Source organism: Mauremys mutica, chromosome 2, assembly GCF_020497125.1.
Source record: "Mauremys mutica isolate MM-2020 ecotype Southern chromosome 2, ASM2049712v1, whole genome shotgun sequence".
NCBI lineage: Eukaryota > Metazoa > Chordata > Testudines > Geoemydidae > Mauremys > Mauremys mutica.
Genome location: NC_059073.1, coordinates 116,704,381 through 116,809,564, shown reverse-complemented (window position 1 = coordinate 116,809,564; position 105,184 = coordinate 116,704,381). Strand labels below are relative to the sequence as shown.

The following is a 105,184-nucleotide window of genomic DNA, read 5'->3' as shown; positions in this document are numbered from 1 at the left end:
TGCTGCCGTTTCACGCTGCCTTTGATTTTTTTCGATGGTGGGAGTGGTGGTGGTGGGCTGCAGTAGCCAGCGAGGAGGGCCCTAGTGGGGGAAGAAAACCCACCTCTGTGAACAATTTCCTTTCCCTTGTACAGGGACTGTAAGAGTCCGCTGTGGGTAAGGATCCCAGAGTGGGTCATGACCCCATTTTAGTGGGGTTGTCAGGACTAGCTTAAATTTGCTGGGGCCAAAGCTGAAGGCTGAGGCTGAAGCCCTGGGTGGCAGGGATCAGGTTATAGGCCCCTTGGGCTTCAGTTTTGGCCTTTCCCTGCGCAGGGCAGTGGGGCGGCATGGCTGGAGCAGGCTCAGGATTCGGTCACCCCTCTTGGGGTGGTATAGTAATTTTTGTTGTCAGAAGGGGGTTGTGGGCAAATGAAGTTTGAGAACCCCTGCCTTAGACTCAGAAGCCCACTTTTCACTCTGTCTCTCTCTTAGTCTTGCAGGCTAAAATTCACAAGAGCTCTCACCCCAACCCAGGGGTGAAAATACCATTAACCATTTATGGGTACAGGGCCTCAGCAGAAGGGGCAGGGCTGGGGATCAGCTTCCCCCAGCCAGCCCATCTGTGTTGCCTGACCTGCGGTGCCCGGGGCTCTAGCAGCAATTGAATGGGCCCTGGGCTCTGGCCACAGTAGCAGTGATGACCAGGGTTTGCCCCCCCCCCAGCACTTTAACAATGGCTGTGTATGGGCCTTTACCAGCAGCCACTTTTTACTGGTATGCCATATTGGGCTACTTTCACCCCTGCTCCAAACCCAGAAAACGTTTGCTAAGTCCTATAGAAGTCAAGCACATACTTAAGTGCTTTCCTGAATAGGCATGGGTTTAAGCAGTTAAGGTGCTTTTCTGCACTGGGGACTTTCAGGAGAAATGTTTATCCAGCACTACTGACTCATGGAGGATCAGGTATTGTGAGGTGCTGTATAAATGCACCTGCTTGGGTGACTTTTTTATATATCAATACAGTCTGGGGGCTACTGCTGGAAGAGTTCAAATGGTAAACCTCCATTGTCTGATGGTGGAAGGTACTAAGCACAAACAAGCCCCACTGCAGTTAATAGGAGTTGCAGGTGTTCAGCATCAAGCCTTCATATTGTTGGTTTTCCTTACATAGAGCCTGCTACTACTCTCATTGATTTACACAGCTGTGAAACTGTTTATATGTTGGTAGTACTGCAGATTCAGAATTCCAGCAGGCTGCTGGTGAAGCTGCCATTTTTGAGACAGATTGGTGCATCATGTTACAGAAGTCACACATTCATATGGAGACTTCACTTTTACTTACTGTATTTCTACTGTAGTCACAGCTAGGAGCCTGACTCACGGAGGACCAGATATTGTGAGGTGCTGGGTAAATGCAAAATAAATTCCTATCATGTCACTATCTAAATTCTGTCAGTCAAAGTATACAGTTGCTCATTGTGCCTAGAAAAACATAGTAGAAAGCACAGGCTATGAGGATGCTTGCTGCCTCACAGGATTGGGTCCAGACAGCTAGATCCTGCTTGCCTTGTTCACACCAGTAATACCTTTAACTTAAATGGAACCACTATTGTAATTCTGTCAAGCAGTATTCACACCAAAATTTGTAACATGAGACAGGAGTAGTCAACCCTCTTGATAATTTAGAAGATTAAATGAGTGCTGTCTAGAATTTTCACTCTTCTCCTGTGTTTTGTTCAAATAAAGACAAGTTTAACTATTCAAATCCAAAACAAACAAAAAAAATGCAATAGCGGCAAAGAGTTCTGTGGCATCTTATAGACTAACAAACGTATTGGAGCATGAGCTTTCGTGGATGAATACGCACTTTGTCAGATGAACTGCAATAGATTCTGAAATGCCCATAACTGTTATGATGCCAAGTGCAAGAAGTGATAAAACAAATAATAAGTTATACTGATACAAAAAAAAAAAGTTGGTCATTTTAAAATCACAAGTTAGCCCTAGTTAACATAAGCACTGTAGGGGACAGATGCTTGTTAATAAAATCAATTAAATTTCACATCTGATTGTAATATAACTTCTATCTGACCTTTCTGATTTTTTAAAAAATCAGAATAAACACACTGCATTATGTTATTAGACAAAGCATAAACAGTAATACTGACCTCTAAGCCCTGTACAGACTGTCACTAATTAATCCTCAAAACACAATTGAGGTTAAGTGTCTCAATTTTACAGACAGAGCAATGGAGGGAGAAGGCCAAAATTCATCAAATGGAAGAGGTGCTGAGAGCCATTGAACCAAACTGTAAATCCTGTATATAATGGAAATCACTTCAAGCCTGGGGATGCTGCAGCACCCCCCCCCCCCCCCGCACCTCTAGTTCCAGCACCTATGATCAAGGGTGACTTTCCCCAAGGCCTCTGAGGGAGATAGTGTTTGATTTGAATTATCATTTAGGAATATCTGAATCCTTATCCTGTGCACAGAACACCAGGTTATTTCACTTGGGGTCTCTACCTGTGACCTTTATGTGGGGTAATATGTCACATAAAGGTTGCATAATTATGGCCTCAGTTTGTTAAATGTCTGGAGGTGTAAATTACTTATTTGGATATTCCCTTACAGGTAATTTATTTTAATCCATCCTGCTCCTCTGAGGTTAAAACAATTACCAAGGATTTGAAGCTTTTTCCTTTGTTAGACTATTGCAATGTGTGAATCTAGCCACTGGGAGGTGTAGGCTTCCATCTCTACTGTATGTCTACTCTTGTCATGTGTTTTTCATTTTATAGTGCTAATTAAAATCAATCCCTTTTACAAATTGGCCTTTAAGTGTTACAAAAATGTGCATTTTAATAGCCAGGTGTTTCGTAAATATCTAAAATGGGCATAACTGTGGATAGACCTATTGGAAGGGAAAAATCAGTTTATCAATTTTAGGCTTTTGTACGAATGGAATGAATAATCTCTGCTCATTTATAAGAAAATCTATTTGTATGTTTATTATGAGGAAGTGCAATCAAAATAATAATTTAAAAGGATTTGAGAATTATGAATGAGGTTTACTTGTAAGTATACAAAATTACTAGAGACCTGTCTAATATCTGTTGTTTGTCATTTTGAAAAAAAAAGGAGAACTAGATGCTACAGTGTGTATATACTTGAATATATTATTTTTGGTCATTCAAATTTGATTTAGTGTAAGTAAAACTAAGAGGCAAGAATAAATTTGGTACTCAAACTAGTATCTTGGTGTTATCTTGCTTGCTTTACAAAACTACAACACAGTCTGATAGTTTCTACTCAGAGGCCCATGGCCTGGAGAACCAGACACATTTTAGGTCAAGATTGGTGCACATTAAGAACATAAGAACGGCTATACCGGGTCAGACCAAAGGTCCATCTAGCTCAGTATCCTGTCTTCCCACAGTGGTCAATGCCAGGTGCCCCAGAGGGAATGAACAGAACAGATAATCTCAAGTGATCCATTCCCTGTCGCTCATTCCCAGCTTCTGGTAAACAGAGGCTAGGGACACCATCCCTTGTTACAGCTATATGGAGAATTTTGCCTAGCAGCTAATTCTAACCATTATTTATGTTTTCATAAATACTGTATAATTTTCAAATATAATTAACAGCACATGAAACTAGTTCACCTTTTATAAATGCTTTCTGGTTTGCACATGGTGAGGATAAGTGATAGAGGAATACAGCACAGGATTGTGTTTTACAGACTTAGATGATATCGTTTGCAATAAAACTACTATTAGGTTTGGATCCACAATTTAGTTTTGGTGAAGCAAAAGTCCCATTATATGAGGTGCTGAACACACTCAATTCTTCAGGGTTAGTTGAGGGCACTCAGTATTGTGAAGAACTGAAATGCTTTTCTGGTTTATTTAAATAACAATGACAAGTATTTAAAAGATTTGTTGTATTTTATAAACAGGTATTTGTCTTCACAAGAAAACAAGTATATTTTTCACCCATGTGACGCTAACCTGTGTTAACTAACCCATGTTAAAATCCTGGTTAAGACAAGAAAGTTGTAGGCCACATCTTCACTGACAAAATGGATATGTTTTGACTGAGGGATATCCTGCCGTAAAAACATAGTGGACCCAAGGCACTACAGTTTTACTGCAAGGTCAACCAGGTAAGGTCAACCACTGTCTGGGTTTATAGTGCTGACCTTGCCTAGCTACCTCTTGGTGAACACCACAAGTACCTTGTCTCTAGTTAGAATTTTACAGCTAAATAACTACGGCATGTTTGTTATCTTGCTGAAAGAAAAAAAAAAAAGACAGCTCTGTGTCAGTGAAGACAAAGCCTTCGTTTTAACATGTGTTAGCTAGTCAAGGTAAATCTGTAGGAAGCCAAAATTTTACCTTAGCCAGCTAATGCAGCCTTATCTTCATTACAATTTAACATGGGTTAGTTAACACATTTTAGCTTAACACAGGTTAAAAATACGCCTCTTTCCTAGTAAAAAATTGAGGTTCCTCAAATCCCACTAATTTAGGAATGGAAGTTGAGGGAGTTCAACAGTTCATAGTACCCATTGCTTTTCAGGATTGGACTCCTACTATCCATTTTGTAAAGTGTGCAGTGAATGAAGCAAACTTTGCAGAAGTTCTGCCTCATGTACTACATATCTTGCAAGATGAAACCTGCAGGAGTTCTCTACTGCAGAGTTCCTAAACTGAACTGGAAAAAGAGCTCTTTCCTATGGGTTTCATAAGGTGTGTAGGATGCTGTGTTCCAGTGGTGAGCAGACAATAGTTCCACACGGGAAATTCCTTTTTTTTCCTTGGTATACACTTTAAGAAATATTATTTCTTTGAGAAATAGTATGTGATCATGTAATTGAAGACTGTGTCATAATGCGTATGCACTAAGGGGCAGAGCTAAAGTTGCAACTTAAGTTTAGTACTTAAGAGCACTTTCATCAACCAACAGATATAGGCTGGAGAGAGATTGTTTCATGTCACTCTGTACCTCACAGATGAGGTGTGATATCCAATCCGGGATGTAATGTGACCTTTTGCAAACAGTATCAGAGCATAAAATCATACATAGTGCAAAAATTAACACAAAACAACAAAGAACTCTGCCTCTTTTGCCTCAGGATTTGTGCTATCAGAAGCTGAGAGAGATTCCTTATTGAGGCTGTCATTTCTTGGGGTATGTAGATGCGTAAATAGAGCCAGGTGGCAAATCTACATTTCATTTTGTTGTACAGATCATGGATTCTCTGAAAGGTCTTTAAGGAACATGTTACATATCACCTGGCCAAAAATTAATGCTTTATCCAGGTAGAACTAGGCTACAGAATGCCTGTTTTTGTTTTCAAGCCATCCATACTGGTTGGTCAAGCCATAGTACATCCTAATTTAGTCACAACAAAGTTTAACCTGTATTATTTTCAAGTGGTTGCAGAATACAGTTGGAAACCCTATGTAAACAATGCGTTAGTGAAACATCTCTGCTTAAATTGAAGTTTTATGCCATTGTAATCAGGTTCACCTATACTAGGCCCCTTAAAATTCAGCACTTACCTAGTGCCTTTGCTCTGGTTACATAATATGGTTGCTTTGTGTTGATTAAAAAAATTATCACCTGCACCATGGCTCTCCAGGAGGGGAAGGAGTAGAGCAAAATTGCACCTACCTTGTGTGAGGAAGAATTCCTGGCTGCAGTTGTCTTGTTCACAGTTGTTGGCACAAATAAGCAAAAATGATTTAGTCTTTCTACAGCTGTTTTCTGCAGGGAATGATGATATAGGATGAAATCATGGCCCCAGTGAAGTCAATAGGACAAGGATTTCACCCACAGACTTGCAAAGCCCTTTGCTACTGCCCCTAGCTGCCAATGCTACCTGCAAGGATGAAGATGAAGAAGCCCTGAAACTATTCACTGAATAATGAGGAAGAGGCTTTTTTGAGAGGTAGGTCCTTTCCTGTTCTCATTAAGTATTGTTTATTCTTCAATATCAAGAAATACAATTAATAATCTAAATTTAATCTGGGGGGGGAGATTGCGGATAGGCAGCTCCAAAAGATCAATATCAGCACCTATAAATGCTTATGACTGCATAGTTACATATTGCTTAGCCATATTATTTTTCCACCAATAAGAATGCAGAAAAAAATAGTACAAGGGAAAAAAACCTTAATTCTTACACCTGGTCTAAACGTGTCAAAATAAATATCCTCAGTAGAAGGTCTTTCTTATCAATAATGATAAGATAAGCCTTTGAACCAATGACTGTTATTATGTGAGCAGTTCTTCAGCAGGTGTAAATCAGTGTAGCCTTCCAAGTGGAAGGAAGTCAATGGAGTTATACTGATTTATACCACCTGAGGAACTGGCCCATAGGTTTTAGATGAGCTGTTAGAACTAATTTTTTTCTGCCCTAAACCATTACATCTCATTGTGTGAAATAAACTGGAGTGTCTAGATATAAAACAAGGAAGTGAGTTTAGAATGTTAAAAATACTCTGATGCTAATAATTACAGGCTCTCTCTGTGTTTGATCTTTAGGCTACGTCTACACTACCCGCCGTATCGGCGGGTAGCGATCGATTTTTCAGGGATCGATATATCGCGTCTCATCTAGACGCGATATATCGATCCCCGAACGCGCTTATATCGATTCCGGAACTCCACCACCGCGAACGGCGGTGGCGTCGTCGATATGGAGAGCCCCGGAGATCGATCCCGCGCCGTGAGGACGGGTAAGTTATCGATATAAGATACTTCGACTTCAATTACGTTATTCACGTAGCTGAAGTTGCGTATCTTATATCGATTTTTCCCCTTAGTGTAGACCAGCCCTTACACTTCCCCTGCTCTCACAAAGAGCAGTGCTAAACAATACTAAAAAAGCTGTCTTAAAGAGATCTTTGCTGTGCTGCAGTTTCTCTCAAGATCACTCCTCTGACTGCAGAATATGGTGCTCTTTTATTGATTATGAGTCAGGAATGATAGCACAGGCTTTTAAAAATGGGTATTTCAGTTGAAAGAACTTACACTCCTTTGTTGTTCGGCTTTTCTTCCAACAATAAAACTCAAGTTTTTTATAAACTGTTGGATTTAGTCTCTCTAGCAGTGGCAAATAGCCAGTTTTTACTTTTCAATTCAACATTACAGCATAGATGAGACATTGAATCAAGTATTTCTGCTGCTTCTAACAGAAAAATGTTGAGATTAAACCGTAGATGTCATCTGGCTGTTGAAATATAAAGCTATTTTTCCTACAACTATAGGAAAGAATAATTAAGATCTCAGTTCAATGACTTGGAGTCTACAAGCCATTTTTATTGCACAGTAAAGTACACCAGCCCTTTTCAAATGTATATATTCATCGCATGGGGAGACATGGGGAGAACTGGTTAATAACATAGGTTACTGAACAGATTATTGATTCTCTTAGTAGTAAATGGACAAGATCATCAGCTGGTGTAAACTGGCACAGCTCCATTTACTTCAATTGAGCTATATTAATTTAGATCAGCGGAGGCTCTGGCCACGGGAAGTGTGCAGGGGTGTCTGATAAATCAAGAGTAACTCCACTGAAATTAGAACTGGCACACTGGTAAGCAACAGGAAAATCGGACCTAATTTGTTCAATTTTATCCTAGAGTTCTCACTGGCTCAGAGTGTTTCCCTCTGAATCTTGTGGAAGGATTGGGGTTTTTTCCTCCCCAAATGTTTTACTTCTATTTTATGTAATTTTAAGAGTTGCTGATGCAAGCTGCTCCTGGATCAGCACAAACCACTACCAAGTCATTGGTGACAGGTGAAGAAACAAAGTTTTTTATTTGGCTGTTGCTCCTCCAGCCATTGCACTACCTGCCTCCAGAACTACAGGCAGGTTCCCAGTAACAAATCAGAAGAACAATAATCTCACATCAGGCATACCTTCCCCCAGGGAGGCTCTGACAGGCAGTTCTCTCTCAAACAGTTCCTAGCTCCAGTCAACTTCTCTCACAGAGAGTTGGTGATTTTACTCTCCTTCCTAACCAGCCACTACAGGAGCTGTGCTCTCCTCCTGCTACATACTGCATGCATAGCAGGGTGGGGCTGACTGAGCCCACAACAGCTCATGGCCAGTGATGGATTTTTATACCCCAAGCTCAGAGCTAACTACATAAAGTAGCTTAGGAAAAACTGTTCCTCCAAACCATGAGCCAGTATAAGAGGAAACAAAATAGATGTCATCCAACAAAGATGTTTTGTACTACATAAGGGGTACATAGACAATCCTGAAGTGGATGCCACCCATTCAGGCTAAACATAGGCTTCCATGCTGCAGAGTTTGGCTAGACTATGCAGTTCCAGAAGGCTCCTTATTATGAGCTCATTCCCACTCACCACTTCATAAAATTGAGGCCTGTAGCAACAACAAGGGTCAGGATTCAGTTTTAAATCCAGCAAAGCACTTAAAGTTAAGCACATAGAATCACAGAATATCAGGGTTGGAAGGGACCTCAGGAGGTCATCTAGTCCAACCCCCTGCTCAAAGCAGGACCAAACCCAACTAAATCATCCCAGCCAGGGCTTTGTCAAGCCTGACCTTAAAAACCTCTAAAGAAGGAGATTCCAACACCTCCCTAGGTAACCTATTCTAATGCTTCACCACCACCCTCCTAGTGAAAAAGTTTTTCCTAATATCCAACCTAAACCTCCCCCACTGCAACTTGAGACCATTAATACTTGTTCTATCATCTGCTACCACTGAGAACAGTCTAGATCCATCCTCTTTGGAACCCCCTTTCAGGTAGTTGAAAGCAGCTATCAAATCCCCCCTCATTCTTCTCTTCTGCCGACTAAATAATCCCAGTTCCCTCAGCCTCTCCTCATAAATCATGTGTTCCAGCCCCCTAATCATTTTTGTTGCCCTCCACTGGACTCTTTTGAATTTTTCCACATCCTTCTTGTAGTGTGGGGCCTAAAACTGGACACAGTACTCCAGATGTGGCCTCACTAATGCCGAGTAGAGGGGAATGATTACGTCCCTCGATCTGCTAGCAATGCCCCTACTTATACAGCCCAAAATGCCATTAGCCTTCTTTGCTTAACTGCTTTGCTGTATTGGGGCCTGAAAACAGAAGATTTCTAACAATACTGGAGCTATGTGATTTTGATTTCTTTTAACCCAGCCCCAGAAAAGAACCTTACAATTTGGATTCTACAGAAAATTGCATTCAGGGAGTTAGAGCCATTGGGTCAATATATTAAAATCTCAGCAATTGATGGCAAGAGTGTAAGAACTTCCTCAGTGTGGCCTCTTTAAAATCGCTCTCAAAGGGATGGAAGACACTTCCTGGTCCCTTTAGAAGCAGGTACAATGAAAACAAAGCAATATAAAACTGTTGTTTTAAAATGAGCACTTCTTGTTTCAACGGCTTTCTACCCATGGCAAAAACAGATCAGCAAGAGGTTGACTTACCCCAAAACAAGCTACAGCTTGACTCCAATGAGGAGATAAAGAAACTGAGTACTGTCAATTACCAAATCCCATTTTTTCTGCAGCCCAGCAGAACATCTGCAGCCTGTATGTCTTCTTCTTGCTTGTGCAGCCTGAGTGATACTATTTCCATTGTATAATTAGATGTCAGTTAACAATGAATGGGTTTTAAAGAAGAGCAGTTGCATCTTGGGAATTAACTGTTTGCTTTATCATACTCTGTCATACTGCAATATGTGCTAACAGCCAGGCCTTTCCCTGATAAGCACACGGATGGGAGCATAGATGCAATCTTTTTCATCCTCTGTCTCAGCAATTTTTCAGGCCAGGGGAAGATTCAAAGTGGAAGGCCTGTGCACCATACCATGAGGTACATTTAACTGCTCTTTCAAGTAGTAGTAACAATCTGCAGGCTAGAAGGAACATAGTGTATGAAGCAGCACAGTAGTAAGTGACCCCATCCCAACATTTTCCTACACACAATTATGGGAGGGATCTTGATCTGCTGCTTGTTCATACTCCATACTTCGTCTTCATCTTTTCCTTTCTCCATGTGCATGAGTATAGCACAGGGCTATATTGACTGAACACTGTAGCTACTTGCAACGTTGCCTGCACGGAGTGATTCCACTCTGGGATGTTGATAAATTGGAGAGGGCTCAGAGAAGAGTCATGAGAATAAGTAGAGATTCAGAAAATGTGCTTTAGAGTGATAGATTCAAAGAGCTCAAGCTCTTTAGTTTAACAAAGAGAAAATTAAAGGGTGACTTGATTACAGTCTGTAAGTACCTACATGGGAAACAAATATTTAATAATGGGCTTTGCAATCTAGCAGAGAAAGGTCTAACATGATCCAATGGCTGGAAGTTGAGGCTAGACAAATTCAGTCTTGAAATATGTTGTAAGTTTTTAATTGAGTAATTAACCACTGGAAAAAATTAGCAAAAGCCAAGGTGAATTTTCTGTCAATGACAATTTTAAAATCAACGTTGGATGTTTTTCTAAAGGATCTACTCTGGAATTATTTTGGGGAAGTTCTATCACCTGTCTCATACAGGAGGTCAGACTAGATCTTAATGGTTCCTTCTGGCCTTGGAATCTAGGAATTATGGGGACAAGTGTTTGAAGTTTCTCACCAGGTCCAGTGGTCATAGTGTACCTTGTGGTTTTTAAGAACAGTCCATTTTGTTCAGCTCCTTCAGAGAAGTATCAAGTCAGTTGCGTGCAAAAGTGAATTCTCCTGTAAATGTATACAGAGAACTCTGAATGATGGACAACTGATCCGCAGTTGGTGTAAAATCAGAGAAGTTCAAATGAAGTCAATGTTGAGGGTCTAGCCTAGAGTTTTTTTATTTTACAGTCCTCTAGTAATCCTAAAAAGGTAGTCATCCTGGTGCACATGAGAGATATAAGAAAGGGAAATAATATGCAAGCTAATATTTTTTTGGGGGGGGGAAGAGTCATAGCATCCAGCAGCATAACTGAGCTAGTGTCAGAAAGTTAAGGTCCTGTCACTCAAAGATAGAAGCAGGCAGGCAGATTGCTCTGTAATAACTGAATGTTAGTATGATATTTTCAGATTAAAAAAACCTATGAAGGCCAGAATCCCCACCCTAACACAAATATGAAACTTCAAACACATGAAAATTTTTATCTTGGAAGTCTCCCCAGCAGAGGAATAATATATATGCTCTCTAAGCAAATCAATACTTTTCCTACAGTGGAATTAATTACATAAAAAAGAACCAAATCTTATTGGCATTCATGAAACTATTGAGCGTATCATACATATCACACACACAACCCCCCAATATAAATTATAAATAGCATATTATAAAAACATGAGACCTCTGGAAGGCCACATTTTCTTTCTTCTCTCTCTTTTATTCTTGTGTGATATTTTAAAACTTTTTTTTTTACCAGTCACATTGTTGAGGAGAGAAAGGAAGAAAGCTGTTTTAAAACTTTGAAAGTAAAGGGGTTCCAGTCCTTTTCTATACAACTGAAAGATTAGAGGCTGGGAAAGTCATCATTGCTTTACTTGTGCAGACAGATTAGGAGCACTCAATAAGAAGTAGTTTTAATTATAAATATTTTTGTTTTCATTCATTAACTGGATTGGTAACCCTATGATAGATGTAAACTGTGTTGACAGATTAATTGATTCCATATCAAGCCAACCATGTAGAACATTATGCTAAGGCAGTTTGTTTTCTGGAATCCAAAGGATGGTTTGCTGAAAGTACAAGTAAACTACATCATTTTTTTCTGAAATAGAATATGCCTGTTCCTTTTATTGACTGAAAAAACAATCAAAAATATCATGTTGGTAAAAACAGGTTCAAAGAGCAAGGTGAGGGTTAAAGCAATGACTTCCAAGCTAAAAATGCAGCACTGCTAATATCTGCACAGAGACAAATTTAGATACTAATTCAACCAAACATATGCTTAAGTCCATTCCTGTTCAGCTAAACACTTAAGGACATGGCTAACTTGAAGTTGTTTGAACCTCATTGACTTCAATGGGATTTAAGCATATGCTTATAATTAAGCACATCTTCATGTGCTCTGCTGAATAGGAAAGGGATCTGATTTCAGCTGGGCCAGTGAAAATCCTTCAAGTGTGCTGTGTTCATATGACTAATTGCCAGCCCACGTCTAGTACTGTCTTCCCTCTGTGTAATTTTTTTAAACAAGTTGCTGTACTTGTAACTAAAGGATATTTTAAAATTAGATGTTGGGGCCTGTTTCTCACTGCATTTCTACGTACTGTAATTCCATTCACCTCAGTTACTCCTGATTTATACCAGTGAGCATGCAGAATCAGGCCCTTAATCAGGGTAAGATGTTTTTCTTTGTTCATTTGTTTAAATAAAAAGAAAGGAAAATAAACAGCAAGGCATCCGTGACAAAGAGCCCACCGGCAGATTGCTTATCATCAGCACCGTGCAATATCTTGACTATATGATCGATACCAGACACAATGACTGAACCAGCAGCTTCGTGACTCTTTAAGCATATTTTGCCCACTCCCTCTTTCTCATTAAGATAAAAAAATTTCATAGAAGGGTACCCTTCTAAAATTGCACCTTTCCTTCCAATCTGTGATTATTTGGAGACTTGCAGTACATGTAACAGGCTGAGTGTTTAATGTTTAGGACCTGCAAAGGAAAATTTGGAGTACGTTATATAGGTTTTAGGGGATTTTTTTTTAAACAAGGTAGTTTGTGTTTTGGTTAAGATTGTAGGACTAGGAGTTAGAAAATCTGAGTTTTATTCTTCACTGTCACTTACTCCACTGCTGTAGAACTGACAAATTCAGTGTACAGTCCTCACAGAACTTTACAAATTCTCTGATTGTGACCCCTCAGAGTTGGGCCACATTAATTGAATTGTGTCACAAAGTTTAGGCCCCCCTGCTTTAACGTGAAATTGCTGATTCATGTGTATTACTTCTAGTTTTAGCTTTAATTTATAAATACCTGGTATCAAGATCCAGAGATATTTTTGCTGAATATTTACTTATTAATTGAGCAACTAAAGATTTCAAATTATGTTTCAAAGATTTCAAATTATGAGAGAAATCAGTTTGAACAAGGTGAGCCATGTTCTTATTGGCCAAAAGTGCCTGGGAACAGTTTACAGGTGAAACATAATTGCAATTTCTATCCTGCACATACAAGATCAAATTAAATGTGTGTGTGTCTGTAGAATAGCACAGGATGCTGAAAGCGGACTGTAGGAGATATTAAAGAAGAGTGTAGGTGTCTAACCTGGTCAGACTGCTGATTAGGGACTGATCTTATTCTAACTGGAATCAAGAGGAGTTTTGCCACTAACATTACAGGCAACAGGATCTGTCTCATAATTTGTTATTGGAAATCCTTACTCCGTTTTAAAAGGCCAAGTACGGTATTTTATAAATGAATTGCAAGTGGGCGCTTTATGATTCTTTAATACCCAATACGGACCCCCACGAAAACATGATAGCATTGTATTGTACTGGCATATAGCTGCAGTTTTTGATTTATGGTGTGTGACACTGCAAAAATAAATCAGAAGTGACCTTGAAATTATTTTCCAGGCATATACACAGCAGATATAGGTCACTGATAGCTTTTGTTAGTCCGTCACTGTTGGTTACTCACTTCTGATTCAGCAAAGTTTTGGTGTAACATTACTCAAGACCAGGTCAGGATCATGCTAGACAGTCTTGTTTCCTGGCTGGCTGTCATGGGAAGTTCTTCAGGCTTTTTCTGTCTGAAGTGCAGTGGTCTAATAAACATTTAATAAGTGCATAGGAATAAGTGCTGTTCTCAGTATTTCAGATCTCCAAATGAAATCTGACTGCTTTTGTGTCTTTGATTTCACATAACAGTAACAAATATGATAAAGCATGTATTGCGATGAGAACCCAAGTATAAGGAAATGCAGAGAAACAGCTGGACAAGCAGATGTACATTAAGGCACTATCAAATTGCAGACAGCTAAATGGTAGACAAATTTTATAAGTACTTATATACAAATGATGGAAGTTTAAATACTAAGATGGGTGAACTTGAGTGCCTGGTATTAAATGAGGATATTTATGTAATAGACATCACAGAAACTTGGTGGAATGATGATAATCAATGGGACACAGTAATACCAGGGTACAAAATATATGGGAGTGACAGAATAGGTCAGGCAGGTAGGGAGTGGCACTGTATGTGAAAGAAATCATAGAGTCAAATACAATATAAATCTTAAATCAACCAAACTGTACCATAGAATCTCTATGGATAGAAATTCCATGCTTGAATAATAATTATTAATATAGCAGTAGGGATATACTACGACCACCTGACCAAGATGGTGATGGTGACTGTGAAATGCTCAGGGAGATTAGAGAGGCTATACAAACATAAAACTCAATAATAATGGGGGATTTCAGATATCCCCATATTGAGTGGGTACATGTCACCTCAGGACAGGATGCAGAGAGAAAGTTTCTTGACACCATAAATGACTGCTTCTTGGAGCAGCTAGTCCTGGAACCCACAAGAGGAGAGGCAATTCTGGTTTTAGTTGTAAGTAGAGCACAGGATCTGGTCCAAGAGATGAGTATAGCTGAACCACTTGGTAATAGTGTCCATAGTATAATTAAATTTAACATCCCTGGGAGAGTGGAGGGAAACACCAAAGAAGCCCACCACAGTAGCATTGAACTTCAGAAAGGGGAATAACACAAAAATGAGGAAGCTAGTTAAACAGAAATTAAAAGGTACAGTCCCAAAAGTGAAATGCCTGCAAGCTGCATGAAGATTTTTAAAAACAACATAATAGATGCTCAAATTAAATGTATAACCCAAATTAAAAACATAGTAAGAGGACCAAAAAAGTACAAGTATGGTTAAACAACAAAGTAAAAGAAGTAGTTACAGGCAAAAAAGCATCCTTTAAACATAGGAAGTTAAATCCCACAAAGAAAAATGAGCATAAACTTTGGCAAGTAAAGTGTAAAGGTATAATTAGGCAGGCCAAAAAAGAATATGAAGAGCAAAGACTCAAAAACTAAGAGCAAAATTGTTTCAAGTACATCAGAAGCAGGAAGCCTGATAAACAACCAATGGGCCACTAGACGATTGAGATTAAAAGAGCACTCAAGGATGATAAGGCCATTGTGGAAAAACTAAATGAATTCTTCGAATCAGTCTTGACTGCAGAGGATGTGAGGGAGATTCCCACCCCTGAGCTATTCCTTTTAGGTGACAAATATGAGGAACTGTCCCAGATTTAGGTATCATTAGAGGAGGTTTTGGAACAAATTCATAAATTAAATAAGAAGTCACCAGGACCAAATGGTATTCAGCCAAGAGTTTTGAAGGAACCCAGACATGAAATTGCAGAACTATTAACTGTGGTATGTAATCTATCACTTAAATCAGCCTCTGTACCAAATGACTGGAGGATAGCTAATGTGATGCCAATTTGTAAAAAAGTCTCCAGAGGTGATCCCAGTAATTACAGCTGGTAAGCCTAACTTCAGTACCAGGCAAATTAGTTCAAACAATAAAGAACAGAATTATCAGACACATAGAGGAACACAATTTGTTGGGGAAGAGTCAACATGGTTTTTGTAAAGGGAAATCATGCCTCACCAATCTACTAGAATTCTTTGAGGGGTCAACAAACATTAACTATGGTGATCCAGTGGATATATTGTACTTAGACTTTCAGAAAGCCTTTGACAAGGTCCCTCACCAAAGTAGGCAGTCATGGAATAAGAGGGAAGGTCCTCTTATGGATCAGTAACTGGTTAAAAGATATGAAACCAAGGGTAGAAATAAATGGTCAGTTTTCAGAATGTAAAGTGGTAAATAGTGGTGTCCCCGAGGGGTCTGTACTGGGACCAGTGCTGTTCAACATACTCATTAATGATCTGGAAAGGGGGGTAAACAGTGAGGTGGCAAAATTTGCAGCTGATACAAAATTACTCAAGATAGTTAAGTCCAAAGCAGACTGCAAAGAGCTACAAAGGGATGTCACAAAACTGGGTGACCGGGCAACAAAATACCAGATGAAATTCGATGTTGATAAATGCAAAGTAATGCACATTGGAAAACATAATTCAATATACATACAAAATGATGTGTTCTAAATTAGCTGTTACCACTCAAGAAAGATCTTGAAGTCATTGTGGATAGTTCTCTGAAAACATCTGTTCAATTTGCAGCAGTAGTGGAAAAAAAAGCTGTTAGGAACCATTAGAAAAAGGACAGATAATAAGACAGAAAATATCATAATGCCTCTATGTAAATCTATGGTATGCATACATCTTGAATACTGTGTGCAGATGTAGTCGCCCTGTCTCAAATAAGATACCTTAAAATTGGAAAAGGTACAGAGAAGGGCAACAAAAATGATTAAGGGTATGGAACAGCTTCCGTATGAGAATAGATTAATAAGACCGGGACTGTTCAGCTTGGAAAAGGGATGACTAAGGGGGATATGATTGAGGTCTATAAAATCTTGACAGGTGTAGAGAAAGTGAATAAGGATGTGTTATTTACTCCTTCACATAACACAAATACTAGGGGTCCCACAATGAAATTAATAGGCAGCAGGTTTAAAACAAACAAAAGGAAGTTCTTCTTCCCACAGTGCACAGTCAACTTGTGGAAATCATTGCCAGGAGATGTTGTAAAGGCCGAAACTATAAGAAGGTTCAAAAAAGAGCTTGATAAGTTCATGGAGGATAGGTCCGTCAATGGCTATTAGCCAGGATGGGCAGGGATGCAACCCCATGCTCTGAGTGTCCCTAGCCCCTGTTTGTCGGAAGCTGGGAGTAGACGACAGGGGATGGCTCACTCAATGATTCTCCTGTTCTGTTCATTCCCTCTAAAGCATCTGGCATTGGCCACTATTGGAAGACAGGATACTGAGGTAGATGGACCATTGGTATTACTCAGTATGGCTGTTCTTACCTTATGTAAATCAAATTTTAGACAGTGCACCTTTTCATGGCACTTCTGCACCAGTGAGAATGCTTCCGGTCCATTGGTCTTCCGTCATACCAGCACTGTAGTATCACAAGCCAGTATCACAAGTTCATACCTGCTCTTCCATGTAAGCACTGTGTGGGAACTACAGGATTAACAATAGCTCTGTGCACATCTAGTTTATTGTTTATTACTTAGATCAGGGGTCAGCAACCTTTCAGAAGTGATGTGCCAAGTCTTCATTTATTCACTCTAATTTAAGGTTTCGTGTGCCAGTAATACATTTTAACGTTTTTAGAAGGTCTCTTTCTATAAGTCTATAATAACTAATCTATTGTTGTATGTAAAGTAAGTAAGGCTTTTAAAATGTTTAAGAAGCTTCATTTAAAATTAAATTAAAATGCAGAGCCCCCCAGACTGGTGACCAGGACCCAGGCAGTGTGAGTGCCACTGAAAATCAGCTTGCGTGCCGCCTTCGGCACCCGTGCCATACGTTGCCTATCCCTGACTTAGATGCTAAAGACTAAAAGGCTCTGCTGGCGAAGCTACAGAGAAAGGAAGCTGATTGCAATTACAAGCTGATCACCTCCAGATTTAATTCTGCATCACTAAGGCTGTGAGATCAAGCACTTAAATAAATCAGAAAAGTTCAAAAGCAAAGGTTATTTTTATTTACTTATTTCAGTATCAGCCACTATGTTATGTGCTATCCAAACACATAGGAAAACACAGTCCCTGATAAATGTGTTTACCATTTAATAAGACAAGCAATGGCTGAAGAGTGAGGAGAGTAGAACACAATTAAAATTTGTATTTAATATGTACAATATTTACATTATGTTTTATATAAATACAAAACTAACTTACTGCCCCTCAACATCCATTATTCTAGCCATTTTAACTCTATTGCACATATGTAACATTTTCTATTCCTTTTTCACTTTGTAAATTTAATTCTTACCTTTATTACTCTGGGTTATTGATGCATACTGTAAAATATATAACATTGCTGAATTAATATAGCAAGAGCTTTGAAATTTCCTGAATTCTTTGCATAGGATTTTGCAACCTTAAATGCTGCTTTAGCACTAGATTCTAAATGTAAAAATATTGACATTTTAAATGATGAAGAAGTGATGCATAAAGAAGGGGACATCATCATAGATAAGTTGTCCAAATTCAGGTCCTGATTCTGCAGAGAAAACCATGTGAGCAGAGGGTTCTACCAGCACAATTGTCTTTGTAGGTTCAGCTTGTTAAGGCCATATACTACTTATTAAACACATGGGAGCACCACTGATACCAAGAGGAGGGGTCCATGCAGTTCTAAGGCCGTATGTGGTCCATCTGTGTCTTCTCTTAAAAAAAAGAGAGAGAGATGTGACATTCACTTACCTGTGCTGATCGGCCTCCTCACTCAGTCTCTTTACCTCAGCCTCACTCTACACCAGTCCCTCCTACCCTTCCTTCCATTGTCTTTCCACTTATCTTATCCTAGCCTAACAACTCCCACCCCCACACCAAGTAAATAGATAATTATGGAACTAACATGGTGCTAGCCACAAACTGATATGTTATATGCTTTTCTCCTACCATGTGTTTGTCTTTTTCATTAGATTATAAGATCTTCAGGGCATGGACTGCCTACCCTGTTTATATAGTGCCTAGCACTATGGGACTCTGTTTTTGGTTGGTCCCTAGGCACTACTGTAATCAACATGATTATTAATATTGAAGTGCTTTGGAACAAGCTATAGAACTGACCTTGAATTGACTTGAATGGTAGTTTTACAGGTGCAGCAAATATAAGATCAGGCCTAGTTATCAATTACTTGTTTCTGTTCATGTTTTCTGCTTTGGTACCAGTCCTTAGTGTTTCACACATAAAAGGACAGAACGATCTCAGGAGGCACTGTCCTTATTTACACCAAATAGCCATACACCACAAAGGAGTGGGGCCAACAACATATGCCAATCAGTTAGCACTTCATTTCATCCTATAGACATAACAGAGGTAATGTGCTTTGCTCTCGCTATGAACCAGGACACTGAACGAAAGATAACAGCCTGGGACTAAGAGATCCATGAAGAGCAATGCACTTTGCAACCCCTGCAAAAGGACCTGAGAGAGCATCTTCCTGCACCTGCTTCCCTACTCATTTTACACAAAAATATGCACAGAGCCAACAGTTCTTATTTTCCGTTGAAAGCTGATGGTGACGCTTCTTTGCTCATGATCTTTAAAGATATCAACACCCTGCTGTCATGCCAACCTGTGTACTAGAAACCTAGCTCTTAACAAAACTTGTCCTTCGTTATTCAAATGGTGCGAAACTCTGTGGGGGTTCTGCAAACTTTATTTGGCTTTTGTTTGTGTGAGTTTGCACAATAGGAGCTACAATCTGTGCTGTACTGATTTACACCTGTGTAGGCCCATGGATTTCAGTGAAGAATTGGGACTCCTGCATTCCCTCTTTGAGATGTCAGGTTAAAATGCACTCAACATTTTGCACAATTCTAAACATAATTCTGTACAACAGCCATTAATCAGTCCTCCCAATGCTTCTGTACAATAGGCAAGTATCAACCCTATTATACAGGTGGGAAAATGGAGGCACATACATGGGTTCCTAAAGCCAGGCTCCATATTAAGGCTCCTAAGATGCTGACTACTTGCAGAGCCCACTGACTTCATTTTTGTTGAGGAGCCCAACAACACCATTTCAACCCCACCTCTCCAAAAATACCATTCTGTCTTTACATCTGGAGTTTGAAATGAGTCTTATTTGTTAAGAACCCATCCAGTGTAGAATAATGAGCCTCAGAAACTCTGTAAACTTCCTTTTGTCCAGCACTGTAGAGGATATGCCCTATTCTGCATGGGAAAGGCTCTGTAATGACTGCACAATGCCAGGTTAGATATTCTGTGCCTGCCACCTTTTCCTCAGAGGTGAAGTCTGGCAGAACATCCAGCTAATCAGACATAAAACAATACAATATTCTCATTGATTCTGCTGCAGACAGGTATTAACCTTCTATCCAACTACAGTGATTAATCTTCCATCCTCACCTTTAGGGAAGGATATGTCAAAAAACAGCATTCCAAATTCCCCTGGATACATGCATGGCTGCCATTGATAGTAAGAAACTATGTAGGTACGTCTAAAGGCATGTTTTGGCTCCATAGTTGTGGAAAAGAGCTGTTAAACTTGTGGTGGGCCATCCATTAAGCCAGATGGCCCTTTCGAAAACTCTACAGCATCCCAAGAAAAGCACTGCACATTCTGTTTAGTGGGGCGCTCCAGAAAACACTTATTTCTTTCATGAGCAAGTATAACTCTGTCTTCTACAGCTTCCCCTAAGAAAAATGGAGGGGAGAAAAAGGCATACAAGGTAAGTTTTTGTTCTCTTGCACCATTTACTTCCATAGAGTAACTCTGGTTTCCACTGGTGTAGCTGAGAACAGAATTTGGCGCTACATCTTGAAAGAAAAATGGTACTTTACATCTACAACTAGAGGGGTGGTGGCAACTCGAGTATTAGTTATACATCTATCTATGAGGTATTTACATGGTCTCTATTACCACAGTATCTGAGCGTCTCCCATCTTTAATGTATTTACAATACGCATGTGAGGTAGTGAAGTACTATTATCCCCATACAAAGGGGGAAATGAGGTAGAAAGAAGTTAAATGACTTGCTCTAATTCACACAGGAAATCTGTGGTGGAGCAGGGACTTCAATTCAAGCCTCCCAAGGCCTGGGCTATCACACTAACCATGAGACCATCTTTCTCTTTAGTCTTTACCAATGTAGTAATTTGTCACTGAAGATAGCAGTAAGACTAGATGGACCACAAAACAATGTGCGAGTGTAGGCATATCATTCAGTTTATTTCTGTGGCTTGTTTGAAAACAGCATCAAGCTATCTCTTGGGGTTAGACAAAAAACTGAGGCTGAAAGAGAACTCAGCTGGCTTGTGGCAGCTTGTAACCATATTTGTAAACAGTTAGGCTGACATTTGTGGGTTGGATCCATTTAAAAATAGGGCTTGAAAACTTTGCCATTAAGCCAATGCTCCGTTTCATTTAAAGGGCAGCCTGGATATGGGGACAGGTGGCACTTTTACTCAGTAGTGTCCTCATAGTTTATCTGAAACTGGAGCCTCAGGTGGCTGAGGTTTGAAAGCTACCACTTTCTAAGGCTTTGCCACAATAACTGGAATTTGCTAGACAAAGATGTACAAAATAAAATGCAATGTGGGCTGATGAGGCAGCCAGCTCATCTGCTTGAGACAGGACCAGAAAGCAAGCGTTAATGGAATGATTAATGGAAAGGGAGCTGCTTATAAGGACTGAAGGGGAGCATTTCTCCTTCCAGGATGCTGTTTGGCCTGAGAGAAATGCTTTTAAAGTGAATTCTGTAAATGTATAAACAAACAAGTAGACACTTGATCTTAGCATTAAACTGTTGTAGGGGTTGTAATTGTCTTTATGCTGTGTATTTTCCAAAGCAGATTAAATATGGGAGTGTGTTTTATCTGTCCTCCGATCCAAAGTGTTGATGTGCAGATATTTTGTCCCTGACATTCATATGTGAGAGCAGTAAAGAGGAGAATGAATGCAACTGTCGCCAGTATGTTTTTTATTTGGTCTAGCACTACAGATAAGGTAAGGTAAACATCACCATTTCCTTATATTGCTCATAACACCTCTTACATTCATTAGTACTAAGTCAGTTTCATGCAAAACAGTAGTGTACCCTAATAATTAGCCACCTGTTTCCCTGTACAGTAGACCTGTCAATGTCTCTGCCCTGTGAGAGGGGAGGAAGCCTGGACATTACCAGACTTTGCAAAGGGGGAGAAGGGTTTCTCCTTCCTAGAAAATGTAGGAAGGGGAAAACCTAAACCCCTGTCCCCCACAAATGCACAGATGGGCAGGAAAAGGGAAAAACAGGAGCTGAAGTGGAGAAGCCTGGCGAGGTTTGGTAGAGCCCAGGGTCACTGGTGAAAGGGTGCGGTGGTGGAGATGATAGGTGGGTGGGCAGCCTAGACCCCATTTCCCCAGGGAGAGGTTGTGTGTGTTGGGGGGTGAGTCTGCCTCACAAAAGAGAGAGAGAAAAGTCAACCTCCCTTTATGAGAGGATCCTGGAGGCAAAAGGGATGACTCTGCCTCGGGCAGAACATCTTCCTGACTCAGCCCAGAACAGAGGGGCAGAATGGGAGCAATCTTTGCTTAGAGTGGGAGGAGAGATGGAAGTACATGTGTACACACACATTCTTCCAGAGAAAGTCCAAGGCCCTTGCCCAAGAGCAGAGGCGTGGGGTGCATGTCTTCCCAGGGTGAGAGGCAGGCTGGCCCCCCCATACAGGGAGCAGGGCAAGAAAGAGAAACCTGGGTCCCCTTAACTAGAGGGGTGGGGTAGGGGGTGTCTGGGCCCTAGATGGGAGAGGAAGCCCAGGCTACCAAATTTTGAATGAGACCCAATCTGGTAGGCGACCTTGGAGCACACCTACTGGATCAGGCCCTGCATGCAACTTAGGCAGAGGAATGCCCATCTTCCCCTGGGTTGTAAATCACAGTGGGGCTTAGGCATCCAGATGCCTAGAAGGACACAGCAGTGCACATGCTCAGAGACAGAAAATTAGGTGCTGAGGGAACTTTTACCATGAAACCTTAGGTGCCCGAGTAAGTTTAGGCACCTACAGGTTTGGCAGCAGTTTTGTGGATCTCAGAGACGTAGGTGCCTAAGTCTGGGTTTAAGAACCTATGTACCTTTGTGGATCGGGGCGTTGGTAACTAACACACAGAAATGACCTGTCCAGACTAGAGTTCAAACTGTGTTAGACCACACCATGTTCACACAGAGTCTTTGTTATTTTTTTCTTTCTAAGTACTTAGTATGGTGATGGAGGCTATCTGAGTGTTTTCCAAATATTTAAGAATAGAAACAACAGCAACTTTCTCTATTTTCCTTCCCAGCCTATAGGAGAACTAGCTTGTTTAGTTTATAGGATTTGGAAGTTTGTTTTTGTGTGCCCTTTGTTTAACAGTCGCTCCTGTGTAAGTTCTGTCTCCCGCACACACAAGCCTCCCACTGTTGGTTGACTTCTTTCATTTTACCAGTAGAACGTAGTTGTCATGGAAGATTATGGTGGAAAAGGGAGAGGTGATCTCTCAGGTAGCTATGTCTCATCCAGAAAAGAGACCTTCCATGTGGCTCTGCATTCAATGCAGAGCCAGGGCAGAGAATGGAGCACAAAACTGATATGTTCATGGTGATCAGTGTTGCTGAACAGGTGGGCTGCTGCATTTTTTTTACCAGATGGAGCTTTGTTTTATCTATGAGTGGTTATGATAAAGCCTGGAGGTCATGAAGGTGTGGTCAGTTTCCCTAGCCAGTTTAAACAGGGAGAGTCACATGGTAAATGGTTTAATAAAACCATATGTGCAAGTTTTGTATCAGTAGAATGCCAGCTGACTCCAGCTGGAGTCAAGAAGAAAGACACATCTTTGTGTGCTGTTGGAAAAAATGCCTACAAGTCTTATTGCCTCCAAGCCAGGTATTGACTGGGGTCAGTCCCAGAGGTCAACTAGTCCAGTGGTTTTCAACCTTTTTTCATTTGCGGACTCCAAAAATATTTCGAATGGAGGTGCAGACCCCTTTGGAAATCTTACACATAGTCTGCAGACCCCTAGGTGTCTGCGGACCACAGATTGAAAACCACTGATCTAGTCCATATCTAGATCTTCCTTTTCTGGTGGGAGGACTGGACAGCATTTAGACTTAACAGAGGGAAGCAAAGAGGGACATAAGTACATTGCTAGGCTTTCCCTTTACTTCCGGGAAACCTAAGCTAGTCTTTCTTACACACGACATCGGCAAACATACTACCGAGAGATTCTCTCCTTCTTTAAGGAACCCAACCTCCCATTGTGTCTCCTCTCACCAGCTGGCTGCAGGCTTCATAAACTGATTCCCCTCCATTCTTATTTCTTCTTACCTGCTGATTATTGATCACAGATGAAAGGCCCTCTCTCAGGGCTTGACATTTTTGGCAGCTGTTGCGAAGGGGGGGGCTTATTATCTCCCTGTCTCCAAAGCAGATCATTAACCCTGTCCTGGCTCAGTGTGGGGTCATATTTTGGATTAGGCCTCACTATCACTCCATGTGAGAGACTAAAAGGGACTGATTTGAACTTTTGTGCATGGAGGAGACCTGAGACAGTCAGCAGATCTCCACAAAGGCATATGTCATGAACAGGGCCGGCTCCAGACCCCAGCGCGGCAAGCACGCGCGTGGGGCGGCCCTTTCCCGGGGGGGCGGCAGGCTGGGCCGGCGGACCTGCCGCAGTCATGCCTGCGGGAGGTCCACCGGAGCGCCGGGACGACCGGACCTGCCGCAGGCATGACTGCGGAGGGGGCGCTCGTCCCGCGGCTCGCCTGGACCTTCCGCAGGCATGACTGCGGCAGCTCCAGCGGAGCCGCGCGACCAGCGAACCGTCCGCAGCTGCGGGAGGTCCCGCCGAGCCGCGCGACCAGCGAACCGTCCGCAGTCATGCCCGCGGGAGGTCCGCTGCTCCCGCGGCTCGGGGGCGCCTCCCGCTCATGACTGCTTGGGGCGGCCAAAAAGGTAGAGCCGCCCCTGGTCATGAATAAGTAAATTGTCCTAATGTATTGCTTGCTTGCCATTCCTCAGACTCCCCATAGCATGAGCAAACGTCCCCATGTTATCAGGACTGTCGCAATATTAGGGGCTTTGTCTTATATACATGCAACTATACCCCCCCACACCCTGAAAAAAAGCGTCCTGATTTTCACACTTGGTATCTGATCACCTTAACTCCCAATCACCAGGGTTTAGTATTCACATGATTAGTATTAAAACACATGGCATTTAGTATTCACCACTCTCAAATCTGAATGACTGTCCTTCATGCTCAGAGCAGCTGTTTCCTGGGTTTGGCCCATAATGATATGTATCCACAGTCTCCACTTGTTCTGACTTTGTGGGAACTGGATCATGCTGGTAAAGCAAAGCTGGTTTGACCACACCATAGTCTTCTTGAATCTTTATCCCTGGATAAACAGTTCCTGAGATGTTTTCTGCTGTATGGGTACAGTTCTGAGGATTTTTTATGTCACATGTATTGTCACTGCACTTCATCACAGAGGGCTTGTAGGCCTGGTAGGATACTTTAGTAGTTGTAGTGATAACAGTTTGTAAAGCTGTGGCAGCTGGAGAGGGATTGCTACCATACCTGCAAGGATACTCCCCACTGTAGTAAGAGGGATTAGCATTTGCTTGAATCTGTCCATAGTCACTCCTATCTCCGTAACCAGTTTTCCCCAAGATTTGTTTCAGCCCATGATGTCCACTATCAAAGTGTTTATCGTGGGCATTCAATGAATTACCATTATACTGAAGTCCAGTCAAATTAAGGGGGTCTGTATCCACTGGGGTATTTGCCAAATCTTTGTAAAATGTTGGATAAGAGCTGGAACTTATATAACTAGGAACTTCAAATTCATAGCCCCCCGGCCTAGGTAAAAAGATTCTTGGGTTAGGACGCTTTTGGAATGGTGATGCCATGTCTCCTTGGAAGCTGGCTGAGTCATAAGTAGCTTTGTAAGGGTCTGTATTTTGAAATGCAGGGTAAGGCTGAGTTGGAATTGGGAAGCTGGTGTCTGTAATGATACTGAATTTTTCTGGGCCTTCCATGCATGACAAATGATGAATGTTGTTGAAATGACCACTGCTATCATGATACCTTCTTGTCTGAAAAGAATATGAAAACAGGTATTTGAGATCCAGAAATAAATATTGTACACGTGCACACACAGTTCTATAGGCTTACTTGTATTATTGCTCATTGCATCTTTGACAGCCTTTTCACTGCTTTAACAACCCCCTCTGCGCATAAGAGCAAAGCAAGCTGCTGCGGTATCTTGTAAGGATTGTGTTATACCGTGTGACTCACAGTACATGGTTACAACATCTTTGTACTGAAAATGCAGATCTACAGTTACCTCCGAGTCTATAAGCCTCTTTTTCTGGGAAAGGTGAGAAGAGGACACTTGTTTCTTAATGGCACTTCTTCTTGCCTCTGTCTCCGATTTGCTCTCTGGTCTAGGGTGGTCATGGACTCCTTTGGCCTGCAGTAGTGTTAACACATTCATAATTTGCTTATCTAAAGACATTAATAAGTAGGAAACTAAAGCTTATGGTTATTTATTATTTTATAGCACCCACGAGAATGCTCGGTGCTTCACAGAAGAGATAGAAAAGTGCATGCTCAAACAGCTTACAGTCTAAGCAATGGACTTATTAGACAAGTGTAACATACACCAGGAAGGGGCATAGGTGCTAGAACTAGGGGTGCCGGGGGCGTGGCCATACTCCCTTGGCTTGAAGTGATTTCCATTATATGCAGGGTTTACAGTTTGGTTCAATGGCTCTCAGCACCCCCACTATACAAATTGTTCCAGCTCCCCTGGGAAGGGGAGACAGATAGAGGAACATGCGTTATGGAGGCATGATGACATGGTTACTCAGGTAAACAGACAGATGGCTTCATAGTTCAAATGTTTTGTGTGCCGTGTCTATTTTTAAACAACAAGGTAAAGAATTATTTTAATCAATGCTGTACACGTGAGTTTTTAGGAGTGAATGAGGTGAGGTGCAGATGGAGGTTGAAGAATAGATTTCGAAAGGGCATCCCAAGCAAAAGGGATCGCACAGCAGAGAGCATGGAAATGTTTGTGGCAGAAGGAGGCAAAGAGGGTATCAAGGTTGGCATTGCGGGCAAAGGGGGTTGGGGTGGCTGAGATGGAATACAAAATGAGATCAGCTCAGACATGTAGATGCAGATGTGATAAAGAGACCTAAGAAGAAAGCTGTGAAGCTTGAACTTGATGGGCAACACTATGGGGAGCCAGAGAAATGACACTAAGCAGAAGGTGACATGGTTGCAGTGATACGGGAGATTAATGATTTTGGTAACAGCATTATGAATGGTTTGGAAAAGGGGGAAGTTAGTAACAAAAGAAGACTGGGGTCAGTGCAAGGTGTGAGATGACCTTAGCATGAGCCAGTAATTTAGCCATTAGAGTGGAGAGGAGAGGGAGGTTGCAGATTAGTGATGCTGTGAAGAATTAAGCAATGTGATTTGCTTGTGCAAATGTGGGTGAGAAGGAAAAGGGAGGGAGGAGTCAAATATGACCCCAAAATTCTGGATTTGGATGAAGGAGAATACAGATGCTGTCTATGGACATCAGGAGTAGCCAAGAGGGTCTGGGAGGAAAGATTAGGAGTTCTGCAGTTCAAAATCTTAGTTCTGCTTCATAACAGCCACCATTAAAACAGTATACATCAGCTTTAAAGAGCTTGCACTGTACTCACTGACAAACGTTCTTTACTTTAAAAACAACTCTTCTCAAGCAGAACTGAAATGCATTCTGTAGAACAGGGGTAGGCAACCTATGGCACGTGTGCTGAAGGCGGCACACAAGCTGATTTTTCAGTGGCATTCACACTGCCCAGGTCCTGGCCACCAGTCCGGGAGGGCTCAGCATTTTAATTTAATTTTAAATGAAGCTTCTTATACATTTTAAAAACCTCATTTACTTCACATACAACAATAGTTTAGTTATATATTATAGAGTTATAGAAAGAGACCACCTAAAAACATTAACATGTATTACTGGCACATGAAATCTTAAATTCGAGTGAATAAATGAAGACTCGGCACATCACTTCTGAAAGGTTGCCGACCCCTGCTGTAGAAGGACATCCAGAGTTGCTCTTCTGTTAAAAAGATTATGGTTCTATCTAAAACTTTCACCTCTCTACCTTTCTATAGTTGTGATTTTTGTCTTAGTTTTAGACCCTGATCCTTTTTGAAGTCAATGAGACTATGTACAAGCTTAAGTGTTTGCAGGAATGGGCTTTTAGCTTGTTTAAAAAAAAATTGTAGAACCCTATCCAGATGATCACTACTGTAATATGAACCTACTGGTGAAGAAAGAAACCTCATGTGCTGAAATGACAAACACCTGCTATAGGATACTATCATTTTGCTATTTAATTTATGAATGTTCATATTAAATATGGATTTTTAATCTAAATGCTACTCGGGCCATTTAAGTTTTAAAAAGCGACCAGCACTAATGAGCCTCAGTGAAGCGGTCCCTTTAGATTTAGGCCCCAGTCCTGCAAACAGTTATGCTCATGCTTATCTTTTCTCACAAGCATAGTCCCATTAGCTTCAATGGCACTACTCAGCTAGGTAAAGTTAAGTATAGTAATAACTAAAATAGTGTGTAAAAATCTCCCTGTATTGAATAGAAAGAGTAAAATTGTTTGTAATCTGTGACTATTCTACTAAAGAAATATGCTTTTCAGTTTCTGCCCTGCTGTGAAGTAACATTTTGAACAGTAAAATGGGAATATTTTGGAACACACAGAGGTTTAGGGAACATGATCAGAGTAATCACATTTATCCAGTGTACCACACTAGCCAAGATTTCCTTTCACTTTCCTCTTAGTTCAGTAAAAGTTTAATATTAAGCATAGAGCTCTGATGTTAATTCCTACACAGTGAATTAATCAATCAATTAAATGAAAGTTCTTTTAATGGGGTCAAATCTAACCAATAGACATATTTACATCCTGGTCAGTCCTTGTGCAGGCAAATCTCCCATTTTACTTGATTCCATACAGTTTATGCATGAAATTCAGCCAGAAAGTTTCTTCTTTAAGTAATATAGGATTCAGTCCATGTTAAGGGCTGGGATTCCTCTCTGTGCAAGGACTACAGCATGAGGCCTTTAATGAAATTCTATTGTAAGAAATGTGTAAAGGTAAGAACAAGCCTCATGCTTGTAATTGTATGTAACATTCATCAAGAGCTTTTATATAAATCCATAGCAATGACAAGAAGTAAGGTAAGTTTAAGGACTATTTATATCTTACCTGGAAAAATATTGCCTTGCCATCAAGCCTCCAAAAGTTAGTGACTGGGTAGCCACTGTGTCCCCGGCAAGGAATTATCTCTAGGGCTGAGTTACAGTTTGGACAGGCTTTCTCTGTGAAATCAGATAAGGCCGATATTGAAGATCATGGTTAAAATGGAGAAATCAGCTGAGAACATGGTCGGGTTCAACCACTCTATAACTGATCCTTCAATTAAACTCCAAATCAAAGTATAATACTCAAACAATATAAGGTACACTTCATAGCTGAACTCCCATATATACTCGTTCATTAGCCGTTCGTTCATAAGCCGATCCCCCAAGATGGTTAGGTAAAAATAGCAAAAACTGTATGACCCTTTCATAAGCCGACCCTATATTTCAGAGGTTGGCAAACTTTGACTCCTGGCTGCTGGCAGGACATTTTGTTTACTTGGAGCATCTGCAGGCATGGAGCCCCTCAACTTCCTGTGGCCGCGGTTCACCATTCCCAGCCAACGGGAGCTGCGAGAAGGGGCGCACCAGGTAAACAAAATGACAATGTATTAGATATTTAATTCAATGATTCCATAGAGTTAAAAATAATCAAATTTTAGTGTAGACTCTCGCTCTTTGATGTGTCACTTTTTTACCAAAAATATTCGGCTTATGAACGGGTATATATGGTATATACTAATGGGCTCGAGGTAAATACTTGATGTATTCACTTTGGACATCAGGGATGTTTAGATTTAAATCTGAGTCCATTATGTAGGCCCATCTCTGCTGGACTATCTACCAGACACACACATTTTTGAAATTTGGAGCTACTGCTTTAATAATAAAGCCACTAATAATAAGAGCAGGATAAGTCAGCTCTGCCTGTGAGTGGGAATTTAGGTTCATTTGGGCCTGAAATCAGGACCAATTGAAAAGAATGGTTCAGCCTTTGGAGTCCCGCCCCTCAGACTTCTCTCACTTTGTTGCTTCTGGCGTGCCTTGTCACAGATAGCAGGTCGGAGTTGCAGCCTGGTACCATCTGGCAGCATACAGTTCCTGGCACAAACCACCACTCCAAGGCAGGACTTCTTGAGGATCTGGCAGTTGTGATTATTGGTGTTGCGCATGGCCCAGCCGCTGAGATGCCGCTGTGCGTTCTTTTCCTCGACAGAGTAGATAAATCGCACATAGCCATCTGGCCACTCCTGGAAGCCATCAAAGTGCTTGGGCTCCTGTACCACAGTTGGGTTAGGAGAGAGGGGCAACAAAAGAAAGAAAGGGGGAAGTGGAGACCAGCGAGAGAGAATGAGACCGTATTAACAGAGTACCTCAGCATAGTAAAAACTACTCAGTCTGTCCTTTTTATCCTGTCCCATTATACATAACAAGAAGTTACCCGAGGAAGTTAGAGAAGTAAACTTAGAACAACAAAAGGAAATAATATTGTCCTTAAAGCACCGCTCTATTCTAAAACATAATTCTGTAAAAAATAACATTGTCGGGTCCCATGTCTATTGCCTCTCAATAACTCTAAATCAAATGTGCTCAATTGACAAGCAAAAATATATTTTTTTAAAAACTGCCAGTCCTGTAAACTCAATCTGGGTTGTGAGAATCAAACTGAGTTCCTTCCATCTTGCCCAACTCCACCCATAATAAAACAGTCTGTGATCAGCGACTCCTTTGCAATACAACACTCTTTGGTTTACACAGTTGTAACTGATTGGCCAGTAACAGGAACTTTAATAAACAGTTTGATGCTCAAGGATAAATAGAATCCATCTCTCATTCTCTTATGCTATACCCATTTCAGGATTTAGGATTTACAGATTAATAAAAACCAGAAATATTCTGAGTAAAAGTTTTGGTTATGTCACTATTACTTAAAATGTATTTAAGACTTGAGTAGATCCTCCACCAAAACAATGTTAGTTGATTATAAGCATAAATATACTCAATATAGTTTAAAAGAAGCATGTTTTGAAATTGGGATATTAAGACTTGTTTTCAAAGAGTTGCCAACCAAAATGTAATTTATTAGAAAAATGATAGAATGAAAGAGATTTTTTTGAAACCATTTTCTTTGTTATAGTAAAGAAAAGTAAGATCCGGATCCAGCAAAACTTAGTCATTTGCTTAACTTTATGCCTGTAAGTGATCCCAGTGTACTCAATTGGACTACACATGTACATGAAATTAAGCTCGTTCATAAGTGTTTGCAGGATTGGCGCTCAAATGATTAAATGGCAAGCTTTAGGGACTACAAAAATAGATGTTTAAAAGAAACAAGCTATTGGGGGCTAATCCATTATTTAAAAATCCAGAATGATGTATTCAATATTAAAATCTATTAAACCCACTAGACAATTCAAGAAACTTGTAAAACATTTTAAATTATTTGAATGACAGACACCATCTTCTAACAAAGAGATGTCAAAGGCAGCTAAGAATTTTTTTTTTAAAAAAGGGGGAAAAAAAATTCATCCAGGGCTGTTCAAATCATCATCTGTCATGTCTGACTTTTTATTACTGATGTCCATCATTGCTTATAGAACAATTAAGATATTTAGCTCAGACACTCTGCTTCCTTCCCAGGACTGAAAAAGAGCTTTGTACACCTGGAAATCTTTTATCTTCCAGCAACAGAAGTTGGTTCAATAAAAGATATTACCTCACCTACCTTATCTTGATAGAGACATCATTTTACATTTGAAAATGGAAATATTTATTCTCATTAATCACAACACGCAACTTCATCAGAGGCTATAATGAAATTTGTAATTCCAAAAGATATAAACTAAGCTCTTAAATTCATTATTTTTTTCCATCCTGTGATTGTATTGCTTTAGCGGTGTGCCGGAATATATGGTTTTCCCCCTTGTTAGATTGAAGTACCTTTTACAGTTTCAGATTGCCTGCATAATTAAAGAGTCAAGCAAGGCAGTTTCTGAAAAATTTAAGGATTTGGAGAGAAGGTTTTAACTTATGTTGTATCATAAGGTCTAGCAGAGAAGAATTTTTGAATCACAAGAATCCATTTCTGATTTTTCCAGATAAATCTACTGTGTGAATATGGAAAGCCTTAAAATTCTTCTCCATAATTCCTCTAGTCCCTGGAGCAACGAATTAGGCAAAATCCTGGCACCATTGAAATTGATGGGAGTTTTGCCATTGATTTGAATGAAACCAGGAATGCACAGGTTGTCTTTTATAACAATGCAAATCAATGGTTTTAAACTCTCCCACTCTGTACTTGTAACTTGGACATTGAGGTCCTGATACTGCAAAAATTTATGCACAGAAGCAACTTTATTCAGGCATGGAATCCCAGTGAAGTAAATATCACCTGAGTAGTCTAATTGATCTTCTGCAGAATCAGGTTCTTAATGTTCCATACTACTGAATTCTTCCTCAGCAGAAAACATTCTCCAAACCATTAGTTTTTTAATTATATAACAAACCCTACTTTATATTGTCTAGAATCCAATCAGACTGAAAGTTCTGAGGTTAAAAGGGTAGGTAAAGTCAGGAAATCTCTTCTTCCAGCTTCATCCCCTATTGCCTCTCATACTTGGGGTCGCAACGTGCGTGTCTGTCTAAAACAGGTTTCAGGGAGGTTGAGACCAGCCTCCCTTTCTTTATAGCTAGGGGCGAAGAGGGTCCTGAAACTTTGCTTCTGTTTTAACATTGGTCTGGAAACCCTTGAGAACCATTTCACCACTGGACCTACGGTAATAGCTAATTTAAAACTTATTTAAGGAGGGCTTTCCATGACACTTAAAAGTTTTCTAAGCACTTAAATATATATGGAAGTATCTGAATATCATTATAAAGAAGGTTTAAAATATGATTGTCCCCCATCATTCTCAACAAATCACTAGTTGATATTCGCATGCTTAACAATATGCCCCACCTTGTATTGAGCTGTGGCACTTCTGAGTACCTTTCCCAGCACTCTGTAGATGGAAATCATGTCTCTCTCACCAACAGAAGTTGGTCCAATAAAATATATGACCCCACCCACCTTGTCTTTCTCAGTTTATACCAGTCTAAGTAAAGTAGCCTGATAAACAAATATACAATGATATCACCAGGCACAAAACTATCCAAACACACACCGTCTATCCCTTTGAAAAGAAACAAGGCAGGTATAATTTCTTGTTAGCACAGAATTAAAATATAGTGATCACTCTGAGATCTCGTTTCTTTTCTGACAAATTTCAGAAACTACAAAGAGCAAAACCATTGAGCAAACAAACATAGGAGAAGAATAATTCTGGTTTCTTTCCTTTACAACTTCAGATTCCTGGTTGTCTACATTCCGATTCCCCCAGTCCATTTAATCTCACCGATCTAATTTGCCAATACGAGACAAACTCTGAGCTTTACAGTTTTATTAAAACCTTTACGCCAGAGTCCAGAATCTACGTCTCCTGCGCATCGGACTTCTAAGTGCCCCGACCCCCGAGGCAGCCGCGGTAGCAGGTTGTACGGTTCTGAAGCACGTCCTTGTTAGCTTTAAAAAGAGGGCTTGAATTCTGTATAGGCAAATATAAGCTGTTCATTTGGGGCAGTGATCTCTCATTCATTCTGGGCTGGCTACAGCCGAGCTAAGAGCATCGCCGTGAGAGATTAAATCCCTGCTCCCTCAACCCCAGCAGCAACCACCCTTCTCTCCCTCCTACCTGAGGCAGTTTGGGGTCATTGATATCCCAGGTTAGCTTCATCCCGTAGGAGCACACGCAGTCCGAGTCTTCCTGGAGGCCCTTGGACATGTTCACCATCGGCTGGCAGGGAGCTGCCGCCTCTGCTCCGGGACGCTACGCAGCAAGAGTCTGAAAACGGGAGGAGGACTGAACAGACACCGAACTGCAAAGGAGAAGCGGCGTGCAGGGCAGCTGCTGCTTGGCCAAGGCTCTGAGTTTAGCAGGCGCGTGCAGTGCTCGCGCTTTGCCCTGTCCGGGGACTGCGGTGCTGAAAGGAGCGGGCAGTTCCTGCTGCGCCTTTTGATTCCTGCTTTTATGCGTGGATGTGAGACAGTCTCCCGGCTTGCCCCGTCCATCTCCCTCCCACATAACTGATCTGTGTTAAACGCTGGAGGGGGGGAGGGGGCTTGCTTTGTTTTAAGGCCGACCCCTCCCCTCTAGTCACTGAGCGCGAAGAAAAAGTTTGGAAATCCGAGACACTTGGACACCGAGTCCCTGGACAACCAGAGCCAGCCGCAAAGGGCAAAAGGGGGCAGCAGGGGCAGTATAATATTGCAAAAACACTCCCGATCCTCAAAGTCAGCGCGCAGTGCGCTTTGGTTTGTAATCACCCTGTGTTTAGCCAAGAGCGCAATCATCTGCACTGACAGGGCCGAAGAACGGCTTACGGGTGATAGTCACACCTGGACAACTGGTTTTACAGTCCGTTCCAGGCGCACCTTCGAATGGAGGCTTTGGATGCGGCACCTATGAGTGGCAGGATGAAAACGCGAAGCTATTTCCACAAGTATTTTATTTTTTTATCTATTCTATTTTGATACCAGGCTTAGGGCAAGACTAACTCTAAAACACAGCTGGAAGGCAAACGGAAAGACGTTCCGCAAGTCACGGCACAGTCCTGAAATATGGCAGGCATCTTTACTTGCATCAGTGGGAGTTTTTACTCCGATAAATAATGCAGAATGAATGAAACGGTCCTAAACGTTGACAACTAATATACTGCTACAGTATGAAATATTCATTTCCCCCTTCCCCTCCCCCCGCGTCTGATTTCTAGAAACTAGAAATGAGACATGAAGGACAATAATGAGGTCAAGGCTATACTAAATCACCAAGATCGTAGCTTGCCTCTTGGGTTTAGATCAAGCCCTATTCATTTGGCCTCCAGTTCTGAGTGAGGCAAATAGCAAGTGTCCAAAGTTTTGCCTCCCCAGTAAGACAATATATTCTATATATTGTGCACACACTGGTTCCGATCATGATTTATGTCGCGGGCGGGGCGGACTTCTAAAAGCACCTGCATGTTGGAATCTGTGCAAAAAGCACGAGATTACATATGTGCAAACTCTACAGAGCTGCATTTTTGCTGATCTTGTAGCAAAACCTGCCTGATTCTTATCCAGGCTTGTAATTTCAGGAGGGCATGATACACCTGTGCTCCTGCAAGCCTTCGGGTATGGTACATGGGAAGATGTTTCGAGCAATCGCTAGGTTCGGAGTCTCCTCTCTAGCTGCTGCTATCGCATTCAGCAGCAGCTAAAAACATTTCGTTGTAGTTGTTTAAAATGTGGCACTACAAAAATAATTCCACTTCCCTTTCTCCTGAGTTTGTGAAGTAGCTGCTGTTTACCCGCGTCTTGTGTGAAACCTGGTCAGTCTGTTGTTTCACGTCTGCTAAACACACATGCGGCTGGAATCTACGTTACAAATCTATTTATCCCAAATTCCATCCAGTCAAGCCTCCTAATGAAAATCAGAGAAGAATGGATGCAGGTGAAACATACTCACTTCTTCTCAGGTAACAGGGCTCCAGAGCTATACAATAAACCACCCTATTTCAAGACCACGCATCAGCTGAAATCATTGTTTGACAATGTATTCCTAACTTATTTTCAAGCTGATATGTTCACAGTTAAATGCAATAATTTTCTTTTCCCACATTGCAGCTGATCATTTGCGTAGCTGCTGCAGGATACAGTTTGTAAAGGAACTAAAGGTTTGCGATTGTGGATATCTTCCTATTTAGCAGAGCCAACTTATCCTGCGATCGTTCCTTAAACAAAGTTCTCATGGAAACCGATGGGAATCTTGCTCGAGTGGATTTGCCTTTTCTGTTGTGTGGTTGCAGCTACGCAGAGGTTCCAGCTGCAGGAACCAGGTTGCTGCTCATCTCCGCTGCAGTGTCCCCGAGACTCAAAATCACGCAAGCGGCTATGCGTATCCTCATTTATCCGAAGGTGCTTTCCGAAAATATAAACGGACACAGTATTAAAGGCCTCATCCTGTACCGTTGAAATCAATGGGAGTTTTGCCGTTGATTTCAATGAGTCCAGGACGGAACCTTTATTTTGCACCATATATCACTATTTGCAGCTTGACACAACTAGGAGTTATTAGAGAAATTCAGATCACTAGCCTCTAATTTCAAATATGTCTAAACAAGTTTGTTATGATCTGAAAAAACGCTCAGGAGTGATACTTATCACTATGATGTAGCCTATTGTTCTTTAGCTTTATGTATACATACACCAAGAAAACCTGCTGCTCTTACTCACTAATTTGTTGTGCTATTCATATTTGTGCCCTTTCTACACACACTTATTCGAAATGGTTACATTACTCTACATTAAGAAATAAAACAGCGACTACTTTCATCAACGTGTAGCAGCGTCTTCAGTGGAACGTGTATGATTGATGCATGACAATATTTGGTGTGATTTAAAGAAATAACTTTTTATTTTTACTCTTTCATTAGAAAACCTAATAAGTAAAAACATCGTTGTCGCTTAATACCATGGAGATGTGGCAAGACATTGAAAGCCAGCTTTATCCCTTAGATGGAAAGACATTGGACATCTGCGTCCCTATAGTACGTGAGACGATGGCGTGCCTTGCCAGGGCATTTCCGATTCGCTGACTAGGTTCCTCTTTCGTTCACCTGTGAAATATACAAAATTTTCGTCTGAATTTAATAGCAGTTCTCTTCTTCCTTTTAAATCGGGAAATAAATCCTAAAGCCAGCAAGGGTCTCGATTCTCCTCTTCTACTCACAAGGGCACTCAAAATTTTTCCCCATTAATTACTTTGTTCATCAGTCTAGCGTGTATCCTTTTAGCTGTATAAAACTTTGGGGGTTGTGTAATATTTCTCACACAAAAATAATTGCGATCTGAGCTGGCTACTGCAAAAGGAGAATCTGTCTTCTCCATTGCAGAAAAGGCCCCAGTTCCCTCCCTTAATGGGTTCAAGAGACATTTTTTTTCCTGGAATCTGACAGAGATTAGGGAAAGAATTGTAGTTTTTCACGTTCAATATAATCATTCCCGGGCTGGAACTGCCAGCTGTAGCGAAGCATTTGTAAGATGTAGGAGCAGATGCCAGCCGTCTTTCCACGGGCAAAACTCTCCAGTGAAGTCAATGGCGTTTTTGCCAGAGTTAAGGCTACCGGATCAGGCTCATTAGAACGTTCTTTCTTAACTAGGCAAATTCCACACTCCAAGAAATTGACGTCAACAGCAAAGCGCCCATTGATTAACGGAGGAAGAGCTGGGTCCAAAACAATGAGGGTCAGAGTGCCCCTCCTAGCCCTACTTGTAGAAGTATTCGCTGCAGCCTCAACTGTGCTGGGAGGGAGGGAAGGTCTGTTGTCTCTAGTACCAGTGGCTTTAGAATCGTGGAAAATCCTCTCAGGGGAACAAGCAAGTTCACGGCCGATGCCGTAGGGAGCTCAAGGGAAAGTTTTTGCTGTCTGAGTCTGCCCTAACTTTACAGCAGAGCCCCTTGCGATGGAACGTCACGGGGAGAGGCCTTCAGAGCAACTCCACCCACAGAGAATGGCCGGAGACCTCAGGCACAGATTGCCCTGGGCTCCAGTGGATTGAGCTGGGCTGCGGCTCAGACACCCTTGCTCCTTTGTCCAGAGCTGCCCGGGAGGGGGGGGTGCAAGTGGGGCAATTTGCCCCAGGCCCCAGAATATAGTATTCTATAGTATTGCAACTTTTTTTTATGACTGGGGCTCCCAAAATTGCTTTGCCCCAGGCCCCCTGAATCCTCTGGGCAGCCCTGGTCCCAGCAGCTGAGGGAGGCCAGGAGCACCTGGGAGCCTCCCAGGGTGCAGTGGGGCACTAGAACCCAGAGGGGGATTATGATCATCCCCCCCATGTGCCACCACTCCCCACCCTGCAGCATCACAGGGGGCCCCCTGCCCCCATAGCATCCCATGAGGCCAAAGCTCCCCCCCTCACAGTGTCATAGGGGATCCTTGCTCTACACCCCAGAATCACAATCCCCCTATAGCCTCCCATGGGACCACGGTGCCCCATCTCCCATCGCAGCATCATGCCCCCTGCACCCCAACCTGGCAGTCCCAGCCCTGTAGCATGGCTTGGGCTCCTTCCCTGGCTGTCACAGGCTCTCCCCAGGGCCGCCCAGGAGCGGGAGGGGGGCAAGTGGGGCAATTTGCCCCAGGCCCTGGGCCCCACAAGGGCCCCCACGAGTGTTTTTCAGGGCCCCTGGAGCGCGGTCCTCTTACTCGCTCTGGGGGCTCCGGAAAACTCTTGCCGGACCTGGGCCCCCAGAGCTTCTTCCGCTCAGGGTCTTCAGCGGCAATTCGGGGGGTCCCGGAGCAGAAGGACCCCCACCTCCGAATTACCGCCAAAGCGGGGCCCTCGCCGCCAAAGACCCCAGGCCCCCTGAATCCTCTAGGCAGCCCTGCCTTTGTCAGGCGGCTGAGGGGACGGAGAGGATCTGACCTGGAAGGAGTGGATCGTTAATTCCTGTCTGTTTTGGTTTAAATGTCAAGCACTTACCCTCCCTGGCATGACCATATCATTGATGGAAAGCACCGAGCAGTCATTCAAAATAAAATACTGCTGCAGAATGGAAGTGCCTGTGAAAATGCGGCAAGACTGTCCGCCCCGCGGCGGAGGCACATGTAACGGGGAAATAACTAATCAAGGCGCCTGGTTCGCCACTGCCTTGCGCCCCTGGAGTAATTAGCACCTGTGCAAAGTGGATGTTAAAACCTATTGTCAGTGTAAGTGGAAAGCTCTTATTTGGTAGCATTTTACCACTTTCCATAGGCGTAAACAGGCCCAATGTATATTTATTTTACTCCTAAAAAAACCACCCCCCCCAAATCCCACAACTTTTCAGGCCCCTCCTGAATAGTTTATGAACACTATCTAGCGGTCTCGCATGTGTTATTTATTTAGTATCAGCTTTGAAAGAACACAATCAATTTGGAAATAGTCTGCACATTTTATATTTAGTGTAGTTGCAATTGGCCCTTAAAATTTCTAAAACCGAAAGATTAGCAAAAATATTTTTTCATCTTTTTCAGTTTGTTTACTTTGTGTAGAGTCGGTTTCATTGTTTCTCTTCCTAGTCAGTTAAAGCCTAATCCTGCAATTAAACACCTGCATACATTTACTTAAACATATTGACTTCAATGGAACCCATATACATGAAGTCAGGCATGTGCTTAAAATGTTTTCAAATCGAAGGCTTTGATCGTACAAAATATTTCATGGGTTTGATCAGGAGTTCTTCAGAACAAATATAATTACAAATCCGTGGGCCTCTTCCTCAAACTAACTGCTGGGAGTAATCCGTATGAATGAGTAGTCCCAGTGAAGCCAAGGATTGGTGTTTAGGCTCCTTGTTCTGGAGCTGGTTGCATCTCAAAGGTTAGTGCAGTAGCATCTACATGAGCTCGCTATTGTGCAACACTCCCCACCCCCAAGACTCAGTAAATCAAAACATCTGTAATTGTATAATTAGTAACCTACTTTGAGATACCGCTGAATTCATTACACAGTTACCAGGCTCCCCCCGCATATAACAAGTTTGCAACTCATTGGTCAAATCTTGCAGTCCTACTGCAGCCTCCATGTTCCTCTTCGCTTAGCGGAGGGGAACCTGCCGCCAGATCATACAGCCCTACGGTGGAAGGGAGAAATACCCCTTCAGTGCTTGCCTGTCCACTTCCCTCCCCCTGGAAACCAGCCCTCACTGCAAGTTCTCTGTGAGGAGATCTCTGGCCCCAGCTGCAAGTTCCCTGCGACGCAGATCCCGCAGCGGGCTCCTAGAGGCTTAGCCCCGCCGGGGTCGGTCCCCTGGAGGAGCGCAAAGCGCCATGCCCGCTGGCCAGGCTGGAGACACGCTCCGTAGCGAGAAGCGCCCTCAGATCCCCCAAGGCGGATTCTCTCGGGGCTCCCCTTTCCCGGGACCGGGTCCCTAGCCCCTGGCCCAAGCCCAGCTGTCCCCGCGAGCGAGGCCGGGGGCGCCCCGGGCTCCATAACCAGCTGCACCTGGGCAGTACGCGAGGGCCGCTCGGCGTCTCATTAAGGCCGCAGCTGGGTGGCTCGTGGTCGCCTCTTCCCTTTCCCGGGGACTCGCACCATGTTGAAGGTGAGTGAACGAGCGCGCGGTGCCGGAGATCGAGGCCGGGAACTGGCCCTGCCCCATGGATCAGCTACTCTAGTTCCCTGGCTGATGGGGGGGCGCTTATCTTTCTCCCTCCAATCCCGCCCCCCATTCCTGCCGGGAGGGGGGTGTTCGTTCTCTCTCCTTCCTCTTCCCACCGCTCCATGGGGCTGGCCCTTGCCTCCTGTGGCAGGTAAAGGGGAGTCTTACTCCTCCTCCTCCTCCCAAGTGCAAAAGGGACCGGCCTTCTGCCCTGGGCTGGGCCCCTCTCCAGTTTCCTCCCTTTGCTTTTAGTCCCCTTTGCCTGGGAAAGGGGCTCTAGCTCTGCCCAGTCCTATGCCAGGTTCCTTGCTCAGCTGGGACTAGTCCACTCTAAAAACCCAGGGTTAGGCCACCTTAAATCTAACGCCAGTTCTAGTCTCTGCTCTAACTGGCTTTAAAATCGATTAGCACATCGCCCCCACCCCTCGGTGTCTATCCAGTGGCATGGTTTTAAGGTCTGATCCCTGTTGTTCATCCCTTTCAAATCATACTCTTCGTGTCTCTCTCTCCCCTCCCGCCCCAAACAAAGGGTCCCTGTAGGCATGCTACCCCACGCAGTTTTAACTGCAGCTTTGTCCCCCGGCTCTCTTGGGCTGTGCTCTAAGGATGTTGATTTACCATCTCAGATGTCCCCACTGCAAAGATCTGTCTCTGGTTAAACAAACGAAAATATGGTGCAGGAATTATGGTGTCAATAAAAGCTATTTATGAAATAAAATATATTCCTCAATTTAGTGTCTAGCCTTTGGGGTGACCTAAAGGCCAAAAGCTTCTGGCTCTGTAAGAAAATCAGGGGAATGAATTCCAGAGCTGAGAGCTCTTCCCTGTTTGTCCTTGGATATTAAAATCTGCCACTGAATTCAAGAGTCTCAACTGCTGTGATGATGGGGGGAGGGAGGGAGGAGAGAGCCACTGGTAGCCAGAGCTTGAGCCATTTTTACTTTCCTTTGGAGTGTCAGCAACAAATCTCTCCTTTATCTGGTTACATACTATCCGGGGTATTCTGGTAATCTGGGGGAACAGGCAGTACTTGTCTTTCTCTTAAGTAATTAATAATAACTTAAAAACCTGATCAATGCTTTACTAAGGAAACATCACATGTACAAAAAGGGCTCTTTTCAGCAATGGTGGTTTGACAGATTGGGGAGAAATTTTGAAACAGTCTCTTAAAAACATGCAAGTAAAAATAGTTGATCAAAAGAGATTTTGATAACAAAGTACATTTTTTTCACTTTTTGAGCAGCAATGAGTGCCTTTTTTCCTTTTCATTTAAAGGGGGAAGAAAGTCAAGAACAGAGCAGTGAGATAAAGGAAAACATGGCATCCAGAACAGAATACTATGTAAATACTTTGTAATAACTGTTTCACCTTCTTTTGAATAGCCATTACTGACATGATTTTATACATCAATTTTCAACATACTCTCCAATTCCTAATTTTATGTAGTCAAAGAAGTGAATACATAATGACATACATATACAAACTGATGGAAGTGGAAAATGTAATAGAACATTTAGCAAGAGGGTGAATATGGTATGAGCCAAATGTAGGCCCTAGTCCTACAGTTGGGTCAGTGCTGATGAGTCCATCTGATGTACTTGGATGGAGGGGTGTGTGTGTGTGTGTGTGTGTATATATATATATATATATATATAATGTGTGTATACATATATACAAACACACACACAAATGGCAATGTATATAAAAACAGTGTTTTCTGAACAAGTAAATTCTTAAATGGAGGTGACAACAGTTAATTTTGGTATCTTATAGCAGTATTTATCAGGGCCGCCCGGGCAGGGGGCAAGTGGGGCAATTTGCGCCAGGCCCCGCAGGGGCCCCCACGAGAATATGGTATTCTATAATATTGCAACTTTTTTTTTAATGGAAGGGGCCCCCGAAATTGCTTTGCTCCAGGCCCCCTGAATCCTCTGGACGGCCCTGGTATTTACAAGTCAAGTAGATAACTGACTATCAACTTCATTGTTTGATTAGAGAATGCTAAGTGATCAAATTAGTTATGAAATGGCTGAGTTGGAGGAATTATGAACATCCACTCTCTGAAAATCGGGCTCTTTGAAGGTGTCTGAAGTTAAATGCTGAAAAATTGAAACATGCCAAATCACTAGTCACTTCTGAAAATTTAGGCCCATGTTTATACAGGAAGTGATATACAAGTTAAAAATATAATGCTCTAATTCTCATTGAAAGTCCCCTTCTCTCTCCTCCCCCCAACAAGCACTGTTATAATAGCTTTAGGTGGGAAGATAAGCTATGTTTTTATGAAATATAAATTACATATGTTTAAAGAATAAAGATTATTTTCAAAGTGATCATTCTTCATGTTTTTTCCCCAGCTTGAATCACTCATAACTGATGCATTTAAGGGAAAGGGATTTCAGAAAATAAATGAACTATTTGAAGAAAAAGAAATTTACCCTCCTCAAAAATACAGCAAACAATTGTTTAACCAACTTGACAAAGTGCTGAAAAAGGCAAGTTGGCTAACTTATACTGTATTATTTTAAGACTCAAATTAAATCATAACATAATTGTCTAAGATAGTAATCAAAATATGGTGGAAAATGTTTTTATAGGAGTTGGACAAGAATGAATTCCAAAATGTTTCCCTGTTGTTGAAATGCATTCAGATGTACTTTAAAAGTGACCCTCAAGAAGGGGCGAGTTTGCTTATTCAGCAAGGGCTGATACCAAAGATAAGTATAATATTCACATTTAGTTCTGTAATCAAATGACTGCAATTTGATGATGGGATTTATTATTATTATTATTTATTATTATTTTGAGAAAACATTAAGATGTGACTACTTAGCTGTTCTGAAATCAAATCCCAGGGATCCTTTTTAATGGATGAAATGAACTAGGTCACCAAACTGAGTAGGGCTTTTTTTGTTGCTTTGTCTTCAATTTCAGTTAAATATTACATTTGTTTTGCATTGCTTAGAATAGAAGCTAATGACTTTTATATAGTATTTAAAAGAAAGCAGTCTTACTTTTTAAAAACTTGTTATAAACCATGGACTGAATACTCACCATTAACCAGGTTAAGAGGGACAGTCTGGATGTGAGCTGAAATTGTTTCTTTCCTCACCCGGTTCCTCTTAGGTCCTGCAATGTGCAGTTCACTGCCACAGGCTGCCCAACTAGCTTCTGCAAAGCCCTTACAAGCTCCTACAAAACCTCTACAGAATCCTAGATCTCCCTGTAACCTATACAGGATGGAGAGGTGTCCTTTGTGTATTATTTCACCTGGTTTAACAACATTTATTTACAAAATAAGAGACGTTGCAAAACCATAAGTAGAGAATAAAAAAAAATTGATTTCCTCCAGAAGACTTCCCCAATAGTTATGATGTCACCAGCATAGTGTGTGCTGGAGCATCACAGCAGGCAGGGGTCAGATGCAGTGGGGATGTAGATTTCATGGGACCATAAAGGCAGAGGAAAGGTGAGTTGCTGAAAAAAGAAACTGCTGCTCTTTGTTACTTTTTTCTTAACTAGTGGGTGCTGGGAGAGGCAATAATAACACAAAGTACTGTTAAAAAAGATGGGATTCTACAAATTTCACTTGCAAGTCACCTTTAATGCAGTGTGGTACTGCTAAGCTCAGTGATCAAGCAATCTTGTGTGTTTGTGTAATGTCTCTAGCCACTGATGCACTTGAGGTGAAAATCCATTCAACTGAATCATTGTTAGTGATCTCTGCTTTATTAATTTATTTTAATTTTTACATGGTATCTTGGTTTGAAAGAGCAAGAGAATTTTTGATCCTCATAGAGCCAGCACAGAATAAATCTCTGCTGAGACTTGTGGAAGATTTCTTTGACTCTGCGTTGGTAAGTACCCAATTCAAAAATCCGTTTGCTTTCTTCAGTGGAGACGACCTCTTACTAGAAAGGCAGTTTGTTTATTCAGCGCACCACCATTGCAGAAAAGAAACACAAGAATTTGCCTTTTTTTTTTAAATGAACACTGTTTTTATTTAAACTCAACAAACTTAGGAAAAAAAGACACCTAAGGAAACTTTTGTCACCCTTTTGTTATTTCTTGAGAAATAAATCTGAGGTAAAGGACTGTTGTAGCTCGGAAAAGCACATCAACACAGTACTTGCATAGTGGTGTTATGCTGTTTCCTTGAATGCTCCCCTCATAAATGTGTTCCAAATTTTGAGATGTTCCTAATGTGTAATAGCAATTTGAAGGGTTATAATTGTGTATGAGTATCTCGTACAATCCTAGGTAGTCAAGGAGGCATCTCTTAAAAAGTTCCCCCTTTAGAATGGGGTGGCTATGACTAATTTGGATTTTAATGCATGCTAGTGCTCACTTTTATGAACAGATAGATACGTTGCCCATCAGGGCAAAAACTAATACTTCTAGAGTAAGTTAAATGTACTGTCTGTTGATCTCTTTAACCATACCTGATGGCTGGGAATTTTCCATTAATGTGTTTTTTTTTTTATAAAAACATACATCCTGCAAAATAACAAAAATCAAAATTTTATAGTGGAATTTTTTTTTACACTCCTGTACTTCTCCTCTCCTAGAAATGAAAAGAAAATATTTCATGTCAGGCTGATCCAAATTGAAACATTTTGGTTAGTCAAATAGAATTGAAATGTTGACCCAAGCCAAAATGAGACATGTAATCTGTCTCCCTGAGCTGCTGCAATGCCTCATGAAAATTGTAGTGAAGATGACTGATGTCCCAATCTTCCTTTCTGGTTTGCCTGGCCAGACTACATCTCCAATGGTGCACCATGGTCTCTGCTTTTCTTTAACTGCCGTAACATAGAATGGGAGTCCTGTGATCACAGTGAATAGCAGAAGATGTAGTCTGGCCATTCAGGGAGAGACAAATTAATCTTGAATCAGACCTAAACAAAATGTTTCAGCATTATTGGATAGACACTTTTCTGAACATTCCACTCCACACAAAAACAAATTGACTTTTCATCTCCCAATTTAGGACAAAAACAAATGTTGAAATATCAGAATTTTCTATGGTTTAGAGCGGATTGAAGATAGAAATTTCTAATTTCTCTTGTTTTCATTGCACATGTGATTTAAAATCATTATTAAGCTTTGGGGTACTAAGGCTTTGACCATCAGAAAATATTTTTTTTGTTTTTCTATTATTGAGAATTGGAAAGTGGGTTGTATAAGCTATCTTGCAATATATGTATATATAGACGCCATACCCTATTTTGCTGTACATGAGCTGAGCTGTACAGTCAAGTCTATATATCAAAACCTGTTCTGATCACAATAAATTAGCAATTTCAGGTAATTGTAATTGAAGTCTTCCTATAATTAAGACATTTTAAAAGATACTTTGGCAGAGCTAAATTGTCTTGTTCATGCCTCTAATAAAACCAGAAGTGGAATTGTATTAATTTATGCATGTTTGGGGATGGAGGAGGAAATTAATATATTTAAAAAAAAATACATAATTGCATTATATTCTGGTTTGTCTTCCTATCCTCGCTTTTTAGGTCCGTTCCTTTTGTGTTCCTTCATTTGTGTCCATTCATAAATTCCAAGGCCAGAAAGGACTATTGTCTTGTCTGACCTTCTGTATAATACAAGCCATAGAACATTCCCCAAAATAATTCCCAGAGCAGATCTTTTTGAGTAAACACCCAATCTTGACTTTGAAAATTGTGAGTTATGGGCAAGCCACTGTGACCCTTGGTGAATTGTTCCAGTGGTTAATTACTCTGTGTTTAAAAATGTACACTTTCTTTCTTTTCAGAATGAATTTATCTAGTTTCAACTTCCAGCTATTGGATTATGTTACAGCTTTCTCTGCTAGGTTCCAGAGCCAATTATTACATATTTGTTCCGCATATAAATACATATAGACTGTAATCAAGTCACCCCTTAAACCCTCTCTTTGTTAAACTAAATAGATGAGCTCCTTGAGTCTAATCCCTATGAATATGTCTACACTGTAATGAAGTACCCATGGTTGGCCCATATCAGTGGACTTGGTCTCATTCAGTGGGGCTATAAAAATGCAGCATAGATGTTCAGGAGTGTGCTGGAGCCCAGGTGCCCAAAGTCAAATGTCTACACTGCAATTGTATAGCCCTGCAGTCTGAGCTCGATGAGCCCAAGTCCACTGACATGGGTCAGCTGCAGATATTTTACTGCAGTGTAGATTTACCCTGTAAAGCATGTTTTCTAATCTTTTAATCATTCTCGTGGCTCTTCTCTGAATTCTTTCTAATTTATCAACATCTTTGTTCAATTGTGGACAACAGACCTGAACACAGTATTGCAGCAGTGGTCCTGCCAATGCTAAATACAGAGGTATAATAAACTCTGTATTCCTACTCAAGATTCCCTTGTTTATGCATCCCAGGATCTCATTTAGCTCTTTTGGCCACAGTGTCACCCTGGGAGCTCACCACGACCCTCTGTGGGATCGCACTAGAAACACACTTGTTAAATGATCATTCCCTGTCTGCAGTTACATTTTGAGACCTTCATTTAGGCAGTTTTTAATCCATTTAATGTGTGCCATGTTAATTTTATATGATTCTAATTTTTAATCAAAATGTCATGCAGTACCAAGTCCAATGCCTTACAGAAGTCTAAATATATTACATCAGTACTATTACTGTTATCAATCAAGCATGTGATCTTATTTTAAAAAAAATATGACGCTAGTTTGACAGGATCTATTCTCCATAAACCCATGTTAATTGGCATTAATTGCATTACCCTTTTAACATTCTTTATTAACAGAGTCCCATATCAGCCATTCCATTATCTTGCCCAGGATCGATGTCAGGCTGATAGGCCTATAACTACTCAAGTCATCCCATTTACCCTTTTAAAAAAAAATTGATACAACATTAGCTTCTTTCAGTCTTCTGGAACTTCCCCAATGCTCCAAGAATTATGGAAAATCAACATTGATGATGAAGTGAGCTCCTCAGCCAGCTTTTCTAAAATTCTTGGGTGCAAGTTATCTGGACGTGGTGATTTAAAGAAATCTAACTTTAGTAGTTTCTGCTTAACATCCTCCAGAGCTTCTAGTGGAATGGACAGAGTGTTATCATATGATATGATTATATCATCTGGTTTCCCCCCCCCCCCAATACAGAACAAAATATTTAATACTTCTGCCTTTTCTGCATTATTATTGATAATCCTACCATTTCTATTTAGTAATGAATTGATACCATTGTCAGGATTCTGTTTGTTCCTAATACATTTTAAAAACTCCCTATTATCACTAACTCTGCTGGCCATAAATTCTGATTTATATTAATTACTATCAATTTACTCTTTCTTCCATTTGTTATACTATATTATTTTATTTTTTTTAAAAGCAGCCTTCGCTTCCCCTTTAAACCAGGTCAGTTTGACTTTCTAAAACTACTTAAATTTTCCCCAGAACTTCAGATACTCTTCAGATATCAATGTCTTGTTATGACATTTAGCACTATACCATACAAGTTTCAATGGTATATATACAAATAGATGGCAAAAATAACACTTTTCCTGCTATGGTTTGGGTTTTCAAAGGAACCATGTCTAAGGGAATTAGGCACCCAAATCCCTTTGACATTTGAGGACTCCATTAAGTGCTTCTGCAAATCTCATTATATAAGTTTTAGTGAACAATTGTAATTAATGTAACTGCAGCTTCTGAAGGGTTTATCTGGATGCAAAATTGAAGTTATACTCTATTAGGGTGCTTAAGTGTCTCAGAAATGCTAGTGAGGGGTGAGTGGGATGGTGCTGGCTGCATAAACACATAGTGGTTCATTTTACTAACACTGTTTGTTTATTACTGTATCCAGTATGTAATCTAGATTCCCCTCTTCTTCCCCCCGCCCCCCAAATCAGGTCATTTGCAAATGCAACAGTGAAGGTCAGTGATTTTCCACATATTTTATTCTGCACGTCTCAGTAACCTTTTCTTTGTATCTTTTTTTTTTTTTTTAAAAAGAGGGAAAATAGATCTTGTATGAGTAAGAGTTCATCCAAAGCCACATGTATAACTATTTACAGGAAATTTTACTGTAACATGCAAATAAGAGTATTAAATCTTTTTAGTAACTATTGGGATATACTGAGAACATGTACCCTGGCTAGTGCTACAACTAAAATGAAATATTTTCTTTCAAATTGTTGGTAGTAAGTAATTAGCTTGTTCCAAGGTAAATGGTATTATTGAAATGGGTTTAGTATAGTCAAAATCCTCCTGTTGTCTCTCTCCCACACCCCTGGAATATATATATATTTTTTAAAGATCATTTGCCACTGAAAATGGCTGTATAGTTCTATAATTTGTCTGCCCAGAAACTAGAATTCTGGGTTAATAAGAATTGCAAAAAGGAATTATAGGGTGGGTGGGTGTGTGTACGTGTACGTACGTACACACACACACACACACTATATAGATAGATATCTATATCTATATAGATACTGTGTGTGTGTGTGTGTGTGTATGTATATGTATCCCCATGGAATAAGAGAGAAGTTGCTTACTCTGCTTTAAAAATAACAGCTTGAAGCAGAGGAGGAGACAGCATTATTCAGAACATGCTTGTCTAATAGCCTGGTCTACACACTTTTTGGATCAATTTAACTCTTTTGGTTAGAGGTGTGATTTTTTTTTCCTACTGAAATAGTTAAATTGGTACAACCTCTCTAGCATGGGTGCAGTTATAGCTATATAAAAGTAACTTCTATCTGAATAGCTTATTCCCCTTACCATGTAGAAAGCCCCCTTATACTAGTATAACTGCATCCAGACTAGGAAGTTGTACTGTTTCAACTATACTGGTATAGCTATTAGTGCAATTCTGTGTGTAGACAAGCCTTAAGCCAGATGTAAAACTTTGACTGTTGTCCTAGGAAAGAAACAGTTGCTGGATTCATTCTTACCTGACCTAGGACAGCTAGTGACTGAAACAAATGTTGGCTGTGCACTTCGGCAGGAGGTGAGACTCAAGTGAGAATACAAACTACAAATGTATGTCAAATGTTTTAAACGGCCCCCCCCAAAAAAAAACCCACCACCTTTTTAATGGCTTATTTCTCCTCTTCTCCATACTGTCTCTTTCCACCATCTCCCCCACCCCACCCGCCCCACACCCCTCTCCAAAAAAATCCCTGCAAAAAAGGCTTTGAGGACTCTGAACTCTATGCTGGACAGTGTACCACGGGAAGAGAGAAGAAAATTTCCTATGTCTGAAGAAATGTGCTCGCTTACGTGAGTATCTCTACAGCAACAGTAACATTTGTTGCAGCGAGAAAAGCATTTAGTTATGGGGTCTAACTTGCTTTTCAACAATCTGAGGCCATAATCTATAGATAGAACTTAATTGGTGAAAAGATGATGGATTGTACAAGTGTGGATAAAAGTTGCAAGCTTTTCATTTTATTTTAAGGAGTGGTTGCACTTTTCAACTTTATAGGAAAAGGTGGGGTTTTTTTATTTATTTAATTTTTTTTTACTGTCCATATGCTTTGAATGGATTAAAATGGAAGGAAAAAACATTAATGGATTATGTTGTTTCAGGAAAGATCTGGCAAAAACAATTCTGGAGGTTGGCGGTAAGAAATACTTAGTCGTTATTTTCATGAATTGGAGCTCTTTCCCCCCAAAATCCCTAATGAATTGTTACTTTGTTATACTTCATATTGTATTTTTAACTTTTTGAGCAGGATTGTTGAGCAAAATTAAAATTAAGATGAAATGTATTTTAGGACCAATTCATTCTTGTACCAAAAAGCTACTAATACTGACTTAAAATACTCAAGTAATTAGTAGGAAAGGATATGCTGAGGTACAGTAAGTCAAAACTGAACTTGTGGGAGATCGGCGTCCGGTGTTAGCATTTTGTTCTGTTAGCCTGCTAAGTGCTTAAGAAGTCCATCTACCGGTTAACATTTTAAAAATAAAACTTATGAGTTTCATCTGTTTTGTCCAATATAATAGCTTTGACCAAGTAAATAATGTAAATGTAGATCATAGCCTTTCTCTGTAAAAAACCAGCATTTTGAGATATCAGTGTTTGGCAGGTGAAATAACAGCCATAAGGAGTTTTGGAGGTGGTGAAGTCCTCTTCCTTTTTACTTCAGGGAATGTCTCCAGACACTCATGCACAGAGAGTTAACAGTGCACAATAATTGGTTGAATAAAATAAAGGGACTATATGAGATATTTTGCAGGACAGTTTGGCTTTTGTCATCGCTGAATCAAAGCATCAGCTTCTTAGGATAAAATTTTAATGCAGTGGGCTGATATTCATTAAGCCATCATATTAACCTTCTGTTTTTTTGAGGGACGCTTCTATTCTTGTATTTATCACATGTAGATTATGACCTTCAGGTTGCTCTTTCGGAAGCACTGTGTAGGCTGATAACAAAAAAATGGAGGGATGACCTTGTTCACAACTGGTTTGAAGATGATTATCTTGCTGAAGCTTTCAAAGAGATAAAGGATAGAGAATTTGAGACGGTAAGGGTCCTTACTTTGAAAACAAAAATTGACCGTTCTATATAGGGGTTAGTTTAATCTGCGTTTAGTATATAAAGTTTCTGATAATGTCGAAGAGATGTTTTAATGTCCTTGTAAGAAATTGGTTCAATTACATTGTCATTAATTGTATTAACGTAAGATATCCTTCAGTAAGCCGAAGAAATAATTTCATGTTGTTAGCATTAACAAAAGTACATAATCATATTTATTTAAACATATTAATTACAAAATAGAACTAATCACCTGGAATAGAGGCTACAAGAACAAGTGTGTGTTACAGTTGTGCCTTGCCTTTGCCTTTTCCTTCTTACACCAGACCTTATACAGTTAAATCATACTTTAGGACCAGATTCTCACAACCCTACTTCTTAAATAGTCCTAATGTGAGTATTATGTGACTCACTGTAAGTAAGGACAGCTGACTCAAGCCATTTGGATCATGTCATCTGCTATTAGATATGTCTTGTCAAACCTACATCCAAATATTCCATCTTATGTCAAGCCCTTTTGTTAAACTTGTGCTCAAGACTTCTCCACATGCATTCTCTCATTCTAGAGTGGCCTAACTTATTCATCAAAGCTTTATATCAGAGCTAAAATGCCCTTTCTCACTACTAGAAAACAAATGTAGTATAGACAGTTACAGCAGAAAGAGGACAGATTATGCTAAAATGTGGGACCATTCTACTTAGGCATGTAATGTGCCCTCAATTCAGTGAAGTCAAGGAATGACAAAAACATAACAGTAACATTCTTTTCTGTAAAGAAAATTCCTCAACTAGAACATGAATGTAAATAACCACGGGGAATTATTTTTTTAAATGACAAGCCATTTAGTGTTGTCTAACAGCTCAAGAAAACTGAGCAGAAGCTTAATGTAATATGGTACATATAATTTGGATAGGGAGTTTTTTCCTATTATGGGTCCAATCCAACTCCCACTGATTTCAGTGGTAACTAAACTAAGTCCACTAGTGAACATACATTGGACCTGTGATGTTACAATATGTTCTCTTCCTTTGAATTGTTCCTCTTCTCTCAAGTGTTCCTGTACTGATTTGTGTGGTTCCTATGTGGGATTTAACTAAACTGGGTTTGAATCAACTGATAGCTCCAATGATACTAACAGCTTGGGTTTGGATCATTCGACAGTGATCCTGTTGGTGGTCTTAGACACCATGCTATTATTTGCCCAACAAAATATTGCTTACAAGTGTAAACAGTAACTAATTTTTTTTTGTAACAAGCTGTCCTTTGTTTTGAAGGACTGCAGAAAATTTCTCAATCAACTAAATGACAGACTTGGGGATAAAAAAAGGTAAGTTCTCCACGGTGAACATGGAATGTGGTATCTACCCGGCTGGACAGTCACAGTGATTGGCAATCTATACATATTGGAAAGAAAAATGCAAACCTTTGGTTATGTGGTGTGTAAATTGCAACATGTCTGTAAATGAGTGGCTAATAAACCCCTTTTACAAATCCTGCATTTATTTTGGTGGAAGAGAAAACTTTCACATCTAAAAACCTGAAATCATTTATTATGTGTTTATCAACCCTCAGAAAGTAAGTTAATGAGGTTATGCTAGTCACATCACTTAATGCCCTTCTGAAAGGTGCTAAGAAACTGCAGTGATGAGGGAGGTATTTTAAAAGTCTGTTGCATAGATTTGTAAAAGCTACCAATGGGTGAGAATCAATTTGGTTCAGTTGGTCTCCTGTTAGTGCAAAGTGGCTCCTATAAATTTATCTAGCCTTTTTCTCAGTCTAGTGTTACACAACCAATGTGCTGAACTACTGATACTTTCCTTGGAAGATAGTTTGTTTACACTATTTAGATATTAATAAAAGAAGGCACTGGGATAATTTTATTCTTTTCTTTCATAAGTTAGTATTCCTTCCTTTACTGCTGTTTATAAATGAAATGGTGGCCCACAGGTGTCACACTTTTATTTTCTAAGGTACACATTTTAAAACTACCAGTGGGTCACCTTACACTTGAAAATAAATTATTAGAGTTGATCTCCTCTGCTGAGAGAAGGATGACCCAATACCTGCATAGTATCTGCCTAAAAGGATATTGCAGATGCTTAAAGGAAAGCAAACTTATTTGACTGCTAGAAAAAATAGCCTTTTGATCAACAAGTCTAGAGAGACTTAACCTCTCATTCAGGTTTTTGGTTTTTCATTTAAATTTGCATTCTGACTTGTTCAGGAGCAATTTATTATGTTCAAGTATGCTTCTTTTGCAGAGTTTATTCTTTTCCCTGCATATCTGCTTTTGCTGACATGGAGGAGGTAAGTGTTTTTATGTACTGTGGTGCATTTCTTATACTGTTACTACACTGTTAAAAAATGGACAAAATAACCTCATGTGATTAAAAGATATTTAGTTCTGCTGCATCCTACAACCATGTGAAGGGAATGCTCCTGTACATGTTTGCTTTGCTAAACTGCTGTTTTACCACTTTTTTCCATTTTATTGTCTAGTTACCTACTATTTGTGTCAGTCAAACAATAAAGAAGCTGAATAGACTGGCTCTCTCTTAAAGACCATGAGATGAATCACCTGTTCCTGTAGTAAAACACTAGGAAGGGAACAGGGAGGAAAATGGAGATTGCCCTTGTACAGTTCCTCCCAAAATGGGTGTCAAAGGGCAAGGTTTGCCTCCCTACCCCCACAGAACAGATCACAGGTTAGCAGCTCACCCTACAGATCCACATGAGGATCCCTATATCATGGCTAGGTTTCACATTTCTTTATGTAAGTGGATGTTAAATACATGGCACTGTGCTCCTTAGAAAGTTATCAAACTAACCTAAGTAACAGAAGTATTAATCCGAAGAGGCAACCATCAGCTCTGCTTAATAAGTACTGACAAATACATAAGACTTCCTAGAAGCTTGAACAAAACAATTGTGCAGTATTTGCTTCAGTCTTAAGTAAACATTATTTTCCCTTGGCTAATGTACAGCAATTTTCTGGTTCTGCTGGCTTTATAAGTCAGTTACAGGCTAGTAGTTCACCTTTTCATACCGTTTAGAAACAAATTTAAGTGGTCACACTAAGGATAATTCATTTCTAGTTAACTAGAAGCTAGTTAACACAGTTGAGGGCACCTGTACTGTATTTTTGTATGGATTCTTTTGGAAATAATGGCAATGGCTGTTCCATTTCTTAAGGTGAAGAAGCCATCAGATGAGAAACTGGAGGAGTTTTGGATTGACTTCAATGCTGGAAGTCAGAGTGTGTCTTTCTACATAGACAGCGCTGAGGTAAACACATCCTCTGATTTACTTTTTGATTAGGCTAAAATACTTGAAGAGAATTCACTCCGAAATCCATTTTTAGGGTGCTCTTTGGGACTCAGTGAGGCTGCCAATGGAAGTGGTCAGTAGTTACAGTCTGAGAGGTAAGATTATACAAAGGATATTATCTTTACAATCAAAAGTAGCCAAAAGAAACTGCAGATTTATATTCATACCTTTACACTGAACTTCCAAGAAGCATCCAACAGGATCACAGTTGCCAAGTGTAGTCAGCTGCTAACACATGAAAATTTGCAACATAATTTGAGGCCGAGAGTCTAACTCATAAAACTTTCACTGTGTTTTTGGCTTTATTTTCTGCAATATATTTAAATAAGAATTGAAATTAAGTTCAATCCATTCTAACAAATAGCATGTTTTTTAAATAACTTTCTTTAAGTATTCTGCATATACATAAATGTCTGCTGCTATGAATACCTATCATGAAAATGTATGATCTTCCCCATGGGCCCAATGTAATGCTAACTGAAGTCAATGGAAAGACCCTCACTGGGAGGGAGAATGGGCCCTGAAAAGCTTTTTTCTAAGGCTAACCTAGCAAAGGGTACTTTTTAGGGATGTACTAGATTCTGTCCAACATAGCTAAAATAGAGATCAAATATGTGCTGGGACCATGAAGCAATAAATGCTAATTTGGGCCTCTCCCTACTCCCATGGATGTATTTGGCAGTTCCCTCCCATTGGGGGCAAACATGGATCCTTGAGGCAAAGACTCCTAGCTGTGATGGTGAAGTAGACAGCCACAAACATGACCTAGCTGCTACAGTTTAGATACACAGGCGGCAAGGCTGCAGAAAGGGCTCATAGCGGGATTCTGTAACCTTCTGTGTGGTATAGAGTTTAGCTCCATGAGGGCTGTGTCATCTAAGTGCACTGGTTGGTTTATGGAGAGGTCCAGGACATGGTTATAGACTTATTTGTACCCTGTAATGAGAGGAGGATAAAACTTGGTGCATACTCAACATTTATTTACTTTTGAAAAGAGTGACTCTCTTGGTGTGGGAAATGGCATGCAAATTATTTCAGTGATATACTAGCACTTTATGTGTAATTCTAAAGCAGATTCTAATTTCCTTTTTTAAATAGAGGATAATGGAGAAAAGATAGTTAAAATATACACGAAGAACCCTACTATGATCAATGGCAAAGAAGTAACAAAGATCAAAATTCACTTCAATGCCAAATTTGATATTTTAAATACACTCTACGAAGTTCTGGGAAAAGACAAAATGATGGCAAGTATTAGTTTTTGGCTTTATTGTATAATCATTTACAGTCAGAAGACTTTTTTTTTTAAACATCCTGGTTCACTTTTCAAATGCATTGGTTGAAAGTTTAACAAGCCCTGAAGATCTTGGCTGTTAGATTTAACCAGAGAAGGAGAAAAATGTTTGTTTCCTATTTTGATGCTATGGGAAAATCTTTCAAGCCTTCTTAGTATACTATACAGTCTTTTTCTTGTCTCCCCTACAGAGGCCAGGTCTAAACTAAAAAGTTCTGCTAGCATAGATATGTTGGTCTGGTGTATGGGAAAGCCCCCACATCCTAGTCAACGCAGTTATGCCAGCAAAACCCTCAGTGTCTAGACAGCTATATTGGCAGACAAACGCCTTCTGTTGGCATAGGCTACATCTACACTTGGGAGCTTTGCTGGAATAGCTATACCTATCTAGTTATACCAGCAAAGCCTCAGTAGTATTAGACTAGTCTTTAGTCTTCTACACTAGAATTTCAGGTTGTGTCTACCTAGTCTTCCACCAGAATACTGGACATGAACTCAAGTTAAGGCTGATATCCGTACTCTTTTATGGATATCTGTAATTAAATGTTCCTTCTCCTTCTAATGTTCACTAACTGTCCATATGTAAGTTAGATGCTCTGGCACTTTGACCCAGAGAGAAGACATTTCCCACTCCTTTAAAAAGTTTCTTTCTAATGCCCAAAAGAATGGCTGTGTTTAGAAGGTGAGGCCTTGAGCTATTACTGGCTGCCTAATAATGGGTTTGTTTACCTGCATAGTTGATTCAATACTAGCATTTAAGTTTATCCTATTATTGCCCTTTGAAGTACATCATTCTATTCAGATAAATGGGTAACCTAAAAATACAAGGTTACAGAGTAGCAGCCGTGTTAGTCTGTATCCGCAAAAAGAACAGGAGTACTTGTGGCACCTTAGAGACTAACAAATTTATTTCAGCATAAGCTTTCGTGGGCTCCAGCTCACTTCTTTGGATGCATACAATGGAACACACAGACAGGTATAGCTATTATAAAATATCTCCTGTCTGTGTGTTCCATTGTATGCATCCGAAGAAGTGAGCTGGAGCCCACGAAAGCTTATGCTGAAATAAATTTGTTAGTCTCTAAGGTGCCACAAGTACTCCTGTTCTTTTTGCTAAAAATACAAATGTGTTTTCTTGTTAGCTCATAGCGTAAAATGGACCATGACATGCACATTGGGAAAAGAGAAGCTTGTGGGTCCTGCAACATTCAAATGTTCGGATGAAAGTAAAAAACTATGATCATACTCCTGTAAACTAATGAAACTCTATAGGCAAGGAAGGAAGGCTGACTGACTACCTTTTTTTTTTTTTTTTTTTTAAGTACTTGGGAGAAACTCGCATTATGGAACCCATAGAAGTACCTAAATACCAAGGAAATAAAGATGTGTAGTGAATGAGCATACTTTTATTCTGGCAGCAGAGTAAATGATTTCCAAATATTGACTACAGTAATACCCTGAGAGCAACAACTTATATGTCACTAGCATTATTCAATGCTTTGTTACCTAAAATATTTCTGTATAGGAAATTGGGTTTCTTGGATAAAGAATTCTGGGGGTTTTTTTTGTTTTGTTTTTGTTTTTGTTTTTCATAGAATCATAGAATATCAGGGTTGGAAGGGACCTCAGGAGGTCATCTAGTCCAACCCCCTGCTCAAAGCAGGACCAACTTTTTTACAGATAACAGTAATGTTAGATTAGTTTACACCAACAGATCAAGACTGATAACGAGGATCTCATCAGCCCCAAGGAACAAACAAAGCAAAATGGAACATGTGAGTTTTTTTTAAAAACCTAGATTTCCTGTAGCTGATGGAATTCTAAGAATTATGAATGATACCAGAAAATGGCTATTCTCCAGAAAGCATCAGCAGCTATAGAGATTTTCACTTTAAAGTAACTTTTTCTATATAATTTCCATAGTGATTAGATCTTTAACAGGCTATGTTGAAAATGTCTCAAGACAAAAAGCAACATTAATGAAGAGGATCAAAATTGCACTCAGGATTTAGTAGCTGTAGTAGAATTTATGCCTTAAAAATATCTCTCTGGAAAATGGAAGACTCAAATATGAAGTCTTAGCATTAGTCTCTAAAATGTAAGTTTTCTATGAATGAGAAGACTGGGTAAAACTTTCAAAAGTTCACTTTGGGACTTACCCTCCAAAGTCACCAAGGCACCTCAAAAAGTTTTACCAAGGTCTGGTCTACACTGGGGGGAGGGGTTTCGAACTAAGGTACGCGAGTTCAGCTACGCGAATAGTGTAGCTGAACTCGAAGTACCTTAGTTCGAAGTACTTACCCGTCCTCACAGTGCGGGATCGAAGTCCGCGGCTCCCCCGTCGACTCCGCCACCGCCGTTCGCGGTGGTGGAGTTCTGGAGTCGACGGGAGCGTGTTCGGAGTTCGATATATCGCATCTAGATGAGATGCGATATATCAAACTCCGAGAAGTCGTTCGCTACCCGCTGACCCGGGTGGGTAGTATGGACGTACCCTAAGTCATCTTCGATAAGAACACCAGCAAGTGGTTTTTGGGCTTCCTTTTGTTTCCAGAGCTGCAATGTTTTCTTACAGTTCTTATGGTTACATTTTTTTTCCTCCCTTGGAGACTTTTAATGATGCTGAGTCCAATGTATTTTCAAATTAAATCCTGGTTCCAAACTTTGAAATTGAAAAATAAAGCCTTCCTAATAAAATCTTAAAACTGTAGACCTTTTCATAACTCATCTTGCATATTGAACCCATGGGATGGCTACTTGTTTTGGCAAGTAAATTTGCCTCTTTGATTTTGTTTGTATAATATTATATGGTGAAATTCAGAAATAATGCAAGTAGTTATACATTGGTAAATTGGGGCTTATCTCTTCTAGAAAACTAGGTCATGTTAAAAGACTACCTTGAAGTCATACTAATGAACATATTAATCACATTGTTGCAGTCAATATTGACAGGTACAAACTTTTTAACACTGTGTCACCCGGACTTGGGTAAAACCCCTAGTTTCTGTTGGGTATACCATCCACGACCCGTTGATAAGATGTTAAACATGATTTGTCCTTGTTCACACTAACTGCAAAGGCACTAACATGACCTAATTTTCTAATAAAAACTAGACCGCGGTGCTGTCTTTATATGCTGATGGGGCAAAATACTGCAGGAAGGTGTAAGACAAAGAAGGCACCACAATTTTGTATCCTCTGGGTTGCTTTTTCTCCTACAATATCCCTTAACTACCACCATTCATGGTACTTGTGGATTTAATTGACAAAGCTTGCAGCAAATCTCTTAGACAGCACTCTCACTTTGGTGTAAAACATAAAGGCAACTCACCACTTTCCTATTAGCTATGGTGGTGCATTGATGCCACAATTAGAGCATCAGAAATGCCTAAGGCAGCTACTCAACTACGTTTTCTAGCTCCAGTTATCTGAGACAATAACTAACACTGGTTTAGTAGCTTTTCCCCCGTCTCCCTGCCAACCTTGCTGCCCCTAAATCAATCTGTTACTGAAGGTCCCCAAATTCAGTGGAGGCTCAGCTGTGTAAAGTGGACAGCAGGTAGATTAGAAGCTGTGGCTGTTCATTCTTTCAAGTATCAGAGGGGTAGCCGTGTTAGTCTGGATCTGTAAAAGCAGTAAAGAGTCCTGTGGCACCTTATAGACTAACAGATGTTTTGGAGCATGAGCTTTTGTGGGTGAATACCCACTTCATCAATGAAAGCTCATGCTCCAAAACATCTGTTAGTCTATAAGGTGCCACAGGACTCTTTACTGCTGTTCATTCTTTGTCCATCTGAAATACGCATGAAGGCAAACCTCACCAAAATAGATACCTCTTAAGTATTTGATCACCCAGCTGCTCCATGGAATGCATTTGTGGGGTTTAATGCCAACTGCAGAACGTTGGTTTGATATTTGCAGAATAATAGCTCAGAGAGGACCCAGCCATGATTTATGGGGAAGGGTTTGGTCCCATTATGCTGTGCATTGTACAAACGTAAATTATAGTCCCTACTCCAAAGAGCGTATAGCCTGATTAGAGACAAGGGTGTAGAACACAGTGGAGAGGTAGCAGGGGGAAGACAAAGCCAATAGAAACAACTAGGTAGGTAATGTGTTCAACATGGAGGATTTGTATGTGTTTTGTTGGTCAATACGATCTAGAAGGCTGTAGTGCCCTTCACGTTTTGCTGGAAATATAGAAGGGAGAAAATCTATGTATTAAGATATTATTTCCCAAATTACTGTTTCACAGTAATAACTAATGAATCCAGCTACTTACAGTGGAAGAAAGATTCTACAAACATTGAAAAAACAGACTCTTTATCTGACATCCTGACATCTCAATATAGTGATCAATCAGTAAGTACTTTTACAGTAAGTATGAGTGTTTGGGATCCTATGTAGAAATGTAATAGTTTCTCCCTTCTTTTCATAGACATGGTGGATGGTACTTTCAAATGTGCTTCCGTGACTTAGGCCATTTTAGAAAATTTTACCCAGTCTTTCCAAGTCTCACAGCTATCAGGGGAAGGTAAAACTGTGTTTTCCCAAACTTTCAAAAAAAAAAAAAAGATGCTAGACTTTACTGCCCAGGAACATTTCAGTTCATAAGTGTAGCCATAATTAAGTCACACAGACTAGCACTTTCCCACCAAATGGAACAATACATTTGAATATTCAGGAATGTTTCCTAGCTGCACTTCTCTGGGAGTAAACATAAATGTTAGTGTCATGTGCATATCATGTTGTTAATTTCATATCTCAAACCAGCATAAAACGAGTTCTGGTATCACTACGAGCATGGGAAGCCAACAGACTGAAACCGAAGATGCTAAGCTAAGCCAAGGTCAGGCATGACTTCTTGTAGTTTATAAATATCATTCATGTATAACACTTAAGAAATGGTTTGCTTTTGTAGATCTGCACAAATACTGTTTTACCTCTTAAAATTTTCAGAGTGTGAAGCTGCAGTTTCCCAAACTCTTTCAGCAAAAAAGTCTAAAACTCCATCACCTAAATTGAATGATAAAACCAGGTAAGCACTTTGGAGATACAAGATCTTGTCCAAAAGATTAAAATTTCCTAAGGAACTTCTGTATGTTTCTGTTTAACAAGCCATCCAGAACTTAGTTGTTACTACGTCAAAACTGGTATTTACTACTGTAAACCTAACCCTAAGGCATGGCTGCAGCCTTCTTCTTTTCTCTTCATAGTTATGGGTCCTGGATTTACCTATAAGGTGCCTGGTGCCTCCACTCAAGGAAACCCCTCCTAGCTCAGAGAACACAGTATTTCACACACAATCTCATACAGAGGAGTGTCAGTCAGAACACACAAATAAAACAGCAATCACACTTCCCAGAGTAATAAAACAGTAAGTGGGGCTTTATTAGGTATGGGGCGCTCAGAATAGGGGACAGTGTCAAAGAGGATTAAGATAAGCACAAACAATAATACATAACTCTACCTCTCCCAACATTTACAGCCAGAAGAAACAACGCGGTGCTCCCTGCCAGAACATGGCTAGACAAATAGTGAATATAGGCTCAGTCTATGATGGGTGGGTGGTGCAGTGCAGAACTCAGTGGCCATCTTAAAATAAAATAGCAAAATAAACAAACAAGGGTATTCTTAGAAAGCATCCACACCAAAGATGGTAAGATCATTCTTGTGGCTCTTTGGTCTGGATTCCACTGCTGTTAGGTTGGTTCTTGGTAGCCTGACCATGATTCTCCTCAGCCTTCTAAGTTTCTGGTCTCTGCTGAGATGACACTGAGCCAGGAATCCCAAAAGGTTTTCCTCTTGGTAAGGAGCGTGGAGAATAGAAGGGTCCTCTCTGGCTGTGATATTTGTTGCGTGGCAGAGAGAAAAACACAGCCAAAAAAACAAAAGTAAAACCAAACCCTTTGTCTCTGAGTTCTGGTTGGTTCTGGTAGTGTTGCTAGCCAGTTCTCTCTCTACCCTGGATCTTAAGCAATTTGGGCAACAGAATCCTGAGCCTCTGTAGCCATTGCTGCTATCGTCCAGGAGTGAGTCCCTAGTGGGTCTGGACTCTAAAGGAGTTACACTACATTAATAGGAAAAAGGGTTGGGGTGGGGAGAAGCTGCCTATTGATTATAGAAGAAAAGTTTATAATCAGAACTTCTAAATGTTATTCCCGTTCTTAGTGGCTTGCTGTTCTTAGTGGCTTCGTTACTGCTGTTTTTCATTTAAGCAATCCAAAAAATTGGTCAAATACTTTGTATTACAGGGTTAACTTTTCTAATGTGCTCTGGGTTGTTTGGTTGTCAAGTAGCTATATTAACAGTTTTATCTCTACCATGTAGTAGTCTCACTAACTGGCTCCAACCTTAATGCCTAGTTATCTCCTCTTCCTTAATAGTGGTACAGAATAGTATTTCCCTTATTACTAGTTTCAGTGTTGTTGGAACTGAACAATTGTCTCCCCTCTTTCCCCCAATCTTGATTGCATTGGAGTTAACTGGGCTATGGCATTACCTTCACATCACTTGTTTTAACTGGCTTTAAATTGAAGGTACTTTAGAACTGTTTTCTTACCCTTTCCTTCTGTTGTTTATAGTGAGCCACCCATAGAAGAACAGCCAGATATACAGGTTGTAGAAGAACATTCCCAAGAGGTAGGTATGTCTGTCTTGTGGCACAATTTCCATGCAAACAATTTTTCTTTAAGTGCTTTTTTTCTTCACAGTAGAACAATTAAATTAGAACACTGCAAATATTGATTACGTATTGAGACAGAACAGTCTGGTTCTGTGTTTGTACAGTACTTGGCCCAATGGTAACCAGGCCCGTGACTGGGGCTCCTAAGTGTTACCACTATTGCCTCTTGGTCTGTTCTTTCACCCTTGTAAGGTGGGGGAGAAATAATAATAAAGAACCTAGAAATCTTAGCTAGAATCTTCAAACATAAATGCCTAAAATAAGGTACCTCATCAGAAGTAGCCTGATGTCTCTTCAGAAGGATTTGAACACCTGGACACCTAAATAAAAGTGATATTTGATTTGAGGTCAGTGGTCAGCACCTATGAAAATTCAACCTACTATAACTGGTGCCTGGCCTCGGGTGCCCAGGTACCATGAAATAAACGTTTACTTTTGTCTTTTCTGGGCAGGCGAGGTCAAACTTTCATGACTGTACCTATCCTGTGAATTAATTAAAGATTTTAAGTATTCTGTCTTCTCTACCCCTGTTCTGGTTGTTTCCTCACTGGTCCACCCCTTCCCTAACTTCTGGGTATAAAGTATTATAGAACATGGTATTATGGTGGATTATGCTATTAATTAGTTTTGGAGTGATTCTATGAACTAATATGGATGGGTGTGTCTATTTTCAGTTTCAACATACTGAGTAAATAGCTTTACTCTGTGTGTCATAGTTTTAAATCCTGTAACCTCCTTTCTTTTAGGTCGTTGAATGGGAGAAGAAGAATAGAAGAACAAGCTTGGGCAAAGAAATAATAGAAGCAAAGTACAGTATATGAGTCTTGAATGTGTATTAAACCTCAGTGCACTGTAGCTTAAATGTTCCTACTATTCATGTTCATTGTTAAAACTGGATTAAGGAAAAAATGCTTCTCAGCTGCTCTCAGCTAAAATCGAGTGTAAACTGACTAGAGCAGCCATGCCCTCTAGTGATATTTTCCAGTACAGCAATTAATCAGTCTTGTTGAGGTTACCAGTGATTCAAAGGGGGATCCATTCCTATACTGCCAATACCATACAAGAGCTAACTGAGATACCACAGAGGAAATTTCTTTTTGACTCACACTGATTATATTTATGCCCTGAAAGAGGAAGACTGGTGGCCTCTGTAAATTTACTTTAATATGGCTGCCGGTGACTTAATTTGCAAATGTCTAATCTGTTCTGTAATTATTTGACATCATATAGTAACAAGTTCCATCAATAATTTTTTTGCATGTAGTGTATAGGTTTTTATATATATATAAAAACTTGGAAGCACTAGACTGATGTATTCTTATGTTTTGAAGGGGTCTGCCTAGCTTTTGAGTAGCCCCTTTAGGGACCCAGGAAGCAGAGGATAGCCAGATTGCCATGCTTTAACACCATGCTCCTGAACTGCACTCTTTGTCACGCAACAACCCAACACCACTCTGTGAGCCACTGAATTAAAATCCAGTCGCTTGGATTCCAAAGGCATACATGGAGTACTTCATGGTCTGCTGTAGCAAAGGATGCTGACTGCCATTTTCTAGGCTAGTTAAAAGTGAAACTTTGGAGAAATTCTTCCAAAAGGCTGAGAGGAAATGGGGTTTAGCTGACTGGCTCCATTTAGTGGGTTTAGATGATCACTCACGCATGAAGGCAATAGAAAATGAAAGAATTTAGTTGCTTCTTTCAAATACATCTGTCTTCTCTAAAATCTGAATATAATCTTTTTAGTGTCTACATCTCTGAGAGCTATACCACTATAAACTCGGGCATTGTCGTCTTGAATCTGCAGGCAGAAAAACAGGGAGGAAGAAACATCGCTAAATCTATATGACTGGGTGTTGATTCAAACACAATTATACCATTTAAACTATTGAACCAATTCTCTGTTGCTTGTAGTAACCGCAGCCTCCCTCACAAAGTTCTCCACAGTATCTGGGTGTTCGTTTTTGTATCCTTAGATGATGTGTCTATGCTTCATATGTATAACATTTTAGGTTTTGAATATCTAATATTCTGTCAGATTCTTAGTGTTATCAGAACAAACAAGAATTATTGTTCTTAAAATTAGGGTGATCTTGAGATTTTCATTGTAGTTAGCTAAAAATGTGGCAGTTTCAATCCTCAAGTGTTCAAAAATGAGATGTCAAAAAAACAGAACTTTTAGCTGAAATTTTGAATTGGTTGTGGATGGAAACTGAATAATTGACATAGAAAATCTTTGGTTTAAAACATAGAAATCTTAGTGAATATTTGAATTTATCACAGCAGGTGCCTCCTGTTGAGGAAGGGGTTGACTTCACAGACATTAGAAATGGAGAAGATGAAATTCTAGGTTGTCTAGCCCTCCATCACTCTGCCACTGCAGGATTGCTCCAATGTAGTTCTAAAAGCAAAGTGGCTTCCATCTTTCCTGTTGGGAATTCACAGCATGGGAGAAAGGACCTAGTTCTGTGCATGCACCGGTCTTCCGCTGTTAAGCAGAAGAGTAGAATGCACAGCCATTTTGACAGCTAATTTTTAAATAGTGCTGAATCTAATAAACACTGGCGACTTTACACACTTTTACTAATGTTGGGAAATATGAAGCCTATTTCCAGATGCGATTATAGAGATGTGACTAGAGAACAACCATTAAGAGGTGACTTTTTCAGAAGAGGTTAGGGAAAAGGCCCCTTTTAAAGCCTCTTAAGTTCTTTTCAAAATCCCATCTGCATACACTAGTGATATTTTTTTTTCTTGCCTTTCTCTATTATTATTATTATTATTATTATTGATGGCTTTTGGTGAGCAGAAAGATAATTTATATAAATTTAAGTAATGTGCTAAGTTGGCTTAAAGGACATACAAAGATATACACAATGTCTTGAACTTACTTTCTAAGGAAACAAGGCATGAGAACAACCCCCCTTCCCCCCCCCCCAAATATAGTGGGGAGGGGAAAGAGTTAAGAAACCAAGACTTAAAACAAGAATAAATGCTTGCTTTGACTGTTGTTAATGCATCTTGTTAAGTTTTAGATACATGAACTCTGTGTATCATATTAATGATAAATATTGTAAATGGCTGCAGTTTTTTTTCAGCACTCTATTTTTAGTGAAGTTATGCAAGTTGAGTGTTCTTTCATAATTGTATGCCAGAAACATTTCACATATTAAGTATGTGTTGCTTTGCAGGATGAATTCCTATGACTTTGAAAATTCCTCTGACTCTCTGAATTATGAGAAGGTAAAGTTTGAGAAAATATTGGTGTAGGAACCAAAACTAAATGACATTTGCTTTATATTTAGCAACCAGTCAATGGTAATAAGTTTCAATAGGCTGTGTCTCAACTGCAGATGAAGTGGAAAAGCTTTTCTGAGAATGTTGAAATTGATCCTATAAGCTAGGAACAAGCAATGATAGACATGGATGAAAACTGGAGATGTGAGACTCATGTCTCACTTCACAGGATTGGACGCAAAAGCTTGTGTTTCCCTTTAAAGGAGTAATTATTTGTTGCAGGTTGTAGTGGACGTTATATGGTGCACTACAATATGGCCTTTTGAGTCCAGACCATTAAATTTATTTTCCTTACCAATGTACATTAACTTGATTTAAATGAGATTGAGAATATCTTGCTGTGTTTAAATAGTCAATTTTTTTTTCTTGCCTGGATAGAGAGGATGAACTAAAGTCAGTGGTTCTCAGCCTCTTTTGTATCATGACTCCATGTTACAACAGAATGTTTTGGGATCCCGGTCTTGCCATAGAGAAATGGAAGGTGGTCATATCTCACAGGCTGAGAAACCCCAACTAAGTTAATAATGGAGAAGATACTCTTCATTATAAAATAGGTGTCTGACTTAAGCCTGAAACTTGTCAAGAACTTAATGAAAGCCAAAAAGTTGCATGAATGGTGCATGTCTTTACAAGAAGTTAATAAGTACTTCTGATAACTTCCTTCAGGATAGATTTCACGCATGAAACCTCTGATTTTTGTTACTGTAATTATCATTACTATTTGGTAGCATATAAAAATAGTGGTGGTATAGGCAGGGCTGGTATTATGGTTGCCTGACACTTCTCATTTTCATATTCTGTTCTCAGTTGCTTATAACTTTTCCAACTTTAACGATTTGGGCTGAAATTTTTCATGCCAGATCTCTGCCTCAGGCTGAAATGGTTTGGAAAAGTTCAGCCAAAATGGTTGTCACTTCTGAGAACAAAGCTAGGGGAAAAGTGTTAGCACCCATTAAAATTCCAGTGACCTTTTTGTTTGAGATGTTCTAACACTCCATGTTTGGGAGCATGGACTTGAAATTTGGCGTGTGTATCGGGAGCTGATGAGGCCAATAGCCTTATTCACGGATGTGCCTCTCAACATCCCCATGAAAAAAGTTCTAAGTCTTGGAAAAGTCACAATTTGTAGATACTTGGGACTTGCTAGAGAAGCACAACATCCTGACCATGTTCGAGCCAGAGGATCCGGAGGATTTTCTCTGCAATTGCAGCTCTGGTCTGCTGCAAGCCAGATCCAGGTCTGGGCACCAGAACTGAAAGCAGGGAGGTTCTTTCTTGCTCTTGTACCCTTTTGATGCCCAGGCAGGATGGAGAAGAAGGTTGCCTGAGTCAAATGCAGAGGGCATGAGAGCTGGACTTGGTGTGGTAGATTAGGAAGGAGGCTGGCAAGGGTGGGAGGGGCTGGAGGCTGGCCTGGAAAGGACACTGGGACTGGAAGTAGAGAGGAGACTGATACAGGTGGGCAGGAAGACTAGGACTGGGAGCCATTCAGATGGGGGAACAGAGGTGGGATTGGGTGTAGGGGGGAACATCTCTGATGAGAAGTCAAAGTGTTGGTTGAGAACTGCGTTTGGCTGGGTAAAGAGAATGGAACAAGGAGGGGTTGAGAGAGGGGTGTGTGTGTGAGAATGAATCACACCAAGACTGGATGGGATGGCTGGGGGGAGAGACTGAGAGCCAGTGGAGATAAGGATTGTGAGCATGGGGACAGGAGCCACTGGAGGGTATGTGGGGGGCAGAGAGACAGATTGGATGGGAAGCTGGGTGGGCAGGAACTGAGAATGATTTGGCAAGAAGGGTGAAAGGGACTTATAAAGTCCTAGGGGAACTAGGATGGAGAGTCTAGAAGAGGAGACTAGGGCCTGGTCTACACTAGGACTTTAAATCAAATTTAGCAGCGTTAATTCGAATTAACCGCTCAACCGTCCACACTAGGAAGCCGTTTAATTCGACCTAGAGGGCTCTTTAGTTCGAATTCGGTACTCCACCCCGACGAGGGGAGTAGCGCTAAATTCGACATGGCTATCTCGAATTAGGCTAGGTGTGGATGCAAATCGAACTTACTAGCTCCGGGAGCTATCCCACAGTGCACCACTCTGTTGACGCTCTGGACAGCAGTCCAAGCTTGGATTCTCTGACCAGCCACACAGGAAACGACCCGGGAAAATTTGAATTCCTTTTCCTGTCTGGGCACTTTGAATCTGATGTCCTGGTTGGACATCGGCGCGAGCTCAGCAGCACCTGCAACGATGCAGAGCTCTCCAGCAGAGGAGTCCATGCAATCCCAGAATAGAAAGAGGTCCCCAGCATGGACAGACGGTGAAGTCCTGGATCTGATCGCTGTGTGGGGCGATGAGTCTGTGCTTTCGGAGCTGCGCTCCAACAAACGGAATGCAAAGACCTACGAGAAGGTCTCCAAAGCCATGAGAGACAGAGGATACAGCCGGGATACAACGCAGTGCCGCGTGAAAATCAAGGACCTGAGACAAGGCTACCAAAAAGTCAGAGCGGCAAACGGACGCTCCGGAGCACAGCCCCAGACATGCCGCTTCTACGAGGCACTGCATGCCATTCTCGGTGGGTCTGCCACCACTGCCCCACCAGTGACCGTGGACTCTGAGTATGGGATAGTGTCGAGGGGCAGTTCCTCGGCGATGTTCGCCGATGGGGAAGATGAGGAAGGGTTTGTGGAAGACGACGCAGGCGACAGCGCTTACAATACCGCTTTCCCCGACAGCCAGGATCTCTTCATCACCCTCAGAGAGATCCCCTACCAACCCTCCCCGGCCGTTAACCCGGACTCAGAATCAGGGGAAGGATCAGTCGGTAAGTGCTATAAACATGGAAACATTTATTTTTTAAAAAACAGGAATAAAAACCTATGTAAAAACTATATAAAAACTTTTCCTTAACAAACTATATAAAGAGAAGGTCCACACCTATAGGGATGGAACAGAAATCCTCCTGGGACAGTTCCACAAAGCTCTCGGAGAGCAGCTCGAAAAGTCTCCGCAGGAGGTTCCTGGGGAGAGGTGCCTTATTTGGTGCTCCGTGGAAGCACACTCTTCCGCGCCAGGCCATCCTAATGTACAGCGGAATCATTGCCTCCACCAGCATTGCAGCGTACGGTCCTGGTCTGTGCAGGGATTCGAGCAGCATCCTCTCTCTCTCTCTCTCTCCGAGTGACCCGCCTCAGGGTAATCTCGTTCGGTGACTGCTGTATCTAATTAGGGCAATTAGTGTACTGTTACTATTGTGAATGCTTGACTTTTACTTTGCATAGCAATGACCTTCATTTAACAGCCACGTGTTGGAGGCCACAGAGGAAAAGCATACAGTGATCTTTCCCATGCACAGCCGCGAGGGGCTGGAACAGGGTCAGACTTTATGCTTTACAGATTGCCTTCAGCGGGAGGGCACAGCTATCCATTAACTGTTAAGCAGCCTATAGTGTAGTGCTTACCAGGCCTGGCTGCTACACGGATTCAGCTGTACCGCCCCGTTTGTCCGATCTCCTGTGCAAGACCGCAGCCAATGAAAGTGTATTCCGAAATCTCGAACTTGTCCTGAGAGCTCGTGAGACTAGGTGCCCTGTATGGTCTTGTTCACAGAAACTGACTAGACTGTGTTCAGTGTTCGCAAACATGTATCTTTTCAAGGAAATCACTTCCTTTTTCCCATCACACAGCTGCGGGTCTTTCACGAACTGCCCTGGCATCCCCCTCACAGAGGCTGGTGCAGATTAGGCGGCGAAAGAAAAAGACTAGGGACGACATGTTCTCTGAACTGATGGCTTGCTCCAGAGCCGAGGCGGCCGAGCAGAGACAGTGGAGGGAGACCCTATGTCAGCACCAGCGCTCACACAGCGAACGGGAGGACAGGTGGCGGCAGGAAGACCAGCAGGCGACTCAAACGCTGCTTGGGCTAATGAGGGAGCAAACGGACACGCTCCGGCGCCTTGTAGATGTTCTGCAGGACCGCAGGCAGGAGCAGAGAGCCCCCCTGAACTGTATCTGCAACCGCCTTCCCCCGCCACAAAGTCCTGTCCCCCCCTCACCAAAAATCACAAGAAGGAGGGGCGCTAGGGGCCGTGAAAACTGTCACTCCACCCCAGCAGAGCGCTCATGTACCAAACAGCTCTCATTCCCTAAAGTATGAGAAGTGCTTCCCTTCCTGGATCACCCAGTCCCAAATCCAAGTTTCATCCCCCCACTGTGTAGTTGAGTATTAAAAGTAGTTTGTTGTTGTTCATTGTTTCCGTCACGTTTTCCTTGTCAGAAGACTTTGTGTGAAGGGGGGGGGGAGGGGTTTTTTAATTGCATAGGACAGCCTCCATTACCAGGGTACAGACTTGGGGGCAGGATCAACAGCAGGACACACACAGAGTGCAGTCACTAGGCACTAGGGTCATTCTGGGAGGTGAATGCTGCCCCGGGTCAGTCTGTGAGGTGTATGCTGCCCCAGGGTCCTAGCGCCTGACATCCACAAATGGCAAGGCAGGCTGCCCTTACCATGCCCTTCCCCCCTAGCCACGAGCCTCTCTGATGCCCTGAGCCCCAGCAAGAGCCCTCATCCACGGACACATACTCACCCTTCCCACACACCCCTCACCCCTTCCTACGCCCCAACCCCCAGTCCAGAGCCTGCATCCAAACTCCGTCCCAAAGACGGCACCCCTCACCCCTTCCTGCAAACCCACCCCTTCCTGCACACCCACCTGCAACCGTCCTCCCCCCAGAGACCACTGTAGGAGCAGGAGCCTGTCATTCCTCTAGGGTAGAAGCGGTCTGGACATCAGTGCACACCGTACCCACCACAGTCCGCGTCCATGTTTCAACCCTTGAACAGGAATTCATAATTAAAGAAAACTTTATTAATAATCAGTGTTCCATTAAAGTTATTTTAAAACGTGTGTTGGAAGGGGGGAAACCTGGAGAACGGGGTATGTAACCGCAGATCGAAGTCAACAGTCACTGAAACAGGCTCAGGTTCAGCTTCTCTGTAAATCAACTGGAGAGTCGTAGGTTACCCTGCTCTCCGAGGAACCTATCTTTCAAAGCCTCCTGGATGCACAGCGCTTCCTGCTGGGATCTTCTATCGGCACGGCTGTCTGGCTGAGCGTAATCAGCAGCCAGGCGATTGGCCTCAACCTCCCATCCAGCCATAAAGGTCTCCCCCTTGCTCTCACAGAGATTGTGGAGCACACAGCAAGCAGCAATAACAATGGGGATATTTTTTTCGCTGAGGTCCGAGCGAGTCAGTAAGCTTCGCCATCTCCCCTTGAGATGTCCAAAAGCACACTCCACCACCATTCTGCACTTGCTCAGCCGGTAGTTGAAGAGCTCCTTCTCACTGTCCAAGGCGCCTGTATAGGGCTTCATGAGCCAGGGCATTAGCGGGTAGGCTGGGTCCCCGAGGATCACTGTAGGCATCTGCACATCCCCAACCGTTACTTTGTGGTCCGGGAAGAAAGTTCCTGCCTGGAGGCGTTTAAACAGACCAGAGTTCCTGAACACACGCGCGTCATGAACCTTGCCCGGCCACCCGACGTAGATGTTGGTAAAACGTCCCCTATGGTCCACCAGTGCTTGCAGCACCATAGAAAAGTAGCCCTTTCGGTTAATGTACTCCCTGGCCTGGTGGGCCGGTCCCAGGATAGGGATGAGAGTCCCATCTATAGCCCCACCGCAGTTTGGGAATCCCATCGCGCCGAAGCCATCTATGACGACCTGGACGTTTCCCAGGGTCACTACCTTTGAGAACAGTTGCTCAACGATTGCGTGGGCTACTTGAATCACAGCAAGCCCTACGGTAGATTTGCCCACGCCAAAGTGGTTCGCTACTGACCGGTAGCTGTCTGGCGTTGCAAGTTTCCAGAGGGCTATGGCCACTCGCTTCTGCACACTCAGGGCTGCTCGCATCCGGGTGTCCTGGCGCTTCAGGGCAGGGGACAGCAAGTCACAGAGTTCAAGGAAAGTACCCTTATGCATCCTGAAGTTCCGCAGCCACTGTGATTCATCCCAGACCTGCAGCACTATGCGGTCCCACCAGTCTGTGCTTGTTTCCCGGGCCCAGAATCGCCGTCCCATAGCATGAACGTGACCCATTGCCACCATAATCTCCATGGCGCGGCGTACCGTGCTTTGTGAGAGGTCTGTGCCACTCTCACACTTCTCGTCCTCACCGCGCTGCCGGAGCCTCCTCGCCCGATTTCTCAGCAGCTGACTGTGGAAGAGGTGGACGATAAGGTGCGAGGAGTTGACAACGGCCATAAGTGCAGCGATGATCGCAGCGGGCTCCATGCTTGCAGTGCTGTGGCATCCGAGCTGTAAACGACCAGAGAAGGGCGCGAACAGATTTCCCGCCGGCGCTTTCAAGGAGAGAGGGCGGGATTGACGGTTCAATGATGACAGTTACCCAAAACCACCCTCGACACATTTTTTCACCCAGCAGGCATTGGGGGCTCTACCCAGCATTCCAATGGGCAGCGGGGACTGCGGGAACTGGGGGATAGCTTCCCACAGTGCAACGCTTCCAAAGTCGATGCTGGCCCCGTTACTGTGGACTCAGACAGTCGAATTAGTGTATTTAGTGTGGATACACAACTTCGACTTCATAAGGTCGATTCCACAAATTCGAATTAAGTAGATTCGAAATAGTCTTGTAGTGTAGACGTACCCTAGGACTGGCCTGGGGAGGAGGCTGGGACAAGGAGCCAGCGAAGGCAGAGCCAGGATTGGCACAGAGATAGAAAGAGTTAAGCATGCGGTGGGGAGGAACGGGCAAAAGATTCAGTGCCCTCTGGAGAACGCTCTTCTCTAGAGCCTGAAACAGAGCCAAAGATTCATGATTCTCACCATTCCTCTGCTGTCATGTCTCACATCCCCCTCTAATGGTGATCCACAAAGAGGATGATAACCTACTAATGCAGGGGTCGGCAACCTTTCAGAAGTGCTGTGCCAAGTCTTCATTTATTCACTCTGATTTAAGGTTTTGCGTGCCGGTAATACATGTTAACATTTTTAGAAGGTCTCTTTCCATAAGTCTATAATATATAACTATTGTTGTATGTAAAGTAAATAAGGTTTTTAAGATGTTTTAAGAAGCTTCATTTAAAATTAAATTAAAATGCAGAGCCCCCCCGGCTGGTGGCCAGGACCCAGGCAGTGTGAGTGCCACTGAAAATCAGCTTGCATGCTGCCTTTGGCACACGTGCCATAGGTTGCCTACCCCTGGACTAATGCATTGTAATTTCAAGTGGCAGCTGTCTCCTCAGTGGATCTAAAGGTTTCCACTCTACCCATGGGAGTGTCAGTATGATGCAACAAAATTAAATTTATTTTATTTAAGACTTAAAAAAAAAAAACCCTAGACAACTGCACACACAAACCTAAATTAAAAGGATATTATAAAGTCAAGCCTTCACAAGGTTGGAAATACCAGGGATTCATCCTCAACTCTCATGTATACATTATGATCATGATCACATTTTTTTTTTCCTGCAGGACCCTTGCCTCATTCAGTGCCCAGGCTGGGCCTGTTTTGGGGGTGATTCAGGGGTGTGTGGTGAAAGACTTTAGGACCTCTGTTTCATTTGTTGCATAAGTTGGAATGTGTGTGGTGACTGAGGCAGAGGATTGCAGGAAGAGAAGGGATGATCCCATGGCTGTTGAATGGCTGACTTGACACCCTAGGGTTTCATTGGTAGAAGTGCTAAGCACTCAGCTACAGCTGAAGTCAATGGGAGCTATGTTTTGTATGTATAAAGTGTTATATAAAGCTAAATACTCTGGGGAAAAATGAGTTCCTAGGGATCTCAAACTGGGTACCCAAAATGAGTGGATATATATATAATTTTTTTACGTTAATCCTTCTGTGCTTCAGTTCCCCGTTGGTAAGAATGAGATCATACCCCCTCACAGGGGTGTTGTACAGATAAATTAATGTTTATGCAATACTTGGATACTACAGTGATGGGAACCAGGAAAAGCCCATGAGGAAATTAATAATTCTGTTTTCAGGATTTGAATAGTGTACAGTAAATACGGTCTGGGGTCACACATTGAACAAAGAGGAAATGAAAAATTGAATAGCTGCTTCTTACATGAGAACTGTCCATCCTGTGTACTCTGAGGCAGTGGATCTTGTGGAAAAAGTAGTATGTGATCATGTAATTAAAGACTGTTTCACAATACATACACACAAGGGGGTTCAAGTTAAGGTTGCATGGGCAACCTTAATTCTGGCACTTTAACTCTGAAGTACTTGGCTTTGCAATTTTACTGTTTGCTTTTAAAGTGTGTGTGTGCGCGCGAGAGAGAGATTGTAGGCTAGTTAATCATAAGGTAAGACTAGTCTACTAAGTGCCATTATGCCAGGAGAATTCTTGTTTGTTTTGTGGTGAGTACAGTTCACAGAATCACAGATTATTAGGGTTGGAAGGGACCTCAGGAGATCATCTAGTCCAACCCCCTGCTCAAAGCAGAACCAATCCTCACTTCCCTAAATGGCCCCCTCAAGGATTGAACTCACAACCCTGGGTTTAGTAGGCCAATGCTCAAACCACTGAGCTATCCCTTGCCCCTAAAGCTTCTGTTGCTGGTGGTAGAACGGGTGCAGCTGCATCATAGATGAAACATAGTTAAGACGTTTGCTAATGTAGATGCACCTTGAGTGTGTTTTGATGTAAAGTGAAGTGTCAAAACTCAACTGTTCTCCTAGGAATTCACTGCACTTCTATGTTAGTCAGCCCTTAGTGAAATATTTAAACAGATGGTGCAAAGAAATGAGGTTATTGTAACCAACAGCAGTTTAACTGCTCTCAGCCAGATTCCATTACTGCCCCTACGCTTGCTATCAACTCCATTATTACCTCTTCCTGGTTTAATGTCCCTTTTAAATTCTATCTGAAAAGAAAAATCTGAATCTCAGTCAAGTATTTGGCGTCTTAGATTTTTCAGTACTACCACTGGGTGTCAGCATAAAGCACTGCTCTCATACATTCTACAATACGTTACACTTATTATTGTTTATCTTGGTCTAAATATCTTTATCCAGCATTTGCCATGTCTAGCATTTTGTGTTTTATCCAGAGTGCCTTAGCAATTATCAGGGCTATCCTGATTTGAATACCATTTCAGTAATATATTCTGTGATTCAGAATTATTTTAGTAATAAAGCAAGGAAAAAGTAGAGAAAATGCTGTTTTGAGAAACCCCATCTCACTATATATTGTTTCACTTAACTAATTCCTTTTATTTTAAAAGCATTCTTATTCTGGAATATTTTAAGTCCATTCCCACTTTATCCCTCCCAAGACCTGACATATATTTATTTAACAGATTATTGTATGGAATATTGAAATTTAAAATATGTGGCTTCTATTTTAGGTTACTGAAGCAAAACAAAAAATTCTTGGCCAGAAGGTTTCTTTACAAAACCAGAGGTACAGCATCATAAATATTTTTTTCATAGCAACATCTTGCATTGGTAAAGAACACAGTGCCTTCTTTAAGAAGATGCTGCGTTCGCTTATGCCCAAATAAATCTGTTAGTATTTAAGGTGCCATTGGACTCCTCATTGTTTTTGTGGATACAGACTAACATGGCTACCCCATGTTGCTTTTATAAGGTTAGAACAAAAAGGAAGATGCAATATATTTTTCATTAGAAATATTTTAGTTGTTGGTATTGTATCTGATACAAAAAGACTCTGGGAGAAGAGAATAACCATTCAAATCCTGTTCGCTTGTCTCACAAAAGAGATCCTATTCTATTCAGTGCCCAGGATTTTCAACTTGCATGCCTAACGTTAGGTGCCCAACTAAATGGCCTGATCTCTCCCCCTGCCCCCAAGAAGTGCTATTTACACCACTCTCAGCATTCTCATGAAGTTAGAGAACTGTAGGGAGCTCAGCATTTCTGGAAAAATCAGGCCACTTAGGCACCTGGTTTAGATAGCCATTGGCCAAGGTTTGAAAGGACATCTGTGTGAGTATGGAAAGTAGGATCTGGCCTTCATTTTTGCCTCTGAATGATGGCTGCTGTTATGACACCCCCTCCCCCTTTTTTTTAAGGGGTTGGGGGAGTTCTCTGCTACTCATCTTGTGTGGTGTTTTTTTATTTATTTATTTATTTTAAATCACTGACCAAATATCTGTCTTCTGATGGGAAAGAGGCAGGATACTTTGAAGTCTGCTGCCTACAAAAGGATCAGCCAGCAGAGTGTTCTAAAAGATTTTCCATATTCCCCCTTTTCTAAGCACAAACAAATCACCTTTATCTCCCTTTGCCCTTCAGACCCCTTGCTAATGCAAGCTGTTCCTGCAGTGTTGCCAACTCTCATCTTTATCCTGAGGTTCACAGTAGTTGGTATCTTTCTTAAAGCAAAAGCTTCTGGAATCAAGAAATTGGCCTGAGAATCTTGGCTTCTATCTTTAAAAAAAAAAAAAAAAAAAAAATTAAAAGCTTCTGGTCCTGAGTGTTGCAGCGAAATAGTTGAACATGTGAAATGAATGCATCCTCAAGACTCAGAAACCAGAAGGCAAATAAACTCCACACTGAAATATTTAAAAAAATCTTATTATTTCTATTTGACTCATGATTTTTGAATGCATGGAGTTGGCAATGCTCCTGCTTGCAGAATGGTCATATCTTCCCAATCCATCATGATCTGTTGCAAGCTTCATTGACTAGTTCTAACAGGCATAATTGTGGATTACTCAACAGAAGTCATGAAAATGGAAACATGAAACGGGAATCAAGCAAACTAGAGAGAAGGCCGGTAGGTAATATATATTTCATTATAGTAGATTGTGTAGAGCTGTGTAAATATTAATATGTGGCCTGTTTCTGCATGTAAATAAACTGAAAGCATGGCCTGTTTAAATTAACTTGGGGAAATTGAGAGATTAGAATTGGTGATGGTGAACCTCCCCCAGATTTATTCAGATGCATGATTACTTTCTCCTACCTAACCAAACTTCCATACCTTTAGAGAACCTATTGTGGAGGCTAGCACCTCTGGTGCACTCTCTGTGGAGTCCTGACCACTGAATTGAAAATTTAGATGCATTCTCTTGTGCTCAGCACTCTGGATCTGAAGTCGGACGGCTGATGCCCAGACAGCCTGCTTGAGTAGTCAGGAGGGGGTTAAACTAATAGTAAAATGGGAGTGTAAAAAAAAGAAAGATGAGACCACTCGGCAAAAAAATCAAGATGTTGAGAACAAAATTAATCAAGGAACTAAACAACATGAAGAAAAGAAATTATTCATTTGCCTGTACACCAATGCTAGGAGGCTGGGTAACAAACAAGAAGAATTGCAATTGCTCATTTATGAGAGAATATTTGATCTAGTTAGTATTACTAAAACCTGATGGGATGGTTCACATTATAGTCATTGATTTTAATTTGCCAATCATCTATTTAGGAAGGATCACATGGGCAAAAGGGAAGAGGAGTACCATTCCCCATCAAAAATGGCTTTACCAGTTTGAGTCACTGATCACTTAGAAGAAAATGATCTTAAATGCTTATGGATTAAGGTGCTAATAGATAAAGTACAAGATGGGGTATTAGTTAGTGTCTGCTACAGACCACCAAATCACCCAAGGGAACATGATGGCCAGCTCCTTACACCCTATCTATAAGGTGTAGAAGGAAAGAAGCTGCACGATTTATGGGGGATTTCAGTTTGAGTGACACATGTTGGAGGTCTCATGCTGCCAGGACTAAAACATCCATGGAATTTCTGAACATTATAGATGACAATTTCCTAGTCTTACAAAGTATTGGAATATTAGACCTTGTCTTGAGAGATAAGAGGATGACAGAACTAAACATTAGATTAGGTACAAGTGACATTAACTAAATCACATTTATAATGTGCAAGCAGAATGAAATGCCATATAGTCCAGATATATACTTGGTGCTTTAAAAAGACTAATTTTACAAAGCTGGAAACAATTATGAAAACAACAGGGAGGAAGAATTTAATCTGAAAAACTGAGAGTCATGATTGGGAATTGTTTAAAATCATTTTACTAGGTGCCAAAAAGTCATAATCAAGAAAGAAGCCCATACTGGTTTAAAAACTGACCCGGTTTTGAAAGGAAGAGAAAGCAGTTAGCGGAGGTGGGTGCAGAATGGGGTTGGAGGGACAGTTCATAGTAATGAGTCTAAATCAGAAGCTAAAAATTGTAGAAAAATGATAAGGGGAAGCAGAAGGACACAAGGAGATGTCTATGGCCAGCAGAGTTAAGGACAGGAAGAAGGATTTTTAAAAAATTATATTTGGAACAAAACAGAATCCAAGAAATAGTATTGGTCTGTTACTAGAAGGAAATGGTAGAACTATTACGAATAATGCAGTAAAGGCAAAAGTGTTCAATAAATATTTCTGTTCTGTATTTGGGGGAGAAACAGATGATTTAGTCATATGGTGGTAACACATTATCTATTCCACTTTTTAAATCAGTAGGTCTAGCTAACTTGCATCCAGGAATTTTAGAAGAGCTGGCTGAGGAACTCACTGGACCATTAATGATGATTTAAGTCTTGGAACACTGGGACAATTCCAGAGGACTGGAAAAAAACTAATATTATGCAAATATTTCAACAGGGTAAATGAGATGACATGAGGAATTATAGGCTTGTCAGTCAGACATTGATGCAAGGCAAAATAATGGAGTGCCTAATATAAGACTCACTTAAAGGAGAGCAATTAATGCCAACCACCTTAGATTTATGGAAAATAGAACTTCTCAAACTAACTTGATATCTTCTCTGGGATGACAAATTTGGTGGACAAAAGTAATAGTGTTGATATAATAGACTTTTTTACTTGATTTTTTTTTTAAAAACTAGAGTATGATATGGATCATATTAAATGCATTAAAAGCTAGCTGATAGGTCTCAAAATGTAACTGTAAATGGGAACTCATCATTGAGTAGGTGTGTTTCTAGCAGGATCCCACGGGGGATCAATTTTTGACCCTACTCTATAAATCAATGACCTCAGAGAAAACAAAATTATTACTGATAAAGTTTTCAGATGACCCAAAAACTGGGGTAGTGGTAAATAATGAAGAGGACAGGTCACTGATACAGAGTAACCTGGGTCACTTGGTAAGTTGGGTGCAAGCAAACAATGTATTTTTAGTATAGCTAAATCTAAATGTATACATTTAGAACAAAGAAAGTAGGCCATACTTACAGGATACTTACACTGCTTTCTTGGGAAGCATTAACTCTGAAAAAGATTTGGGGATTGTGATGGATAATCAGCTGAACATGAGCACCTACCTAGTGCAGTGCTGTAGCCAAAAGGGTAGTGCAATCATTTGGATGCAAAAATAGGGGGAATCTTGGGTAGGAGTAAAGATGTTATTTTACCTTTGTATTTGGCATTGGTGCAACTGCTACTGGAATAACTGTGTTCAGTTGTGGTGTCAACAATTGAAGAAGGATGTCGATAAATTGGAGAGGGTTCAGAGAAGAGCCATGAGAATGATTAAAGGGTTAGAAATCATGCCTTTGTGGTGATAGACTGAAGGAGCTCATGTGGCTTAAAGAGCGATTAGATTACATGGGAATATGGGAAACAAATATTTAATCATGGGCTCTAACATGATCCAATGGCTGGAAGTTGAAACTAGACAAATTCAGACTGAAAATAGGTATAATTTTTTTAATGTTAAGAGTAATTGACCCTTGGTAGAATTTACCCAGGGTTGTAGTGGAGTCTCCATCACTGACCATTTTAAAATCAAGATTGGATGTTGTTCTGAGAGGGCTGCTCAAGGCATTATTTTGGTGCCATTCTATGGTCTGTATTATACAGGAACTCAGACTAAGAATCACTGTAATCCTTTCCGGCCTTGGAATCTATCCGACTATGAAAGTAAGTCACTGCCTGGGCCCTGTGTCTAATGGAGCCTTAAATGAGTGAGATGGGTGAGCAGGGAACTGGGCTTTATTGATGGGCTGAAGGGCTTGTCTACATGAACAGTTAGACTATGGCAAACTGTGGTGTAAATCTACCCCACACTAGCCTACTATAGCCTGTCCATGTGCACCCTGCTGACATGTGTTAAGTTTGTTAGAACATTAGAGCTAGTCCTGTTTTCAAAGCAGACTAGCTCAAAGCATTCTAATGAACTGATAACACCCATCAGCTGGGTGCACGCTGATGGGCCATGGTAGGCTAGCCTGAGGTAGATTTATACTCTGTTTGCCACAGGCTAATGGTTTGTATAGACAGTCCTTATGTTGCATGCTGCTACAGTTTTTTGTAATTCAGAGCAGCTGAGGGTATGTTTAGACAGCAAAGAAAAACCTGCATCCATTGGTGACTTTATTGCTGTGTCTTGAAATGATGATTTGGTAGCAGCTGCCCCTGCACCCCAAATGTGTATGTGATCTTAATACTGATAAGAGGTGCTGGACCGACAGCTTTAGACGCTTAGGGTATGTCTACACAGCCACTAGACACTCTCACAATGGGCCCATGCCATCTGACTTGTGCTCACGGAACTTGGGCTGTGGGACTGTTCCATTGCAGTGTAGCCTTCCGGGCTGGAGCTGGAGGTTTGGGACCCTCCCACCACACAGGGTGGTATGGTGGGCCATTGCTAATCTGCTGGTAAAAAGATTTGCACTGCCATTTGTTTTTGGGAGTTAGAACTGACATATTAGTATATTTAGTCTGATTATAGGAAACATCTTTTCTCTGAAAGTAATCGGGACACTGCAAGCAATAGTCACAGTGAAAAGAGCTGGATCCTTGATTCTCAGCAAAAATCACTACCAAAAACCCTAGATTATACCCGAAGAAGGCCAAGGGTCAGGAGTAAATTAAAAGGTAAGGGCTATGTCGTGTGTGGCACAACATAGTTGATGTAACCTACTGTATAACAAAGGTGTAAAATGAATGATGAAAATGTCCAAGTCTGGGTTTGGGTTAGGCAGTGTTTGTGAGAATGAGAACTTGGATGAAAACTGTCCAGCTTTCACAAGACTAAAATCATGCTGGTATTCTAATAGGTTAGGGAAGATTTGGCCAAGATTTTTGTCTGCCTTTCCCTCCCTTGAGGGAGTGCATCAGCTCTTAGCAACACGTGTTTGTAATTTGGGTATAAAATGAAATCTTGGGGTGCTCATGGATGCTCAGGTAGTGGCAATGTTCAAAGTGCTTCTTTCGATCTCTGCCCAGCAAGAATGTTATGAGCTTTCCCTGAGGTTGGGGTCCCCGCTACAGTTTTGCATGCCTTTGTCTCTTTAAGATTGCTGAAATGTGAGCTACATGGGGCTGCATCCTCAGACCCAGCAGAAACCGAACTTGCTGCAGAAAGACGCTGCCGACTTTTTTACTTTTTCAGACTCATGAGTGCTCATCTTCTGTTCTGGGTACTTCTGCAAAAAAAAATATATATATAAATGGACATTCTAAATTTTGATTATGATGTGATCTTTATACAGTAAAGACATTTACTGTATATCTCTTCTAAGGAGTACGCAGCTCCAGTGCTCCATAATCAGCAGTGGTTTCTGACACCCTTGAGTTTAACCTATAATCTTCTGAATGGGTTGGAACCTCCTCACCATTGGCATGAGGAGATGAGAACTGCACAACTACTCATGATGGAGCCCTTTAGCATGCGTGTGTGTGTGTTTAAAAAAAAAATAAAAATAAATTTAAAATAAAAGGAAGTGGCAGCAGAATGTCCTCAGTGTGGGTCCCTCAACTTTAAGACCTCTTCCCATTTCTCCACGCTTGTTCATCAGACTATGGATCTGTTGCCCTTCCAGACAAGCTGCAAGGTCCACCTCTTTGCCCAGATGTTCAAGGATGAAGTGGTCTTAATATTATTTGCATTTGTGCTAATGGGCAGCTCTGTAAGCAAATGAGTGTTTTTTAACATTTTAGTGTGGAGATGTCTTTAAGTTGGGCCTTGTATGTGCTATGAAAATCCAAATAAAACTGAATGAGACTTAACCATATTGCAGATAACTATAAATTGACAGATGAGGAGCAAAAGTGTGCAATGTTTCCAATAATTGGTTAAAACCTTCTTTTTCTCTTAGTGTTGCCGTTATCATCTGCAAGTAGTGGCAGTGATTACCACACAAAGAAAGTAAGATGCTATGGTATTGGGATTATGCTGCTACTGATGCTAATGCATTACTTATGTGAAGCATATTAAGGGATGAATATGTAGCATGTAGCTAGGTAAATATCAAGAGTTACACCTGGGTTTTCAAATACAACCTAAATATTTATATTTTGAGGGAACATATAGTTCATAATTAGTCATCTCTATCTAGTAATAGACTAGTCCAACTTCTGTAGTCTGCTAGTATCAGGATATACTGAGCTGTTAGCTGCAGGTGTGTTGCACCTCAGGGCTTGTCTGTGAGAGTGACTGTGCAGCAAGCCAGAGTGTGAATCTACAGTGCACCAGCTTGCTTCACAGTAACTAGCCATGGGGATGCTGCTACAGTGCAGTGACAGCCCTGGAGTGCACCTTAGTGTGTACTACACCCTTCAAAGCAGTGTTCACTAAAGGATCTTACCTACATTCTCCTCTACCTTTAGTAAGGAATCTGCTAGAGATTAGGGGTAAAATGTATTTTAGTTGGAGATTTAAGGCCTCGGGGCATATGGAACATGTAGAATTTCTACCCCAAATGAGCCTCACTTAGATTTTATTTACCTGTCATCCTTGGGAGTGGGGCAGGAATTAGCATGCATAATCCAACATCATCTTTGGAAACCCAGCGGTACTTCCGTTTCAGATAAGCATCCAAGAGCTACAGCAGCTAATTTGAATATTTGGAACCTCATGTCTGGCCCTGTGCTCCTCTATCTCGACACTGTTTCTTCTCTCCACTCCCTCCTCTGTTTTTGTCTGAGCCTCCTGGTCCACTTCCTTCAGTGGTAGACCTGATTCCCTCTGGCCATTTTTGGGGCTCATGTTCCCATACTCCCACATGCTCCCTGGATAACTCACTCCAAATCAGTGTTTCCATTTGATTCAGAACTACACTTCAAACAATGGACAGTAGCGATGCCAAACTTTTCCAGTGTTCCAAATGTTAGTATTGCCATGTCTTGTGAGCATAGGAGATACTGTATGAAGTTGAAGATGTTTGCAAAAGCATGATAAACAGTAACTATCAGAAAGCTTGTATCAGGCTTCTTAAATTTTCTCTCCTTCTGCTCTCAGTTAAAACATTTTGTGGTGTTTCATATGAAGAATGACTTGAGCTGTAACTGTGCTTGCTAAAGGAGAAATTTTAGAGTTGCCTCAGATTTAAGAGCATGAGTCCCTTGCAAATCAATGGAGCTTATGTTCCTAAACCGTTTGGGTGTTTCAGGAAATCTTCCTCTAGTAGTAACTAGGCTATTGACATGTATAGGCTCCTAATGTTTATTTTACTTCTTGAATAAAATAGGTACTTAAGATGCATATATTTTAGGTTGGTGTTTCAAGACCAACAATGCACAGGGAAGTGCTGAAGAAGGAAATTAAATCCAGTGCAATGAGGCTTGATTTCTCTGCAGTGGAACTCCCTGGTATGTTATGTTATGTATGTTTTTCCCCACATTCCCATAAAGTCTACTAGAAAGAGGCCACATACATTTTATATTTATTTTATCCCCCTGTTCCCCATAAATTCCTGCCTACTTGTGCCTCTTATAGCAGTGGTCAGACTTCATCAGTGTTTTAAGTAAACTGTTTTGGGAGGGGGGCACTGAGCGATATTTTGTTCCCTGATACACAGGTTCAAGTCCGCTCAGCTCATCCCTACATTAGGAGGGCTGCTTATGCTTATGCTTTGTGGTAGATTGGTTTTTCATCCATGCTTGAATGTCCAATCCCAATAGATGGAGGGGAGAGGAAGGGGAAGAAATCCAGATTTAGGATTTCTGGCACTCGAGCCACTGATGTTCACCTCATATTCAGTTCCCAAGTCCATGAAAATTTGGAATTTTCTTTTCTGAATAGGACTCTTAAATTTGTAAAGAGGCTGTTAAACTGATTAATGATTTGTATTGTTTTAAACTTGAAACAAATCTTTGCTGAAGATTTTTCCAGTCCACAATACTGGTCTCTCTTATGACTTAAAAATTCCCAACACTGATCTGTAACAGTTTACAATGTAAGTATATTAGTGCATCTATCATACATTTACATACTGCTTTCAGTGCTTCTACTGTATGCAAATTACTATAGCAGTTATGGATCTACATAGATAATGCTGTTGTATCCTGGGATATTTGGAGCCAGTATGATGTAAATTATGGTATGCTAAACCTTACGGTTTGCGGCTGGAAAAAAAATCTGTCCAACAGTTTTTTTACAGCGTAATGTCTCCATATCTGAAAAAGCTACTGTAATAAAATGCCATCTTGTTCCTTTCATGTCCTGGCATCATAAAAAATTATCCTGCTGGTCGTGTCCCTGCTTGTAGCTTGCCTGGTAGTACAGAATTGTGTATATATAGTACTCTGAAGTATTTTTATTTTTCAATTCCTTACTTTGTCCCCTCCAGGAGCATACTGGCTGGAATAGATAGTGATGTATGTATTGTTTCAGATGTGTGTATTGCCACTGCAGCAGTCCTGTGAAGGGAAAGAATGCTGTTCAACTGCAGCTCAAAATAAAATAGCATTCTTTCATGTATTGATTGTAGAAGAAGGTGGTGGTGTGGTGGTTGTTACTCACTATTCAATGCACAGAGAGAGTGATTCTCCAAAATCGATTGCCTGTATTACCTGTCTAATAATACTTCACTTACGCAGTTAAAGCACTTCTTTCAGATGATTTGGAAGCAGACGATCTGACACTACCATTAAGTGCATCTTCCCATGAGTATTCTGATGCTGGAGAGAAGACGGTGAGGTTTAGAGTACTTATTTTACCCTATTCTATTTTAATACGAATAGTTAGAGAACAATAAGTTTTGTTTGGAAATGAGGTGGCCTTTTCCCCCCCCCATATACAGAGCTAATGCAATGCATCTTTCTCTTTCCCTCTCTGTCTAGAAATATGTGGAGGTATCCAGTAAATTACCAGGAAAAGATAAAGTCTCCAAATTTAAACGAAAAGGTTCAGGTATAGTAGACACCATCTAAGTAAACACGAAAGCTTTTCAAAAGCATAACTGCATGGAGTGGGGCACCTAATCACCCTTTGTCTCTGAAAATCTCCCCCTATATGTCAAGGGTCTGAATAGACTTCATTTTCTTGTGCAAATTGTGAGACTGTTAATTCCGTGCTGTAGCTCTTATATAACTTTGCTCCTGTCTAGCACGCTCATATTTATTTTTGGCTTCAGTTAGCCAGTAACGTGACTATCTTGAGCAGAGAGACACCCAGCAAAGACCCTAAGAATGGCATGAGGGTGGGGAAATCTGAACCTTATTACAGATTTGGAACTATGATGTAATTAAATCAGCACTTCATTTAAAAATGGTCAGTTTCTATTCCCCAGGTATAAGAGTGGAGGGTAAACTTTGTGCTCAAGGTTATCGTTCTATTTACCCCTTTCCAATAATAATCTTTTCGGTTTCACTGCCCAGTATTTCTATTAAAGGCAAGCAGAGTGTGAAGCCTCACAATATTGAAATGTTTTAGCTGCTCTCTTGTTGGACACCAGCATGTAGAAATCCAATTATTTTCTTGTTTTGCTTGGTTACCATCTGCTGTCTTTTTGAGTGAGCACAATTCATTTGTAGCAGGGTGTATGTGTAGTTGTATTTATCTTGAGGGTGTGCTTTATCTTTGTAATTAGCAATATGACACTGCTTCTGTAGGAAGCAGAAGACCTTCAGAGGATCTTCTTTCCCTAGCACTTTCTGCATGGCCTTTGCATAACTATCTGGCAACTAGAAGAAGGCAAAGCCAAGAGTGTGTGGAGGGTTAGCATCTAGTTAGAGAAGCATAAGGGTTCAGGCTCTCTGGTCTGAAGCGTCAAAATGGAATGTCCTGCTGATAGTGGTGCATGACCCATATCTTGCCTGGCCATTCAGTTCTTCATTAAGTTGCTAATGACTTTTATTGCATTAAAGGTGTTCTGTCATAACGGCTTATTGACAATGCTGTAAATCTTAATTGAAGCAAAAGCAAACAATTTTTCCTGGCTTTAGTGAAAGAGATTCTTTTAATCACTTCTTTTTTTTTTATATCTTTCCCCCTCTCTTGTAACCTATTTTGCGTACAATTTAATGGTGGGGTATTGCTTGTGGTTGCAAGCTATTTGTGAATATTTAATTCCCATACTTAAAAAGCATCAGTACAAACTACTGTCATCTGCTCTAAATAAATAAATTGCCAGTGACGTGTAAGGACATGTTTTCAGTGAGGATGAATTGACATAATCTTCTAATCTGCTATTCAAGTGGAGCTGCAGCACATCCTTCCTTGTTGGAAGAAAACCAGTTGTATGCTAGCTAAGCAACAATAGGGTTTTGATGTGTGGTATTCATGCAAAAGTTCTCGACACTGATCCAATTACCAGACAAAATACGTGGTTCACTGTATGTATATATGGTATACCAAGGAACTGTTGGTTTAAAAAAAACAAACACCAAAAACCTGTTGTGAGTCTGAGACCTCATCTTCCAGATACAGGCTGTATATCCACGCAATGTTTGTAGGAAGTGAACCTCAGGCTACATCCACACTTGGAGCAGACTGTGTGGTTCCCAGCCCATGTAGGCATACCTGCACTAGCTTTGCTCAAGATGAGATGCCAGCCAGAGTAGTGTGGGCAGGAGCAATGGCATGGGCTAGCTGCCTTGAGTACAAATCTGCCCATAACCCACGGGTATGTACTCAGGAAGACTAGTCCATGCCACCACTCCCTGTGCTAGTGCAGCTAAACTAATGTTCTTAGTGCCCTAATTCAAGCAGGGCTAGAGTGGGTGTGTTTGTGTAAGCTGGGAATCACTTCCCCTGCACCAGGTGTAGATAAAACCTCTGAGTACCCAAACACCAGATCAGGACAGCACTTTTCTTAATTACCATACAGGAGAGAAGGGAGTGTTGGAGAAAAGCAGAGTTCTCACTCCTTTGGTTGGGTGCAGCAAGTCAGATACTTTATTATCTCTAGCAATTGCATGGAGGGAGAGAGCTAAACAGGTCTCTCATCAGACAAACAGTTACAGCAAGCATTTATACCCTTTGTTACAAACAATGTGCAACAGCTGCATTTTGTTTATACATAGGTCATCCTGATATCTTGTTTTTCTCACCAATTTAAGCTATAGTCCACATTCCATACTTATCTAGCTCAAGGTTGCAACAACTTCTCACATAGTTCTTTCCCACTCGCTTCACACAATCCTCGCTTCTACAAATCTTGCGTTATTAGGGTTACAGCTTAGCCTGACAAATGCTCACAGAGGGGATTGTTTGCATTGAAATCCCCTTCAAATCTCTGTCGGTTCTTTCTCTAGTTCCACAGGAGTCAGCGTGTCTGAATTTATTATCATTTGCAGTTAATGGTAGCTTTAAGTCGGCAGTTGTGGTAGCTCTAGTCTACAGTGTAAATGTAATCCTATTACATGGTTGGGTGGCTATCTGGTGGCAGAGTTAAGGTTAGTTATGGAGAAGATGCATTGTGATATTGTGAGTGCTTTTGTTTGGAGATATACTTAGGGGTGTAATTGAATATTTACTTCATGAGCTCTGGGGGGGTGCCAGCACCCCAAGATACCACTGCCTTGTAGAGCTCATGAGCTACTCAGGCCCCAGCTGCTCCTGCCTTGCACTGCCTTACCAAGTTTAGGAATAATCCACAGAGTTCCTATTTCTCTTCTGTTCTCCTAGCCCTGCGTAAACTTCAACAAGCACATGTTGCACCATGCACATGTCATCAATCACACATCATTAAAGCTGACAATGAGGACTGTTTTTTATAAAGGTTCTCCTTTAAAATATGGCTTCCATCTCCTTTAGATGAGCCTAAGCCCTAATAGCATTAAACTGGTATGTGAAGTTTGAAGTTTTACTTGTGATCCTTATTTCCCCTCGCTCTTGCTGGCACGCTGGAAGAGGTGGCGATGAGGCTATGTGCACTCACTGCCCTTGTCCACTCACTCCTCCAGCCACTTTTGCATGGGGGAAGCAGCAGTTCTGCAGAGGCTGTGCAGGGTCTGACGATGCAGTAGCCTGTGCAGAGGAATAAGGAGACTCCAAACTGTCCTGCAGAAATGCATAACCAGTGTCTCAGATAAATTCGGATTGCTCACTGACACTCTTGTAAACCAGCAAGTGGTGCTAGCTATTGCAAGGGTGGTGGGTCACTGTTCAGTCATGCTAAATACTCAATGTGGAACTAAGTTCTAGATCTCTATTGTACCGGTATTATTGTTTTTTAGATCTATCGCCTGGTGGGGTCGTTAAAAAGCCTAAACTTTCAAGATGGGAAATGGGTCAGCCATCTCCTGGCATTTCCCCTGAGCCAAGAAAACTTTTTGATTCAATAGAGAAGAAAAAGGAGATTCAAACAGGTAACACCAACCCAGTGTTTGAAATGCTCATTTTAAAATCTTGGTAACTTGGCCTTATTGACTGAAATTGTAGTTTGTGTCCAAGCCTAGAGAGAACTATAATGAACTCCTCTTAAAGTGAGCCATTCTAATGGGGCAGATAAGTGGATCAGCTTGTGAACTTGCAAGAGTGTAAATAACTGTTAACTCCATGGAAATAAATGGAGTTAAAGGTGTAAATGAGAGGAGAACTGGTCCTGTTTGCAAGTTCTGATGGGGAAGCTGCATGGAATTGACATATAAATGACAGCAGTTTCAAGTGTACCTGCTCCCAGATTTCAACTTAATGGGCAGTCCAGCCCACTGTCTTGCCCCTTCTATAGTTACTAGCAACCTTTGTGGAAAGTACATGGAAATCACTACCAAATCAGAATGGTAGTGCGTTACATCAACGCAAAGTGACTATAAAGGACTACACAAGAGGCAAAGCAGTGGTATCAAGGCCTGAAAGTGCAGAGACCACACACTTTTACAAAGAGTGTACAGCAGTGGTCCCCCAACCTTTTTGTCTGGCGGGCACCAGATGAAGGACCATGGCGGCGGTCGAGCATCTACCGAATTTCGGCGGCATTTCAGCGGTGACGCTTCTCAATGATGTCGGCGGCAAGCAGTGTCATCCAGAGGCGTCGCCGCCATTGATGCTCGACTGCCAGCCAGGACGGCACCTGTGGGCACCACATTGGGGACCCCTGGTGTACAGTCTTTGGTTTTTCTGGGACACACTTCCCTCTGGGGAACGGAAGCAAAGGAGCCCAGGACGGGGCTGTCACAGGTTTCAGCCAGAGAGTAGCAGGGCATTTTGTTGCCTCATTTTTGTACATAGTTTCCATTCCTAGTAAAGTGTTTGTCTGGAAACAAGCCTGCTCATCAATAAGATATTAGGAGGCCCAATGTTTTTTGGTCTGATGCCCCATATTTACATGTTAATACATTGTGTACTTGGTTGGTGTCCAAATATCTGTTCTACAATGCAGTTGTTTGTAATAGATTGACAATTCCTTCTCAGACTTCCTCGATTTTGAGATTGTTCCGCTCCAGTTTCCAAGAACTTTGGAAGAGTGACCATGAAACACCATCTCACCCCTAACATAGGTTGTCACTTGCATCTCGTTGGAGTGAAGGAATGTGCTGTAGTCCAACAGATAATATTAGGATCAGGTCTGCTCGAGTGCTTTTAGAAACATTTTGCATGGAGTTGCACCTTCCTATCTCTTGCAGGTGTGGAATCGGATGAATCAGATGACATCTTTGTCTCCAAGATACTGCATGAGGACGTCAGTGATTCTGGTGTCATTGCTGCCTTTGAAAGCTTTACCAGCCAACTAACGAAAACATTTTGGGTAACTCCACAGTGTTCATGATTTTCCTAGTGTGTATCCAGTGTGTGGTATGCATATACCTAAACAAAGCAACCAAACAGCTGACTAGCTGCGATGCTTGACCTTTACTGTCCCTAAATTAATACATCTAGGGGAAGGGAGTTAGTTGGGGAGTACTTTATTCAGGAACTCATCCTGCCACATCTAGGTATGCTGCAAGGCCCAGCTATTCTCAGAAATGTCTGAGGGGAGGTAATGGATTGGTTGTGAGAGGATGATTTTAATTGGAATGGAGTGTCCTTTTAAGTGAATCTTTATTCTGTGATGTCAATTTAGTTGTATTTAGATGTTTCAAATAATTTGATGGAAAGGAAAAACACTTTTTAATCCTATCCCAACATAATAGTGGCATACCTGGGTTGGGGCCACATATATATTTAGAGTGTATACGTGTACATATACAGTGGATGGAGCTAGAAATTGTATTGTTTTGGGTGGATTCTTTAATTTATGGAAATTATTGGCTACTGTACAGACAGAACAGTGACCAGTAATAGCCATAAACTAAGCATCTTTTCTGTAATGAGACAGAAAACGATATAGTCTGACTTAGTAGTTAGAGCTTATGTAGACCTGTAGGTATGTCTACACAGCATTTTGGTGTTTGTGGGAGCAGACCTCCCAGTCTGGGTCAACAGATCTGGGCAAGTGGGCCTCACACTAGTGCTCTTAAAAAAAGCTGTGTAGACAGCACTTTGAAGATGTTACTCGGGCCGGGGTGTAGGAAGGAGGGGTGTGGGCTTCAGACCCTGAGTCACAACTTCAAAGAGCTGTCTATACTGCTATTTTTAGAGCATGCCACAAACCCTGCAGGCTTGAGCCTGTTGACCAAGGCTGGAAGGTTTGCTCCAAGATGCTGTGCAGACAAACTCATAAGGACTTAGACATGTCTCTTTTTGGATTTATATTACATGGAGGCAATTGCATTTACCATGGAACTTAGTTATGACCCTAACACACACTTGGAAAAATTCATATTATTGTTGATTTGAGATGGTGCTAACTAACAGTCTGATCTTGCAGCCCTTCTGTCCCATTTCAGGGTGTGAGTAAGGACTTTAGGATAAGGCCCTTAGTAAATTCTAAGGTAGTAAACTGATCTCTTTATGGGTTAGATGTTCACTTGTAGCATACTCTGTGTAATTTAAGGTTTTATCTACAGAGTTCCAATGGTATAAGTAAAGGAGTAAAAGTAAATTGATTTAGTTAAACCAGTGTGAACCTTGGTGTAGACACTTTTTTTTTGTTTGGGTCTTATTTCAGTTTAGCTAATGTTAATTAGAAGCAAGTTTAACCTAAACCAAAATAAGTTTGCCCCATAAGGGGTGGCACCAGTACAAATATATGTGTGGACAATTTTTAGACTTAGTGTTTTGTTTTGACATTGTATGTTAAGATGTATATATTGTGGTCTAGTCCAGGTACAAAAGAATGGAGATTTGTGCAAAGAATGCTTTGAAGACATCTGAAAAAAGTGTGTCAGCTTTATTAAATCAGATACATCAATGCAGGTAACTAATTTGCTACTTGCCAAAAACAGCTTAAACTTTGCATGAGTTTTCTAGTAATCCTTAAAAATGAATGCCTTTTGTAATAGAACTTGGCAGTAAAGTATTGCACTTCTTACGGTTACAAAACAAAATGACAGTAGTTGACTTGTTTTAAAAAAAAAAATCCCTTGGGAGCAAAGCTCCTGTGAAGGTCACTCGTTTGTGGTGAATGGGGTTGTTCACATCTAGTGAATCCCTCCTGAACTCGTGGAGCTGTATGTGTAGGCAATGTTGTGCATGAGCCACTTTCCCTGCAAGGGGAAAGAGCATGGAGTCAATGCAAAGGGTACTGGAGCCAAGAGAATGGACAACAGAGGCATTTTGTGTGCCATTAACTGGCAGGCCAGGTTACAAAGTCTGCATCCATTAAATTATTTTTGTTTGTTATCCTCAAACGGCATCACTTGTCTCCCCTTTAAACAGAAAAATAATGAAACAGAAGTCAATTTCTAGAAAGCTCTTCATACTCTTAATGTCATCTTTATAGTCAGTTACGCTGTTGTGCTTAACTGCCTAAATATAAATCTAATTGTATATGTATGTATATAAATAATGCACAAGCACAGTTTGGGATCAATATTGATACAGAATAATCATGAACATATCTCATGTCTATGCTCGCAAATGTGCATCAGTGTGGGGGATTTGGCAGTGTCAAATAGTTCCAAATTTGTGGCAAGTATTACACCTTTAACCTGTAAATGAAACGGGATGCAAGTACTACCCATTGTATCACTGTTGTATAAAATATACAGCTTGCATGGTACTATGCACCAGTCTTGATGAAAGTAAATGCAGAGTCAAAAATAAAAATCTGTTAGTTTCTCTCAGAAGTTTAGAATGAGTTTACAATAGAAAACTGCTGTTGTGCCTTTGTACACCAATTTTTCTAGAACCAGTCAGAAATGGAAACAGCTATTTAAGAGGGGGGAAAAATTCAAAACGTTTGGTCTTTATTTCTAATTATAAAATTTTATCAGTTTTCAGATTTGAAAAAAAATCCACCCAGCTCTTAGGTTATGTTCTCTCTATCACTTTCCAGTTCAGTAGAATATTTTTAATTGGGAAAACTTGGTGGATGGCCTTGTCGCCACTAACAGACATGCCTGATCAGCAACAGGCTCCATTTTAATAGCCATATGGCCGGATAGGCCCATGGAATTAATATACTCTTCAGAGGAGCAGGGCTGATGATGTTGCTGTCCTGTTGTGCCAAAACCCACTGTAAAATGTGCTTAAAGCCTGCGTTTGCACTGCTGGCCCACTGACTTTAGTGGTGCTCAGGAGCAGCAGGAGTCAATGGCTTTTATAATTGCTTGCTATGAGCTGGACAGAGATGTTTGTTTGTCTAATGCAGACCACTGAAAAGCTGCCATCTAGTACAACACCTATGGTACATACTGTTCATGCACCTTTCTAAAAGCCGTAACCTAGGAAGGATAAAGCCTTTACGTTATATAACCAATCCCCTGAATCCTCTAATCCCCACGTGCAAATTATTCTTGCTTGCTCATGTGTATATGGCTGTGGTATCTTGGCAATGTACGTCCCTGGGGATAGTTCTGACTTGAGAAATGTACCTGCTTTTGTCTTATTCCAAGAATTTCCTTATGTTTACCTTTCGCAATCTGTTGCTCTTGCCCTTGTCTGAAGACGTATACTCTGGGTTTTTTTGGCATAGTATTTCCTGTGCTGGCTATATTGTAACAAATTGTTTACGTTCTGCTAAATAGATATTTTAAAAAAATCAGCTGATGTTGGGTTGGAAAGAAAATGCCTGGGTTTTTTTGTTTTTTTTAAACTTACAAAGCTGAAGAGCTGTGGCCTGCATAATACATAAACCAACTTGCAGCAGTCATCTGCTGTCTTGTGACACTGCATTTTAAAGATGTTGAACTTATATTTATTGCCTACAGACTGAATAAACTGGAGAACTTCCACAAGGTTGTTGTCCAAGAACTTGCCAATCTTGAGAAGGATGCTCAAATTTTATCCATTCTTGAGAAGGACACAGTGGTGTGTATGTCTTAATTTGTTTTTGACCCATACATGGATTGTATGTCCAGTTCCAAAATAACACGTGTACTCTTTGGGAAACTCTTGTAGGACTTTTGGAATAAACAGTCCATCAAACTGAGCTCTTTCTGTAATCATCAAAAGCAAAGGTATTTATCTTCCAGCTGTCTTTTTAATTGTGTCATTTTAGAGAGAGAGGAAATATCTTTGCTCAGTCTTAGTTATCTAGTTAAATGGTCAGTTCTGATGCTGGTCATTACCTCTGAGACAAAGTAGGCGAGGTAATATCTTTTATTGGACCAACTTCTGTTGGTGAGAGAAACAAGCTTTTATTCTGTTTTAACCAGTGCTGCTTGGAAACCTGTAACTAATAGATACAGACCAGAGCAGCAAAATTTGGATTTAAATAGTTCCATAGTTTTCAGGTGTTTGAGTCTGAGGTTTTGGTACAGGACCACCTTTGTTGCTTACATGTGCTTGAAGTAACTTACTTTTGGTTAGCAGGTTTCGTAAACCGTAACATGGTGGTAGTTCTTTGCAGGCTTCCCTGGAGTTTTTGGTTTTGAATAAACCCCAAATGCAAATGAAACCCTTGACTCCCCCAAATTGGTCCTTACAGCTCCTTACCACCTTAAAATAGCTTGTCAAGTCAAGCATCCTTGCTCCAGTATCTTCTGTTATGGAGAAGTTGGTCTCTGACTGGGATTTTGGAGGAGGTGCCAGATGGCTGGTCCCTATCTTCTGTATTTGAGAGCATGTCGGGTATGCATTTGCCCCCCAAATTTCTGAAATGGTTTTCTTGAGGAGGCTGGAGGCTTTCACTATTCAGTTTGGGTAACAGTGGACAAAATAAAAGCATGTTCACTCTGTGGCTGACAGTGGGAGCCGTGTGCACTTGGTACTAGGGTTTTCCTTATCCTAGCTATTGTGTTGGCCTTTGAGCTGCAGTTAAGGGAATCCCAGGAATGAATTTATGAAATAGTAAGCATGATCACACTGAAATGAGGCCATCCAACGAGATTCTCCAAGTTTTTTATTTTTCTTCCAGGATTCAGTCTATGGATTCAGTATTGGAAGAAACTACGAGGAGTTTTAAAGATACAATACAAAATACAAAGGTAGGTGCTGTACACCAGGTGCTTTGTATCAGGATTCTGAGCTGGGAGCAGTTGATAAGCAAATGAAGTATGAACCTATTTGCTGAGGAATTGTTAATGAGGAACTTTTCCATTAACTAGATAAGGCAAGACTACACCATCTAGGATGTTTCATCATCTGGCTCCGCATGCTTTGTGATGGCTGGCTGTGGAACACTGTGCATATAAGCATGGTTCATCCTTCCCCAACCTATAAAACAGCTCGTTACAAGAGTTGTTAAACATGATGCATGTTGATGATAAAACTTTGGCTTGTTCTGAAACGGACTCTAGATCAACCAACATTGTTGAGATTAGATTTTTTTCTAATTCATGTTTTGTGTCCCTTTTCTTGCCAAAAAGTCACTTTGGTGTTTCTTCTTTGAACAGTAAAATCAGCATTTTGTGAACCCAGTTAAAAATAGTACAAAACTGCAGAATTGGTTATGTGCCATTTTTAGCCTTTTGCCCAGTCCTTCTCCTCTTGCATTCACACCATGAAAGGGCCAGGCACAATCATACCTCCTTCTAGTGCCCCCATGGGTCTCTACCATCACCCATGATGGGGGACAAGGAGGGATTTTCCTTTCTGGGGTTCCTCTTGGTACTATGACTTATGGCTAAGATTTAATGGCATAATAGAGCCATTAATCTTGTAAAGTGCTAGAATAATACTTCTCCTGTGGTCACTTCATTATTTACAGAGAATAAATGTAGAAGGTCACTTGCATTTTCTCTTGCCTCTGCCTGTTTCCTTTATATTTTTTTTAAAGCAAAATCCAAACTCTATTTTTTTTTAAATGTGAAATATCTCTAAAATAAATACTGGTTCCGTTTACAGTAGAAGATATTATAATTCATGCTGAATTATAACTCTACCAAGGATCTAAGCTACATGTTTTGTATAAGCCATTGAGCAGGTGATAGATTCCTAGCAGGAGAATCTTTAACAAGGTGTTCAGCTGAAGTAAACATTCAAAATGTTATAGATGAATTACAAAGGTTTTATCAAGCTCCACCCCCACCACACACACTAGTGCCACTGTTCGTTTCTTATATGTAGACTTGTTTAATGTCTCTGGCATAGTTTTTAGATGCTTGTGACCACTGCTTTAGTATTCTTGTGATGGTGGGATCTTCTGGTTTCTGTGATATGTGCATAATGCTATTGGTGTGCATGGTGCTTTTAGGAGCTCAAGAAGGCCAAGTTCCCATGCCAAGGAGGGTAAACCATATGCTAGTGATGATAATTATACTAGCTAAAATGATGTTCATGTGGCACTTCAGAGAAAACCTTCTTTCACTTACATGTCAGATCCTGAATTCACGATTCTGTTTCGCATGAAACTGATGGCTTTGCAAGCGCTTGCCAGTGGAGGGAGTGCAGCCCTTTGCTCTGTTGTGGGCAGCACTTTTGAAAGTGAAATGTAGAATGCTGAATCCTGGAGCTGTCACATCACAGAAGTTGTTCAGTACCTTGCAGTATTATGCTCTTAACTGAACAATTGGCAATTAAAAATAAACACAGGTTGTTTCAAAAAAAATTAATTGATTTCTAAATTTCAATTAATTCCAGGTTACTTTTGCAAGTCTTTATATTAATATGCTCATTTTTTTCTAAAATACTCTTGGTTTTTCTCCCTGCAGTATGAACATCCACAGGAGAAGGTGGAAGAAAATAGTAAGGTGTTCGTTGTTGCTTCTGATTAACAAAACACTATTGTACTGTAAAACAATTTTTGAAGACGTCACACACCTTACGTCATTTCTATAGAAGAACTTTGAGTCTTGTGGAGAATATGGAGGATTATTTTCCTCAATCTCTCCCCTCTCAAAATAATTACAATGCTATTTTTGACTTTTTTAAAAGAAAGTGCTGCTAATTTCTCAGGTGTCTCCTTCCATTGTCTATAAGCATTGGTACTATTGAGTTCCTTGCAGTGCTACCTTTAGGTCCAACTTATATTTGATGAGTTTCAAGGATGAACAAAAATCCAAATAAACATCATGCTTTATATCATAAATTGATGTAAAATGGATTGCATTAGACGTTTTGTTAATACCTTTACAAATAAACTCGTTTAGTCCCTATAGGCTGTTCATTTTAATGATTTAAGCAATATGTTGCTCCGTTGTGACAATTAAATTCCCCTTCATTTCTTTGTGTTATAAAGAGGAAACAATTTTCTCTACATGGGGGAAAAAAATCAATTTCTCCATCTTTTTAACCCTTTAGTCACTTAAAAAAATCCTGTTGTTGTTGGTTTTTTTTTTTGTTTTGGTTAGCTGGGATGTATTACCAGGGCCCAATGGATGATCTAGGGTGCACCTCTGACTCGGTTGCTCACTTCCCTCCTGTGTGTACCTGATGTCAAGGGAGTTGCCACAATAGACTTTGAAGTCTGAGCTCCAGTGCACGCCCCCACCCCCAATCCCAGCTGGCAGACTTCAAAGTCCACAAGGATGCCTCTCTTGGGTCTAGAAGATTCCATGCTCTTCACTGGGCTCCTGGTTTCCAACCCCAGAGTCCCACCCCTCTGGCTTTGAAGCCATTGTCTTTCAGTTTGCACCTTCTACTTTGAAGCTGGCTGGCACTAGAGAGGAGAGGCTCATGTCTATGGCCTGTGGGAGCCCAAAACGCAGAGAAGAGAGAATGTTGGTTCTCCAGAAATGTTCCCTGGGCTTGGACAGAGCCTAAGCAAAAATTAAGTTAATGGAGACTCCTACTTAAATGGAGTTCAGAAATCATGTTTGCCCTGTACAGACAAACTGCATTTAATGGTATAGCAGAAAGTAGAGAGCTATCGGGTGCTGGTATCAAGGACTTCACTGGAAACCTAAACCTTGTAGATTTGCAAGTTGCTATGTCTGTCCACAACCTTTCAAATTCCAGCAGCACTCAGACAGCCATTGAGGACAAGGATGACCTGGTCCCCCCACGACCTTCTCCACACCAGGACTGGCTCTGAAGGGTGGAGGAAGGGGTCTGTTGTGATATTCGGGCCTACACATTTACCATAATTGTGAGCTCAGCTGTGAAAATTAATAAAATGTCACAATCTATAACGGGGAGGGGGGGAGAAACGAGAGAGACTGACTAAATTAGTCCAAACTAAAAGCTGTGCTGATGTAACTCAAGGCCTGTGTTAAGATCATGCCTGGTAAATAAGAGAAGTATAGGACTAGAAATCAATGAACCAAAATTAGGCCTAACTGGTGGATAAATTAATGAGGGGATGGATTATTCCACTCATCACTCCTTTTTGGGGGATCCTCAAAAAGAGACTTTGGGGTGGCGGGGAGAGAAGCTGGCTACCACAATGCTGGCTGACTTAAAGGAGGGGATGTGAATGCTGGCTGAGTGAAAGATGGGGAAGGCATGAGCTTCCATCATGACTACCACCGCTGCCATCTCCTGAGACTTTCTTCTTCCTATTCTTGAGTGATGTCCTGTCCTGACCAAACCAGAGGGAGCCAGAAGGCAGCACCACCTCCACTGGCTTTAGCTAAATCTTGAACACAACTTGGGATGTGAGACACTTTCTCTTCCTCTTCCCTGCCATATTTTTTTCTTTCCTATCTCTCTCCTTTTGGTTTCTGTCTAACAGTAGTCTTGTTTAGCTGGCCAAGACTGCAGAGTTTGCAAACGGTGACCAAAAAGGCAGCAAATGTCATTCCCTAAACAGTCCAAGTTTGATACAAGTTTGCCAGGTCTCAGAGTAGGAGATAAGACCATGAGCTGATCCTGTGTGTTTGTTTTTTTTCAAGCAGTGAATTTGCAAATGAGAGTCAACACTGCCTTTTCAATGTTTGTTCTTTTCTTTCCCCTTTTGTGTGTGTTTGTCTTGTTTTGTCTGCTAGGAGATGGGACTGGCCTCTTGCAACAACAGCCCATCTCTGCTAACTTCTTCCTCAAAAGGACAATTATTTTGAATGCCATTTAAGAGACTGTCAGGCAAGGGGTGGGGGGAGTGCAGGGAGGAAGGGTTCTTTTTAAAAAACCTCTGTCCAGCAAAAGGGAAAGGGATGATCAAACAAAAGCCTTATTTAATACTTTACATTTCAAATGCTTGAACTGATTTTCCTTCTTTATCTTTAATACAAGGTTTAAAGGATTTCTTTTTTTAAATAGCGTAATTGCCATGGTAGTAAGCAGGCTCCGGTCTCTCTATACGAAACCCTGAATCTTCTTTTCAATTGTTTTAATGTTAGACAGTGACAAGGTCATATTAACACCTCTCAATCTTATTCCATCCAAATTAACACAACATATTCTGATGGGATGTTTCTGCTTCCATTCCCCTAGTGATTTTAAGGAATTCAGGAGTGGCACTCAGTGGGATACAAAGTTATCCATTTACTTTACTGACAGCAGCTAGTGTGATGGTTTCAGCTGGCACAGAGACAAAGTGGGAGGCCGATATTAAGAAAATTGCCTCCAATCTATCTTTGTGTTTCACCCACAAGAGAGCTAGACCTGCAATGGTCTTGTGTGTTTATACAGCTTAAGTTTTCACAACTTCTGCCAGATGACTCCACGCACATTAAGTTCAGCACTTTCCACTTTCAAAATGACAGCATATTAAATATCTCTTGAGCAGTTTCAGTGAGGCGTTTTGAATATGCACTCAATGCTGTGGAATTTCGCTTGTCATGTGCAGCTCAACTACAAGCACCAATTTAAAATAATCGCATTGTACTTATGTACAGAAAGCTCATCAGTTGAGTTTGTCCATATTTTCATTTTAAATGTTCTCCTGAATTGCTACTGTTATACCAATATAATAAAAACAAGCAGGATTTTATTAAGAGGGATAAGGCAAAGATGCCACATTTATTGTAAATACCATAATAAAACAAAAGATAACAGTAAACAACATTGTTTTACTACTTATTTCTATTACTACTTATTTTTTACACACACACACATTCATTTACACAATCATTCATTTAGGTTCTGTATAGGTGTTATAGTTACCAGCCTAGACGTTGCTCATGCCAAGTTACTGGCCAGGTATCTTGGCCATGAGGATGGAGCCGAGTTTGTGTCAGATGCATCTGATGCTCCTGGAGGCTGGCAGCAGAACCATAGACTCAAAGTCCTCAGTCTTCAGAGTCCAGTTTTATAGAAATTTATTCCTATGTCAGTTCATGAGAGTTGCTTCATTCTGCTGTTGCTAAATTAATCAGCAGGTGGCTGGCTCCATGTTATCAGATGTTTGTTTTTAATGCCTTTGAGGTGTGGTGGGGTGGATTCCAGTTTGCCCTCCGGGGGTCATCTGGTTGATCCCACTTGACACCTTCGGCCAACACTGAATTTTTCAGGCTGGTAACTCCCTAACCATTCATTCATTATTTAAACTAGGCACTTATTTACATACATTCTCTACCTTAATCACATCTATTTTACTGTCTCTTTACCTTTCGGGGTATTACCAATTTAGAGAACAGGCACTTAGGGTATGGCTACACTTACGGTTTGCAGCGCTGGTAGTTTACAGCGCTGGTCATCCAGCTGTGTAGGAGCAGCGCTGGTGTGTGGCCACACTCACAGCTACCAGCGCTGGTGTGTGGCCACATTTGCAGCATTAGCAGCGCTGTTGGGAGTGATGCATTATGGGCAGCTATCCCAGCATTCAAGTGGCCGCAACGTGCTTTTCAAAAGAGGGGGGTGGAGTGGGGTCTAGTGTGACAGGGAGTGGGGGGAGAGAGAGAGAGAGTGGATTTTTGGAGCCAACACTGTGTGTTTAGCTTCCTGCCTTGAAAAATCAGAACATGTTTCCAACCCCTTAGTCTTAACTCTTAATTGCAAACAGCCTGCAGCCAACACGACTCCCCGCTGTTTCATTCACTCCCTGCCTGCAATCTCATTTGATTGTTTACAGCCAGGTACAGATGATCACAGCAAACAGGAGCTCTGTCTGTTTTTTAGATAAGCAGCAGCGGCAATGGCAATGGAGCTCCGCGCGGAGCTCGTTCACAACAAAACAAAGAGAGGCTGCATAACAAAACAAAGAGAGTAATTTAGTTAAAAGCATTCTGGGATACATCCTTATACCCTGGAGGCCAATCACAGCGCTGGTGTGTGGCCACACTTGATGACCAGTGCTGCAGCACCAGCGCTGGAATCCTTATTCCCCATGCTGAGTGAGGTGTACGGCCAGTGCTGCAGCCAGGGAGTTGCAGCGCTGGAAGTGCCCTGCAGGTGTGGCCACTTACTAATTGCAGCGCTGGTGGAGGCTTTCCAGCACTGCAAATCGCCAGTGTAGCCATACCCTTAGAGTCAATTGACTTTAACAAGTTTTACACAAAGTATTTCTTTGAGCAGGCTTCACACAGACACAGCTGGTGGCTTGCAGGTTAGAGGCTAAATGTTGGGAATCACATTTACTTCTAATATAAACCTTCAGTTATAAAGTATCATTTAACAATAAATCATTTTTCATATAAACCATGTTTAATATAAACCTTCTTTAATATCCCTACACTACTATTTAAACTTTTAAACAAAAAATGTATTTGCATCAGATCACCTTCAAATGTGCCTTTGCAAAAATGTTAAATGAGCTTGATTTGGGGCCTAAATAGTAATGAAGCTGCTGGAATTTTATATGAATTGCAGAATTCTCATGGCTAGTTTTCAAGTTGAATATAATTAGTGCTGATTTTATAAATGATTTACACGAAGTTCAAAGCTTTATAAAACAGATTCTGGCTAACTGTGACAGTTAGAATCAAGGGAATATTTCGCTGTAAATTACATAAAGAGTTCATAACCGAAACTACTTTTGGTATGACCCAAATCTGTCAGTGTCTAATTTCATCATAGGTTGCCTCCTTGGAGACTATTCTATTCCTGCCTATGCAGATCTTGTAACATAACTTCAAAGAGCAGGGCAGAGTGTAGTCTGTGTGTCTCTTTGCACATGATCATTTACTGAAGATCACACCTACATTTTGATAGCTTTAGCTGATGCGCTGGAAGCATGATTCCTGTTCGGGTGGGGTGGGGTGGGGGGAAGAGGAAACTGCTACAGATAAGCACTGTACTCGCTATTACTGACAAGGTTGATGGAAAAATTAAAACCAAAAATGCCCCTCTCCCACCTGGGGGAAGGTCAGTGCAGCTTTGTAAATTCTGGGATTGTATTTTCCGACATATACACACACACACACACTACCTAATATATTGTGCAGTAACACTTCTGTTTGCACATAAATGCTGTGATATCTCTTTTAGAATCATTATCGAGTGGTCCAATTTCATATGTGTAACGGAACAATTTGGAGATGGTTTAATCAAACAGAGCAGGCCTCTGAGAATAGATAAGATGTTGGTAATGAGCTTTTGTTTGCCAGAAGGATGGAGTAGATTGCTGATAATTCGTACTGTCAAGTGTTTGACCACACTCTGGTTTGTTATGGGATATACTGGATACAAAATAACCAATGTCAGTCAGGTTTATTGCTATAGCCCAATAATAACATAAAACCTTTTTCCTGTACCATGCGATACCAGTCTCTGGGAAGCTGTCTAATGCAGTGATGTTACATTCACCTTACACAGAAGGTGTGCTTCCAAAGTTACACCTCACAAGTAAAAGGTACTGTGTACATCATCTGAAACGAGATTCAACTAATCCGCTTTCTACCTTGTTTTTCTAGTACAATGGTGTGCCCCTTATCTTCTTGTTCTGAACACATGCATTTCAGGTGCCGAAGGATGTGAAGACACCTCCTAGATTTGTAATAGGGTAGAACAATCCCATGCCTTGTCCTCTTTCTTTGGGACATTCCAGTACAGGCCTGTGAGAGTAACTCTTTCTATTGCTATGGTAAAGTGCTCATCTATCCTGATCTTGACAGCTTCCCTATTTGCTCAAGCTAAAATTTACTTCAGTGAGTGCAAGGGATTATGGGATACTTAGCAAAAGTGAGCTGGGTTATAAAAAAATCAAAGGCCAATTTAAGCTATATAACTGCTATAATATTTGTGCTTAATTCTATTTATGCTTTTTATATATATATAAAATATAGTGTGTGACTAATACATATTATTATATGTATATATTGGTCAACAAGATATAACTTGCGTTTTTCATAACTTTTCATGTGATTGATTATTTTAATGTCTGGTACTAGAAATACCTCTGGTCAAGAGGTGAACTTTACTTAGCATGAATCATAAATGTTGGTTCCTTATCAGGGAGGAGAAGAGCACTTCTGCTACTATCTATGCATAGTTGAACTTCATGAGGTCTGAGGGGTTGTTGCCATGACACAACTGAGCATGGGAATTTGATTCTCTCTGTGTGTTTGCACAGACCTGCCTGAGCATCACATTTTTTTAAAAAAATTAATAGATGCTTTAATTTTAGAGGAAAGTACAATTAGAGGGGAAGAAATTCTTCACGTGACTGAAGGAACAAAAAGTGCAGTTAAATGCAACTGCATGCAATGAAATATGTCAATTTTGATGTGAACAGAGAGCTGCTCTAGAACTATGTAACCCACTTAAAATGATCCCTTTCCCTTGAATCATCGTTTGATATTTCTATTGCTTGTTTACATGGTATACGGGGGATGATGATGGTACAGTGGCAAAATTGAAGGAATAGAGTATGGTGACTTTAAACCTCTATGAACAATATCTTTTGTCCTAAGTAATCAAGTGGTGTTCAGTCTTTAATCTATTGCTCACGGGAGCATCGGGATCTCTCCTATTGGAACTAGTACTAGTAAGTTACCAGTAGAGCTTGGCCTGTTTTGCAAGTAGTCAAAGCACTTGCTTAAAGCGTGCCCTGTTGACTCAAGCTGTAGTAGGTGCTCTTGTTCCTCCAGTGAAATGGGCTTTTAAGAAAAAGCTGTAATAATTTCTTGGTTTTTATTTCTAAGATGTAATTAAATGGTTTTACTTCCCTTTCAGATCTAGACTAGACTAGACTTAACTTGCTTTGGCAAAGGGATGGAATAGACAAACTTGCCTTTTCCTTACCTTTGAATTTTATGTAATTCAATTGCCATGAAAATGGAGCTTTCAAAGGCTTAAATATGTTTCTCTGTCTTGCCCATATATTCATGTCCTACTTGTCTTGTTCTTTTTGAATATTTCAGTGAAAGAATTTGCTTCTTGTAGAGAAATGAAGCCATGTGTTTCAGGTATCATATCTCTTACTGCCAATTAATTGAACAGTCAGACTGAAAAGGCTCCTAAAGCCATTGCATCATCTTTCTAAGAGTTTAGATTGAGGAGTCAGACTCCATGTGGATTCCTCTTCTAACTACTCATTGAAAATCATCATGTATCTCACACCGTTTCAGTGACTGTTCTACTGTTGAAAGCAAATCAAGTCATAAATAGCTATTGCCTCAAGCAATGGTCTCAAGTTGCAGTGGGGGATGTCTAAGTTGGATGTTAGGAAACACTATTTCACTAGGAGGTGATGAAGCACTGGAATGGATTACCTAAGGAGGTGGTGGAATCTCCATCCTCAGAGGTTTTTAAGGTCCGGCTTGACAAAGCCTTGGATAGGATGATTTAGTTGGTGTTGGTCCTGCTTTTGAACAGGGGGCTGGACTAGATGACCCCCTGAGGTCTCTTCCAACTCTAATATTCTATGAATCTGATACTGTTCCTCATGACTGGTAGAGGAAGGGGAGCGTCTCTTGATGACAACCCTACATTGCTTTTCATTTTTTTCCTTTCTCTCTTCCCCATCCCCTTAGATATTTTTTATTTTCATTCATGTAAAATATTAAATATCCTTTAGTTATCTGTCTGTCTATAGATTTTCTGTCTTCTTACTGAACTGATCCAGTGGTGTCAGGCACCAGCTGAAAGTTTGTGAAACTTTGGTTTCTCCAACTGATTAGCTGGCAACATTGTGCCATGATGGGTCATGATGATTATTTCGTACTTGAAGCCAGTTAGTTGACTTTGGCAACTCTCCTGAATGTGTTCCCTTTACAAAGCCATAGATGGTGGTAGTGGTATTTATTCACTCAGTTCCCTTATTTCCTTTCATCCTTTTAGTGGAAATAGAATTTAATTTTCTCACCTTTATTGTGAACCAGGAAAGATCATTCTGACATCAGTGCTCAAGAGGTGCAAAGATGCAACCAAAATGCACTGATGCTTTTCAGCCTGGAGACTGAAATGACTTGACATTCAAATTAACTTTGACTACCACATGATCTGTTGATGACACTGAAGATTATTAGAGTGTAATGTATATGTCTTGACTTCTTGTTCAAGCTTCCATTTTTAAACCTTCTTTTCCAGGTGGCAGACATTTTGCATGATGATACATCCATCAATGTTTTGTTTTGTGTGCATGTATCTCGGCATTGGTCTGCCCTGGTAGCAGTTGTAATCAAAGGCTGCATGATCCAATTTTAAGAGCTTGTGAGATGGGTGACCTGGAAATAGCAAGAGCAGCAGGCAGACTTAATCCTTTCCAAGGTGGTTTATTAGTGTTACCTATTCTTCCCTTCTCTTCCTTCCTTTCCACCCACCGGCATAAACTGCTTGCAGTTAATGCTTTTGTGCTATTCTGACACAGGCGGGCTGTGTGCTAGAGCAGTTTTCCACTTCTGGGAATTAAATATTTACAAACTGTTATCCACTCTATATGTGCAAATTAGCAGTGACATTTGAAAGGTTACAATGGGGTTGAATACAGCTGCATTTTAATGCTTTTTGGATAGTAGTTTGCCCCATGCAAAGAAAACATCAAACAATAGTGTAATTATTTAACAGGCTGTCTTCCATCCCACCCCCAAAACAATCATTACCATGTTGCAATCAGTACGGTGCTTAGAGACCACTAGCTGCAATGCGGGTGCCTGCAAAACCCTGCAAAGCTGTTGTTAAAGAAGGAGGACTATTCCCTGAGCAGTCTGATTTTTGTTTGTTTTCTATAGGACCCTAATAAGTGTCCTTTCTCCCTTAGCCTATCTTCACAGACTGGCTGACCTTATCTTGGCATGCAGAAGGTGAATGTGGCCTCTGGGTTGTAGTTAAATGTTAAGGAGAATTAATATTTCAAGTAGAGTATCTTCAGGAATGAATATTTAATTTCCCTGAAGGCTGGTAACATGTGAAAGTGATGTTATGTGGGGTTTGCCTATCCACTATTTTCTCTGGGTCATGTCCTTTCCTTCTTTTGCTCCACTGCTCCTCCTTCCCTCCTCCCCCCGTAGTGGGGTGGTTACCCTGCTCCTGCCTGGAGGGGTTAAAAACAGCCTGGGAGAGGGCTGTGGCTGGGCTAAGTAGCTCCAAGGCTGATTGGGGAAGCAGCCTCAGCTGGGGCCGTGCCCCAGTCGGGGCCCAGCTGGCCCTTATAAGAGGGC

General features: G+C 41.0%; 2 protein-coding genes and 1 long non-coding RNA gene across 6 annotated transcripts; 1 reads left to right on the top strand and 2 right to left on the bottom strand.

Moving 5' to 3' along the window:
• Nucleotides 1-24,666: 24,666 nt before the first annotated feature.
• On the bottom strand, nucleotides 24,667-35,666 carry GCM2 (glial cells missing transcription factor 2). The gene is made up of 6 exons (XM_045003109.1): nucleotides 35,392-35,666; nucleotides 33,583-33,732; nucleotides 29,877-30,129; nucleotides 28,920-29,032; nucleotides 25,976-26,101; nucleotides 24,667-25,724 (listed from the first exon to the last, which is right to left on the bottom strand). Exons 2-6 carry the CDS (start codon nucleotides 33,679-33,681, stop codon nucleotides 24,843-24,845), a joined length of 1,473 nt encoding a protein of 490 aa, XP_044859044.1. The 5' UTR covers nucleotides 33,682-33,732; nucleotides 35,392-35,666; the 3' UTR covers nucleotides 24,667-24,842.
• A 23-nt stretch (nucleotides 35,667-35,689) lies between these two features.
• Nucleotides 35,690-39,815, bottom strand: LOC123362686. 2 transcript variants are annotated; one of them, XR_006576516.1, is made up of 3 exons: nucleotides 39,393-39,815; nucleotides 36,397-36,541; nucleotides 35,690-35,843 (listed from the first exon to the last, which is right to left on the bottom strand). It is a non-coding gene; the product is annotated as an uncharacterized LOC123362686 (long non-coding RNA). The 2 variants fall into 2 exon arrangements; XR_006576515.1 differs by lacking the exon at nucleotides 39,393-39,815 and adding an exon at nucleotides 38,412-38,515.
• Nucleotides 39,816-39,845: 30 nt separating this feature from the next.
• On the top strand, nucleotides 39,846-95,896 carry SYCP2L (synaptonemal complex protein 2 like). 3 transcript variants are annotated; one of them, XM_045003106.1, is made up of 36 exons: nucleotides 39,846-40,014; nucleotides 41,347-41,412; nucleotides 42,429-42,566; nucleotides 42,669-42,788; nucleotides 43,824-43,928; nucleotides 47,956-47,980; nucleotides 48,970-49,055; nucleotides 49,239-49,327; nucleotides 49,637-49,671; nucleotides 50,436-50,578; nucleotides 51,865-51,917; nucleotides 52,852-52,897; nucleotides 53,783-53,875; nucleotides 53,952-54,012; nucleotides 55,016-55,164; nucleotides 56,926-56,986; nucleotides 59,467-59,573; nucleotides 59,985-60,060; nucleotides 60,171-60,249; nucleotides 61,796-61,853; nucleotides 62,643-62,704; nucleotides 65,085-65,136; nucleotides 74,580-74,635; nucleotides 75,919-75,973; nucleotides 79,897-80,053; nucleotides 81,277-81,326; nucleotides 82,672-82,768; nucleotides 84,017-84,093; nucleotides 84,242-84,311; nucleotides 87,581-87,712; nucleotides 88,970-89,091; nucleotides 90,547-90,641; nucleotides 92,597-92,696; nucleotides 92,787-92,845; nucleotides 93,745-93,814; nucleotides 95,480-95,896. In XM_045003106.1, exons 1-36 carry the CDS (start codon nucleotides 40,006-40,008, stop codon nucleotides 95,540-95,542), a joined length of 2,916 nt encoding a protein of 971 aa, XP_044859041.1. In that variant the 5' UTR covers nucleotides 39,846-40,005; the 3' UTR covers nucleotides 95,543-95,896. The 3 variants fall into 3 exon arrangements, with proteins under 3 accessions (XP_044859041.1, XP_044859043.1, XP_044859042.1); XM_045003108.1 differs by lacking the exon at nucleotides 92,787-92,845 and having other exon boundaries at nucleotides 39,847-40,014; XM_045003107.1 differs by lacking the exon at nucleotides 41,347-41,412 and having other exon boundaries at nucleotides 39,932-40,014.
• Nucleotides 95,897-105,184: the final 9,288 nt, after the last annotated feature.

Bases quoted from the DNA above. Each gene is read 5' to 3' on its own strand.
- GCM2 (XM_045003109.1), bottom strand. From the start codon at position 33,681: ATGGTGAACATGTCCAAGGGCCTCCAGGAAGACTCGGACTGCGTGTGC. The intron at 30,130-33,582 runs GTAGGAGGGAGA...ACTGTGGTACAG, and splicing joins ATGACCCCAAACTGCCTCAG to GAGCCCAAGCACTTTGATGG. The intron at 26,102-28,919 runs GTAAGATATAAA...ACACTACTGCAG, and splicing joins GCAAGGCAATATTTTTCCAG to GCCAAAGGAGTCCATGACCA.
- SYCP2L (XM_045003106.1), top strand. The intron at 75,974-79,896 runs GTAGGTAATATA...TAGTATATTTAG, and splicing joins GCAAACTAGAGAGAAGGCCG to TCTGATTATAGGAAACATCT. The intron at 82,769-84,016 runs GTATGTTATGTT...CACTTCTTTCAG, and splicing joins CTCTGCAGTGGAACTCCCTG to ATGATTTGGAAGCAGACGAT.